This window comes from Zingiber officinale, chromosome 5B (genome assembly GCF_018446385.1).
Source record: "Zingiber officinale cultivar Zhangliang chromosome 5B, Zo_v1.1, whole genome shotgun sequence".
NCBI lineage: Eukaryota > Viridiplantae > Streptophyta > Magnoliopsida > Zingiberales > Zingiberaceae > Zingiber > Zingiber officinale.
In genome coordinates, this window is record NC_055995.1 from 32,575,834 (window position 1) to 32,720,012 (window position 144,179).

At 38.2% G+C, this 144,179-nt stretch overlaps 1 protein-coding gene and 1 long non-coding RNA gene across 3 annotated transcripts; both read right to left on the minus strand.

Moving 5' to 3' along the window:
* Positions 1–6,226: 6,226 nt before the first annotated feature.
* On the minus strand, positions 6,227–97,105 carry LOC121984331 (ATP-dependent DNA helicase RecQ-like). Of its 2 annotated transcripts, none has more exons than XM_042537212.1 (17): positions 96,912–97,105; positions 96,589–96,701; positions 96,029–96,104; positions 95,772–95,914; positions 68,408–68,494; positions 51,150–51,233; positions 50,373–50,577; positions 38,261–38,346; positions 37,814–38,045; positions 37,547–37,664; positions 37,181–37,317; positions 26,668–26,776; positions 8,716–8,758; positions 8,430–8,595; positions 7,869–7,939; positions 7,653–7,746; positions 6,227–6,539 (listed from the first exon to the last, which is right to left on the minus strand). In XM_042537212.1, the coding sequence occupies exons 1-17, from the start codon at positions 97,083–97,085 to the stop codon at positions 6,378–6,380; spliced, it is 2,100 nt and encodes a 699-aa protein (XP_042393146.1). In that variant the 5' UTR covers positions 97,086–97,105; the 3' UTR covers positions 6,227–6,377. The 2 variants fall into 2 exon arrangements, with proteins under 2 accessions (XP_042393146.1, XP_042393144.1); XM_042537210.1 differs by having other exon boundaries at positions 37,547–37,673.
* Positions 14,013–14,593, minus strand: LOC121984332. The gene is made up of 3 exons (XR_006112853.1): positions 14,535–14,593; positions 14,277–14,343; positions 14,013–14,176 (listed from the first exon to the last, which is right to left on the minus strand). It is a non-coding gene; the product is annotated as an uncharacterized LOC121984332 (long non-coding RNA).
* Positions 97,106–144,179: the final 47,074 nt, after the last annotated feature.

The window sequence follows — 144,179 nt, forward strand, 5'->3', positions numbered from 1 at the left end:
CATGGGAGGAAGCTGGGTGGATGAGCTGCCGGGCGTCTTATGGGCCATTCACACCACCCCAAAGGAAGGAACGGGAGTCACGCCATTCCATTTGATGTATGGCGGCGAAGCGGTGATCACGGTTGAAGTTGGTGTCGAGTCCGTCCGGATCCAGAATTATGATGATGATAACACCGAGCGGAGGAACATGAAGCTGGATTTGGTGGACGAGGAGCGAGCCAAGGCGTCCGTCCGGCTGATGGCGTACCGGCAAAGAATGAAGCAGAACTACAACCGGCGCGTGATCCCTAGAGCATTCCAAGTTGGCGACCTTGTCTGGAAGAAAGTAAAGCCGGTCGGCGACGTCGGCAAGCTGGAGGCTCCTTGGGCAGGCCCCTTCAAAATCATCGAAAAGCTCCGCTCGGGTGCTTATTAATTGGAGGATGAAGACGGACGGCGACTAGATCGACCATGGAGCGCGAATCATCTACAACCGTATCGATCTGGGTGAGAGGTGCGCTGATGTAATTTTACATATGTTTTGGTAGCCTATGTTCTTGTAATGCAGGAAGCAAAATGATAAAGGATGGCAAATAGCTTCGCCGAACGGTAGTGTTAAAATTAGCCCGGAAGACCGTCGAGCTCCGACGTTAAATATCGAGAGTCGAGCCTACGACTATAAACCCTCCGAGCGAAAGACCGTCGAGCTCCGACGTTAAAAATCGAGAGTCGAGCCGGCGACTATAAACCCTCCGAGCGGAAGACCGTCGAGCACCGACGTTAAAAATCGAGTAAACCCTCCGAGCGGAAGACCGTCGAGCACCGACGTTAAAAATCGAGTAAACCCTCCGAGCGGAAGACCGTCGAGCTCCGACGTTAAAAATCGAGAGTCGAGCCGGCGACTATAAACTCTCCGAGCGGAAGACCGTCGAGCTCCGACGTTAAAAATCGAGAGTCGAGCCGGTGACTATAAACCTTCCGAGCGAAGAAGTTAAAAATCAGAAAATTAGCGCAACTATAGATCCTCCCGAGCGGAAGACCGTCGAGCTCCGACGTTAAAAATCGAGAGTCGAGTGACTATAAACCCTCCGAGCGGGGGAGAGGTGCGCCGATGTAAATCAGAGTATCGGCCACCTATACCCTCGGAAGCAGGAAGCAAAATGATAAAAGGTGCAGTCGCCAATCTTCTCCGAGCGGAAGACCGTCGAGCTTCGATGTTAAAAATCGAGAGTCGAGCTAGCGACTATAAACCCTCCGAGCGGAAGACCGTCGAGCTCCGACGTTAAAAATCGAGAGTCGAGCCGGCGACTATAAACCCTCCGAGCGGAAGACCGTCGAGCTCCGACGTTAAAAATCAAGAGTCGAGCCGGCGACTATAAACCCTCTGAACGGAAGACCGTCGAGCTCCGACGTTAAAAATCGAGAGTCGAGCCGGCGACTATAAACTCTCCGAGCGGAAGACCGTCGAGCTCCGACGTTAAATATCGAGAGTCGAGCCGGCGACTATAAACTCTCCGAGCGGAAGACCGTCGAGCTCCGACGTTAAATATCGAGAGTCGAGCCGGCGACTATAAACCCTCCGAGCAGAAGAAGACGATCAAGAGGACTCGTACTCGACGTCAATATTGTTCGACCACCTATGCGTTCCGCTCGTCCCAGTACCTAAAGGTACAACATCCAGTGAATGATCTCTTCTGTTGAAGCAGGATATATTCATCCGAGCGGAAATGTTACGCAAAATACTTCGTAAAAATACCTTTCGATCACGAGAGGTGTGATAAGAGGAGAGCGGACAACACACATATTAACTAGCAAAAGGACAAAACAAGCGAAAGGATATCATATTGAAGAGACTATGGCCGAGTGACCAAATTACAAAAAGGAGTGTCTTTGGCCGAGCGGCCGAATTACATGTAAAACTTCTACTCTAGATAATCATAGAGGTCCTTCGGGATGTTGTCGAGGAGCGCCACTTGATCTGCGGCCGGGATGACGGCGGACTCGGGAAGGTGCCCCTTGGACTTCAAGTATGTGGTGGTGGCGACCATGGCAAGGTCAAACGCAGTATACATCCGCTCGCAAACTTTCTCCTAAAATTCGGGCGAGCGGATATAATTCTGTCTCAGGGCAGCGACCCGGCTCAGCTCGGCCTCTTGATATTCTTTAAAGGCCGCCTGGGAGGCGGCGAGGGACTCCTGTAGAGTTCGTAGTTCGTCCTTATGTTTGTTTGCATCGGCCGAGCGGCCCGATTTCTCCCCTTCGAGCTGCTCCATCAGCTCTTTTACTTTCTGCTCTATGCCCCGAGCCTCCACGTTCTTTTTCTCCAAATCGGAGATAGCAGTGTTTTTCCGTGTGGTGGCCAGGCTTATCTTCTGGTCGAGCGTCTTGACTTGCCGCTCGAGCTCGCCCAAGGTATGGGCCTGATCGGCCGTCTTTTTCTGCTCGGCCGCCAACAAGTCTTGGGCCTTCTTCAGCTCCTTCTGCAGTTCGGCATATGAGGGACCTTGGGAGCCGGGCGGACCGCTTGCCGCCTTCAGTTGTCTTAATTCCTCGTCCAACATCACCAGGCGGTTGGAAACAACTATCTCCTTTACCCATCTCTGCAATTAACAAAAGCATTAATAAGCCGATCGGAAAGATATCAGAAAAAACTTGGGAGAGAACAAACTTACCCCCGTGGCCTCTTGCATGTGGCTGTTGGCCAAATTGCGGAGGGGGATCATCACGACGCGCGCCCGAGCGTCAGCCCACATCTCAGCTAAAGGCCCCTTCAAGGTGATGGTGTGCTCAGGCGCAGTTGGCCGCTCTGACTCGGGTAGAAGCTCCTCGGTGGGGAGATGCAAGGTGACCCTAACAGTGCGGCCATGGCGGGAGGTCGTCCGAGCGGATGATGGAAGAGGATCGGAGGCCGGCGCCGAAAACTGAGATAAGATGGCTGAGCGTTGGATTTGGCGGGAAGCAGGCGGAAGGACGCTAACTAGAACGGCCTCAAGAGGGTCCACTGGCGCTTCCAATTGAGAGGGGGTCTGATCGAATGAAATAGCCTCGACCTCTGGAGCCTTGCCGCGAGCGCTTGTAGTAGCCCGAGCGGAGGGCTGAACGGCGGAAGTAGCTGAGCGGAGAGGGGTCTCCACTCGGCGCCTCTTTTGTTGAAGAGGTCGCTCTCCTTCCGGAACGGAGCCTTCATCCCGAACGGAAGGCTCTTGGCTAGCAGTTGCTCCAGCCGCTGGCTCTGGGAGAGAAGCCTGAGCGGCCGACTCCCCAGCATGTGTCTCGCTCTCTCCCTCGTTGAAGCCGACCGGTTGAATGCCAAATGTCTCCATTTCTTTAGCCATCGCGGCCTCGAGCGCCGCCGCCTTCTTCTTCAGAATGTCAGCCATCACCGACTCTATGACAATATTCGCTGCAAAGGGAAAAGAAGAAAATCAGTTAGCAATCAAAGCAAATGAACAAGTAAAATTCTTACCGAAGCCGCTCGGGAGAGGGGTTCTGATCGGACTCAGGCCGAATATGTACATAACCCCTTCCGGAAGGAACTTGTTGATGTCAAACCGCAGGCCGGCGAGCATGTTGGCGGCATGAAGATAATCCGGCCGGGTCTTGAATCTTTTGAGTTCTAGGGAGAAAGGATTTCCGACCTGCCATTGGGTTCGGAAGCCGGCCCGCTCGGGAAGGCGAATATAAAAGAACTCTTTCCAATGCTTATTGGAAGAAGGCATTTATTGAAGAAAACCAAGCCAGGCCGAGCCTGGAACATGTAAGTGCCCGGCTCGGACTGTTTAGGGTAATAGAAGTAATAGAAGATCTCCGGTCGGAGGGGAATGTTATGGATTTTAAAAAGGACGACTACACCGCATAGAAGGCGGAAAGTGTTGGGAACAAGGCTTCCGAGCGGAACGCCGAAAAAATTGCAGAAGTCAATGATGAAGGGATGGATCGGAAATCGCAAACCGGTGGTGAACTGGTCGCGGAAGACACAAAAAGCTCCGCGCGGCGATTTGTTTGGCCGAGCAGAGTCTGTTGGTATGATGATTTCAAGGTCGGAGGGGAGGTCGAAACTGTTAATCAGCGTATCGATGTCGCGCCGATCGAAGCGCGACTCCATGGTAGTGTACCATGGGCCGAAGGTTTGGTCTTGGGATTGAGGAGATTGGGTCATTGTCCGAATGGACGGAATCAAAAAAGGCCAAGAAAGGTAAAAAGAAGATGGCAATGGAACAGTACCCCCGAGGACGAAAACTTGGGAAAGAAGCGCAAAGAAAATGCTAAAACCAAAGAGAGAAGGAAGGAAAACCTTATGACAAAGAGGAAGATCGAGGAGAAAGCACCAGAGATCGCCGGAAACAGAAGCGCGAGATCGCCGGGAGTCTAGAGCACAAGAAGAAGCAGTGAACTCGCACAAACACAAATGCGGCGAAGAGAGGAGAAAGCGAAGATTTTATAGGGCGGAGCCCGAGCGGCCTCCACTGTTGGATCCAAGTTGCGAGAATCGGAGCGTGCATCGGGCCCTTGATTTCGAACCGCCTCGGTCTCGTCGCCTGCGACGCCGCCGCCGTACGCTGACGGCAGCAATGCCACGTGGCATTCCGCCACAGGGGAGCATTTAATAAGCGCCTTATCGAGGCGCAGGGCGCGTGCTTGGCCTTAATGACGGAGATTGGTGCAACTTCCGAGGAGATCAGAGGGAGGATGACGTTGACTGGCGTTTTGGCTACCCCCATTGATTCCGAGCGGATGGTAGCTGAAGGACGCCGTTCGGCTAAACTGATGGTCCAGTCAGTCGGACTAATCGCCTCCTTCTACTAGACTTGAAGGAGAGGCAAGTTATCCGGCGGTAAGAATAGGGGACCCCCTTTCCGAGAAGTCAACGCCACGTGGAGGTCAAAAGGTTAAAAGGATTATCGGAGAATGGTGGGCCGACCGACCTACCAGAAAAGGGTTGGACCAACCAGCCGACCGGAGTCTAACTGAAAGCAAAGGCACCCCAACGGGAGTCGGGGTTCCGACGCTCATGTTGAATAAGGTCGTATGGCTGAGCGGGTGACTCGCTTGGCCGAAAGCATAAAGTAGCAATACTGCTAAGTCCACGGAGCACACTACTGGGATTCTCCCGAGCTGACCGACCGGCCGGACGTGATGGAACTGCCGACCGGCCTGACGCTCGGCATGAGGTAAGAAGAGACAAAAGGACAAGGGAACATCTTCTGACAGCGGACATGTTCGACGAGCAAGCCATATGCAGGATCTTATGACGGAAAGTTACGCTGTCCCATCAAAGACGTGCTCGGACTGTAGCAGTATGGTGTCAGGTAAACTTTTCTGACAAGCCCATACTGAAGTATGGGCTGAGGACACGTATTAGCCTCGGTGTGTGTGCGTGAGCCCCTTCCCAGCTCTATATAAGGAACCTCAGACTTCGCCGGAGGTACGCATTCTCTGATATTCAGAGCCATTTCTTCACTGTCCACTTACCTTACTTGAGCGTCGGAGGGTCGTCGCCGGAAACCCCCTCCCGGCCCGACTTCTTTGCAAGTTCGCCGGAGTTCCGTACGACCGGTCAGAGATCTACGTCGGCAACCAGGAGAGCGCCACGTGCCCAGCGTCCGTTGATTCAGCGTTCGGACAGGATCACTATCCTTGAGGGAACATTCTTGAAATCTTAATCTGCAAGATATGACTATAATTCCATGTTAAATGGGATGAGATTAAATTATATTGATGGCAAAAGACGAATACGTTCGCCCCCAACACCCCCGTCAACCCGTCTTAGGGCCAACACGGAGGAGGAGGATTAAACTATATTGATTGTTATTGTAAGAGATATCTGTTATATCGATATGTAGGACTTAACATAAACTCTAAACCTAAAATATTAATTTAAAAATAATTTAAAATTTCAATTCATACCAACATTTTAATCGGAAACATAAACAATAAGATTTTAATATCATGTTGTACCAATATAATTTTAATAATTTTAAAAATAAAATATTTTAATTAAAAAAATTAATCTAAATATAATAAAAATAAAAATACAAAAAATAAAATAATTTTTTAAAAAAGGAAAAAAATAAGATCACGACGGTTTATATGGTAAATAAATAAATAAATAAATTATGATAATTTTTTAAATTAAAAATAAATAAAATAAACATATATGTTAAATTAATAAATTAATTATATTAACCGAGGCCAATTAAGTTCGCATCCATTCTTAACCACAAGGATATATGAAATGACTCTGTTTTATAGGACCTAATTTTCTCACCAATTGCTGAAAAATAATTAAGGATTATATTCCATTCATCGAGGAAAAACATCTTGAAAATAGCAGCAAGAAGTTAATTTACACCAATTTCAGAAAATCACATTCCATTGTGTTGCCAAATTTCAGAAAATCACCAATTCCTGGAGCCAACTTTTTCTTCATATTTGGGTTGATCCTTTAGGCCATAGGGACTTGAATTTGAGTTCCCTTCACAATGGGTTTGGAGGCCCAGTTCTTGTGACAACTTAATGATTTGACTAATAAACTCATCACCATACCTGGTTAGAAAATGCTACATGGAAATCTAGAATTAGATGTCCCAGAAGAAATGTATACAGAAAACGAAAACATTCATGATGCTTTATGTATTAACTGGCATGCATGAATATAACAACTAACATCTTGAAGTTTCAATAATGTGCACATTTTGCTAATCTCAATTGAAAGGTCAAATCATTCTCAGTAGACAATTAACTCATCAATCTTCCTCTCTTCTAGATTATTATAGTGACAAAGGGAAAAGTCACACTAATTGGCTTGTGAACTTGCCTGAAGAAGAATTCAATATCTTCTAAGCATATAGAATTATATAGACTTTACTCTGGAACTGAATGACAGAATGACGTTGCTGATTTGTACCTAGGATACCCAGCTAACGTGATATTGGCACACAATCAGGCATTCACAACACAAGCAAATACAAGGTCTCTTAGTGATGACATACTATGGTCAAAATGCTCCCAAGCCACATGGGGCCACATTATTTCATAGACATGTTTGGTGCATCCTCTTATGGCCCAAACGTAAATCTTGTGTTGATAAGAATCTTTTTGTAAATATAATATTTGTTAAACATGCCACAAAAAGCAACCAGATATTTCACTATCAATTTATGAAAGAGTTTTTATTTTTATTTCATTGGCATGTTGAGTTCATCCTTCAATGATCCAAATGCAATCTTGAGACTGTAAGAATCTTTTTGTGCATGTGTACACGTGGTAAATATGCCATAAGAAGCAACCATAGTTTTTTTTGGCGAGTAGGAACATCCGTATAAATTGATGCATATAGGACTGAGTTTTGATCTTATTTTAGGAAATTAATTTATGAATGAGGATGCCTATTTTATTCTAGAAAAGGACAGCTCGGTGGACGAAACTCCCATCAATGCGGAGTCCCGAGGAAGGGTTCGGACCACATTGGATCAATTGCATGCAGCCTTACCTTGCATTTTTGCAAGAGGCTTTTTCCGCGACTCGAACTTGATCTCAAGGTCACACGACAACAACTATACCGTTGCGGCAAACCTACCCTTGAAAGCTATAATGAAATTCTAAAAAATGATACAAGCATACAAGAATTCAATCCTTGAGATATATTTCTAAGGTATAAATAGTCAATGAACCTGGTTAACACCGTCAATGTTTGCCAACCTTGCTCTGGTTTGAGGCCTTAATTTTGTCAATCCTTTAATTGTCTCATCACCACATACAGCATACCTATTGTATAAGCAAGAGTTTGTGAAAAGTCCAAAAACATCACACGTGAAATAAAGTATCAACAACCATATCAAAATCACAAGTTAAATAAAATTGCAGTAGTCATCAACTAGTTAACTTACGGAAGAATTCCATCTTGTTTTGCAAGTATGAATCTGACATCTAAAAGCATGGAGAACAACTTTGCTTCAGCCTGTTGAACAGTGAAATAAAAAACAGCCTGACTTGACAGTAATTGAGGTAGCAAACCAGAACTTGATATTTACTGTACTATTGGAGTAAACAGGAAGTACAAAATCAACGATCCTACAGGTTTGAAATTTTGAATATATATAATGTGCATTCTGATGCACGGGTATGCTGCCAAATAAAGAAGCTGCAATGTTTTGAGTATAAAGACGTCCAAGAGTGACTAAAATGTTCTTTAAGGCAGAATCATTACCGGCAATGCAGATTAAATAGAATTCAATAACATACAAGATGATGTATCTGATTCCGATAAGAGTTAAAGCATGCTGTGATGACAAAATATCCCAGTCAATAGGCACCATACCCCAAGAAGGCCATATATCTGACAAATCCACTAATAATTTACTAATTTCTAATAGAATAGATAGGTTATAAGTTTTTTGGCCATACATAACCAAAAGTAACAAACTCATTTTGGAAGGAAAAAAGATTACCTCCAAGAACTCTTCACGTGCTAAAGTAGATGCAACTGGAAGGTCTCCCAACTTTTTTCGCTGAGATCCATTCTCTTCCTCATCAATCATCTCAGTTGTTAAGGGTAAAATTAGTGTCTGGTCCACAGTATTGGATGAGAGGAATTGCAAACCAATAGGAGAAACCCTGCAAATTATTTCCAATACAAACTTGCTGAATTGATTTAAAACAAATTATCCTTCAGATCGTCAGTATCTTATAGTGAGGAAACAAAATAAAGTTGTGAAGTAGGAATCAAAATTTTACCTAATAGTTCTGTAAACATCAAGAATATTCTCCTGGATAAAACCTGCCAATATCATTCAGGTCAAACTTAGTGGCATTTCCTATAAATTAATGGCGCTGACATAAATTAATGGTACTTGAGAAATTATAGATTGATTCCTCTAATACATAATAAGGAAACATATTAGCAACTTAAATGTCACTAAACATATACAGCTAAACACTGAAAGAAATAACTAGAGAAAGGTCAAAGCATGATCAACCCTAGCAACCTAAGAACTATACATGTTTCACTGTCCAAACAGAAAAAGGGAAAAGAGTGCGCAGTTTCTCAAAGCCCGGTAATATCAACTGGTTTGTCAAGTCAAGTCAAAATAAAACTACAATTGCATATGATAACTAACTGATATCAACAACAATATGTTCTCATAGTGGTCCAAATCATGCTTATTAGATTAGGGAAAATGGATATTGTACTAATTGTTGTATTGATGGACACGCTGATGAAAACAAAGGCATTGATTTCAATTTGGAATTTTTTTACTCTAAATTGTAATTTATTATTTTATATTGATGTCGAGAAGCTGGTATCTTTTAATCTGGTAGCAGTTTGATTGAATTATTGTCTTCCTAATTAGTAGTATTCCTTTCTTAATTTAGTTAGAGTTAACTCTACAAATAGTGGTGTTGTCTTTATGTATTGATCATCTTCAGTTAATAAATTTTTCCCTCATTGATTGTGTCAAAGCTCTTGTTCTTTATGTGAGATAGTTATTCTTGTGCTCTATTCATTTCATTTGAATTTTTTGTGAGTTTTGGTTTGGTGCTTCATCAATTTTGTATCAGTCAAATTCTTTTTTGGTGTTCAATATTCCATCTTCCACAAAAGCTTCTTCAACTTTTGTACATCCACTCATCGTCACCTTCTCTTCACCTACTACTCATCCACTGTTGGAATAGCTAAACTATTCCACCTATCTACCACCTCCACTCTTTTGCCTTAGACATCTTCAAAGCCACCAGCTCCTCCATCACGTCCTCTCTGCAGAGTTTCTCACATCAATCAACCATAATCACGCAGATCTAAAACCACAAGACAAAGCTAGCATCTCATTCTTGTTGCAAGTTGTTGCATCATTTTGTTTGTATTCCTCATCTCCTATGTTGGCATTATTGAACACCCTTCTCATTTTTCTATTGTTGTACGTGACTACCTCCACCTAAAGGTTTCTTATGAAAATCCTCCCACCAACAACTGATGCCGACCATCGAAGTAGCCCAATTTGCTTGCTCGTGAGCACAAGCAAGCCCCAAGCATTGACTGCTATACTCAACAAGAGATCTCCTTCTACCACTAGCATAAATCCCTCTATTGAAACAGTCCTAGACAAAGCCACTTAAGAAACACTATCTCATGCTTGACTACCTAATCAACAACTCCTCCAATTGAGCCCACCAACAACCTTACGACCCACTAATGTCACATCTCTACAGCGCCCCCCAACCGCCTTCAGTAAGCCCAAATCGTTGGATAATCTCCATTGTGATGTTCCATGCGTCACCCAATTCTTGCATTATGCCCTTCATCTCAGCTCTAATCTAAAATTTCAAATTAACCCATCAAATCTACAAAATACCAATTTAATCCTACTCTTAAAAGAACGACAACCTAAAGTTGAGGGTCTAACCATTTAATGAGAGTCTTGGTGCAATGGTAAAGTTGTTGCCGTGTGATATAGAAATAGCAAGTTTGAGTGTCGGAAACAACCTCTTACAGCAGGGTAAGGTTGCATACAACAAACCCTTTCCTGGGATCTCGCATTAGCGGATACTTCATGCACCGGGCTGTCCTCTGTTGCAATTTTAGATTTGGTCCAAGTTTAAGTGCAAACAACAATTGCATGTTGATTTAGAATAAAAAAGCTCTCCATATCAATCGGTCAAGATTCAATCATCGTTGCATACTTAACATTGAAAAAGACATATAATTTAAGTGAAATTGTAATCTTTCTTTAAAAATTATTTTTGTTTATCATGTTGATAATTTAAATTATCCACATTTAATTAATTTCACATAAAAGTTAAATATGCCATCATTCATAAAAAATTAAAAGAAAAAAAAAGTTTCATATTCAATTTATTCATCATTCACATAAATATTTTTTAAAAACATCAGCATTAACATATTAACTTGTATTTTAATTTGATTTTACGCATTGTGTTTAGACAATCAAATTGATTTTTCACTGTTCAATTATTCACCAAAATGCTTAGATCATCATAATGAGAAATAACTACTACTATATAAGTATAATATTTGAGAGATGTAGATTTTAAGAATGAGAGACACCCAGTGTTGTTAGAGGCGCGAAGCGCACCGAGGCGCGCGCCTCTTGAACATGAGGTTGATGACTACTAACCTTTTGCCACACTCATATACTATGTCAAATATGATAACTATTAATATTCCACACACATCAATATCAAATATAACAAGCAAAACAACACCATGATAAAATTAATAAAAGTTTCAAACTTTCAAGTTTCAACTTTCTAATTTAAACTAACAAAGTCCATCAAAACAAGTGTAATAAGTCAAATTAATCATCATGCTCAAGATCATCCTCATTGTATTCCTCTTCTTCGTTATCTTCATCTTCTTCAAATTCAATTTCTTCTTCTTCTTCTTCATCTCTAAGTCTTAGAGATGAGTGTCTCATAGAAGAAGATGCATTTCCCTTCTCGACTTATTTAGGCCTAGCATGTGAACTAGAGGTCATGGATGTAATATTTTTTCCTCTAGTACAATATTCAGGCTCTTCAGCTCCACTAGCCCTAGCAACGACATCCCATGTCAAGTCATCACCTTCAAAAACCAACTCATCTTCTTCATTATCACTTTCTCCATTCATTCTACCCATCAACCATTTATTACTGTCATCAATATCTGTCAAAAAGATGAGGTTAATCTTATCACGTGCATCATACCGAAGTTTTAAGGCACGATTGTATTTCACAAATATCAAATCATTTAAGCGCTGTTGAGCTAGCCTATTTCTTTTTTGTGAATCTACAAAATGTCAAAAATCACAATAAGTATAATAAAATATCAAAGAATATTTTCTACTTATAAAAGTAGCATACTAATAGTATCAAACATTTATATTTATTACATACTTGCTCAAATACACTCCAATTGCGCTCACAACCGGAAGCACTACAAGTGAGGCTAAGCACTTTAATAGCAAACTTTTGCAATTCAGGGGTATTTGCTCCATAGCATTCCCACCATTCTGTTGGAGATAATGCTCTTCTATGTCTAATTGCTACATTCCTCCCAAATAGCCCTTACGCCTTTCAATATATAGAGAGTCTTGCTCAGCAGCGCTTGAAACCAATCTCTCCATAGTTTCAAACAAACCATTCACCACTTCTCCACAGATATTTGAATCTGTGTATGAATAAAAATATTCTGGATTCAAATAATGTCCTGCAGCATGCAGAGGCCGATGAAGTTGACATTCCCATCTCGCATCAATGATCTCAAACACTTCTTTGTATTTCTCTTCTTTCTCCTTGAAGGCCTTCATAATTGTTTCTTTTGCCCTATCCATAGCCTCATAAATATAGCCCATTGCAGGTTTTCTTTCGCCATCAACCAGTCTCAGAACACGAACTAAAGGGCCATATATCTTTAAAATATGCACAATACTGCTCCAAAATCTAAGTGTCATGATAATTTTAGCTACCTTCTTCCCCGCCGCTTCTTTTGCCCATTTACTCTCTGTCCAATCTTTTGAAATGAACATTTTTCTTAAATTTTGCTTCTGTAGGTGCATCCTTTCAAGAGTAAGAAAAGCTGTAGCAAATCTTGTGACACCTGCCCGACAAAGCTCTTTTTGTCTTGTGAATTGCCTCAACATATTTACCATGCCGGGGCGAACATAAATGTAAGCATTCACACTCATTGCCTTCTTCAATGTTGCTTTAAAATCAGGCAATTTCCCTATATCTTCTAAGATCAAGTCAACGCAGTGAGCAACACAAGGAGTCCAATACAAGTGTGGCATTTTTGCTTCTAATAATTTTCCTACAAACGAAGTTAGAAAAGTAGATAAATTTAACATATATAAGAAAAAGCATATTGATAAGAAAGAATTAAATAGATTCTTACCAGCAAGCACATTGTTACTTGCACTATCTGTAACAACTTGAACAACATTTACTTCTCCTACACGCTCCACAAATCGATCAAGCAATTGAAATATTTTCTCTCCAGTCTTTGCATAATCAGAAGCATCAACCGATTCGATGAAAACTGAACCTTTAGGAGAATTCACTAAAAAATTAATCAATGTTCTCTGCCTTTTGTCTGTCCACCCATCTGCCATCAAACTACAACCATACTTGGCCCATTCTGTTTCACACGACTTAATGTAATCATTTGTCACACTATCAACCGCCTTTTTTAGAAAAGGAACCCGCACCTCATGATAACTAGGTCCTTTTAGACCTATACCATATTGGCCAACCAAGTCCAACATTCTTTTGAAGCTTGAATAATTAACGGCATTAAATGGAATTGCCGCATCATACATCCACTCAGTTATGGCCATACAAGCTTTTTCCCTCAATTCTTTCTTGTATGCCTCATTTATCGTAGATTGTCTTTCTTTACCCTTTCTACTTTCAACAATTTTTTGTACATTAGGAGCAAAATACGTATCCATTGGACCTATTTGTCTGGGCCTTTTTTGCATATTCACTGATCTAGAACTTGTACTTGTACTTATAGGCGGCACACCTTTAGCTCCAATATTATCCATATCAATATCATCACCAAGAGGGTCTACATCCTTAAAGTCCAATGTCGCAAGTTGAGAAAGATTACTTTTCTCTGCCTTTTTCTCCATGAAATTTTTAATTTCTTCACGTACATGAGGTGGACATTTTTTGCAAGTCGTAGTATTTCGAAACCCCCCAACAAGATGTTGTTTTGCACGATAAATACCCCCTTTTGTAACTTTTTGACAAAAGTTACAAATTAAATCATTTTTATTATCCGGATTAACTCTTTGAAAATAATTTCATCCCGGATCTTTTGATATATATGTTGGAGTATCACTACTACCTTCCATGATAATTGAACAAGAAAATAATCTGAAAAATTAAAAATAAAATAAAATTAATATGGTACCAGCAATAGAAAAGTACTGTACACTGTACAGTACCAGCAATAGTTAAAAAACAAAAAGCAAAACAAGACAAACAAAAATAAAAAAACAGTAAAAAATTGAAATATCGGACAGCAGACAGCAGCACCAATACGAACAGCATCACAGCAACAAAATTAAAAAACCGGACAGCAGTAGGAACTAGAAAGTAAAAATGCAACCTGCGAAAATTAAAAAACAGCAACACCAATACAAACAGCAGCACAGCAACAAAATTTAAAAACCGGACAGCAGTAAGCAAACACAACCTGCAAAAATTAAAAAACAGAAAACCAAAATAAAACAAAACCGGACAGTAGCACAGCAGAACACGAACTGGACAGAATCACAACAAAGCAAAACACGAACTGGACAGCAGCTCAGCAAAGCAGAACACGAAACTGGACAGCAGCAACACAGCAAAGCAGAACACGAACTGTACAGCAGCAACACAAAGAAAAGAAGATACAGAACTGCAGAAGAAAAAAAGATATAGAAACGAAGAAGAAAAAGAAACGAAGAGAAGAAGCGAAGAGAAGAAGAAGATGATGACAGACGAAAAAGAAGAAGAGACGAAGAAGACGAAGTGAAGAACAGAAAAAACAGGAAAAAAGAAGGAAAACATACTTGGATTTCTTCCTCAGCGATGGCGCGACAGCGATGGACTTGGGTTTCTTCCTCAGCGATGGCGCGACGGCGACGGATGAAAAAGGGTTCAGGTTTCTTCCTCCCTTCCTGCGTTCTCTTCCACCTTCCTGCGTTTTCTTCTCCTATTTCCCGTGCCCTAATTCCAAATAACGTTGATTTGGAATGTTTTTTTTTTGTTTAAAATCCATATATGTTCACGATCGATCACGGTGCCTCGATCGCGCCTTGATTGCGCCTTCGTTGACGTGCAAAGGCGCACGAGGCGCGCCTAGGCGCGCGCCTGGCGAACAGCGCCCGCCTCGCGTGGGAAGAGGCGTTCTTCCCAGCGCCTTGTGCGCCTAGCGCCTCGGGCGCGCCTCAGGCGCGCCTTGAACAACCCAGGAGACACTAACCTCAATATACTCATATAGATGAAGAATTTAGATTCATGGGAACTAAAATGAACCGTCGAAGTAACTTCAATAAACATTATTCCTCGTACACATAAATAGCATGTACACTTGCTCACAATCACACTATCTTGTGTTTGGAGAAATTTTCAACTACTTGTTTGAAGTAATGATCGATATGGGCCTAAGCATGACACCCTTATTTTTAATGCACAATTGAACCTAAATAAATTTATAAATTACGATTTTTCATCAATGAACTTGTTGGAGTAGCTAGTGATAGCAAAGTGATGAATCATGAGAACTAGCTTTACAAGATAGGAGTAGATCCCATCACAAAATGGCATGAGACGAAACCAAAATTGATGAAAAGTAAATATATGTTGTCATACTTCAAATATCAACCGCATAATAAAATTGGAAAAATGGAAGCAACCATCCTAAGTAACCCAAAAACATCCAAAGCTTTCGCTTCATATACAATAAATAAACTTTTAATAAAAAAAAGTTGCGTTTTAGACAATCTCCTAATAACTACACGCTAGAAGACCCTCTAATGGCACCTTAGATAAGCCCTTAGTGATAAAACCTTAGAAGGACCTATAGTTCTTAGTAAGCCCCTTAAGAGAATAATTAGCAACATACAGACCAAAACATAGGGTTACAAATTATAGCTCGTTCATGTTACCAGAGAAGCCAGAGAAGAAAATTAAGCAAAACAAACATAATGAAATAGGAACGCAAGACATTAATTTTAAAATTGGTTATTTAATTAAGATGTCGCTATTGTCTTTTAATAGTTGTAACTTTAAGGATCATCAAACTACTAAGTTGTTTTTTGTTTATTTCTACTCACCAAATTGAGAGCTCTATTATGCACATAAGAAAATACATACTGAAACTTAAAACGGAATTATAATAAGAAACAATTATTATTATTATGTATCTAATGATGTGGTTAATCATGATCTTGGAATCATGATTCATATTGTCACATATCATCTACTTTAGAAACATTTATATCTAATCTCTTTTGTCACTTTAAGGAAATTTAATTTGTTTATTTATTTTGTCAAATTATTTAAGCATGTGTTCAATTTTAACCTTGACAATATACTAATTTGTTAGGAGAAATTTGAATCTTTTCTTGTACATTGATTTTGTCACAGGTTGTGCATATATGGATTCATCCTCACTATTAACCATTTCATGCTACATGACTTGCAGTGCAAGTGTGAACATCACCACCCTCGTCCTATGGGATTCGAAAGATAAGGCATTAGATTCACCCCTCATCAAAAGACTACTACAGATCAGGGACCTTATTCAAACCAAAACCGGATCAAAAGAAGCAAGGGGCAGCCACACTAAGCAGATGGTTTGAATTTGGACAGCAGTGCAGTTCGGCGGTGGTCTATGCATTTTCTAGGCCCAAGAGCGAGATCAAGGAATGGTCAACTGTTGTATGGAAGTCATATCTTATGCTAAAGCACCAATTCACATTATGGCTCCTTGCGAATGGGTGGCTACACACCAAAGACGGATTATCATACATAGAAAATAAAATTTGTCCGCTTTGTCAATGGGCAGATGAATCTCTGGACCATTCCTACTTAGGATGCATCATAAGAAAGGCTTTTTGAGACAAGGTCAGAGCCTGGCTACACATCAGGCATGATTTAAGCACGTCCAAGCAGATGTAGAAAGTTTCCCATCGAAGATTCAGAGGCGATTGTACATTGACCAAAACTCGGTATTTAGGCATGTCTTGTATGATTTACTTACTTTGGCAAGCATTGAATAGATGTCTCTCTGAGAGTAATGTCCCCAACATAGAGAGAATATTTCGAAAGATACAAATGCATGTTTTCCGCTTTTTAGGCATCTAGCATGTACACCCTTCCATGATTTATACAATTTACCTTCATCAAAGAAAAATTTGAGATATTTTCTTATTTATTAAAAGAGTTACCAAAAGAGAAGTGTTGGAATAAAGAGTTTTCTTCATATTCATCATATTTCAGGAGAATTACATATGCTTATATAGCCACACAACCCTAAGCATCAACTTATTTACAAAAGATAAAAAGACTTATCTACCCTTGCTTCTCACAACACCCCCCCTCAAGTTGAACATATATATCAAACATGTTTAGCTTGCTAAGAGAAGAGTCAAACACAGCTTGGGGTATAGCTTTTGTAAACATATCAGCAAGTTGGTCCTCAGACTTAACATAAGGCAGACATAGCTCTCCAGAATCAAGTCTCTCCCGAATAAAGTGACGATCAATCTCAATGTGTTTAGTCCGGTCATGTTGTACCGGATTATTTGCAATATTGATTGCTGCCTTGTTGTCACAAAACAACCTGAGAGGTAATTCAACCTTTAATCCAATGTCTGTCAACAGAAAACTCAACCACAACATCTCTGCAAGACCATGTGTCATGGCTCGATATTCTGCTTCAGCACTGGACCGTGCACAAACATTTTGCTTCTTACTCCTCCACGTTACCAAGTTTCCTCCCAAAAAAGTGCAATAGCCAGAAGTGGATCTTCTATCATCTCGAGAACCAGCCCAGTCTGCATCAGAATAGCATTCCACCTTCAAATCACCACCTCCTTTAAACAGCAAGCCTTTTCCAGGACATGATTTCAAGTACCTTAAAATCCTGTCAACGGCCTTTATGTGGATAGTTTTAGGAGCATGCATGTACTGGCTTACTACACTAATAGCATAGGTGATGTCAGGCCTAGTCATAGATAAATAGAGTAATTTTCCAACCAACCTTTGATATGTTCCCTTTTCCAGATTTGTAAGATCCTCCCCACTAGAACTAGTAAGATCATGATTTACTTCTATAGGAGTAGACGCTGGCCGAGAACCCAGCTTCCCTGTCTCCTTGAGTCCAACACATATTGTGTCTGACATACATAGATTCCTTTCTTTGATCGAGCGACTTCAATACCCAGGAAGTACTTCAATGATCCAAGGTCTTTAATTTCAAATTCTGATGTTAACTTGGACTTAAGAGCCTGGATTTCTACCTCATCATCCCCTGTAACTATCATATCATCAACATAAACCAAAAGAATGGTAGTGATGTCCTTTTTTCCTTTTTATAAAGAGTGTATGATCAGCATTCCCTTGTTTAAAACCAAACAATATCATGACTTTGCAAAACCTATCAAACCATGCTCTGGGAGATTGTTTAAGCACATACAAAGCTTTTCTTAGCTTGCAAACCTTTCCTTTTGTTTCAATTACAGGAGGTGGCAACATGTATACTTCTTCATAAAGGTCACCATTCAAGAAGGCTTTTTTAACATCTAACTGAAATAGAGGCCAATCATATTGAGCAGCAAGAGAAAGAATTACCCTGACCGAGTTCAGCTTAAGTTTCCAAGTAATCTACCCCATATGTTTGGGTGAATCCCTTGGCAACAAGTCTGGCTTTATATCTAATCACTTCACCCTCTGAGTTATACTTGATAGCATAGACTCATTTAGAACCAACCAAGTTCTTCCCCTTTGGGGGATCAACTAATTCCCGAGTACCATTTCTGTTAAGAGACTCCATTTCTTCGTTCATTGCTTCCTGCCACCTTGAATCCCTTACAGCTTCATAATAGGAAGAAGGTATAGCATGATTTGATAACTGTGAAACAAATGCATGATATGAAGGAGACAAACGAGAGTATGAAACATGGTTGGAGATAGGATGTTGAGTACATGACCTGACACCTTTTCTAACAGCAACCGGAAGGTTCAGCTCATTCATATTTAGAGGTGCGGTTGACTCAACTGATGAGGATAACTGCTTCACAGGATCAGGAGCCAGAGCATTCGATTCAACTAGCCGATCAATAGTAGGTTCTTGCTTGTGTCATCGTCGTTTATAAGTAAAAATATCTTGTGAAGACTGTATTCCCAGTGATGGAGCATCTTTTCCCAGTGATGGGGCATCTTTTCTATTTTCTATGACATCCAATAAGAAGAAACCATCATCAGTTGGTGTGTGTGTGAAGAATATGACGATTTTTTCTCGTCCTCCGTTTGTTGTGGTGTGTGAGGAGACGAATGACTCGTGAAGAATTGCGGGTCCTCGAAAAATATTTAGAGGCTGTCTGCGTGCTAAAAGGTGTCGAACGAAGAATCTTCACCTTTGAGTTAAATTGGGTTTGACCATTCTCTAATTTTGAATGAGGCGAACTTCTTCATAAGTTTCATCGAGTAAAGCTGTATACGGTGGGTGTGAGTAAATTGATAAAAGAGAGAAAATATAAATGGCCGTCGAAGTCTGAGGAGGGCCCCAGCATCAAGATGAAACAGAGATGACGGAGACAAACTCTTCTTTAAAGACTGATGTTCTCTGATGTTTGGATAAGCGGCCAGATTTCACATTGAAATGACTAAAAGCGAAAAGAGCAGACAGGAAATAAAATTTTAAAGGCGAAAAAGGCAAAATGTCCCATTGAGAATGCCGTAAAAATTTCTTGATGCCCAGTTCCCAAACACTTGGTGCGATTTGGGCTTGAGATGTTGTTCAGTGATAATAATAAAGACCCTACTTGGCAGTCTGATACGTGCTTGGTCTCGGGGTCACAGAACCTGATGATCGAGGGGAAAAGGTTCGGAGGCGGTGTAGTTGTTTAGTAATGCTGAGAAAGTAAGTGTGGGGAGCGGGATGGAGCGTGAAGTGCAGGGATAGGAAAAATGATGCATGGGTTTGTGGAACCTTTGCAGTGACAGTGGCTTTGGTTCCGTCTGTGATGATCTTTCTCCGCCGGAGGATAAGAAATAAGAAATAAAGGGTTAGATTTTGTGATCGTGGCTCACAGATGATGACCCGAGGGGGCGTAAAAAACTAAAACGATGCTTGTGTCCGGGGATACTGTGTCGCTTGAAATGGGTAGTATGCCGGGGTCTGGGAGAAGATAAAAGCACAGGCAGATGTTGGAGTTAACATGCTCCCGATTAGAAGGCAGATGATAGAGGGAGAGGAACCAATGGTCTCTTCGTTTTACTTTGAATGGCAATATTACTACTATTAGGAGCCTTCTTAGCATTGTGCTTAAATTTTTCAGGTTTCTTTTACGGATATTTTCCCAATGTAAATCGAATTCATGATTATTCTCTTCGTCTTGAAAGACAAAATCTGCTTGTCTTTAGTTCCCCAGTCCGAAACTTGTTTGTAGAACCAATAAAGGCGAGGTCTCCCATGGGAGGACCTCCCGGAAATCCTCTTGTTGTTCATGGTCCTTTTCTACCTTCTTCACTTAGAATTTTGTAGTAAACTGTCAGAGAAGGAGTAGGATCAAACCAAGAATTTGCCTTTAAATTCTCAAACTCTCGCGATGAGTCCATTAAAAATTTAATAATTACATCTTTTTCGAGCTTTAAATATCTCTAATCGATCAGGAACTCCGATTTTCCATCGGTGGTAGTGAACTTCACACACGGTCCTTTCGGTGTATTGTAAGGTGACCTTAGAACCTTGTTCGTTCAAATCGCGTAATGCGATAAGTCGCGTATCATCATCAGTATCCGCAGCTCTTTACGTCTCTGTTTTGTTATGAAGAATGACTTGTTTGATGCCGAATTAAGTTAAGCATCGATCATTGAATCGATGTCACGCCATGATGCGAGCTAGGATCCTTTTCATTTGGTTTCACTTTAGTGCCATGAAGAATATCAAGTTTATCATGGCCTTCGACATAAAGTTCAGCAAAGAAGCGAGATCGTAATTTGTCTCGAGCAATTTACGCGATACTATCCAAGACCGGACCCTCCGCCATTCGCGAAAAAGCAGACTTGTCGAAGAAGAACATAGGGTTCGCAGAAATCCTCGAGGTTTCGCTAGCGTTGTCCGCCGTTAAAATTTTTGGAAGGCGACGATGGGGTAAGAAAAGGAATTCGAGAGGGAAGTGAAAGATCGTGATGAAGAGGGAAGAAGAAAGGGTCGGTATGAAGAAAGGAAGAGGAAAGTCGGCGAAAGCGAAGAGGAGAAGACGGCCAACGGTTAGGGTTAGGGTTGGATCGAAACTTTGCTCGATACCATGTTGGAATAAAGAGTTTTCTTCATATCATATTTCAGAGATTACATATGCTTATATAGTCACACAACCCTAAGCATCAACTTATTTACAAAAGATAAAAGACTTATCTACCTTGCTTCTCCTGACAAGAAGGAAATGAAGTCGAAGATGTGTAGGAGGTGGAATCGAGTTCAGTTCTTACACATTGAAAAATCCAATCAAAATAGTTATGAAGAACCATTGTCAAGAATGAAATGTACAAAATTCTCAAAACTATTTTAGGAATATTCTATGATTTTTCGAATTATTAGATATTTTTCCGGAATTTTCCGAGTGAATAAGTAGAGAAATTATTAGAAAGGTAAAATGGCCTAGCAGATCGAACCGACCTCTCGGGTCCGCTTAAACCTTAGTTAGCCTTAAGGTCTGAAATTGAGCTGTTTGAGAGAAAGGAGAATCAAATATATTTATAATTGAGTTGGGCCCATAACCTAATATAAATAGGAAAACATAAGTTGGTTTGGTTTATTTTGGGTTGGTTCTGCAACTTCTCCTTCCCTTCACACGCGCCACCTCTCCTCCTCTCCTCCTCTCTCGGCGACCATGGAGACCTGGGGTTCTCTCAGGGCCCCAAGGGACATCTTCGCATGATCCGGGCATGAGGCTCGCAGACGCTGGCTTAGAGGCGGCAAGCCGTCGAGAAATCACTCCACAGCAGGTCTCGAATAATTGTATGGAAATTAATCGTAAACCCCGGATAAGTCACCGCTCAAGTAGCTCTCGTGTTTTTCTTTTATCGTTAGATTAGTTTTATTGAATTTTGTGATAGTGTGTATTTTAACTCTCACTTAGGATTGTGAGATTAGATGAGCCTGCTGGGACGTGTATCCTCGTTTGGGACAGGCTCTAGAGGTGGTCTCCCGACGATCGCGAGGAGAGATTGGAAGCCGAATCGACAAAATGCCTGGCAGACCTTGTACTCATGATGGCGTTTAGTTAAATGCCATGTAGACATGTTAATTAGCATGATCGGTTTTTATTTTAGCTTTTACGAGACTAGATGTCGAATGGGTGACTCCAGCCTCTGCACACCGGTTCAGGTTCAGATAACCTAGATTCAAGAAATAATATTATTGTATTTCAAGATTTTACTTTTGCTTTTGTCTTGGATTAGATATCCGTTGGGTTGGACTCCGTAGTGGTCCCTAGGTTTAGCTAACCTAGTAAACCCTACTAGATTCGGAACTTAATCCCGGGTCTAGTTAGGACTCAAGTGCAAATCGGTTCAAGGGGGCCGTGTGTGTAGATGTTTAGTATTTTCACTTACTATATGTATATGGTTTTCAACCTTTCACAAATTAGTTTGAGTCCTAGCAGTAGCTCAGTTTTAGTATCGACTTAGTTCTTCATTGATACCATATGATTGATATCATGTCAACTTTAGATACGCCGTGATTGTATGCTTATATGCCATGCCGTATTTAGTTTATTGATTATACTTAGCATATCCTTTCAAACAGCGTGATTTAAAATCATATTTGCATCGTGTTTTAGTGAGGTAGATGGTTTCTTACTAAGCTTTTAGCTTACAGATACTATTTTCCTTATCTGCGGATAGGTAAAAGGAAAATGGACTTGATGGAAAGGCTGGTCAATCGATGACAGATGCGTGGAAGGAACTAGAATAAAGATCCTAGGGATCTAGTTTTATTTTATTACGCATTAGAGCGTGTTCGTATGCATTAGTACGTTATCTTATGGTTACATTGGTTATAGTTATGTAATAAAAGCTGATAGGTTAGAGAACATTATAAAACCTAGTTTTGGTTTCCATATGTAGCTATAGTATTGAATCTTTTACCTCTAGTAGAATGTTTCTCTTAGCTTTTATAGGGTTGTGTAATGACTTTGTAAGCATCGTCGATATTAGGGGCGTCACGATCGAAACCGATCGGGAGTCCAGATCTCTGTCGGTCGCACCGATCGTGACCTGCTTCTGCGCTTTTGTTAGTTCACGATCGATCCGTGGATCGATCGAGCCGGAGCGCGAAAAAGAAAATGGCTCGATCGGTCAGACCGAGGTAAGAGCCAACGATCGGCCTCGTCATCGATCGATCGACTGATCCGGTCAATCCGATCGGCGGCGTCTGATTGCATTGTAATTTATGGATCGGTCGGTTGAGCGATCCGGAGTTTCTACCGTGCGATGTCGGTAGATCGGTGCGTGGATCGATCGAAGTTTATTATCGGTATAAACACCTTCCGTACACGTACACAACTCCTGGTACAAACACTAAGTTGAACTTTACAGCATTTAGTTCAGTAAAATTTTAAATTAGTCAGTTTTCATTCCGCATTAATAGTCTAGCACAGCATAATGTAGCGATCGGCCTCGCAGCCTAGCTAGTAGGAGGCGGGTCGTTACAGTAAAGCAATTATTCCCTACCTTTGAATACAACCCAAGAAAAGCAAAGATGTTGAAGAGTTGTCTAGAGTTGAGTTCTTCTCAATGGAGAACAATTCAAACAAGGAAAAGACATTGATTTGAATTTCAAGTTTTGATTTTGAATTGTAATTAAATTTAACAATTGTTCTATTTTAGTGTGAACAAGTTGGTATTTCAGTTTAATAGGAATATCTTTAATTTAATAGTAGTTTAATGGGATCACTGACTTTCCAATTAATGGAACTTCTTTCCTAGTTTGATTAGGGTTGAGTCTATAAAAGTACTATCATCTTATCAATTTTCAATATGAGATCTATTTTTCCATGTATGAGAAAGATAGTTATCCTCATACTTTTTATTAATTTCTTATGAATTTTTTATGTGAGTTTTGGCTAATTTGGTATTTTATCATACATCTTACATGATATATAGGTGGTTAGACCCTGGGGCAATGTTGCAACGGTTAGGCCCTTTAAGTAGTTAACTAGTCATCTAAGGGTTGAATTCCAACTGTGGTGGACTGTAGGAATTTTCCTCTAGTGGGACGATAATCTTAAAAATGCTGGCTAATTGGATGGGCCTCCATGAGCACTTCCCGATTTACCTAGTGGCTAGTAGGAAACTTCTGTGAGGCCAGACCGATCACCTCCAGGATTAGGCCGGTCACCTCCAAGATTAATCGGTTCAAAGAACTAGAATCTAAATTATCAGAAAAAAAAAAAATAGATACTATCTCAGTTCACCTTATTATATAAACTACAAAGTTCTTACAAGTTAAAAGTTAAAACCATAAACTAAGACATGATCATTAAAATGGAAACATAATTAAGCAAAATTTTAGAATACATGAAAGGGAATGTAGGCAAAAAAAAAAAAAAAATCACCTTCAATCAATACACCAATAAGGAGAGATGATAAAAAAGAGAAAAAAAAATGAAGTGAGACTAGGAGATAAATCTATTAAATGAGCTTCTTGCGATGGCACATGTGGTAGCACATGCTGAACAAATGGAAGGGGTAAAGGAAAACACTCGACAAGGTATTGGGATGAAGCTGGAACTAGAGGAAGAGATAAAGCTCTAAGTAGCAAATATTTCAAGCGGGTTTCTGTAAGGAACTAGGGTGCTAAATACGCGAAAGCGCAGCGAAAAATATCTAATTCCTCCAGGAGATCCATGCGAAAGGGAAAGAAAATAACTTATACTAAGTTGCATGATAGTGGTTATACCTTTAATGCGTGCTCACAGACTCCAGACAACTTGGATCTCAACACGATCTCACGTTCGCGCCTCTACAGTATCCACACGAACAAGCCTTGTCTTCGTTTGTCTCACAAACTCACAAGATAGAGAAGGAAATCACCTAAGGTTGTGCTAGCAACCACAAGAAGGGGTTTCGGCCAAGAGAGGGAAGGAGGAAGAAAAAGAAGACTAAAAGTTTTTTTTCCTTTAGAAAATATCATCCAAAATGATATATATATCCATCTCATGAATACCAAAGGGTTTTACCTTTCATCTTCCAATCCAATGGCTCAAAATTGACCATTCAATCCAATGGTTCAATTTTGACCATTCAACTTCCCTAGTGAACTCAAGTTCACCCAATGAGTCTAACTCATTGATTCTCATGCAATTCGATGAATCACCATTCATCACCTTTGAATCTAATTCAATGAGTCTAGTTTGAATTGGACTCAATCCAATAATTAGATCTAATTGAGTCTTACTCAATAAGTCCAATTCAGATTAGACTTAATCCAATGATTCATTATATGAACTCATCTCCATATCTGCTTGTTCTTTGTGCGACTCGATAGGTTCTCGTAACGTTGACAATGTATCCAAATCAACATTTAGATACATAAGAGTGACATCTAGCAAGGCATCATTGCTGCCCAAGTGACGAGAAAGTCGAGATCCGACCTAAGCTGCCCGTGGCTATTATCTTGTATGACTTGGTCTCTCTATCCTTAATATCTAGATTGATCAATGAGGCATAGACCATGTCATCCTCTTATCAACCTTTGTGTTTCTTGATCTCTAAGTAGACACACTCGATCAAATAAGCTCAATATCTCATATTGACTTTCATTCGTACTTACGGTCTTGTTTTCTCTAATCGAGGGTTCGTAGATATCGCTTAGTCGTATGGAAGGATATATCCCATCTACATCACTCGCGTCTCTCGCATAATTCATTGCGTACCCATTGATCGACTTTATTGTCCACTTATTACGAGATGGCGTTTCAGATACTAAAGTACACAACTCCTTATGTAGGAAGGTAGTGACTTGGTCTAAACACTTTCGTACCAATAGTCGTCAGAATGTTTATGACACTCGTATAGCGATCCGAAACATTCTCGTAAGGGTCATTCGTGTATATTCTCAATATATACGTGTCGACTGATATCTCATATCCATGATTTGTGAGATTAAGTCATCCGTTGACCTACATGCTAGTCTCAACGCATTAATATTGTCCTTGTATATTAATGCTTGACTAGGAATAGTTAAGAGTAGTGTTCCATGTATATCTACAATGTCTCACTATCAATTCAACCAATTGATATGTTGTAGATAAGAACCTACTACCCAAGGACATTATTATACTTATTCAATCGGCACTGAACTGAAATAAATATAATAACCAACTTTGTCTTTTATTAATAATGAAATACGATACAAAATGAGCCCTTTATAATCATCTCATAATTGGTATTAGGGCTAATACTAACAGTTTCTCCTTAAAGTGGTGCACAAAGCAGTAAGCAATATATTGAAGAAAGTAGTAGTAAGAATAGAAAGAATTTGCAAACAGAAGGAAACAAATTAAAGAAACATAGATGTGAGAAACAAAAGGGAGAAGAAAGGAAGTTAGTGGTAAAATATAGAAGTAGATATAGAAGAAGCAAAAGGAATGGATGAATCCCCCTCTCCCAAGATTCTATGTTTTTTTGCTCTACAGCAGAGCAAGATAGAAAAGCTGGAAGGGAGGAGAGATGTGTATCCAAACTTGACTCACTGCAAAATTTTGTTAAGAGATATGCATAAGGGAACCTCACTGGAGAATAAAGAAGGTAATGTGTGGATCCAGAAGTTATTTTGGTAGGGAGTTAAGATTGTTGTATGATAAGTAAATAACATCCACAATTCACAAATGGCAAAAAAAATAAGAAACAATTCCATGGAGAGCCAAAGTACTATATTTAAAGGAAAAACTGGAGCTCAAATTCTAATACCATGGATCATAAGTTGAGCAGCAAGAGCCTTCCACCAAGTTGATGAATAATCTTTCCCAAGCCCATGAAAGCGAAGCTTGTCAAAATTGTTTTCAACTATTTTCTTACTCTGGAAATGATAATGTAAAGAAAGTAAAGATTATACATAAAAATGTTTTTCTTTTTAACAATTCAAAGACAAGTATAAAGAGATTATGAATAGAGGAACACAAAATAAAGAAAATCATGACAAAATCAGAAAATATGATGCATTGACAAATCCTTGATTATATTCTCATATAGTAAACAAGTGCATTGCATGGTTAGGATTAAAGTGAAACACCAATTTATGATGACCTCCTAGAAGTGGCATGCCAAAATTTCTCTCTACAATAGATAGAATATGTCATGAATCTTTAGGTGAGATATGATTAGTTGTGCAAACTTGTGGAACTTAAATTAAAATTTTCAGTTAAAAGAGGATACAAAGTTTAGCATTTATACACATTATAATCAACCAGTCAGGGAACTAATTTGTCGAACAATAGTAAGCTCAATTGGACTCTTCGTCATCCCCTCTATACCTATGTTATAGCCTACACTTAGACCACCTACATTCAGACTAGCCGCTTAACATTTGTATTGATCAGGTGTACAATGATTTAGAAATATCTATGCTAGGAACATGGATCCACATTTGTACAGGATGCTTATACCCGACTATAGATAGCATAGATGAATAGACTAGATATCTTCATTTTCAATTGGCATAGTTGATCTATTTATGCAAAATCCAACAATTCTATTGAGAAGCTATGTCAATAACTTTGCAATAAGGAATCTCCAAGTCAATGTGAAAGCATGCCTATAAATGAAATGGACATCTTGGCAACCTATTACGTGTTGCTTTTATTTCCACGCTTTTCTCTTTCTTCTTTTCTCCTCCCGTAGTTTTCTCCCATGCATGTGAGCCCACCGCCAGCCGCCTGTGCTCGTCCTTGCCACACACGCATGCACGAAATCTCTCCACGCATTGCTTACCAGCATAGTTTGTAGAATCGCGATCCTACGTAGAATTGATTTAGGGTCAAGATCGGATCGGTCGAGATCAAATCGTAGAATCGTACGATCCTATCAAAAACCATTAAAATCTTATCATACATGATTAATAATTAGAAAAAATACCTAAAAAACTCATTTACACATAAATAGATAACTAATTTTGCATATATACGTAATCATTTACCCTCAACACCTCATTATATTACTACATATACAATTTAAATTAACTAATAATTTAACCATCATTCTCGCACAATAAAAATACTTATATTTTCATATCATAAAATGAAAGAATATAAACTTTCTATTAACACAATAATAATAATACATTCTAAAAAAATATTTCCTTGATTTATAAGATGATTCAATTTAAAGGCCAACAAAGCACCTAACGTAATAACAGAAGATATTGAAGCCTTTGATTCAAATATGAACACCGGAAATAATCTTCTAAAGACTGGTTGATGTCACACAATACTAGACAATAGACATCCAAAAGCTCATCATTTTGGGGAAAAGAAATAACAAAATATTATTGATCAAAAACTAACTCAAAAATAATTAAACATATATTTAAATAATTTAAAACCCTAACAAGACGAAAAAGAGATAATAAAAAAAAGAAAATCTTCTGGCCTTCAAAAAGGATTTAAATGATATTTTTTAGGTTTGAAATAGGGTGGTTAAGGAAAAATTTTGAAATTTATTAAAAATCTCTAAACGATCTTTGATTTGATATATTATAGGTCCCGTGATTCAATCCGAATCAAAAGTTATGACCTCTCAAAGCTTCCACTGATCCTGCTCCAATTCTACTCCAATCCTGTTATGATCCTACCGATCCTGTTTCGATTCTACCAATCCTGTTATGATCCTACTATAAAAATCGATTCTGCACGATCTTGGATCGATTTGTGCTTTTGGATCATAGAATCGTACGATCCTACAATCTAGGATCGCTATTTTACAAACATGGCTTGCCATCTCTCCTCTCCTCTCTATTTATCCCCTTTGTCTCTGCACCGCAGCCACCACAACAGCAGTACATGTATGAAGGGAGTTTATCTTCCCACTATTGAACCTAGTGAGCTCAGATTGCACTCATTTCAGTTCCTGCGAATTTCTGAGGTTACAAGGAGTCCAAATATGATATCCATTATTTATTTTGGCTTCTCGGAGGTATTAAAATATAATAAAGAAGAATCGCTAAAAATCTCCACGTCTACCAGACCAAGCAATCTATCTCCTAGTATATGCAATAAAATGTGTTATATCAAATAACATTCCTGTGAGCAGTCCTAATTAGGAAATTCTACCAGATTGGATCGCACCATCTGGAATGGGACTATTTTTTTGACCATCTACAATTTGACGTGCATTTTAAAAAAGTGCTTTCATGTTACATTTGGTTCTACAGCAGTGTAGATTTCTGTCAATGAGAAATGTAAATGTTTTCTGAATGCTTGCATTCTATGTTTAATATGCACTACCTCGAAATCTATAGTAAAATTGATTAATAGAAATTACAACGATCTCAATTCAGGCTAGGATGAAGTTTTATAATTGCTTCTGTACATGGATGCTTGCTGACTTTTTTTGTCATGCTTCTCATCATTGTACAATTGTTGTTTCATGTTCCTTAGCCCTTGCTCTCAGAAAAATTCCTGATTACACAATATCATCATGTATACTTTCAGAAAATACTAATTTATGTGATTATAATTATGTAACAGTTTGCTGAAAAAGACCATTGGGCTGCCCTGTGTGACACTTTAGCTGTAAGACTTTTGACGGTGGGAAATACCCTTGCTGCCACTGGGAATGTAGACAAAACTGTGGAGATTTGGTCTTATAGTCTGATAGTGCTGGAAGGACTTACATAGATCTTCTTCAGGTAATTCACAAATTCAATTGTCACTTTTGGAAATCAGAAGCATTGATAGACTGCTACTTTGTGATAGGATTTGATGGAAAAGACTATTGTTCTCACCCTTGCAACTAGTCATAAACGGTTTAGTGCTTCCTTGTCTAAGCTTGTTGAGAAGTATGCTGAATTACTAGCTAACCAAGGGCTTTTGACAACTGCATTGGAGTATTTAAAACTTTTGGAGCCAGATGGACCTTCATGCGAGCTTACCATAGTGAGAGATTGGATTTCTTTAACCACATAAGGTTTCTTTATAGATATTTTATAGCTTTTTGTGCTTAAATAATTTTGGTTTATTTGCATTGTTTTGTTGTTTTGTTGTTTTGTTGATACTCACATACTTTTAACAAGTCGCTCTTAGCTAAAATTTGTGTCATTAACGCTTAGTGAACCATGAGTATTTCTATACTGTTTGGTTTGCATAAAATTTGCAATTTCAGCACAAACCTGTTAACTTGGTATTTTAGAGCATTTCGTTGTCAGTTAATTGTCTTGGTTTGTCTAATGAAGAACCTTATATTTGCACTTAATCCTTCCATATTTGAAATCATCATGGGTCTTAGCTGGTCCAGATGATAAACCTATTGGTTTATTCGAGTCTATTTTCATTGTTGTATCCTCAAAGAAGTAAAATAGAATTTCCCATTATTAGGCATTGTACATTCATTCTCTCCACGTTGGGCATGATATGTATCATATCAGGTCCAACGTGGACCTGATATTGAATCATATCATGCCCAACGTAGAGATATTTGATTATTCTTCTTTATTATATTTTAACACCTTTGGAAAGCCAAAATAAATAATGGATAGCATATTTCAGAAATCCACATAAACTAAAATGGGTGCAATCTAAGATATCTAAGTCCATCAATGAGTTTCGGTTAAAACTCACTGATAGACCTAGAGACCTCAGATTACATCTATTAATTCCTATGAATTTTTAAGATTGCAAGAAGTTCAAATATGTTATTCATTGTTTCTTTTGGCTTATCGGAGGTGTTAAAATATAATATGGAAGAACCGGTAAAAATCTCCACGTTGGGCCTGATATGTATCATATCAGGCCCAACGTGGGCCTGATATTGAACTATATCAAGCCCAATGTGGAGATTTTTGGCGATTCTTCCATATTACATTTTAATGCCTCTGTTAAGCTAAAATAAATAATGAATAGCATATTTGAACTCTTTGCAATCCCAGAAATCCACAAAAAATGAAATAAGTGCAATTTGAGATCTCTAGGTCCATTAATGGATTTTGATCGAAAAATTCTTTACAATCTTGTAAGTGTAAAACCCTACCAAAAGAACTTGAGGTTATAACTTAAGGGTTAGTTTGCATGGTAATTAGATGCGATGAAATAACAGTCAAGCTAATTATTTTCAAATTCCAATATATTCATGTAACTTTATAAATTTACTCACATGCAGACTTCATATATTCCCTTCATATATGTACTTTCTATAATCTTTTACATGCTAGTTAATACTTTATTAATCCCTTGTCAAAGATTATAGAAAGTCATATCGGAGATTTAGAATTGTGTCAATACCCATACCAGAGTCTAAATAATATAAATTTTAAAAATTCTTTTAATATTCCCATACCCTTCATAATTCTTAATTAATATTTAATTTTTAATATTAACTCCGCCCATGACGACCGGTCATGGACGATCAATAGCGTTAAACTATGACAAATATTGATAAATGAATCCATTAAACTATTGCTAATCTAGGTTGTTCCCGAAAAGGTCCATAACGTCGCTACATCTCTCGAACTCGTGTAGTGATAAATACGCAAGAGTTCGAGTAATGTCTCGAGGACCGTTACATCTCCAAGAACTTGGGTGTAGTGTTAAATAGACAAGAGTTCTCACACCATAAGTTGGATAAGAACAAATATGATAGGAAATCTCACTGGTAAATCAATGAAGGTTGTAGATATGATGATTTGGAAAAAATTAATATTTTGTGTGTCAGACAAAATGGACACGATGATAAAGAACTGGGGTTTTAAGTTGTGGAAAGAGTAAAAAAAATGGAGTGGGTATTAGATAGTTTGTTAAAGGATGAAGTTGTAGTAAGAAAGGGATAGAATTATAGTCCTTAAGATAATAGTGGCGAAAAAAGATCAAATATCCTGAATAGGATTAGATGAAGCTAATCAAGATTTTGGGAGGACTTAGATGAAATATTACAAAATATTCCACCAATGAAATGATTTTAATAGGAGGTGATCTAAATGGACATATCGGAGTAAAAATGTACATGGGAGTTATGGGTTTGGAGCGAGCGAGGAATGAGGAAGGAAAACTATATTAGATTTTGCGATGGCATATAACCTTATATTCTTAGAAAAGAGAAGAACACTTAATCACGTTAAAAATAATAAATCGAATTGGCTTTCTTATGATTGGGAAGAAGGATAGAAAGATTTGTAAAGAGCTGAAACATTGATTTATTATTCCTTTTAAAGTTTTATTGTCAATCTAATATAGTTTCTTCCTTCCTCGTTCCAAACCCATGACTTTCATATTCTCATTTTTTTGGTCACCTCCTATTAAAATCATTTCATTGGTGGAATATTTTGTAATAAATTATGCTCATAGTTTCTTTCGCCACTATTATCTTAAGGGTTATAATTCTATCACTTCTACAACTTCATCCTTTAACTAATTATCTACAACGATACTTATTCCATTTCTTGCTTTACTCTTTCCAGTGTGTCTATCCATTTTGTCTTTTGTACACACAAAATACTAATTTTTCTCCTAATCATCATATTTACTACCTCCATTGATTTACAGTGAGAGTTCCTATATTCCATGTTCCAAATCTTAGATTATTAGTTTTCCTATCATATTTGTTCTTATCTAACCTATGGTGTGAGAACTTTTACCTACTGTTCGCCAGGCACGCGCCTAGGCGCGCCTCGTGCGCCTTTGCACCTCAACGAAGCGCGATCGAGGCGCGATCGAGGCGCCGCGATAGATCGCGACCAAATCTGGATTTTAAACCAAAAAATAACATTCCAAATCAGCGTTGTTTGGAATTAGGGCACGGGAAAAGGAGCAGAAACGCAGCAGAAAACGCAGGAAGGAAGAGAACGCAGGAAGGGAGAAAGAAACCTAAACCCATTTCCGTCCGCCGCCGCCGCCATCGCTGAGTTGCATCGTCACCAAGTATGTTTTCCTTCTTTTTCTGTTTTTTCTGTTCTTCACTTCTTCTTCTCTTCTTCTTATTCGTCTGTTATCATCTTCTTCGTCTCTTCTTCTCTTCGCTTCTTCTCTTCGTTCTTTTTCTTCTTCTTTTCTGTATTTTTTACCTGTTGCAGTTCTGTATTCTTTTCGTCGCCGAGTATTCTTTTCGCTGCTGTCCGGTTCGTGTTCTTCGTCTCGTTTTCCTGTTTCCTAGTTTCGTGTCCACTGTCTAGTATTTCAGTCTACTGTCCAGTATTTCAATTTTTTAATGTTGCTGACTTCCTACTGCAGCTGCCGTGCTACTGTCCACTGTCCAATATTTCAGTTTTTTTACTGTTTTTTCTTCTTTTTTTTTTGTCTTTACTGTTTTTGTTTTGCTGTATTGGTGCTGGCATGCTGTCCACTTACCAATGTTTCAGTTTTTTTACTGTTTTTTTTTTGTCTTTAGACTCTTTACTGCTTTTTGTTTTGCTTTGAAATTAACATTTTTATTTTTTACTGGTTTTTGTTTTTTCAAGCTGTAGGTACAATGCCTGAATTGGTCTAAGTTTTACTTTTAAATTGCTGGTACAGATTGTACAATGCTTTTTTCTTATTGGTACCTTATTGATTTTATTTTTATTTTTATTTTTAATTTTTTAGACTATTTTCTTGTTCAATTATCATGGAAGGTAGTAGTGATACTCCAACATATATATCAAAAGATCCGGGATGAAATTATTTTCAAAGAGTTAATCCGGATAATAAAAATGATTTAATTTGTAACTTTTGTCAAAAAGTTAGAAAAGGGGGTATTTATCGTGCAAAACAACATCTTGTTGGGGGGTTTCGAAACACTACGACTTGCAAAAAATGTCCGCCTCATGTACGTGAAGAAATTAAAAATTTCATGGAGAAAAAGACAGAGAAAAGTAATCTTTCTAAACTTGCGACAATGGACTTTGAGGATGTAGACCCTCTTGGTGATGATATTGATATGGATGATATTGGAGCTAAAGTTGTGTCGCCGCCTATAAGTACAAGTACAAGTACAAGTTCTAGATCAGTGAATATGCAAAAAAGGCCCAGACAAATAGGTCCAATGGATACGTATTTTGCTCCTAATGTACAAAAAAATGTTGAAAGTAGAAAGGGTAAAGAAAGACAAGCTACGATAAATGAGGCATACAAAAAAGAATTGAGGGAAAAAACTTGTATGGTGGCGGAGTGGATGTAGTGATTCAATTCCTTTTAATATTAACTATTCGAGCTTGAAAAGAATGTTGGTGAATTATGGTATAGTGCAAGGACCTAGTTATCAGGTCGGGGTTCCTTTTCTAAAAAAGGTTCTGTTATGAAAGTGAGATTAGTACGTAGAATGAAGAAATATGGTTGTAGTTTGATGGCGGATGGGCAGACAAAGAGCGGAAGAACATTGATTAATTTTTAGTGAGTTCTCCTAAAGTCGATTTTTGATCGGAATCGGTTGATGCTTGATTATGGACGGAGAGAAAATATTTCAGTTGCTTGATCGATTTGGAGCGTATAGGATAAGTAAATGTTGTTCAAGTAGTTAATTACGGAGTCTAAGACGGTCACTGAAAGTCTATTTAATTCTTTCTTATCGATATGATTTTTCTTATATATATTAAACTTATCTACTTTTCTAACTTCTTTTGTAGGAAAATTATTAGAGTGTGTCTACTTGATTGGAGGAAACATGGGAAGAAAGCATCAGTAATGGTAAGGGAGAAAGGGAAGAAGTGAGAGTGAAACATGAAAGAAGGCAAATGAGTGAATAATATTTGTTTATCATTCATTCCTAAGGCATGAAGAGTTAAACGAGTCTTTTTAGTATTTTCCCACTCTTCTTCAACTCTTTCATCCACTTTGGATGAACCAAGATTTGAGATAGTAAATGGGCAAAAGAAGCGGCGGGGAAGAAGGTAGCTAAAATCATCATGACACTTAGATTTTGGAGCAATATTGTGCATATTTTAAAGATATATGGCCCTTTAGTCCGTGTTCTGAGACTGGTTGATGACGAAAGAAAACCTGCAATGGACTATATTTATGAGGCTATGGATAGGGCAAAAGAAACAATTATGAAGGCCTTTAAGGAGAAAGAAGAGAAATATAAAGAAGTGTTTGAGATCATTGATACGAGATGGGAATGTCAACTTCATCGGCCTTTGCATGCTATATGTGGAGAAGTGGTGAATGGTTTGTTTGAAACTATGGAGAGATTGGTTTCAAGCGCTGCCGAGCAAGATAAAATCACTACCCAACTCTCTGTATATCGAAAGGCAAAAGGACTATTTGGGAGGAATGTGGCAATTAGACATAGAAGAGCATTATCTCCAGCAGAATGGTGGGAATGTTATGGAGCAAATACCCCAGAATTGCAAAAGTTTGCTATTAAAGTGCTTAGCCTCACTTGTAGTGCTTCTGGTTGTGAGCGCAATTGGAGTGTATTTGAGCAGGTATGTAATAAATATAAATGTTTAATACTATTAGTATGTTACATTTATAAGTAGAAAATATTCTTTGCTATTTTATTATACTTATTATGATTTTTAACATTTTGTAGATTCACAGCAAAAAAAGGAATAGGCTAGCTCAGCAGCGCTTAAATGATTTGGTATTTGTGAAATATAATCGTGCCTTAAAACTTCGGTATGATGCACGTGATAAGATTGACCCCATCTCTCTGGCAGATATTGATGATAGTAATGAATGGCTGATGGGTAGAATGGATGGAGAAAGCGATAATGAAGAAGATGAGTTGGTTTTTGAAGGTGATGACTTAACATGGGATGTCGTTGCTAGGGCTAGTGGAGTTGAAGAGCCTGAATATTGTACTAGAGGAAAAAATATTGCATTCATGACCTCCAGTTCACATGATAGGCCTAAACAAGTTGAGAAGGGATATACATCTTCCTCTATGAGACACTCATCTCTAAGACTTAGAGATGAAGAAGAAGAAGAAGAAATTGAATTTGAAGAAGATGAAGATAAAGAAGAAGAAGAATACAATGAGGATGATCTTGGGCTTGATGATTAATTTGACTTATTATGCTTGTTTTGATGAACTTTGTTAGTTTAAATTAGAAAGTTGGAACTTGAAAGTTTGAAACTTTTATTAATTTTATTATGATGTTGCTTTGCTTCTCATATTTGATATTGATGTATGTGGAATATTAATAGTTATCATATTTGACATATTATATGAGTGTGTCAATAGTTTAGTAGTCATCAACCTCATGTTCACAGAACTCTTGCCTCTTTAACATTACACCCAAGTTCTTATGGAGATGTGGCGGTCCTTGCTAAGACCTACAACGCAAACTCTTGCATATTTATCACTACACCGAGTTACGAGATGTAGCGGTCCTTGTCGAGGCGTTACGGTCGGACCCTTCTGAGGGACCTACCTAGAGATAGTTTAATGGATTCGTTCATTGAATATTTGTCATGGTTTGACGGTAGCAGCATATTCCTCCTTTATCCCAAGTTCTGGAGATGTAGCGGTCCTTCTTGAGACGTTTGTCGAACCCTGTAACGTATTATCACTACACCCAGTTCCGGAGATGTAGCGGTCCTTGTCGAGGCGTTATGCAACGCGTTCCTTCCGAGGAACAACCTAGCATGTACAATAGTTTAATGGATTCATTCATTGAATATTTGTCATAGTTGTAACGTTAATCTAGACCTCTCTGTACAGCTTTATGACAATCGTAATTGAGTTTACAATGATAAAAATTATTAAAATAGAAAAAAGCACGCGTCGGGAAGGGAGATCTGCGATGATCGCGGCAAGATCCACGAGCTGGCACCGAAGGCGTCGCCGGAAGCATCCGGCGACCCTACCGGACACTTCCGCGCGACGACGCCTTCTAAAGGCGTCATGTGCGACACCGGAAGCATCCGGCGACGCCTCCCTATGGCTCGAGACGCGCGCGCCTCCCGTGCCGGTTTCGGCCGACCGACGGAACAGTAAAATCCGTCCATCCCGGGCAGCACGAAACAACATTTCAAACACTGCTTAAATGAATTATGTATTCTAAACAACTAGACATCTTTTAGTTGAATTGATTTTTTTTTTGTAAGAACTTCATTGTTAAGTGTGCTAAACATACAACAATTCCAGGATAGTTGAGCATTTAGGAAGCTCCTCACCTTGGAGTTAAATTCCAACAAGTGGTAAAATTGTAAAGTCAGTTGCATGGGATGTCAACCACAGAGACAATACATTGAGGTTGTTGAGTACATAGTGTCTAACAATTATTATCATTTATAATACTAAAATGCTTTTGGGGAGCAATGTTGAATAATATATAATAAATACTGCAAATAATTACCCAAGATCCTCGAAGAATATCAACAGGCATATTGATACCCCATCGACCACCACAAGATCTTATGGAAGACAACAACAAGAAGCTTTCTCTTGACAAGTTTCTTTCTTTTTTGGTTTTGGTACAATTATCACAGTTTCCTGCAACACAAAAAACATAATAATGTTTTTATCAGATCCCATGAAAATATCCTCCTAAACAAATGAATGGGAAGCAAGCATAAATCCATAAGACCCTTTAATTCACTGCACCAAACATTAACAATCATATAATCATGCCTTCTATCTAGTATGCCAAGAGTGGAAAATACAGTTGATATAACTCAAAACGAAGACTTTTCATCTGATGAAAAAGTTAATAAGACCATACCGCAGTCATCTGTATTCTCTTCTCCAAAATACTGCAACAAATACTTCCTGCGGCAAGTAGCCAACAAGCAATATTTTTCTGCTGCTACTAGAGACATTTTAATTGCATTTCTTCTTTCCTGATTTGTCTAAAGCAAATTCTTGGGTGAGGACATCATACAAGTTGCAGAATACATGGTAAGCATTGATTAGCCTAAAACAAATAAACAATATTTCTATTCTAACAATTGCAGTTTAAATGTCCAATTTATAAACGGATTACACATACAGATTGTGCTTCACTGCAGTAGAAATCAACTTTGTAGAAATCACTTCTTGAGTAGTATAATAAGCAGACTGAGGCCAGGCCATCTCTACCGCACCTTCCACTTTCTTGATAGTATGATTCCAAATCCTTAGGGCATCCATAATGAATCACACATCTAATATTAGGTTTGTCAATACCCATACCAAAAGCAACAGTAGCAACCATTACTTGAATCTCATCTCCAATGAATGATCTGCAAATTAGCTGTCATCAGAATTTTCATTCCTGAGAATAAAATTTAGTAAAGCAAAGCAATGGCTTTCTTATAACACAGCCTGAAGGACAGAAGCCCTGCAATTCTAGCTGCATTTTCCTTTTCTTTAAAAATTTTGAGGATACACAACATCATTCACTTGAATTGTCAGTTTTCATGGGCAAACCAAAGCATTATAAGTTTTGGAAAAGAACCTAAGGGACATCTCCCGGTCATTACTTCCCATTTGACCATGATAGATACCAGCCTTGATTCCAGAATTCTGCAATGCTTTGTAAACCTAGAAAATAGAAAAACTATAAAAAATTTGGCCATCCAGAACTGAAAGATAAGTTAAAAAGTATTAGAAAATGTTAAATTATGTGTCATCAATTAAGGGCTTGAACTTAAGAAGTGAATCTAGAATATCTTCCAAATGAACCAAGAGTAGCTTTTGCAATTAGAAAGCTCATTGAAGATTAATTCCAATGTTTCAAAAAAACATATTAGAAAAATATATTAAAAACACCAGTTAGAGAAAAATATGATCATGAGAAAAAGTTGAGAAATAGATTTAAGAAAGGAAAATTAAACCTTCAGAGAATTAAATTGGATAGACCACAAAATTGAATAGCCTTTTGGCATAAGAACAAACATCAATAACAAAGAGAGGCTAGGATATAAGGTAGAACCACATGGCAAAACTTGCAAACTGCCTGATGGGGAGAGGAAAACAGTCAAAAAAAAGTTCTCGAGATCTGATTTGCACAAAAAACAATTGAGACTTAATCAATCACATCATCCAAAAATACAATAATAAGAGGCCACAAGAATATATTAAGGCAAATAGTCAATCTAATGTACTGATCCATACAGTTACAAAAACTATGATATACAACCATCCGGTACTGTCAGTTTATAGTAGCCAAGGTACACGGGCCATACAATATTCTCATATCTAGATTTTATAAACGCTAATGTTAAGACAGGATACAATGCTACTTTACCAGCACCAGCTACAATCTAAAACTGATTTCTGTGACTAATTTATTATTCATTTTAGCCATATTTTCATTATTTTATTGTCAGTAATTAGTATGACAAATATTGTGTTGGAACCCCAAAGTTGTTTTTGGTATGATCAACCAAGTTAGGTTAGGTCATGTTTTGGTTTAATCGCTGTGTTTAAGTGTACAGGAGCTTATGAGCACAGAAAGTCGAACGGAAGACGCAGCTAGCGAGAAGGAAGGCACGGGAAGGTAGCCAACGGGCTCGGTGCGTGATAATGAGTATTTTGGTGTATTATTTTGGCTCTTATTCTTGACATTTTTACCTTCTCACATACTTAATTTGGTGTTTATATTATGTGTTGTGGGTAGGAACTTATTTTGAACTTAAATATAAATTTCCTACAATTATGGAATTTGATCGCATGTTTTTATTTTGGTTTTGTAGGAAATTCAAAGAGTTATGAATTAGGGTCGAACCGGATCGAATTTGGCCTGATTTAGAGGTCAAACGTAGGAGATCAAGCTGAATCAGTGTGAACCGTTGATCCATATCAGGAGAAATCTTGCCCCTTCAGTCAGATCAAGTGATCCAGCCTTCCATCCTGATTTAAAGCGATCTAGATTGTCCATAAAGATCATCTTCATCCAAAGAAGTAGAGCTCCAATTCAAACCCACTCTTAAAGCCCAATCTTGAAGCCCAATCTTAAAGCCCAATTTTCCTTCTCTTATTGGATTCGGATCCCTTTCCTTACCCAAACCCGAAACCCATTAAGAAACTTACCCCTTCTCCTCACGCGGACGACATAGTGGCCGAATCCTATGCGACTTTCTTCCTCGCGACAGGGCTAGGGCACGCGACACATCCACCTCTCCTTTCTTCCTCTTCTCTCTGGTCGGCGGCCCTACTTCTTCCCTTACCTTTACTGCCGCCAGCCGGCCATCCACAATCCACTCCAGAAGTTTCTTGATTCTGAGCGGCGACGGCAGCGGCAACACAGGCGAAAGTTACAAGTAGCGATGACAGATCCGATCATCCACCTTGCCGGAGGGGTTCTCCGGCAAGATCCTCCATCTTTTGGCAACCTTCCGAAGTTCCTCCACTTGGGGTTCAGGCGGCGGAGCAGAGGGAGGTCCGGCAGTCCATCACAGTCCGGCCAACTTTCAGCGAAGGGGTTCTTCGGTGGAAGATTCGTCTCATCCTCATCGTGTTGAAACGTGTAGCATTCCGACAATGAGCTACTGTTCACCGAAGTTCGGGGTTCGATCGCCAGGTCTGTCGTGTGACGACGAAGGGTAGTCGTTGGAATTGGTAGTCAAAGTGTGGATTGTGGTTTGGATAGTTAGAATTTTCTTGTCTAGTTAACTTAATTTAATTTGGTTCATTGTTGAAGTTTGCTTATGTTGAATTTCTTTCATTGAATGCTTGTATTGAATATGATTTTCCATGTTTGAATTGCACTTACTACACTTAATTAGCTTCACGCCTACAATGTGTTCGATGAATTACTTCAACCAATAGTTAAGTTTATTTTGATGCATTTTAGTTTGGTTAATTCTTGCTTTGTTTTGTTCGTTTAATTTCGTTAAGTTCTAACTTTGATTTAATGCAATTAGGTTAGGTTAAATTAGATGTTTTTTAATACTTTAGGGTTCATTAAATGTTTTGCTTTACTTTACTTCATGTTGCCATTTATTTTCTGCAATTGTAGTTAGGTTAGACTTAGCTTTATTACTTGCATTGCCTTTCATTTACTACATTAGGTTTTATTTAATGCTTTGTCATTTCATTTCTTAGTTTAATTGTGTTGATAGTTAATCCATAGCGTAGTGTGACAATACGTTGTACATTAATTATTCGCACTTAGTTAGATTTCATTCTAGCACTAGATTAGTTTCCTACTTGCTATGCTTTTCATTTGTTAGATTTAGAATTAAAATCCAAAACCCCCATTTCTATATTGAAACCCCCCAAAATAGAAATAACATACAATTCTAAGTTTATCACTTACCGTTACATTTGTTGGCGGACGGCTTGAGTCATTTTTATACTACATTAGCGTATGAGGGGTTTGGTACTTCATTGTTTGATGCCCAATTCACGACAAAATTGGGTCATAATTAGTGCGTCCGAAGGACGAGAGGGCTGCGGAAGAATACACAGGTGGACGAGAAGAACATACGCGACATTCGAGGGACGAGAAGCCGAAGCAAAAGCCTGCTCGAGGAGAAGGCCGAAAATTGAGTTCGGGTGAGCTCTATTTCGGTTAGCCGCAATCACCCAGGCATGGAGGGCACCCTCTATGCCGATGGAGGGCGCTCTCAACCTGGCCAAAATAGTCGTTCGCAGCGGATAAAGTTTTATCCGCTGCCGCCTCACTCGAGGCGCCCTCCAAACCCTTAGGAGGCGCCCTCGAGCTATGAATAGAATTTCCAAGAGCTATAAAAAGGCCTCTGGAGTTAAGAAATAGATGAACAATTCAAGCATTCATTTCCTATCAATAGTCTAAGCGTTCAAAGATTGTAAGAGACTTCTCCATCTACACGAAGGAGATTTTTTCTAGTGCTGTCATTGTCTTGGATTAATAACCACCCCGGTTGTAACCAAATAAAATTCCGAATCTCTTTCTTTCAGTTTTTGTATTGTTTATTTTTATGTCATTGCTACTAATCTAATTTCAAAACTTAAGAAAGGTCTTTAGTTATTTTTCAGGCAAAACCCTCTCTAGTCGGCCTATCCGGACTTACACCCTTTACCCGCTTGTTGACATGATGAGGTGCCATGTGTATTAGAGTTTGCTTGCATGGAAAAATATTATCTGATTGGGTATCAATGCACAATTGACGTATTCATCGAGTTGACTAGGAACATCCACCTATCTAGGAAGGAGAAAAGGTAAGCGACCGAGATTCGCTAAGGTACGCACTTAATGTCTTCCCTAGAAATAAAAAATGGGCATCATTAGTGGATGTCTATTATATCTCTAAGGACTTAGAATCTGTTACTTTAGATAAATTATTCTCTACTTTTGAAGTTCATGAAACAAGATGTGCAGATTCAAAGAAGGAGACAAAGCACAATGTTGCTTTTAAAGCAAAAATGAACGAACAAGAGTCAGAATCCTCCTTCGATGATGATGAAACAGCGCTGATGGTACGTAAGTTTAAAAAATTATTTAAATCTAAGCAATTTAATCAAGTGCAGGGTAGAAGAAGAAGAAAAATAAAATGCTACCATTGCAATGAAGAAGGGCATGTAAAAAACAACTACCCTAAATGAAGAAGAATGATAAAGGTAAAGATAAGAAGCCCATTCAAACGAACAAACACAAGAAGACGACCACGAAGCAAGCTCGTCCGAAATGAACATCGAGAACATCAATGAAAGGGGAGCGTCAACAGAGTTCAGGAGGAGCTACGGACAACGAGATCGACAAGGTAAGTAAGGTACAATCTCTCTCATCTGACAAATTGTTTAAATTTATAAAATTATTAACTAAAGAATATTGCAACTTAGAAAAAGATAACATAGATTTGAAGATACAATTATCCAAAGCATGTCGGCAAGATTTATATGATAATCTGAAAATAGAAAATGACAAATTGAAAATAGAATAGAATATATGAAAAATCGTGAATATTCATACAATGAAAATATTAGGAAGTATAGAAATCTGAATTGGTATCTTAGATTTCATAAGGGTCAAATTAGGAAAATTCCTAAAAGTTATGTACCCCTAAAATTCTTTATTAACCCTGTAGGAAGGAACCTATATTGGGTTCCAAAAACTTGTATAAATTAAAAATGAAATTAGACTTAGGGCTTTCAAATAAAAGATTAAATATTTGAATTCATTAAGAGGCTTTGTCTAGAAGTGGTTGATGATCCAATAACCAAGAAGATCTAGTGTCTCGCCATAGCCTGGAAGCCAATTTCTGAATTGAATATTTAATTGACAAATTGATAAATATGAAATAGTTAATTTAAATGCTTTCAATTTTTTTGTCAATGGTTTAACATTTAAAATATTTTTTTACTTAACTTGCAAACTTCACTTAGAATTTTTTTTAAAAAAAAATTAATTACAAGTTTCATTTAAAAATTTCATTTTTTTCCATGTTAAAACTTTTTTTTACCCTTAGATTTTATTGAGTACCCTAACTTTTGTGTGATCAAAGGGCGAGAAGGGAAGATTAAGTCTAGGGGAGGTAGTTCAAAAAACTTAAATTTTGAATATCTTTGCAACTTTATTTACTTAGTATTGCAATTTTATTATTTTTACCTTATGATTGTTTTACCCTAACTTAACTTGGGTTGCTCACATAAAAAAAAAGGAGAGATTGTTGGAACCCAAGGTTGTTTTTGACGTGATCAACCAAGTTAGGTTAGGTTCTGTTTTGGTTTAATCTCTGTGTCTAAGTGTGCAGGAGCTTAGGAGCACAGGAAGTCGAGCGGAAGACGCAACTAGCGAGAAGGACGGCACGGGAAGGGAGCCGACAGACTTGGTGCGTCTGAGGGACGAGAGGGCTGCGGAAGAATACACTGGTGGACGAGAAGAACGTACATGACGTTCGAGTGACGAAAAGTCGTAACGGAAGTCTGCTCGAGGAGAAGGCCGGAAATTGAGTTCGGGTGAACCCTATTTCGGTTGGCCACAATCACCCAGGCGATCGGAGCAGCAGGAGAGCGAAAGAAGCTGGAGAACACTACTGGAGGGGCCCTCAATAAGGTGTTGAAGGCGCCTCCGAAGCGAGCCAACGCCACCTTCAGGCGGAGGGCGCCCTCCATAAGGCATGGAAGGCCCCCTCCATGCCTATGGAGGGCGCCCTCGACCTGGCCAAAATAGTCATTCACAGCAGATAAAGTTTTATCCGCTGCCGCCTCGCTTGAGATGCCCTCCAAACCCTTGGGAGGCGCACTCAAGCTATGGATAGAATTTCCATGAGTTATAAAATGGTCTCTGGAGCTAGGAAATAGATGATCAACTCAAGCATTCATTTCCTAGCAATAGTCTGAGCGTTCAAAGATTGTAAAAGGCCTCTCCGCCTACACGAAGGAAATTTTTCTAGTGCTGTCATTGTCTTGGATTAACAATCACCCTGGTTGTAACCAAGTAAAATTCAGAGTCTCTTTCATTTTTTGTATTGTTTATTTTTATGCTATTGCTACTAATTTAATTCCAAAACTCGAGAAATGTCTTTAGTTATTTTTCAGGCAAAACCCTCTCCAGCTGGCCTATCCGGACCTACATATTGGTTTGATGGATCCTTGAGCTTCACATCAGACCAAAATTTTAAACAATGGAATAATTCATCGATGTGATATTTTTAAAAAAAAAGCATAATTTAAAAAAAAATCATAAAAGAAAAAAAAAATAGGATTCTTAAAAATGAATAAGGGTCCTTAAAGGACTGACAATGTATCATAATTCTGAAGAATAAATAAATAAAAATGACATATACAATTAAATGGTTGTTTTAAAATGTGGATGTAACATATGTCGATTTTGAAAAATATATGCACTTCCAACTAAGATTTAAAATCTTGACTCGTACCGTAGTTTCGATCTTGAACTGAAATGATACGGTTTCAGTATCGTGTCGTACTGATATACTTTCAGTATTTTGAAATATAAATATAAATGTATATTACTATATTAATATTTGATTATTAAAGATTATATTTTAAGATTTCGAATTTATATTTTAATATTCTCATAAGATAATGTCTATTAAATTTTTATAAAAAATATTTTAAAAACTAGGTAATTCTTAAAATTCAAAACTAAATTTAAAATTATAAAAAATCATTATAAAATTATTTGAAAATTTTAAATTATTTTTTTAATGTATTTTTTAATTTTTGTTTTAAAAATTTTATTTGAAATGTTTAAGAATTATATATTTTTTAATTTTTTAGATTATTTTAAATTTATGTTTAATTTTAAAATTATTTAAAAAATTTTAAATTATTTTGTAAAATATTTATTAAAATTTAAATTATTTAAAAATTTTGAAATAATTTTTAATATTTTATAATTATTATTAATAATAGTTTATTTATAAAAATAGATACTTACAAAAATAACTGAATAAAAAAGACTAAGAAAATCACGATCCCTTCGGCGCGATATCTACGAGGATTATAGGAATATATAATATTTTATTAGATTATTTTTAGTTTAAAATTAATTTTTATATATTTTATTGGAAAATTTTAATTAGAATTTTAATTTTTTGATTATTTATTTAAATTAGAGATAATTAGATTATTAAAAATAATAAAATAACTAAAAAATAAATAAATAAAATATTTATTATATATTTTTAAATTTAAAATAAATAAAATATTTAATTAATTAAATAATTTTACTATGATTTAATTAAGCCTCTTTGAATTATCCCCATCTACCGTGGGAATTGTTTTAATTTTTTTTAAAATATTACATTTAATTAAAAAAACCGATCGAGTGCAATCGCGGCTCCTCCAGCGCGCCCCGAGTGTGCGCGACCCCTCCTACGCAACCACTGGCATCACTACGCCCCTCTTGCGCGGCGCTAGCATCATGACGCCCCTCTGCATGCCTTCCTATGCGGTCGTAAGCGTCGCGACATCCTTCCGGCGCGACCGCAGGCGTCACAACGCCTCCACGGCCGCAGCAGGACTGGTGTCGAGTTCATGCCAATGCAACGAAATGTTTCACCCGTTTCGACCGGCTCGGTACGAGATCTCGAACCCTACTTCCAACTTGCCTTTTTGACCCGCAATGTCTTAAACCATGAACACATGGAATACAAGAAAACTCATGGATTCGAAGCATTCACATAAGTTGCAATTTAGCTTCTCATAAGCAAACAGAATTTCTATGTGATTAAGCAATGAGCATGTCCATGTATGGATGCACTTTGGACCGCCCTAGAACCAAGTTTGTTGACTCAAGAAAAAAAGGGTAAGAGAGCAAATAGAAGCAACCTGAGCAGGTCCAATGGTCAAATTTCTAGTCATTTAAGCACTGTTGTAGCATCACACCCACCATTATTAATTTATTATGAACATTGAAAATAATCCCAATGCTGAGAAGAGCAATGATATAGAAAAAAAACACACATGACGTGCTGTGTCATTTCACACTTGGAAAACCCCTGTGTAGACAGCTCAATCAGCAAATGCGTTTTGAGCATAAGAAATCAACTTGTATAATATTTTGTAGAATTGGATGAAGAGAAAAAGAATATACATATTTTCATCTTATTCATAATTTACAAAGAGTCCAACTAAAATAGGAGGATGCAGAAAACAAAAAAGGAAGGTCACAGAGAAAAGGAAAATAAAAATCTCTCTCAATCACAAATTAACTTATCCTTTCCTTCTATGTTACTTTCCTAATCATATCAAATCAAATCAAATCAGAATATTCTTTAATACTGTCAACACTCTCCCTCAAGTTGGTGTAAAGATATCTATCATGCCCAACTTGTTGACTTGAAATTCAAATGCCTGTTTCAACAAGCCCTTGGTCAACACATCTGCCACTTGCTGAAGCTGACACAAATAGAGTACAAATTATTCCCTCATTGAGTTTTTCCTTTATAAAGTGTCGATCAATCTCAACATGCTTTGTTTTGTCATTTTGAACTAGATTTTGAGCAATGCTGATCGTTGTCTTCTTATCACAGTACAACTTCATAGGAAGGTTAATTTCCTTAGTAAGATCTCCTAGGACCTCCTTAATCCAAAGAACCTCACAACCACCTTAAGCCATAGATCTAAACTCTGTCTCAACACTGCTTCTAGCAACTAAACTTTGTTTCTTGCTTATCCAAGAAACTAAATTGCCCCAAAGAAATGTACAGTACCTGAAGTTGACCTCCTATTAGTGATTAATCCTGTCCAATTAGCATCAGTATACACCTCAATCCCTCTCTTGTCATTTTTTCTAAAGAAGAGTCCTTTTCTTGGAGTCCCTTTCAAATATCGAAGAATTTGATATGCAGCTTCAAGATGTTCTTTAAATGGAGTGCATAAATTGCCTCACCATACTCACAACAAAGGCAATATCAGGATGTGTATGTGACAAGTAAATCAACCTTCCAACCCGTCTTTGGTACCTTCCTATATCTGCAGGAGTTCCCTGTTTGACTTCTCATCACTCAAGAACATTCAGGACTTCTTGGATGTTGTTCGCAAGGGAAGCACTAGACAATTGTGAAACAAATGTACAACAGGAACGTGAAATATTTTCACAAGACACAAAATTTGACAGTGAATATTTTGTACAAGATCTAACACATTTCCTAAGAGCAATGGGAAGACCGTTGTTGGTTGTAAGTGGATATTTATCATGAAATACAATTCAGATGGATCCTTGGAGAGGTACAAGGCCCGCCTGGTAGCTAAAGGGTTCACTCAAACTTATGGAGTAGACTACTCCGAGACTTTTTCTCCGGTTGCTAAAGTAAACAAAGTACGAATACTTCTATCTATAGCTGCTAACCTTGATTGGTCACTAAATCAGCTAGATGTGAAGAATGCATTCTTAAATGGGAACCTAGAAGAGGAAGTTTATATGGAACCTCCACCCAAATTCATTGAGAAATTTGGAAGTAAGGTGTGCAAGCTGAGAAGGTCTATATATGGACTCAAATAGTCCCCCAAAGCTTGGTTTGACAGGTTTACAAGGTTTGTTAAAGGTCAAAGATATACTCAGGGTCAATCTGATCATACTTTATTTACTAAAAGATCCACCAAGATTTTAGTGTTGATTGTCTACGTGGACAACATAATATTGATCGATGATGATGCTGAAGAAATGAGCAAATTGAAGCAAAGCTTAGCCAACGAGTTCGAGATTAAAAACTTGGGCCAGCTAAAATATTTTCTTGGAATGGAAGTTGCAAGATCCAAGAAGGGCATTGTGGTTTCACAACGGAAGTATATTCTGGATCTTTTAAAAGAAACTAGAATGAGTGGCTGCAAACCATTCGAAACTCCAATAGATGTTAACATTAAGCTTGGAGAAGTCAAATAGGTACCAACGTTTTCTAGAAAGGGTGATCACTAAAAGGACCCCAAATATCACTGTGAATCATAGCAAAAGGTGCTTATTTTTTGTACGACTAGGATTGAAAAACATATCGATGATGTTTTGCTAATTCACATGACTCACATTGAAAAATTGACTGCTCTTTATTTATAAACAGCTTGGGAAACAACGACTTCAAATATTGAAAACTAGGATGCCCCAATCTATAATGTCATAACAAAATTTCACTATTATTTGAAATAGAAATAGAGCTGAAACAAGTTTTATGGTCTTGCCTTCCAATAATTGATCCTTCATTAAGGAGGTAAAGCCCATTGTCTTGTTTAGCATCCCCAATCATCTTCCCTAAGGTTAAATTCTGAAATTCACAATGCGAGGAACAAAAATTAGCTTTGCAATTATGATCATGGGTGAATTTACTGATGGATAGAAGATTATATGAAAGGATAGGAACATGTAGAACATCTTTCAATGTTATAGTTTGAGAAATAGGTACTAGTCCTTTTCCTGCAACAGTAGCAAAGGAACCATCTACAATATTAACCTTTTTATTTCCTGCACTTGGTGTATATAAATAGAAATATTACGAAATACCAGTCATATGATCAGTGGCATCTGAATCAAAGATCTAGAAGCCATTAGATTTGATACATGCAATGGTACCAACGGGAACAATACCTGATTTAGCAAGGGAACATGAAGAGTTAGAACTTCCTAAGGATTAGGACTCGAATAGTTTATGTAAGTGTTTCATTTGTTCCTTAGTGAAGGGAAAAGATTCTGAGGAAGATTGCTGCTTCAGATCTGAAAGGTTCACAGGGCATGACTTTCTCCCCCTAACTTGTTATCGATGCCCTGTTTTCTCTTCCCATTTGCTAGTTTTCCATGCAGCTTCCAACAGTTTTCACGAGTGTGCCACGGTTTTCTACAATGGTTACACCAAGGCCTTTGCTTTCCTTATCTATTTCCTTCAAATTATGCACCACAAATTGCAAGAGCAGACCCCTCCATTTCTGGTTTTGAGTCATGAACGTTTTTTAGCATCACATGTCTTCTTGCTTCTTCTCTACGTACTTCTGAAAAAACTTCTCGGAGGCCACTGGCTTTCGTCTTAAGATACGCTCTCGAACCTCATCAAGTTCTTTGTTCAAACCAACCAGAAACACAAATACCCGACCTCTTTCTATCTTCTTCTTGTAACGAGCACTATCGCTTGGATTTTCCCAATCTTCTTCTTCAAATAAATCCAACTCCTGCCAAACAATCATCATCTTATTATAATAAGTTGTTACTTCACGATCTCCTTGCTCCATTTTCCAATCGGGCACTCAATTCGAACAATTGAGAATGATTGTCCAAATCCGAACGAGCTTCTCTAACAGTTTTCCACACATCTCGAGCTATGGGTAGGAATATAAATGACTTTCCAATCACAGGATCCATAGAGTTAACCAAGTAATGACCATAAAATTTTGAAACCGCCCTTACTCGAATCTTGGATCCATTGTGGTTGGGGGTTTGATTTCACCATTCAGATATCCAAGTTTTCCTTTGCCGTCTATTGCCAATCGCGACCACACAAGGTAATTTTTTCTATCCAATTTATGAAGGGTAATCTAGAGAGAGCAACTAGAGTTGTCATGAAGAAAATCAACCATCGGTTAGGCATTTGCCTCCAAAGGCATCACCTCACTCCTAGCATCCGAAGATGTTGAGCCATAGCCAACCATGGCTGCCTTAACATTCATACTTACGCCCTATGGCTCTGATATAATGTAGAATTGTATGAAGAGAAAAAGAACATACATATTTTCATCTTATTCATAATTTACAAAGAGTCCAATTAAAATAGGAGGATGTAGGAAACACTAGAAAAGGAAGGTAACAAAGAAAAGGAAAATAAAAATCTCTCTCAATCACATATTGACTAATCCTTTCCTTCTATGTTACTTCCCTAATCTATCAAATCATATCAAATCAAATTAAACTATTCTTTAACACTGTCAACATATTTCATTTGTAGGAAGCATCATCTAGAAGCCTACTAATATAAACTAACTTATCAATTTCAGTAAAAAAAAATAGCTTAATGAATCTCCCATCTCTGCTATATTAGTTAGTTAGTAAATAATTAGTATAATGGCATTCATAGGATGAACAATTACAAGATTGATATGCACTGAACTCCAAAAAAACAATATGTTGAAGAAAAAAAAACATTCATTGAATCATTTTATTGTAGGCAAGCATGAACAAAAGGGTAGAGGAAAGAGACCTGTTCAGTAGCATTGATTGTCGGGCAGTAAATGATAGTTGATCCAGTATTAACAATGTATTTGAAGAACTCTTGAACAAGCTCATCGAAGGACAGAGACTTCGTAATTGATCTAACTCCATAAAAGAGGTTTTTCCGATTCAATGATCCAACAACAATGAATGGATCAGTCATCTTCAAGGAGTAGATAATGTCATTGCGAACCCTACAAAATGTATTAGCAAGCCCTGTAACAGACTACATGAACAAGAAATGAAAGACACCAAGCAATGAGAAGAACAGTAGAAATGAACACTCAGCCATACAACTACGGTGGTAGCGAAGAACTTAGAACTGCACCTTCACATAAGATAGGCCTGGATAAGATTTATCTCACTGCCTATTTATGTACACTATAGCCCTAAGAAATGACCATATACTAATAGATTTCAGAGAATTTCAGATGTACAAGGGCACAAACAGTATGGGAAATTAATATAGAACAAAACAAATTTATAGCCCTTGTTCGTTCTTATAGAATTTATCACTTCGTGTTCAACAAGTTTTCAATCATTCCACCAAACAATGTTCATGGACTATATAATGTTTTCTGAATCACTACATTACATCGATTAAAAATAGCTTCCATTAGGTTGATTTACAATTATTTGTACAAATAATCCAATAAACTTATATTTGGACCATGGTAGACACTAGAATTGATGTTCCACCATAAAAGTTCAATATTGGAAAAAGGATACAAGACAGGAAATGTATCTATAGGATCATCATGCTTACTTTTCAGTAGCTGTTGCAGTTAAAGCCACAAAAGGAACATCAGATAGAACACCACGTAGTACATTTAACTGCTTGTAGTCCTTCCTGCAAGGTGTATAACCATGGAATTACATGAAAAAGTGTTTACTTCTCCTACAGTCCAAAAGACAAAAAAAAAACAAACAAATTCCTCAAGATCTAAAGAAACCACAAATTGTTTATACAAAAAGACTAATATCCAATCTCAAAGGAAATATACACATCAGCATTCGGGAGAAAGATCCATATTATGCCAACACTTGCCATACTTTATTTTTTTGGTAATCGAAGTATCTAACTCTTCAAACCAACTAATCCTGGAGGTAACCAGTCTCACCCATAAAAGTTTCATATTAGCCACCAAAGTAAATCCGGGAAGGGTCAAGTGGCTCGACAATCACAACCAGAGAATTAATCACGCTAGGCAAATGCCCTTGTTAGGAATTGACCCCAGATACTAATGTTGGTGTCACTATTGTCTTGCCACTTTTTTTTTTAAAGAACATATCATATATCAAAAAAAGACCATATCATATATTGTCTTGCCACTTGTGTTGTGCCCCGGCAAATTTAGATTTAAAAGAAATTTGAACTTATCATAGCTAAAGGTGATTACGCTCATCTCAAGCACCCCTCACGGCCCGTCCTCATGTTATGTGAAGGGAGGTAAATCACGAGGCCAGCTTACAACCGGCTGCCAACAAGCTAGGGGTGGGAGGAGTTTTTTCCCTTGAGAGCATACGTCCACGAAAAATTGATCCCTTACCCCATTGTAAGCAGATCTGTCACCCTCTAGCCAGCACCCCCTGGAGACAAAAGGAATTCGAACTTAGAAGCATACCAAAATGGTTAATATTAAAATAATTAAATATATTAACTTGATCTTTGTAATTAATATACATTTATAACTTATAGTTAATGTTGGTATGACTTAATAAATATTAGTTAAACTTATAAATATCAAAATAACTTATAATTATTTAATAAAACATAAATATTAATGATACATACTAATCAGTACTAATTATAAGTGTTAATCGCAATAAGTTAATATTTATTCTATTAATATTAAGAATTAATATATATTGATATTAACTATAAAGATTAAGTGGTCGGTATGTGAAGGTGAGGTGTGTTTGCCTCCCATCTCGCTTACATTCCCTCACCCTGGTGTTTCTTCCTCTCCCACATCTGTTTTGTGTTAGGTTGTTTCCTGGTTTTCTAGGTTGGGTTGTTGTTCGTGGAAGGTTTTGTTCTGGCTTTGTTTTGGGATTTCTTTGTACAAGCAAACTGTTGGGTTTATGGGTTCCCGTTGCGAGCAAGCTGCTGTGGTTCTGTTGGGTTCTGGTTTCATGGTGCAAACAAGCTCTGGTTTCATTTTCAAGTTTTTCCCGGCAATCGCCGGAGCTCTTCTTGGCCTAGGGAGGAGATGGCCGGTCCACAATAGGACAAGGGAGTTGTTGGCTGGTCTATCGTACAGGGGCAGCTGCAGGAGGGTGCAAGACACCAAACAAGTTGCCATTACTATTTTGGGTGGCGGCAGGTTCTTGTCAGGCCTGTGTAGGAATCTCCTATTGGCTCTTGCACCAAAATGGCAAGGAGACAAGGAGCTGCTGTAAGAAGGTCCAAGCCCAATCACTAATCTGTCTCGGTCCCCAAGGATTTGGAAACATGCAGGAAAGTATAGAAGTTGCTGCTGTGATCCAGAAAATGTTGCTAAGTTGGAACCACTTGGTGACACGGCAAAGGAGGTGACTGCTGAGAATGCTCATGTGGAGGACCAGGTAGGCTTGGAGAAGCTAATGTGGCTGATGAACAAGCAAAAAATACCATGGAGGATAGTGTACAAATGCGACCTGCTGCTAAGGTGGACGAGCAAGGATAGAATGGGGTTGATGGCCAGAATCTAGAACAAACTGTTCAGAATCGAAACACCGGTGCAGTTGAAGGTCTAACCGGAGCTTCTAGACTTCTGGCAAAGGATAGACCCCTTGGGGGGAGCTCCGGGACATGGAAGGTCTTGGGCGGGGCTTTTCAAGGACAATCGGAAGGCAAAAATGGCGACACACCTACAACAGCACAAGGTCACGGGGAAATGAATACAGGTTGAATATGATGGCATTGAATCTGTGGAGGAATCAATGGGCAACTGCCTAGTAGGTTGCTTCATGGGACATCCAGGAAGGGATGGTGTGGAGGCTGTAGCTTGTAGATGGAAGCTGCCCTATAAGTTTTTCATGCACAAGAGCGGCTGGATAATTTATTGGTTTGATACAGCCGAAGACCGAGAGAAAGTTTTGCTTAGAGGCCCTTATTTTACTTTCGGAATTCCTCTACTCCTAAAGCACATGCCTAGCTGTTTTCTTTTCAATGAAGATGGGAGATTCATTCCAACGTGGTTTCAGATACACAGTCTTCCTCCAGAGATGCCAAAGGTGGTTAGCTTGATAGGCTCGAAGATTGAGAAACCACTGTATACGGACAAATTGCCATGAACGCGAGAAAGACTAACCTTTGCTCATCTCTTGGAAGAGGTTTTTGTAATTGGTGAGAAAGTTAAGAGGGTTCCAATCACATTGCCCATGAGAGTCCTTGATTTGGAGATAATATATAAAGTCATGCCTAATTTTTGTGAGGAATTTTGGAGAATTAGCCATCGAAAGGAGAGTTGCCGAAAGGATCCACCACACCACACGGCTGGAAATGCAACGGACAAGCGCAACAGGCAGGCGCTCTCAATCTATACGAGGAAGATGTCGTTCAAAGTACAGATGGCGACATCAAGCACCCCTAGCGGCAGATGGTGGAGCCACAAATGGTGAAGATCTTGCAAATAAACTTGCAATAGTGGAAGTGGTAGACCCAATTGTTGTGGAGCATGAACTGTGTTGAGTTTAGCTACTGGTTCAAAGTTCTCCTGATAATCAATATTATATATCCTTTTGCCCCTAAGCGTGCCTGGTACCTGTCTATGGTTTCATCTGCATTTTGTTTAACTAAGAATACACCCCACAGTTTTTTTTTTCCTAGTGGTAGCTTTGTTATCACCCATGTGACATTCTTTTCTAGTGCATTATACTCCTCGAGAGTTGTCTTATTCCATCAGGAACTTTAAGAGCTTCATACACTGAGTTAGAAATATTGATTCTATCTAAAGAAGTCACAAATGCATGAAATGATGGCGATAGCTTCATGTAGAAGATGCAACCGTGAAAAGGGTGTTGAGAGTAGGATCTCATACCTTTTCTATGTGCAATTGGTACATTTAATGTAGAATTCAGCTTGGACTAGAATCTATTTAAAAGCACTAAAAATAGGAAGAAACTCATAACTAAACTATATATCTTATTATCTAATGAGTGACAGGAATATATTTATAGTTATATAAGCTAGAGATACAATAGGAAGATAAGTTAGAGATAAAATAGGGAGATAAAATAAGATATTCTACACTCCCCCTCAAGCTAGATGGTATATGTTATACATCCCAAGCTTGTCTCTTAATCAGTCAAATATAGGCTTAAAGAGAGCCTTTGTAAGAATGTCTGCAGCCTACTATGTGGTAAGTACATAGGAGACTTCGATAATACCTTCATCAATATTCTCCTTAATGAAATGTCGGTCAATCTCAACATGTTTCATTCTATCATAATGGATGGGGTTGTGTGAAATTGAGATCACAACTTTGTTGTCGCATTAGATAATTATGGAACTTTGCTTCGATATGTGTAGTTCTTCAAGGAGTTGTTTTAGCCAAAGGGCTTCACATATACCAAGAGCAGTGGAACGAAGCTCGACCTCGGCACTACTTCTTGCTACAACAGACTACTTACTTCGCCAAGTGACCAGATTTCTGAACATAAAAGAACAATAACCCGAAGTGGATCTCCGATCATTCGAACACCCTGCCCAATCAGCATCAACAAATACTTCAACATTTTTTGTGACATTCTTTCTAAACATCAACCCTCTACTAGGAGTTCCCTTTAGATACTTCAAAATTCTGTTTGCAGCATTCAAGTGACATTGATATAGTGAGTGCATAAATTGACTAATACAACTCACTGGAAATGTGATGTCAAGTCTGGTGTGCGTAAGATAAATCAATCTGCCAACAAGTCATTGAAACATGCCTCGGTCTATTGGTGAATCTTCTAGATGAGTCTCAAGTTTCACATTTGGATCCATAGGAGTATCAATAGGTTTACATCCCATTAACCCGGTGTCTCTTAGCAAAGTCGAGAATATATTTTCGTTGTGAGACGAATATTCCTTCCTTGCTTCGAGCAACTTCCATTCCAAGGAAAAATCAAAGTTTCCCAAGATCCTTCATTTCAAATGTTGCTACAAGATGTTTCTTGATCCTTTCGATCTCTTCAAGGTTATTACCGGTGATTATAATGTCGTCTACATAAACAATCAGTATGGCAATCTTATCTTTTACTCTATGGTGAAATAAGTACGATCGGTGTGAGCTTGCTTGTAAACAAGCTACTGAACCGTCTTGGCAAATCTATCAAGCCAAGCCTTAGGAGATTGCTTTAAACCGTAGAGAGCCTTCTTTAGACGACAATCTAAGGCTTCTTTATTCTTGTTGAACCCAGGTGCCAGATCCATGTACACCTCTTCTGCTAGATCACCGTTGAGAAAGGCATACCTAACATCTAGTTGATGAAGTGGCAAATCTAAGTTTGCTGCAAGAGATAGCAATACCCGAATAGTGTTGATCTTTGCCACAAGAGCGAAAGTCTCTTGATAGTCAATTCAGTATGTGTGAGTGTACCCTTTAGCCATGAGACGGGCTTTGTATCTTTCAACCGAACTATCGCTTTTGCACTTAATCGTGAAGACCCACCTATAGCCAACCAGACTTTTTCTTGCTGGTCGATTGACTATGTCCCATGTATCATTGTTTTCCAAGGCTTTGATCTCTTCATAGACTGTTGTACGCCAATGTTTGCATTTAAGAGCCTCGTCAATATTGGCTAGTACTGCTGTTTCTGAGAGATATGTTACCAGAACATGCATATGAGAGAAGCTAGGATGGCCAAGACGATGATGGAGTAGCTTTATTTAGTGGTGGTCATGAGAAGAGAATGAACTACAAACAACTTGACAACAGCAAGTTTAAGAGTTAACACATAGAAAGTAGTGCAATCAAGCCACCTCAGCAGCAAGCTCAATCATCCTCCCCCAATCCTGATCCTGAAAAACACATGAATTTTGAGAAAAATTAGCCATACAATCTGAATCCCAAGTTAGTTTGCTAATTGAGAGTAAGTTATATGACAACTTGGGAATAAATAAAACTTTATGCAGCAAAAGATTGGGACTAAGAGTTACAATTCCAATTCCCACTACAGGTGAAATATATCCATACGTCAAAGTAACAGTACGCGTACTAGAATATCGACTGTATGAAGAAAAAATAATACGAGTACCTGACATATGCTCAGAAGCACCAAAATCAATAATCCAAGACTCACTCGATGTGGCTGACTCATTTATAGTAGCGGAGGAAATACCATGGGTCATCAAGGATGTAGAGGATGAGAACATTTGACCAATCTGATCGAGTTGGGCCTGGGTGAAGGTCAAAGATGACGAGGATGCTACATCGGATTTGGCTGCAATGAGAGGCTTGGATCCATCACGCTGGGACCCAATCTATGGGTTTACCGTGAAGCTTCCAGCCTGTTTCTTTGGTGTGATGGGGACAGTTACAATGATCACACCATAGAGGTTTGCGAGTGCCGCGAGAGTTGGGGTATCGAGCAACTATGGCAGATGCATCAGAATTAATGGACGAAGCAAAGGGCATAGAGGAGCCACCGAGAATGATGAGGTCGTGGTGTTCTTCACAACGGATCTTCAAGAAAATAGCATCAAGACTCAGGAGTAGTTTAATGCTTAGGATACGACCATGAACATCATCGAGAATAGGATTGAGTCCGGTCAAAAAATCGTAGGTCCGTTCTTTTTCAAGTAATTTGTGATAGATCTCGTTGTTGGCAGTGGCAATCCAGCCTAGCTGAGTAAAGAGATCAAGTTCCTGCCAGAGTTTGGTTAGAGAACTGAAATATTAAGTGACTGTATAGCCATCTTGACACAGATTTCTAGAACGATGTCGCAGATCGAACATTTATGAAGAGTCCTCCAAATCTGAATAGGCCAAGTTGACAGTGTCCCAAATTGCTTTCGTTGTCGGATAGAGAAGATAAATCTCAGCAATGGTGTCATCTATCGAGTGTAGGAGTCATGCCATTACCATGGAGTTTTGGATGTCCCAATTAGCAAAGGAAGGGTCGGTTGAAGATGGCTTAGGAATAGAACCATCGAGATAGCCGAAATGACCCTTCCCTCAAATGATAAGTTAGACGGATCTGAACCATTAATGATAATTCTGGCCAGAGAGCTTAAATCTAGTGATTTGGAAAGGTAAAGAATTATCAAAAGCAGTGAGAGCAATTATGGGGTTTGATTGACCAACGTCCAAAGACACATCAGAATCATTCATCCTGCTCACTCCTAAAAATCGAGTTTCCTCAAAAAATGCTTTTATTGCTCTGATACCCTAAAAACAAGAAGAAACTCAGAACTAAACTATATATCTTATTATCTATTGAATTACAGGAAGGGAAGCCTTGGCGCAACGGTAAAGTTGTTGTCATGTGACCAAAAGGTCACGGGTTCGAATCCTAGAAACAGCCTCTTGCAAAAAGCAGGGTAAGGCTGCGTACAATGGATCCTTCCCCGGGACCCCGCATGGCGGGAGCTTCGTGCACCAGGCTGCCCTTTTTTTTTATCTATTGAATTACAGAAATATATATTTATAGTTATATGTTTACAAGAGATAAAGATAAGCTAGAGATAAAATAGAAAGATAAGATAGAGATAAAATAGGGAGATAAGTTAAGATAAAATAGGAGATAAAATAGGAAGATAAGATAAGCTATTCTACATTATTGTCTCTTGTTGTGATTTAGGTTCAACTTGGCTTAGGGAATTCTCTAGGCAAAGTTGAGATAGTACATGCCCTTGATGTTTCCTTCTTTCATACACCTATAGAGGAGGAGGAGGAGGAGGAGGGTGACTATCAAGGTTTGGGGATAGTGAATCACTAGTTTTTAAGAAAGGCTGAACAGAAGACTCAAATGATGATGGCTCAATAAGGGATATCCACTCCCAATAATGCAATTCACTAGTATTGTTCTGCCCTTGAATTATAGTATTATAGTAAGGAATAGTTTCAAAGAATGCAATATCCATAGTATTGGAGAATTTTTTGGTTACTAGTGAATAACATTTCTATGTTTATTTATTAGAGGAATAACCAAGAAAGATGAATTTATGAGCCTGCATCAAGCTTGGTTTGGTATTGAGAATGAATGTGTACAAAAGTTGCACGGTCGAAGAGTTTGAGAGGAAGGTTGAAGATAAGATGAGACTGGGAAAATATGTTTTGTAGTGTCTGCATTAGAGTGCGGTATTTGAGGACTCGAGAAGGTAGGCGATTGATAAGGTATGTAGAAGAGAGGATTGCTTCTCCCCAAAAAGCAGTTGAAACATTAGTTTGAAACAGTAGGGATTGGATCAACCTCAAGAATGTGGTGACTTTTCCATTCAGCCACACCATTTTATTGCAATGTGTCAACACAGGAGCTTCATTAAACAATTCCATGAGACTTGAGATATGAGCCAAGATCAAAATTGAAAAAAACTTTAGCATCATCGATCTTAAGTATTTAAATATGAACTTTGAATTGGTTTTTGACAATGACATGGAAGTTTTGGAAGATATACTTGGCTTCTGATTTTCCTTTCATTAGGAATGTCCAACATGATCATCAACCAACAAGAACCACTTTGAGCATGTGAGCCTCGGAGTACGAAATGATCCCCAAATGTCACCATAGATGAGAGAAAAAGGATGTGTGGGCTTATATAGTCTGGGAGAGTAAGTGTTTCGAGTATGTTTTGCAATTTGACAAACTTCACACTAAAACAAACTTGGATTTTTATTAATAAAGAGTGAGGGAAACAAATACCTTAGATATAAAAAATTAGGATGGCCAAGTCGAAAGTGTCATATCATAATATCACTTTCTTCATTAGACCGACTACGATCACTAGGACTCAATTGATATTTTTGACTAACCAAATGACTTGAAGGTGGATATGTATTCAGAAAGTAAAGGCATGCATGACACTCAGCACTGCCAATCATCTTTCCGGTGAGCTAATGTGCTTGAGAGATGAACGGTTCTATCCCAACCACTTTAGCATGTCCCATTTGTTATACGCACTGATTGGGGTTTGTCAATTAATGAAAAAGTGGAGAAAAGTAATCTATCACCTATCATGTGCTCTAAAGCACCAGAATCCACAAATCCAAGAGAAGTGGGTGTGATATGTTTGCCTTCTGAATGAGCTATTGAAGAATATCAAGTTGTTCCCTAGAGAAAGGAACTGAGTTGTCACATTATGTTGTGGGTGTGACTACATAATTCTCCTGTGCTTCGTGGTCCTGGGAGGACTTCCAATGTGTTGGTTTCCCATGAAACTTCCAACATTTGTAGTTGGTGTGTCCTTACTTTCAACAGTAGTCACACCAAGGACGCCCCTTCTTTGAGTTGTGAGTGGGATCCCGGGTAATAAGAGCACTTGCTTTAGTTGACTTGAGAGGCTGAATTTTGGGATTTGGATGTTCCAACATTACCCGCATACAGATTTCTTCCCTTTGAACTTCTGAAATGCTTCCCGAAGACTTGGTAGTGGTTTTATGCCGAGGATTCTACCTCTTACTACATCTAGGGACTAATCAAGTCCCATCAGAAAATTAAAACCTCTCTTGTTCTCCACAAATTTCTTGAAATATATTTAATCTTCATAATATTTCTAGTTATGGGTTTCAAAGAGATCCACTCGTTGCTGTGAGAGTTGTGAAATAAGTTGTCACGGGATGGTTACCTTGCTTGAAGTCTTGGAGAGTGTTTTCAATCTGAAATAATTCAGCAATGTTGTCTTGATAGAAGAAAGTATCTCAAACTACCACCCATATATCTTGGGTGGTTGTTAGCAACAGAAAATTCTCACCAATTTCTTCATTCATAGAACTTATTAGCCATGACATAACTAGATTATTTTCGATTCTCCAAACTCGGTATTCTGGACTACTTATTCCTGGTTTGAAACACCTAAAAGATAATCATCTTTTCCTCGCCAGATGATAAGCATCATTACAGATTGTGACCAAGGAAGATAATTGTGGTTATTCAGTTTGTAAATGATAATTGAACTACAGATATTTTCTAGTTGAGTTGGGAATCGCGACATCATGGGGAGATGAATTGATTGCGGAAGAGCTCGCTGAAATCCACTCGGAATCCGACATAATTAGCTGTAGAAAGAGATGTTCTGATCAAAAGAGATGGAAGTTGGCGGCGATGGCTGGGCAGAACTAGATTTAAGGTTAGGGTGGATCTGATACCATGAAAGTTTTTAAGAAAATATCTTACTTTATTTCAATATCCGTGTATCCTCTATATACAAGTAACATACTCCTACTTAAGGAATCAAAATCTCCTAATTAATTACAAAATATCTCTTAATTAATTACAGCAAATCTACAATAAATAATAAATCTGTAATAAATCTACCAAGATTGATTTTACTACCAAGATTAATTTTCCACGGTATACAAGTAATGGCGTTACTAGAAACTATACTTAATGAAGCTACCCTTGATCTAATATTACGGCACAAATTGCAAGTATGGGTACCACAAATAATTTCAGCTTTTCTAACTATGGACATATATTGCTTCTTTAGGATATGTAGAGAGTTGTCATGAAAGTTATTATGTCAACTGATCAGTTCATGCATTGCCACATCAAGTGGAGGAATTTCTTAGTGATATTTATCTCTGGTTTTCATGCAATTGTTACACGAAGACCATTCTGGGAGGCTCTTACTCAGCTAGGGGAGAGTATCTCAGGACCTTTGCTAATCATGGGGGATTTCAACTCATTGTTATCCATCCACCAAAAGGAAGGGAGACTACCGTTTACGAATTATGAATTGTGGGACCTCTAACTCTTTGTCCAAGCTTGTGGCCTCATGGATCTTCGCTTAATTGGATGTCGATTAACATGGACAAATGATACGGTTTCTTGCAAATTGGATAAAGCCTTAGTGAATTTACGATGGTTATTGGAAGATTATGATAGTTATGCGGAGTTCACAACCTAGGTGCCTATCAGATCACTCTTGTAGTATTATGCATACTCTAGTCCGGGATCATGTCCCTAACCAGCCCCTCAAATTTATCAATATGTGGGCGCTACATGGAGAGTTTGGAGATGTGGTTAAAGACTCTTGCGCAACCCCTGTGGTCGAAAATGCTCAGTTTAACCTCAAGGCAAAACTAACTCGATTAACAGGCCAATTGAAGGGACAAAATAAGAAGCACTTTGAGCACATCTCGAAGAAAGCTCGAAGGGCAAAGGAAACTTTGGAGGGAGCCCAGCATGTCATTCTCTCAGGTGGGGAGCCACCAGCTGACTATGAGGACTTAAGGAAGCAAGCCACATTACTTGGGAAGCAAAAAAGTTATTCTATCAATAAAGAGTGAAGAATGTATACCTCAAAAATTCTGACCGGTGCATCAGACTTTTTCATGATCTAGTCAAGAGGAACAACAAAAGAAATGCTATTGTCACGCTCACTAAACAAATAGGGAAACACACAACAAGTTTAGGGGAGGTGGTTGAAGAATTTGTAGGGTATTTCTATGGGTTGCGGGTCAAAAGGTGGAATGCAAAGATATAGACAACTTGCAAGTGCCTAGACATCGGCTCAATAGCACCTAGGTAGCAAATATTGTTAGGCTAGTAATGGAGGAAATTAGAGCTGCTCTTTTTCATATTAGAGAAGATAAGGCCAAGGCCGGATTGGTATGGAGCAAAATTTTTTCCTTCTCCGTGGGAAATAGTTGAGACAGATTTTATTATTGCTATTTTGGAATTTTTTTCATACCAGAAAACTCAAACATTGGAATCATACCTTAATTGCTTTGGTTCTTAAGGTGGATCACGCACGTGGCAGACTGTCGACCAATTTCCTGCTGCAATGTTTTCTATAAGGTAATATCCAAAATCTTGGCTGGGCGATTAGCTAATACTGCAATTATGGGTAGCTTGCTAGATCCAGCGCAAGCAACATTTGTGTAGAGGCGATCCATACGAGATAACATCAACTTACCTTAGAAACTGCTCAAGAAATATACCCGTAAAAAAATCTCTCCTAGATGTATGATCAAGGTAGACTTACAAAAGGCATTTGACATGGTGGATTGTGGTTTTTTAGCATTGACACTTAATGGTTTTGGTTTTGCCCAACAGTTTCAAAAGTGGATACATGAGCGTATTACAACAGTCTCGTATTCTATAAGTCTAAATAACGGGCTTCATGGTTTCTTTAGTGGATGGTGGGACTTAAGGCAAGGTGATCCGCCATCATTCCTATTATTTGGATTATGCCTTAAAGTGCTGCCAAGGAGATTTAAGGTGGTTTCTTCACTGCCTTATTTTCAATTTCATCCCATGTGTGGAGATATCCAGATTACGCACCTAGCGTATGCAGATGACCTCCTGATTTTTGCTAGAGCAATTATTACTTCAATCACATTAATAGCAGACTGCTTAAAGGACTTTGGGGATAAAGTAAGGTTGAGGGCTAATCATTTGAAGTCCAATGTGTAAATGGCAGGGGTGGATGACACAACAAGGGCAAATCTACTTCAGATCACTAATTTTCAGGATGGCGCATTTCCCTTCCGATATTTGGGTATTCCTCTTGCTATAGAAAAGTTGCAAATTGCCAATTATGGACCCCTATTTGATGCGATAATGAAGAAAATAAATGCATGGACAAAGCACACATTATCCTATGTTGGACTATACTTCCCATACCTTGTGGAGTTATTGATAAGATATGGCATATGTCGAATGTTTGTTTGGTCCTCAAAGCATCCGTCAGTCTCCTGGGTCAAGATTTGTCTTTCTAAACAAGGAGGATATGGACTTTGGGATCTACAAGCATGGAATAATTCTCTACTTTACAGGACACTTTGGAACATCCAATGCAAGACAGATTCCTTATGGGTGCAATGGGTTCATCGCCGCTACATCAAAGGAGTTGATTTTTGACAATGGCGCTTGAAACCCTCGAATTCCCCATTGGCTAAGTGGCTTGTTGACATCCGAGACCAAGTGGTTCAGGGGATGAACGGGCAAGTAGCAGCAAGGAATATGAGGCTGGAATGGTTTGCTGCAAAGAAAAATGGGACAACAAATGCGTATAATTTCTTTCGGCCAAAGGGGTGTGGCCTCTTGGGCATAAGTGATATGGAGGCAAGGAATTTTGCTCAAACACCGCTTTATTATTTAGTTACTTTCTCATGGAAAGATAAGGACGGCAGACATACTTCCGTATGTACCAGACAAAAGCTGTGCTTTCTACCACAGGTATGTTGAATCAAATGCACACATCTTTTTTTGAGTGTTCCATTATCAGACTCTTATGGAACAACGTAAGAAGATGTCTAGACATTGGACATGAGGTCAGAACCATGGAGAAACTGTTGTAGGTATTCCAACAGCACTATAGAGGTGACCGATGCATCATGAAAATGCAATACCTTGCTGTTTCATGTATGATTTATTTTTTGTGGGAATGCCGCAATAGATGTAATTTTGGGAGTGATGTACCTGATGTTGATTAGGATGTTCCACAAACTACATATACATCTCTACCGGCTTGTGGATCTCCATTGATTGTATGTCTGATTGTTTATCATTTTGACATCTATATATATATTTACCTTTTTCCAAAAAAAACTATAAAGATTAATAGTTATAAGTTTGAATCCATGAATGCCCCCTAATCCCTAAGAATCCCTTTGTTGCTACTATGTTGTTTCAGACCAAGCAAGGCAAAACCTGCATGCACAAAAATTTCCATTGCCCCGATAGCTCTGTCTCGATTTCACCCTTAACCCTCTTGAAGCAAACCCCCTCCCCTTGAAATGGTCAATATGTCTTAATTGGTACCCTTCAAATTTTTTTCTGTTTCAACCTAGAAAGATTGATATAGATGAACAATAGTTGTCCTACTAATATTTTCTGGCCAATACCATATAAATTTCCATAAGATAAAGTACAAGATACAATGGTTTTGTCGCCCAAGAAGTTAGAAAATTTTATATCCTTGAAATAAACAACAGATTCTTATACCAATAAATAATTACATTAGCAGAAAAAATGATTTTAAATATATCACAAATCATAGTTTACATCGAGTTCTGCAATCAGACAGATAAGGAAACAAAATATTGGCTCTAATACCACTATTTGAACATATCCATAGGCATAGTAAGAAAAGATTAGCTAGAAAACATGAAAGATTGTTTATTTGTCTGATAACACATGATAGGCAAAATCTGTATATGATATGCTGTGAGACAGTCATATCTTACCATGAACCTTATCATGCAATTAGCAAAGAAAAACATTTTTTTTAAATTTAATTTGACCAAATCATATCTTTTCTCCAATGAAAGGCAAAATAGATTAGGACTATTTTTTTCTCTTGGATGATTGATGTAGATTGTAGACCTATCATCAGCAGTCTAGGGTCCAGCCTCTATTAAACAACAAACAATTATTACCCAATTATCCCCAAGTGTCAATTGGCAGACAATCACTGTATTCTTTATGTTTGAAATTATTTTTTTAAAGATGTCTTTCGTTTGCTTATAACTTTCACTAATATGAATTGCTGCAACAATAATTACCTTTCATAACTTTGATAAAATTTCCTTCTCCTTTGATAAATTAGTTAAAAGATGATTAAATGATAGTCACTATCTGGTGGCTTTCAATTTTTTTCATTACCTTGATCGCTACTTCATTGCCCAAAGGTCACTTCCTCTAGTGAATGAAGATGGACTCTCTTTCATAACTTGGTAGGGTTGAATATTTGGTTAAAATCGAATCAAACCGGATAAACTGAGACTGAACAAATCGAATTTTTTAAGCTAACCAAACTGACTAGATTTTTCAACAAAAACTGAATAAGCCGAATTAACTGAACTTTTAGAATTTACCGATTTAGGGAGATTTAGGAGGGATGAGATGAGATCACCGTCTACGACTCCTCCCCGCCTCTTCTTCCTCCTCTTGATTGTGATTCAGGATGGAAGAGATGAGATCGCAGTCTGTGACTCCTCCCTGCCTCTCCTCTTACCTGCTTTTGTTGATTCTTCTTCTTTCTTCATATCGGATTCAGTAGTGTTCGTGGACGAAGAGGAAGAAGAGCTTGCAAGGAGAGGAAGAACAAGATTTGCAATCATCAATTGAATAACAAAGTAGTAGACGATTGAATTAGTTTTTGGCAAATTCTAGCATTTCCTCTCCTCCTCGATTGAATTAAAAAATAATTTCTAAACCTTGGGGAAGTTGGAAGGGTCATTAATTCATAGCAGTGTAGATATTAGGGAACCTAATGTGGCTAGTGAAGCTGAACATGTACAAGCCCGAGATCCATGGGAGTGGGAGCATCTCCACCCTCAACGTCAGAATCTCACTCCCTTCCACTCCACTGAATGCCACCACCCACGCAATTGTCACAAACATAAGCAGCGACATGAGGATCTTCATGGAAGGGCTGAGCAGGGCGGACCAATAGAGACGCGGAGTCGCAAGTGTCTGGCGGTCGACAGTGAGAGTGGGACGAAATCAAGATGGGCATCGATGGCAAGAGTGACGGGAGGGAATCGAGCAGGGCAGACGGCAGTTGAGATGCGGATTCGCAAGTCGTGAGTGAGGAGCGAATGAAGGGATTTAGGTTTACTTAGGGATTTAAGTTTGGTCTGATTTAGTAGTTCGGTTTTTTCGGTTTAACCGAATAAGGGATTTTAAAACCGAACTGAATTATTCACAATAACCGATTTTAAAAAAAAATTCTGAAATAACGAAACTAAAATTTTTAAATTCGATCAATTTGTTTGGTTTACTCGAAATTTTGTTCACCCTATAACCTAGTACATTGCACCTTTCTTATCTCATATTCTTTACTAAATCATTTTGCTGTCTATGCATGTGACTTGCTGGTTTATCAAGAAATCAAAGAGAAAGTTAAAAATGCTCTTATTTCTTTGGTAAGTGATGGAGACATGTTGCAATCTCTATTAAAAGTTTATAAACACAGAAGAAGAAAAATATCCAAAGCTCAACATTTAATTTGGCATATTTGGAAATTGACGAGCCTATTTAGGAAATAAACTTCAGCAATTCCAAAAGGTTTAAGTCAAAGTTTGAAAGTCAAAAGTGAGCTATAAATTTTGAGCAATTCCAATGTGTTTTAACTTCCAATGCTTGGAAAAATTGCAGCATCAATTAAGAGTCTTTATGGTTCCTATGTGAGTCTTTATTAATCCTTTATGTATCCTATGTGAGTCTTTATGAGTCTTTTATGTTTCATATATGAATCCTTTATGTTTCCTATGTGTAAATATGTATGTTGCTTCAATGCTGGGATATAGAATAGAAATTGAGTCTTTAAGAATTATCTTAATTGTGTGATGCAATCCTACACTATGATGCCTAGGAACCCTTGGATGTGATATCTAAGTTTCTACGCTTCTTTTCCACCTAATTCTAGATTCCTACTCCACAATCTTTCCAACACTCAATCTCTCTTCTTGTGTTGCATTAGTAAGTTGATAGGATTTCTTTGAACAACTACTCATCTTTAGCTATCCAGTTTGATTTGATTTTGATTGGTCTGTTAAGCAATAGTTCAAGAACATGAGGGGGAACAAATTGATTGTGCTTTATTGAAGAATGACTTGGATATTTTATTTTGTAGAGATTGGGTGATATGAGATGTTATGAAAATGACTTTGAAGCAGTTCTACTCAAAGATACTGCAGCCTATTATTCAAGGAAAACTTCAATTGGACTTGAGAAGACTCATGCCCAGATTACAGGTTAAAGGTATTCTCTGTCCAAGTTGCTAGAGTAAAATCGATTATCTTCAATTCACCACTTATCTTACTTTTGTTAGGCTATACAGCTAAATGCACTATAATCTACTGAATCAACTATGCAAGACCTTTTTTGTCCAGCAAAATAGGAAAAAAGACAAGTTATGTCCACTTCTGAACAACAAATCAAGCTAAAATTATCATAACTGTCACGAGGATTTCAACAAGTGGATTGGCCACTTGAAGAAAGAACAGCTTTTGATGCCCTGTTCCAACCAAAAAACCTACAAATTATCAACACTTTATTGCATTCCTGAGGACTGATCAAATAGCACTAATAATCAGGATAGACGTAAAGAGAAATCAAGGGAACATTCTAATTATAAATTTGGATCCTCAGTCACATGCTGCATGAGATGGCACTCATGTGTCCCCTCGGATGAGTCTAGTGGCTAGCGCATGAGGTGTTCCCACAATGAGGTCTGGGGTTCGAATCTCGGCAAAACCGAGGTAAATACCTCCCTTATATGCTAGTCACTATTTCAAAGGCTAGTAGCCGTCCGTGATTTACCTCCTCCGCGTTGGCCCTGGGACGGATTGGCGGGGGCGCTGGGGGCGAGCGTATTCGCCTTTACCACAATGAGATGACACTCATGTGATCAAAGTAGTAATCAGGTTAACAATAATTAATAAAATAACTTAAATGTTCACATTAGGTCGATGCATTCTGAACTTGCAAGGTCAAACTGTTCATACACAAAGATATATATTCATTGAATGTAAACTCTGTTAGAAATGTAAATTTATTACAATTTAAAATGTGTAATGAAATCGAGTTCCAAATATAGAACTTGGTACTTGAAAGTCTAATTTACTAAGAGAAAGTATTATTTGTCCCTTAAAGATACAAAGGAGATAAAACATTCAGTCATCAGCTTCATTCTCGCACATTTAGATACAAACACGAATCATAAGTTCATCCATATGTTAAAATAAAGCAAAAATTGTATAATCAGGAAAACAAGGTGGAGACTAATAACTATAAGATTTCAAAATTCAAAATCAAGAACATGGAATTGCATTATGGAAAGACATCACCAGCATTAACTTTTGCTAGGCCATATTTACTTATAAATGCCTATTAGTACAAGTCATAAGTAGCTGAGATAACATAGAATCAATTAGAAAGAACCTGAAATCATGACCCCAAGCTGATATGCAATGTGCCTCATCAACAGCCAGCAAACAAATTCCAACTTTCAGCAAGTTTGACCAGAAACTGCAACGAAATTCAGAACTTTAAGACATAAATTAACCTAGAAATTATTTAAATCTCAAGATACAGATAAAATATGCACTAAATAGATGGTAAATAACTAAAATTATTTTCTTCTCTTAATCCATGAAAAGGATTTAAGCTATTTACCAAAGGCTTAACCTTTCAGGACAGGTGGATGCCCAATCATGTATATCACATTATCAGTGAAAAGTTCTAATATTGGGAACCAGAAATGGCTTATTAGTTGTACTGTGTTTTCTATTTGTTCAGGTATAATCACCCATCATTAATCTTTTGGAACAGATTAGTTGTGCTAAGATTTAAAATACCAATCTAAATCCATTTCAATCGCTCATCAAGACGGTTCTGTACAGATGATGATTGCTGTTGTCACACAGGATAGGTCAGCATAGGTCAATTGTGCTGAACTACTACAGGATGAAGAGGATGAGGAGGTAAAAGAATAAGAGAAAGTATAAAGGAAGGCAAGTTGATGATGTTGCTGCCTAACCTAGGAAGCAGAAACAGAAGAGTTGTGAGCCTTTTGTGGTTGCTGTTGCAACTAGTAATTTAGGGTTTAGCCAGTTTTACCCCAAGTTGCTCACCAGCTGCCACTGGGAAAGCATGCAAAACCTTCCCCGAGCTATTCCACCAAGATTGTATTCACATAGTTGTCAGTGGCATGAAATGTGGGCTCATAACAATTTGTATCTATAGAATGGATGATACAAATTAGACTCTAAATTGTGACTTATAGATCTTCAACTTGAACTTTCTTATTCAGTTTAGCAAAAATGGAAGGTCAATGGCCTGCCAACCAATACAAGAAATAAGACAGACAGGAATATACATGAGACAAGGGAGGGTGAGAGAAGCTGCTAGATATGTAACAGAGAGGACCATAATACAATTACAGGGACCTATTTGTAAATAACATATGTTACAAGGGTTTGAATGTAATATTACAATCATGAATTTTATATACATATTCACACACATAGAACTCTAATCTGTCCCTATCTATATGGTGTTAAAGCATGGCTCAAACTCAACAGGCGACTAGTTCGCGTCATCCCCCACATCACATTAGAAGGCTCCTTCATGCCATCCTCACAAGCTCGAACCTAGATAGCTAGGTTGTCAAAATTGATTTAACGAACATTTGCATATCAAATCAAAATCAAGTATCGAGGAGCAGGCCCCATGTGGGAGGGCAGTTTTCACCAGCTTTATTGAAATTCGACCCTTGCTACATGCTGCAAATTTGTCATATGGTTACTCGCTCAGTTATGCCCTGACTATACAATAAGTGATTTGAACTCTTAAGAAAAAGAATGTCTATTATATGTTATTCCATATCCAACTATTAGAATGCAATATACAATAATTAATATATTTACTAATATAAAATTAATGAATAATTCATATAGATTATAACCGATATTAGGATCATATCCTCCAAATCATGGATTTAAATACCATTCCGTGCCGCCCAGCACGGACGATTTTTACCGTTCCGCTGAGGAACCGAAATGAGCACCCCACGCGCGGCCGTTTCGAGCCCGCGTCGCGAGCAGCAAGTGTCCCGAATGAGTCGTTGGATGCTTCCGGACACCTCCGGTGCCGCCGAAGGCGTCGCAAGGTGCCTGAAGCGTCACATGCGCTGGAGGCATCGCGACGCCTCCGGCGGAGCTAAAAGCGTAGCAGGATGCTTCCGACGCCGCTGGAGGAGTCACCAAATGCCTCCAGCGCCACCGGAGGGGTGCGGGGTGCCGGCGCGAGTCGCGGGGGAGCGTCGCGAGCTACTGCACAAAATTTGTAATTTAAATAATTTAAACATTTCCCACTTAAGTGTGATATTTTAAAGAAATTTTTATAAACCCTAATTAAATTATCTCAATAAAATATAAAAAATATATTTAAAATTTTAAAAAATTAATAAATTTATTAAATGATAATTTGAAATTGTTTTTACTGTTTTAAATTTTATTAAAAAATTAAAAAAATTTATAAAAATTCTAATAAACTAAATTTATATTCTAATATTTTTTTACTATTTTATTATCTAATTAATATTTTAATATTTTTTATTTTAAATATATATTATTTAAATTAATAATTAATTAAATGAATAACTAATTAATTTATATAATTATTATATATAAAACAATATCTTTGTATTAATTTATATAATTATTATATATAAAATAATATTTTGTATTAATTTATATAATTATGATTATTTAATCTGGACATTGGAGAACTATAAAAATTATTTAAGTAAAATGTTACAAGAACCAATGTTTCTATCTAATTCACGCTACTCATTTTAGTATTAGCAAGATAACATATTATGATGTATTAATTTTAATTCGAATTATTGATAGATCAAATTTTTTACATAAAACTATATTTAATTATTTTTTCAAACAATATTAAATTGTTTAATAATGGAGAACTTATATAAATTCAATAGACAACTTATTTTTAAATTATACATAATAAATATATTTATTTAACAATTATTATATATAAATAAAAAAATACCGAAATCGTATCGTTCTGGTCTGGGACTGAAACTTCGACACGGGTCGAAATTTTAAACCTTGCTCCATATATATATATATATATATATATATAACTCAATAACACTAGATTATTTATTTATTTTTCAATAAGTGTGTTGTTTAATATTAAATTAATTAGGTCACTAACTACATTTGAATTGGAGTTTAGTTGAAGGAAAGTTTTAGAATTATTGTTAATTGAAAAAAAATCTAGTTGTATTCCCTCTCGAACTAAAGAAATCTCGCTCGATCAATAGGGACTGAGATAGGGGTGGATGAGTCATTATTTTTAATGAGTGATGGCAAGGTTGGATTATCGGTCCTTGATCTCATCGTGATCACATAGTCAATCATAAAATTGCAAGGCAAAGCGATTTAAGAGAGCGACAAAGAATCTTTCTTCGTGCTAGGCAACCTCTCTAATAAGAAAGTTGGGAATAAAGGGGAGAATAGATTGGTCAAATTTTTTAAAGTTATCTTAGTTTTATAAAATTTTAAGTTAGTATTTATCCATTTTCACTTGCAATATGAAAACGGATTCTAACAATTTTCTAATGTAATCAAACTAATTTCAAACTACCATCTTTGAATCTTTTTTTCCTTAACTTCTCAATTTTCAATCTTTGTGAGATGTTGAACTTCTATATAAAAAAATGGTCACTGTTGATATTGATCCAACTCCGGCGATCCGTAAAGGTATCGACCTCAAAACACTATGATAAGATAACCCCAAAAGTTAAGGTTTTATCTTAACTTATATATATATGCATGGTAACTAGCACTACGGGCATGTGATTTTAAGATACTCCAATTGTGCTCGTGAGATGGATGGTGGCTATGCTCGTGTGGATACTGCTAGAGGCGTGAATAAGTTGATATCACTTAGCGTTTTACACATCAAGAGGTAAAATTCTGCACCAACGATGTAATTAGAATTCGCTTGGATCTCTAGCGATTTCCTTTTTCCGCAGCATTTATTGTTTAATTTTTTGCACGAAAATACACAAGTGGTACCAAAGTCACTTGTGAATTCGATTACATCATTTTACTGTTTGTTGTTATACTTGATATAAAACGACATGTTTATTAGGATTAGATAAATGATTTATGGTGTTTTTACAGGATTTTTTTATTAATTTGGTATGAAACAATAATGATTGTAGTCGTTCATGTTAATTCGATAACATGAACATTATAATCTGATTTCATATGATTAATCAAACAATGGTGGTTTTCAATTCGATTGATATGTTTGAAATAATCTGTTGTGAATGGATTGTGAGATATTAATCATTTTATTTAAATAATAATCAAAATTATGATTTGATCTCAACAATGAAACAATCTGTTATGAACAATTTATGAAATTTGATTGTTAATGTACGAAAATATGGCAGCAACTCATTTAATGAGTTAAGGACCGCCGCTAGGGGTGCTGCCCTCGCCAGGGGTGCTGCCCCTAGGATCCCATGTGGTTACGCCACAAATCTTTAATAAGAGTCATAATTAAAATGATGTTATAAAATCTATACATGTAATGTATGACATGGTATATGATTATGGCCCTTTAACCAATGTGATCGGATTGTGTGTGTGGTTGTTGTAAAATTAATACAGCTTGCATGTTTTGCCTTTTCCTATTGTAACATTTCTCTTCTCATCTAACTCCCCTCGAATGTAACTCAAGGTTTTCTTTAATTGTAATGTACAAATTAGAATAATGCTAGTATAGTACTAGACTATAGAGTTGTAATTGTGGAGGAGACCAACAACAAATGCAAACCGAAGAAACACTTGGAGAAGATGCAATTCCCTTGGGTTGACAATCAAGGAAGCACATGAAGAAGATGCAATTCCCTTAAATTGACCTTTCGAACCTGTCATTGGCTTAAGAAGTTTGTATTAGATAGGTCATAACCATATCACGTTTATTTTTTACTTGTGCGATGTGTCTTGATATATGTCATGCTTATGTAAGTCAATTTAAGAAGCCTACCAAAGTTTGATACTCATTACTGTTTTGATCAATAGTAGACAGGTTTACCAAAGTAAAGTATCTCTATTTATCTTGGTAGAATGCGATAGAATAATTGTGATATCCAACTTATCAAATATTGGGTATGACTTAACTAAGTTATCTCAATAAGATTGAGAACTTATTGGCATAAAATTAGGATATGCACCATTAAATGGGCAAAGAACAAATTGTGTTGTTCATATAATTATCCAGGAGTTGCATTAGATGCAATTGGTAGAAGTTAACTCTACCTAAATAGCCAAGTCTTCTGCGATTAACCAAAGCTAACTCAAGATAAGAAAAATATGGATCGTGGCTCACTTGTTAATTTAACAATTTAACATGCATCACATAAGCATGGTATATATCAACATGCAAACCGAGGAAGCACTTGGAGAAGACGCAATTCCCTTAGGTTGACAACCGGATTGACCTTTCGAACCTCTCATTGGCTTAAAAAGTGCATTCTAGATGGGTCATAACCATCTCACGTTTATTTTGCGATGTATATTGATATATGTCATGCTTATGTGATGTATGTGATGCATGTTAAATGGTTAAATTACTAAAATTAAATCAATTTAAGATGTCTACCAAAGTTTGATACTCATTACTTGTTTGATCAATAGTAGACATGTTTACAAAATTAAAGTGTCTCTATTTATCTTGGTATAATGCAATAGGATAATTATGATATCCAACTTGTCAAATATTGGGTATGACTTAACTAAGTTATCTCAATAAGATTGAGAACTTAGAGCCCAAAAATTAGGATATACACCATTAAATGGGGAAAAAAACAAATTAATTGTGTTGTTCACCTAATTATCCAAGAGTTGCATTAGATGCAATTGGTAAAAATTACCTACCTAAATAGCCAAGTTTTGAGCGATTAGCCAAAGCTAACTCAAGATAAAGTAAAATATGGATCTTGGACACTAAAATGTAATATATATTACGTTTAGGATTAGTGTGGATAAATTATGTTTGTCCATATCTACGACTAGCTCCTAATCTCTATTGAGTATGGGGTTAGTAGTGTGGATAAACTATGTTTGTCCACAAAAATTACTTGCTCCTATCCAGTCTTACAACTTAGTGGGAGAATCATTTAATTAAAAGACCTAATTGAGTGAATTTTAAACATGATACTTATTTTCTACATTTATTATTGTTCTAGATTATACGTCAAATACTCTATCATTGCGATCTGTGAAGGATAAGCTCGATAGAGCTAATTTCCTAAATTTGAGGATTGTCCTTGAGCAAGAAAGGAAACTACATGTCCTAGAGCAGTCCATTCCTGAACCACTTGCTTCTAATGCCTCTTCTACTGATAAGGACGCTTATAAAAAGCATCAAGATGATGCATTGAATGTATCATATCTTATGCTTGCCACCATGAACTCTGAGCTTTAGAAGCAACATGAGAACATGGATGCTTATGATATAATTGAACATTTAAAACAACTATATCAAGAGCAGGCAAGAGATGAGAGGTTTGAAGTATCATGCAAGATGACATAAGGAAGCCCTATAGGAACTCATGTTCTTAAGACGATTGGTTATATTGAGAACCTTGACAAGCTGAGCTTCCCATAGAGTTGACCACTTAGTTCTGCAATCGCTGCCTAAAAGCTATATTCAATTTGTCATGAATTACAACATGAATAAAATTGACAAGTCGTTGCTGAAGATGTTAAGCATGTTAAGAAGTGTTAAACTACATCTTAAGAAGACCAACAGAGTTGTATTTGAACCGAGCCGAGCCAAACAGTAAGAGGCTCGAGCTCGAGCTCGGTTCGTTTTACCTAAGCTCGAGCTCGACTCAATTCGAGCTTTAATTCTTAAACTCGAGTTCAGCTCATAATGAAATTAAATAGTTTGCGAATGATTCAAGATCAGCTCGAAAATGGCTCGTTTAAAAGTCAAACGAGCTTAATTCGAACTCAACTAGTTAATATATAATATTTATAATTCATATAAACGAGTCTCTTAACAAGCATGTTCGTGAGCATCTTAACAAACACATTTGTGAGCCTTTAAACGAACATGTTCGCAAGCTCACGAACCAAATACTGTTAAGCTCGAACTCGGCTCGATACTTTTTTCAAGCTCGAAATTAAGCTCAAGTTCGGCTCATTAACTTAATCGAAAGAAATTTTTTTTAATCGAGATCTGAATAGCTCACAAACGGCTTAGCTCGTTTACACCCCTACTTTCACTATTAATTGTGTTCAGTTACAAATATACCATATGAGATATTGACTACGAAGAATCCCAGAATGTTTTTTATAAAGATTTAGGGTTTAAAGGTTTACGTTAGACGTCAAGTTTCAGAGAAACTAGGATCCAAATCTGATAAGTACTACTTTGTAAGATATCTTAAAGAAATAAAGAGATATTAGTTTTACAATCCTACCCAAAGCAAAGTATTTATGGCCAGAAATGGTGTTTTTCTAGAAAGATAATTTATTTTTAGAGAAACTAGTGGGAGAAAATTAGATTTTAAAGGAATTCAAAAGACACAAATTAGAACACAGACTTTAATGGAAACTGAACAGGCATCACAAAGTATCGTAGATCATGAATTTATTACACTACAAGAAATTGTGGAGCAACAACCTATGCAAGTAGAATAAGCACTACGTAAATATAATAAGACACATCGTCAACCTAAGAAATATTTACTTCTCTTATCTGACTACGATGATCTAATACTTGTTGATCTAAACGAGCTACATCCTATCATGAAGCTATAATAAGCCCAAATTCTGAGAAATGGCTAGAGGTGTATGTATGGACTTTAGTTAACCCACCTGAAGGGATAAACCCCATTGGATGCAAATAGGTTTTCAAGAAGAAAACTGACATTGATGGTAATGTGCAAACCTTTAAAAGACCACGGGTAGCTAAAGGGTTCGAGTAAATTCATGATATAAACTATGATGAAACATTTTCACCAGTTACAATATTTAAATCCATTCGGATCTTACTTGCTATTGTAGCTTATCATAATTATAAGATCTGGCACATGGATGTCAAAACTGCATTCCTAAATGGGAATCTACTCAAGGATGTGTACATGACATAACTTGAGGGTTTTGTTGATCCAAAGAATATTAAAAAGGTATGTAAGTTACATAAGTCTATTTATGGATTAAAGCAAGCTTTTAGAAACTAGAACCTTCGATTCGATGATGTGATCAAAGATTTTGATTTCATTAAGAACGAAGATACTTGTGTCTATAAAAGAATTAGTGGGAGTACCGTCATCTTTTTCATTTTGTATGTAAATAACAAACTTCTTATTGAAAATGATATTCATGTCCTACAGTTGGCTTGGGAATTGTTTCTCAATTAGGTGAGCCTGCCTATATTTTAGGCATTAAAATCTAGAGATATATCTAACAGATTGCTTGGTTGAATAGTACATATATTGACAAAGTACTAAATCGTTTTGCCATGCAGAATTCTAAAAGAGAATTCTTGCCAATGTCACATGATGTGAGTCTTTCCCTCTACTAAAGAGGAGAGAGATCGTATAAATAAGATTCCTTATGTATTTGCTATTGAGTCTATCATTTATGTCATGTTATGTACTCATCCTGATATCTCATATACATTAAGTATGACGAGCAGATACCAATCTGATCCGAGTGAAAGTCACTCACAACCGTTAATAATATTTTTATATACTTGAGAATAACTCAAGCTTATGGTTTGATATATGAAGGAGATGAGAAGCTCGTTGTAAAGGGTTACAGCGATGCCAGCTTCCAAAGATAATTCAAGATCATAATCAGGGTATGTGTTATGCTTAAATGATGGTGCTATAAGTTGAAAGAGTTCAAAGCAAGACACAGTTGTTGATTCTACCACAAAGGCCAAGTACAGTAAAAGAGGTTTGTTCAAAGCAAAAACCTAAAATCTCGTGTTATAGGAACCCCACGAGTTAGGCCCTTTATATAGAAAAGAAGATATACACCAAAAGACTTAAATTCCCTTTTACTTATTCTAACACTCCCCCTCAAGCTTGAGAATATAGATTATATACACCAAGCTTGTTACATATGTAGTCAATCCGGGGACCTCTAAGTGATTTAGTGAATATATCTGCTAGCTGATCATTTGAGTTGACAAAGCTAGTAGATATTTCTCCAGATATGACTTTCTCTCTAACAAAGTGACAGTCAACTTCAATATGCTTTGTTCTCTCATGGAAGACTGAATTTGAGGCAATATGAATAGCGGCTTGGTTGTCACATATGAGTGTCATTTGTGTAACCTTTCCAAACCTTAGTTCCTGAAGCAACTGTTTTAACCATATAAGTTCTTGACTAGCAATAGTCATAGCTCGATATTCTGCCTCTGCACTGGATCTTGCCACAACATTCTATTTTTTTGCTTTTCCAAGAAATAAGGTTACCTCCGACAAATATACAAAATCCAGAAGTTGACCTTCTATCAGAGGGAGATCCTGCCCAATCTGCATCAGAATACCTTACGACTTGAGTATGTCCTTTGTCTTCGTATAAAAGACTCTTTCCTGGTGCACCTCTAATATATCGAACAATGCGAGTTATTGCATCCCAATGTTCTTTGCATGGAGAGCTAAGAAACTGACTTACTACACTTACTGCAAATGAGATATCCGGACGAGTGACAGTAAGGTAGCTTAGTTTCCCTACCAATCGCCTATACCGTTCAGGATCTAAAAGAGGCTCCCCCTGATTTGGTAGGAGCTTGACATTAGGATCGATGGGATTGTCGACTGTCTTTGAGTTTAACATTCCTGTTTCTTTCAGAATATCCATTGCATACTTCCTTTGGGATATAATGATCCCATCATTAGACTGTGCCACTTCTATCCCTAGAAAATATTTGAGTTTGCCGAGATCCTTGGTCTAGAAATATTTGAAAAGATGTTGTTTTACTTGTGAAATCCCAAGATGATCATTACCTGTGATGACAATATCATCAACATAAACCACTACATAGATGCAACCAGTAGATGAGTGGCGATAAAAAACAGAATGATCCATATAAAGATTTCGCAAGCGACATACAAGGCCGAAGACTCCCGAGCAACAAAACACGGAGGTTGCTCCATGTAGACTTCCTCGAGCAGGTCACCATGTAAGAATGCATTATGTCCAACTGATGAAGGGGCCAATGGCGAATGCAGCAATAGATAGAAAAAGACGCACAGAAGACATCCAACAAGACGAGCCTTAATCCGATCAACCGTGCCATCTACACCAACCTTCACCGTAAACACCCATCGACAACCAACCACTGACTTCCCAGGAGGTAGAGGAACGAGGTCCCAAGTCCCACTACTTTGTAGGGCACTCATTTCATCAAGCATAGCCTGTTTCCATCCTGGATGGGCAAAGGCATCACCTGCAGTCTTTGAAAGAGAAACAGACGACAAGGAAGACAGAAATATTTGGTGGAGAAACATTGTATGCAGGATGCGTTAAGAGTAACATCTCCCCTCCGATCTCCACTCCACTGCCCACTCAACGAATTCCACACCTGCGGAGAAGTGTTCGATCTGGAGGAGGAGGCGGAGGAGAAGAGGCGCATTCACGAGCGGAGCTTTGGAGAAACTTGTGGATTTGGACGCCGCTACATACGCCACCGGCATCAGAGTGGGGATCATGCAGCTGGGGCTGGGTACCCAAGGAAGACACACTTATGAGACCGAGGAGATAGTTTGTCAATGCCGGGATCAAGAGCGTGAACAAAACAAATAGAACCAAAGACCCGAGGTGGTAGAGGATGAAGGGACTGATGTGGATAAAGTACACGATGAGGTATTTTACCCTGGAGAGTGGATGAAGGCATCCGATTGATGAGATAACACGCAATGACGATTCTTGCGTTCTGCAACCCCATTCTGTTGAGAGGTATGAGGGCAAGACTTGCAATGCAACACACCATGAGATGTCAAGAAGGTACGAAATTGAGTAGATAAATACTCACGTGCATTATCACTTTGCAAAGTTCGAAGGGAAGTACCAAATTGAGTTTTTATTTCAAGGAAAAAGGATTCAAAAATAGAAAACAATTCTGAACGATTCTTCATCAGATATAACCATGTACAACAGGAAAAATCGTTTATAAAAGTAAAAAAATACCTTGACCTCATTGTAGAAGAAACACGACTCGGACCCCAAACATCAGAATGAACCAAAGCAAAAGGAGACATAGCTCGACTCTCAATGCGAGGAGAAAAAGAACACGACTCACAAGATAAAGACTCTAAGTGAGAAAGACTAGGATGTAACTGCTTTAACTTATTAAGACCTGGATGTCCCAACTGAGCATGAATAAGTAGTGGAGATGCCGCCGCCGAACCAACAAAAGAGGGTTGTTGAAGCCGATATAGGCCATGAGATTCACATCCGAAGCCAATCATCCTCCCCGTACTCCGGTCCTGTAAGGAAACATACGTGTTAGTAAAAGAAATGACACAATCAAGAGATCGAGTAAGTTGACTTATCGACAATAAATTAAAGGGAGCGCCGGGAACATAAAGAACATTATGAATGGAAAGAGATGAAGAAGGATGAACAATGTCAATACCCTGGGATTGAGTTTGGGAACCGTTGGCCATGGTGACCAATAGTAAATTACCAGAAGTAGTGAGAGAGGAAAATAGGGATTTATTACCAGTGATATGATCGGTGGCCTTAGAATCAAGAACCCAAGGACCCGAAGAATGAGATATGCCAGCAAAGGAAGTACCAGCGTGTGCAATGGTAGCAGTGGAACCAGAAGCCTGACGATCCTCAAACCATTTCAGAAAGTCAGTATAGGAAGGTGTTGGAGTCGAATCAGGTGTTAACTGTGAAGTGGAAGCTGAAGAAGTAACAGAACTCTGAACGATCTGAGCAGCATGAGGAGGACGACCATGTAGACTCCAACACTTATCAATCGTGGTGGAGGTCCTTTGTGTCGAGAGACCAAAGCTGACGAGTCGACAGGAACAGAAGAAGGCATCGTCAAGACTTTGGCCGGGACACGAAGAAGAGTCGCCCAGGTATTTTCCATGGTAGCTTCTGTGGGGCTGCCCAGGATCTGGTCACGGACATGAGAATAATCTGTGGGCAGACCATATAAAGCCAAAGACATAAAAAATTTCTTCCGATTTTCAAGCTCTTCAACAGGATCAGCCGCAGGTGGGAGCAGTTCATTGAAGTCACAAAGAAGGCTAGAAACTGAACCCAGATAAGTTGACATTAAATCCTTAATCTGATTGGCGTTGAGAATAGCCATGAGATCTTCACAAACTTGATAGAGTCGCCGAGAGGTGTTTGTAAAGAGTTGTTGGGCTTGTGTCCAAACAGCTTTGCAGGTTTTGTGAGTACGGAAGACATTCCTAAGAGATGAATGGATGGTGGCTCGGATAATACAACACAACTGAGCGTCAACCTTCTTCCACAGAGGACGATCGGCATCTTGAACATCTTCTTCAGTTTGAGTGAGATGTGTCTCATATCCCTGTCCAACAAGCCAAAGCTCAATGTGAGATGCCCAAGAAACATAATTCGTACCATCCAACTGTTCGGAAGAGAGAGGTGCAGTGATGTGGTTGGTAAAGATTGAGGTATCCGGCTTTGGAATGCCGGATGTAGCCATTAAGCAGATTGGAAAGAACTGCAATCGGTCGAGGACAAGAGATGTGATAAACGGAGCTCGCTGCTAGGCCTGTTCCTTGAAACCCTATCTTTTGCAATTCCCTCTCGCTGCTGGAGAGAGGCCCGTCGCGCGGAAGAAAAAAAAAAAAAAAAAAAGAGAATTCGGCGCGGGGAAGAGAAAAAGAAATTAAGGTTTTGGCTCTGATACCATGTTCAAAGCAAAAACCTAAAATCTCGTGTTATAGGAACCCCACGAGTTAGGCCCTTTATATAGAAAAGAAGATATACACCAAAAGACTTAAATACCCTTTTACTTATTCTAACAAGGTTGTTTGGATCAGAAAATTCATTATAGAACTTAATGTAGTTCCTAGCATAGCTAACTAAATAGTAATAATAGGGGCTATTGCTTAGGCTAAGGAATCTAGATCTCATCAGCGATCCAAATACATATTTTGACGGTTCCATCTCATTCAAGAGATTATCGATAGAGGAGATATAAAAATATGCACAATATCAATAGATGATAACATTAGCACCCAATGACCAAAACTTTGGCACAAAAAAAGCATGATGGTGAGACTAGGTCATTAGGTATTAGATACTTTAGTGATTGGCTCTAGTGCTAGTGGAAGACTGTTATAATGAGATGATTGATATGGGACTATTGTATCATATTTTAATAAAAAGTAATATTTTGTATTTATTATATTTATTTATATCTATGCAAATTTGAATAAATATAATAATACCCTAGAATGATAAGTTTTATTTTATAGCATATCAATTAGTTGAATTGATTATGAGATGTTATAGATATATATAGAACACTACTCTCAATTATTTCTAATCAAGTATTAATATACAAGGACAATATTAATGCATTAAGACTAGCATGTAGATTAACTAATAACTTAATATCACAAATTATGAATATAAGCTATTAAGTTAACACATAGGTATATATTAGAGAACATGTACTGAATTGATCTGCCATGAGAATGATTTATAAATTATTATATGAGTGACATAAATATTCTCATAGTAATTATTAGTATAAATAATCTTTTGACCTGAAGTCACTACAGTTTCCTACATAAGGAGTTGCATACTTTAGTATCAACAAACGTACCTGTAACAAGGTCGATTATAAAGTCGTTAACTAGGTATGCAATGAGTTATGTAGAGGGATGTGAATGATGCAGATGAAATTTATCTCTTCCATATAACATAAGTGATATATATGTGGGCCCCTTGACTTAGTAGGAATATTGAAATGTATAACTAAGCTCAAATAAGTCAATATAAGATATTAAGCTTATTTAGTTAAGTCTACTTAAAGATCAAGAAACACATATATTGATGAGAGGATGACACGATCTATACCTCGTAAATCAATCTAGATATCATGGACAAAAAGACTAAGTTATACAATAAAATAGTCATAGACATGTTAGGTAGGATCTACGACATCCTCGTCACTTAGGTAATAATGATGCATTGCTAAATGTAACTCATTACTTGTATCTTTAAAATGTGATTTTAGAGTGACTGACAAAGTTATAAGAACCTATTGGATCACACAGAGAGCACATCAATTTTGGAGTTTATTTTATTTTAGTATGACTAAAATAAAATGAGCCTAAGTTTTAAGTCTGAAATTAGTTTTGGATTTTAATCTTGTTGAATTAAACGATGATCATTCGTTTAAGGGGAAGATTGTTAGGAATACAATCAAAATCCCACTTTAATTTAATTGGATCTTATTGGATTAATGGGTTAATCTAATTGGATCTTAAACTTATTGGATTAATAGTTAATATAATATTTATTTAGATTTTTCAAATAAACACAAACCAAATAAAGCACACATTATTAGATAATATTTTAGTAAATAACATTTGGTCACATTATTAGATAAAGTCTTATCAGATACACGTTTAAAAAGTCTTATTAGAAAAGACTTAGTGGCGGCAAATATGTCTTATTTGATAAGATAACCCTAAAAGTTAGGATTATATATATATATAGTAGCTAGCACTACGTGCATGTGATTTTGAAAGACTCCAATTGTGCTCGTGAAACTAGCGGGTGCTCGTGTGGATACCACTAAAGGCGCGAACATGTTGATCCGCAGAGTTCGGCTTGACTCTCCAAAACTGTAGCATTTTACGCATCAAGAGGTAAAAATTCTACACCAATGATGTAATTAGAATTCGCTTAGATCTCTAACGGGTTCCTTTTTTCCGCTGCGTTTATTGTTTAATTTTTGTACGGAACCACATGTCCCTCATCCTATAAGTTTTTTTTTTTACTCCTTGTATTTTCCCCTTTCTATTCTTCATGATGGAGTCTAGTGTAGCTGCCTACCATTCCACTCAATTCTGGTTTGAGATTATTGCTTCCCAATATACTGACATAGAGAGCTTATCTCTTCACTCTACCTTCTACTTCCCCACCAAATATGGATTCTCATTCCCCATTCTATCGACCAACCTGATCGACCACCTCTTGGTTGTGTTACTTTCTTCTATGGCCAGCTAGTGGATTCCTCAAAGAAATCTCCTCTTATTTCTACATCCCTCTAAGCCAGACCCCCAATTCATTTAAACCTGAATAGTCATTATTTTCCGTTACTTCCAACTTCCTATAAGCTACTTCTACTTTCCCTTACTTTTTCTACCCTAAGAAGAGTGAGGTTGCGGTCTTCTATTTTATTACTTGTCCTTCCACCCAATTCCTTGAGAAGTATCCGACCACCTGGAAACACGAGAAGGAATTCTACCTTTTCGTCCGACCATCTTCTTTCTTTACTTTCCCCACCTCTTGGCAACTAGAACTTCCTCCTAACCCAAGGTGGGTCATTACAAGGACAAGGCTCTCTTTAATCAAGTTGCCAATGTCCTCCAATGTTTGCATTTTGATGTCAACCTATTGGTCAAGGAGGACTTGCTTTTAATTTTGGCCTAAGCCTAGTGGAGATCTTGTTCGCATTGCCTTTAGGTACATGTCCGACTACCTGACCTTTTTTGGGTGCTCCTTCTTTTTCAGTCTCTCTTCTTCCTCTTTTCTTTTTTTTTCACTTTCTTCCTTTTATGTTGCCGACAAGATGCTACAGGTCTCAATCACGAAGCACCTAAAGTGGTTTAAGTCTTCGACAACCCAGACACTAGAACCTCTTGCCTCTTTCGAGCTGGCCTGCCCTACCCCTCAGGCGATTTCTTCTTTCGAGTCCAAGTGGGTTATCCAATGAAGGAAGCGGGTTTGTTGTCTCCGCCTATTCGTCGGGTCGAGCAAGTCCAAGACTTCTCTTGGTCCTCGAGAAGCTACCATCTAACTGACTACTATCAGGCCTTCTCCGCCTCCAAGTCCTCTGATGCAACCTCTCCGGTGGTTCACTATCGTCTATCAATTCTGACACTATAGGGGCCCTCACCCGAGCTGCATCTTGGCAGCACTCTAGCTAGAATCTCAGTGGCTGAGAGGGAGGCTATCCACCAACTATTCCTCTACGTTGTAGTGGATGATATGACTGTCAAGACAGTGCAAGTAACCTTCGCCTCTCTATTTTTTTTCATCTTTTGTATATTTTATGTTCTTCCTTGCAGATTTTAGCATGGCAACGAGAACTTGTAGCCTGATTCTTGCGCATTAGTGATGCACACCTAGCGATAGTAATGTGGGCGACAAAGTAGTAATGTGGGCGACAAAGTAGCACTCCGGGGCCAAACACTGTGAGAAGAAAGATTGGGAGGCTCACACGAAGACAATCTTGCTTACTTAGCGAATGCTAAGTTCACAGCCGAGTTAGAGGAGGACAAGAAGAGTCACTTGGAGGCTGAGTGAACATCCATTAAAGAAAAAGTGGCCCTCATAGTTGAACTTAAGCACCTTCAGGCTAACCTGATTACTACTTACAATGCTAGCGAGGAGAATCGATGGGCCGAACGGAAGAAAGTCTTTTCTAATACTATAGGGTCTCAAGTTCAAGCACGGGTTCAAGGCACCGTTAAACAACTCAAGGCTTAAGGTTACCGTTTGGAGGGGGTCTCAGACAACTTCTTGGACCCCCTACAAAATCTTAGAAGATCTTCCTCGTGAGGTGTTCGACCTGAGTCCCAACTTTAACTCTTGCAATTTCTACCTCCTCTTGACCACTAAGCTTCATTTCTTTTTTCTATTTATCTTTTTTAGGCATACTATATGCAATCATTTTGGCAATGAATGAATAGTTTTCAAAAGAAAAAAAAAAGAAGGTTGCTTACCTATGGTGTTGCCTTTCCTTTAGCTAAAAAGATAGGATAGACTTCTGGATAGTGATCAAGTCATTCCTACGACTTTTCGATAGGACTTGGTCCTATACTTCCGCTCAATATTTTGGCTCGGAGGAAAGGAATAAGATGATCCTTGACGAATCTGAAAAGGAGGATTACTCAAGTTAGTCATAAGGCTCAAAGCGACCGTGAGAGATAAGCCGAGGCTTCCCCCTTGGAGGGGGGAGTAAATTTCTCGATCCCAAACTCGGATGAGGCCGAGAGAGGTACTCGAGTCGACCCCTTGAAGAAAGGGGAGTAACTTTCTCGGTCTCGAACTCGAATGAGGTCGGGAGAGGTGACTAACATCGACCTCTTAGAGAAGGAGTAACATTCTTAATCCTGAGCTCAAATGAGGTCGAGAGAGATAAGTCATGTCAATCCCTTGGAGAAGGGGGAGCAACTTCCTCGATCCCAAGCTTGAATAAGGTCGGGAGAGCTGATTAACATCAACCCCTTCGAGAAGGGGAGTAGCGTTCTCAATCCCGAGCTCGGATAAGGTCAGGAGAGGTAACTCATCTCGACTTCTTAGAAAATGGGAAGTAACTTTCTGAAATGACGAGGTCTTTCATTGCAAGAAAAGTAAATTACACTAGAATGATGCATTCGGATATGCTATAGACCTAAACCCTAGGCTACTAAAAGTAATAAGCGGTTAAATAAAAGAAAGAGATGACTTATAGTAACAAAGAACATCTTCATCAGTGGTAGGATCGGAGATGGAAAACATTCCAAAGTTAAACCAGATGCTTCCCCAATGCATCTTGAAGGTAATATGCCCTTGAGCTGAGCCTCTAAACCACCCAATAGGGACCTTCCTATTTGGGGCCTAATTCCCGACCTCCTCAATAGGTTGTGTCTTCTTCCAAACCCCTGCTTGGAATAAGTGGGGATGACGTGCCTATTGTAGTCTCAGTATATTCAACTTTTCCAGGATTCTAATCAGACTGCCGCTATCTCTGATTTCTTTCACCATTGCATTGGAATCATCGTAGGCATGTATCCTAATTGTTCTTATCCCCTTCAACTAGTATCATCGCCTACGAGACATAAACTAGGCTAAATGACATACTCCTTTAGCAGTTGATGCATGTATTTTATATAAGGTTTTTATCGTGCTTGACGCATATCTTCTCTCATTTTATATTCATATATTTCATGTTATCGTCTTTTTGTACTTCATTTTGATACTTTCCTATTACATAGAACTGCTCTCGTGTATTTCTTTTAATAGGGCACAAAAAGAAGTGAAAACGAAGAATTAAAGACCAACATTTGAAGTCCCATGCTTGCCACAGGTGTCCGTGCCTATCGACATGAATTGTGTGCTCCATTCGGCAAACAATCCAGAGTGCCTGTGCCAACCAACACGGGTCGTGCCCCATCCACCAAACCGGCCACGGGCGCCCGTGCCCTCCGGCACGGCCCGTGGCTAACTCCCTATGCAATCACCGCGCCTGACACGAGCGTGTCACACACTCACCCTTTGCCTATAAAAGGCTGATTTCATCCCCATGAGAAAGGACCCCAATTTGGCGTCGTCCAAGAGCTCCAAGGTGACATAAGAAGACGATCTAGAGGGGATTCGACGCCACTTGGACTTGAGATCGGGAGCATCCGGAGAAGTGATCTTGCAACAAGACTAAGATTCTTTGTTTATTTTATGAATTTCTAAATCTAAACTTGTTTATAATCATTTGAAGAAAGATTTCTGATTGTAACTCCATTTCTATAGAGTGGATTTTGAATTCTAGGATTAGGGATTAGCCCTTTGTTATGCGAACACCCTTGTTTTAATCTATGAATGTTGATTGTTCTTATTCAATGATATATTGATTTGTGGTCCGAATCTACCGTGTAAACACGATCTCGATGCCAAAAGCACGAGATTTGTATCCCACAAGGATTTAGGCATGAATCGAAAGAAGAACCCAATCCTCCAACTCGTAGAAACTTGAGACGTAGAGAGTCGACTACGAAAGTAGATCGGTATGCCATGAAGAGTAATAAGCTATCATAGATCTTAATGGATTAATTCCAATGCATCGTCACATAGTAGGAGAGGGTTACTAGGGGGTTGTGGGATCTTGTGACGGGTCTCCATATGAAAGTGATCCCTAACCTTAGCAACTCTGAAAGTAGATAATGAATTGGAGTTGATACACCGTCATAGGATAGTCTACCTACATGAACAAGATAGGACACCTAAACATAGATTAGGTGTTTACTAACATTGTGGTGAAACCAAAATCTTAGAATTGCCTTCACCAATCAAATCCACCTAGATCTCCATGCCTTCCTTTTCTTTCTTCTTGATCAAATCTCTTCTCTCACTCCTTTCGTCACTCTCTTCATTGGATTTTCTAGTTCTCGACACTTAACATCCATAATTAGTCTAAACAGTTAAATTTATTTAGTAAATTAGTACTCGACCACCAATCTTTGTGGGTTCGATATCTTTTATTACTTGACCACATTTTCGTGCACTTGCAGATTTATCCACGTCAAGTTTTTGGCACTGTTGTCGGGACTTGTTTTGGTTAATATTAGCTTAATAGCAAATTGATTGAATTAGACTGTTTTTTCTTTTATTTTATTTTTGCATTTCTTTGCACTCTTTTAATCTTGTTTCTTTCCCTTTTTCAGGAAATGCCCTAGTACATGCACACGACTGCGAGGTTGGGGAATTTGTTGCCACTTGATCGAGAGATTGATCATACGTATCATCGACACTAAGTGAGCAACAAGCAATGGATGCTAATCAAAATCAGAATCTCCCGAACCTCCTCATGGTGAACAACAATAGGTCACTTGGTGATTATGAATGGCCAAGTATAAGAGAATTCAAATATAGCATTGCCCGGTCTATAATTGAAGTAAATAATTTTGAGCTCAAGCTGGCCTTAATTCGCATGGTTCAGCAATGTCAATTTAGTGAAGCACCAATAGAAGACCCAAATATGCACTTAGAGAATTTTCTTAAAATCTGTGGTATCTTAAAGCAAAATGGGGCTTCTACGGATATAATTTGGCTCATGTTATTCTCATTCTCGTCAAGGGACGAAGCCAAAATGTGGATATTATCGCTACCCTAGGAATGTATAACAACATAGGATCAATGCGAGTTGAGATTTTTGAACAAATACTACCCCCAAGCAAAACAGCTCACATGAGACACTTTATAACAAATTTTATGCAAAAGGATTGAGGTCTTGGGATAGACACAAAAGTCTATTGCAACAATGCCCACATCATAGTTAATCATACACGTTCTACAATGGGATTTCCTATGCGGCAAAAGTGTCCCTTAACTCAGCTGCGGGAGGAGCTATAATGAACAAAACACTTAAAGAAGCTGAAGAGATCATTAAAAGTGTAGCATTTAACCATCATCAGTGGGTCAACGAGAGGGGTGCCCCTGTGCAAGCCCCAGGAATGCACGCATTAATCAAGTGGATTTCATGGCAACAAAGTTGGATGCAATGAGCAAGCACTTGGATACATTGAGTATAAATCTTGTTAATGTCATCATTGCTTCTTGTGAAGTATGTGGGAATTCAAGAATGTCGGGGAGAATTATTCAGTCTTGGCATCTACACATGGCGATCAAGTGGAACATGTGGATGCGGTCAACAACTTCAATTCAAGACCAAACCCCTACTCTAGCACCTATAATTTGGGATGGAAGAATCATCCAAATTTTTAATATCAAATAAATCAAGGTCAATTTCCAAATCAAGAGGGTTATGGGTAAAATACTGAACCTCAACCACAAAAATCAAATATGAAGAAGATAATGGAATAATTCATAGCTACGCAATATGAAGCCAATGAAAAGTTTAGCCAATAACATTCCAATCACAAAGTCTTAGATCAAAGAATTGAAGACTTTAGTTGATACTCTTAAAAATCACACAAAAATGTTGGAAAATCAAGTTGCTAGTTCGATTTCAAGATCTCCCAGTAAATTTCACGGATGATCGAAAATAAATCCGGTTGAACATTGCAATGTTGTAAACTTGAGAAGTGAGAAGGTGTTGCAAGACTTATGAGGAAATGAGAAGGATATACCAAAAGGTCTTGCTAAAGAAAACGATGTACCAAAAAAACATATGGCAGTTGAGGAGGAATCAAGCAACCCCAAGGAGCCAAAAGAAGACCTCTTGCTAAAGCCTCCGGTTTAAGTTTACCAACCTGCTAACCCATTTCCACAACGCTTGGCAAAAATGAAGCAAGACGAAGAGTTTAGAAAATTTTTCGAGATGATGAAGAAAATCTATGTGGAGGTGTCGTTATGCAATGCACCAAATGTTACAGTTCGCCAAATTCATGAAGGAAATCGTCTCTCATAAGAGGAAAAAGGAGAGCCATGAAACCACTGAAGAATGTAGTGCTATAATACAAAATGAGCATCCTCAAAAGCTAAAAGATCCAAGAAGCTTTTCTATTCCTTGCTTCATTAAAGATAGAAAGATAAACAAATTTTTGTGTGACTTGGAAGCAAGCGTGAGTTTGATGTCATTTTTTATGTGCTAAAGGTTAGGTCTAGGGACGTTAAGCTCACAACCATGACGCTACAGTTGGCCGACCACTCTTGTCGGTATCCTCTGGGAATTTTAAAGGATATTCTAGTGCAAATAGGAGATATTGTCGTGTCAACCGATTTTGTTGTATTGGAAATGGAGGAAGATCCACGCGTACCTATTATTCTTGGGAGACCCTTCTTGGCCAGAGCCGGAGTGATAATAGATGTGAAGAATCATAAGCTTTTGTTTCGGTGGGAAGAAATAAGTTGGAGTTTGACCTCTCCAAATTATCAAGTGATTCCATGAAGGAAGCCAAGGGGAGAAAAGCAATTCTGAATGTTCAGAGGGTCATTCTAAAAGACCCCTGAACACCGAGCTAAACATAGAGGCTATGAAACAAGTGAAGTATATTATCCCAGCAAGGGCCTCCTTAAGAGAAGATTTTTTCAATTTGAAATGCTCAGAGGAGGGGAAAGGAATCCCCTCAAAGCAAAAGCTCCAAGTTGAGTTCTAAAAGGGGTCGAGCTAAGGACTTTAAATAAGCGCTTCTTGGGAAATAACCCAAGCCTTTCATTTCTTAGGGGTGCTTAGTTCTCGGAAGGGAATGGGAATGGGATTGATAGAAGTAGAGAATGGAAATGGGGAGTTTCAATCCGAACAATGTTTTTTTTCCATTCCCCTCATTTTGCTTGGTAATGGTCCATTCCCATGTTTGGAGGATTAAATCCGTGGGACCCACCACCAATCCCCCAAACCAATCACCAACTTTCAATCCCTTTCCTATTCCCCACTCTCATTCCATCCAACCAAGCACCCCCTTAGATTTTTAACTTTTTTTGTTTGTTGATTTATGCTTTTGAAGTGTTTTAATCAAGTCATTTTGTTTTGCAAGTCATCAAACAACCATCGGAGTGAAAACCAACCTTTGGAGGCGCCTGTGCCTGCCGGCACGACCCATGTCGCCAAAACCCTATATAAGCATTCACCCGTGCCCTAGCTCACCACCGCCCATGTCCTCCCGAGATTTTTCAAAACCCTTCATATCCTTCCTCTAGACCCCTTCTCTAAGCTTCATCTAGCCTTAAACCCTCATCTCCATTCTTTTCTCACGAGATCACACCTTCTTGCCCTAAATCCTTACTTTTTTTTTTTTTTGAGATCTTAAAGATTAGCAAAGGTTCTAAAATTTGCTAGGCGCTAGTCGAGCGGCAGACCATCGCCTAGCGCCTAGGCCGCCTAGGCGGGGACTAGGCGGATTCCTCGGTATCCCTTGTTTTGTGTGGAGTTGTGGACTGTGGACAATGTCATATGCAAATCTAAATGTTGTCTTAAACAATTTCATAGCAATGGAGATCTAACTATGTATGCTGAAATAAATGCATACTTTCCAATACCAAAAAATGAAAAATTATAAAAGAAAACTAATAGTTTTGTGCAGAGAAAATATACTAGACTCAATAAATACGAGTACAAAAAATAGTTGAACAATAGAATATGCAGTAAGTTATCATAATCATGTAGTAAACAGTAGAATATATATCCAACTCGAATTTTAAAACTTTGCTATAAGCTAAAACAACTTTAGTGGTGGAAAACATTAGAAAATAGTAGCAATACTTCAATTCAAGATTACATCATTGTGAACCAGTAACAAGTAACCACTAAGCAAAATATAATTGTTGAATAACATAAATCATGTCTTAACAAAATGAGTTCAAAATTACACAACGAATAATATCTCATAGACTCATATTTATTCTACTTCTTCTTCTCCATAATTTTCAATAACTTGTTCTTCATCGGACACAAACTCAATATCATTATTGTGATCCTCCTCTTCTTCTTCGGATGCAAAATCATCTTCATGAAGTTCCCTCACTCTAGAGCTTCTTCGGGGTTGTAGATTTTCATCTGCTCCACTTGCTTCATCAACCATTTGCCAAGTAAGTCCGGAACCTAGTTCAACTTCATCATCTTCCCCACCATCCACAATCCAACCTTGTGCATTTAAAGCATCTTTTGCAAGAAGGACATCGACGTTCCTTTCTTTTTCTCTTTTTGTTTGTTCAACAATCTAGCATTAAATTGGACAAATACTAGATTGTTCAACCTGTTGGCATCTAACCTATTTCTTTTCTTTGTATGAATCTAAAGAAAACAGAGAAAGTAAATATTATAGTTAGTACCTGAATATAGAATATAGATGTTAAAAATTATAGCTAATTTAATTAAAGACTGAAAGTTTAAAACTTACTCCTTCAAATGTACTCCAATTTCTTTCACACCCAGATGAACTTGTAGTTAATGAAAATATCCTCAATGTCACCCTTAGCAAGTTAGGTGTGTGAGCACCGTATGTACTCCACCATGCACATGGATCAAATGTATCATCATTTTTTTCACATGCTTTTGCTGCCAATGTTTTTCCAAATAACCCAGTCTTATCTCTATATTTTGGAAATTTCTAATAATTGTATCTTGTAGATCTAACTCATTGGCATGCAAAGTTTCCATGCATTCAAAAATCCCCATCGCGACCTCCTCATAAAGAGCAATAGAACTATCTTTATAGTAAAAATAAGGATTCAACAAAAAGCAATGGTATGCAATGATGTATCAAGTCTATCCTTCATTTTTGACTCAATAATAACTATGATAGGCTAATAATTTGATTCCACGTTATTCAGAGCCACCTTGATATCTTCTTTAGCTTGAAGAAGTTCCCCATATAGAAACCCCATCAATGGCTTTCTATCTCCATCTACCAATCGAAGAACTCTTACCAAAGGAGCAAATATTTTCAAACAAAGTGTCACACCATTCCAAAAACTCATGCCAATTTTCCTTTGTTTGTTTTTGACCATTTACATTTCTCCCACATATCACTTGTAAACATGACCCTTAAACTAGCTTTTTTTTCAATCAAACTTTGCAATGTGAGGAAATTTGATGCAAACCTGGTAACTCCTAGTTGGACTATGTCTCTCTTCTTCGTGAAACTTCTCATCAATGATAAAGTCTTATGGTGAGCATAGATGAAAATGGTAAAAGCCTTGGATTGCTCAATCACCTTTTTATATTGTGGAAGTTTGCCAATACTTTCAAGCATGAGATTAACAATGTGAGTTGCATATGAACTCCAAAAGATCCCAGGTCATTTTTCTTTCATCAATTTAGCTGCAGCCATATTGTTGGTGGCATTGTCTGTTACTGTTCAATACACTTGTCAACATACTCAAAAATAAGTTCAGCTGTATGCGCCTCGTCTGAAAACTTCTTAGACTCTAAAAATGTAGTACCCTCCTTGCAATTAACACACAAATTTAAGATACTTCTTTTTTTTTATCACTCCATGCATCTGTCATGATTGAGCATCATTCTTTGCCCATTCTTCTTCATGTTTCTTCAACAATTGTTTTGTTCTTTCAACTTTGGCTTTCAACAGTGGCTCCCTAAGTTGATATTGAGTTGGAGGCTTGAATCCTGGTCCAAATTGGCCCACTGCCTCCATTAGTTGCTTGAAGCTATCATTATCAACAACATTGAATGAGATTCCATTTTCATAAACCCATCTCCCAACATATTGTTGAACTTGTTGAGTTCTCTCTTTGAAAAGAGCCTCATTTATATTTTTTTGACGAAGCACTTTACTCCCACTTGAACTTACATTTTCTGGAGCAATTACTGATGCATATCTATCCATGGGGCCAAGTGGAAGAGGTTTTTTAATTCCATCCATCCCTTCAATTTCAAGACTTTCTTCTTCGTCTAAAGAAATAGTCACCTCTGCTCTACAACTTTGCTCTTCCATTATTTGGTTCTTCTTTCTGTTCCTCCCTTCTAAAATAGTCTGTTTGTCTTCTTAAGATGCTTTTCGACAACCAAATACATTTCCAGGTATATTTCCAATGTGCTCCTCGATCTTATAAACCCCCCCTGACATTGTTTTTCCACATAACTTGCATTTAATTTTGTCGAGATTCTTAAAATCAATCAACATCCCAAACTCCCATCCGATGTCATTTGACTTTCTTCTAAGAATTTCATATTCGAGTTGAGTGACGAATGCTATCGAAGATGGATTGCTTGCCATTATGATAACGGATAACCTGAAAATTATATATAACATAATAAAATTTAATTATACGATACAAAATATAGCATTAACAAGTTTTAGAATATTTTTTTTATATATCTTATTTTAATTAATAAAATTTATTAGCTATTCATCAAAAAAATATATATATATATATTTTTAAATCTGATTTATATAAATTAATCATATTTATTAGAATTTTAAATTTTTTTAAAATTTTAATATAATTTTAAATTTTTATATTTTTAAATCTGATTAATAATTTAATATAAATTAATAATATATAAAAAATTTAAATCTAATTTATATAAATTAATAATATTTATTAAAATTTTAAATTTTTTATATTTTTAAATCTGATTAATAATTTAATATAAATTAATAATATATAAAAAATTTAAATCTGATTTATATAAATTATAATATTTATTAAAATTTTAAATTTTTTTAATTTTAATATAATTTTAAATTTTTATATTTTTAAATCCGATTAATAATTTAATAAAAATCAATAATATATAAAAATTTTAAATCTGATTTATATAAATTAATAATATTTATTAACATTTTTTAAATTTTAAATATAATTTTTATATTTTTAAATCTGATTAATATAAATTAATAATATTTATTAGAATTTTTTTAATTTTAAATATAATATTTATTTCTATTATATAAATTAATAATATTTATTTAAAAAATTAAATTATATTATTTATATATTTAAATAAGTTTTATATAAATTAATAATATTTATTAAACAAATTAAATTTTAAATATATATAATTGGGATAATTTAATTAGCTTTTATGAAACCCTATTATTGAAATTATCTCGGTTAGGAGTTGTTTGATTTTATTAAATCCTAAAATAAATTTTGTACAGTAAACACACGCCGACGCGTCTGATCGACTCGCACGCCTCACGAGAGGTGTCCGGCGCCACCGAAAGCATCGCCAGACGCATCCAGAGCGTCCGGGAAAGTCCAGCGTCGCTTCCGGCGACTTCCAGTGCCGCTGGAAGCATCATGAGATGCCGCTGGACGCATCCTGCAATGCTTTCGGCGGCTGCGGACGTTTCCGGCTGCTGCGGACTCGTACGACACCACCGGAGACGTGTCGTGACGACAACTCAACAAGAGAAAAACAAAAAAAAAAATTAACAGAAAGCAAGCAATGTTCGAAAACAGAAAGTAAGAAAAAAAAACCTAAAAACTTACCGGAGTCACGGAGCGACGAAGCCTTACAACGACGATGAGAGAAGACGAAGTGGCGATGAGAGACGGCGAAGACGTAAGCACACATGCAAACGAGCAAATTAGGTACAAAATAAAACTTAAATATCTGCGCTGAGGCCCCCGAGGCCCGCCAAAAGCCGCTGAGGGCCGCCGAGCGCTGCCTAGGCGGTTGGGCCGCCTAGGCCACCCGCCTGGTGGGTTTCCGGCAAGGTATGTTGCCTCACAACGCCTAGGCAGCCGCCTAGGCCGTGTTTTCGAACACTGAGATTAGCTTCTACTTCCAAAGGTAAAGGAAAGGAGAAGGAGAAGGAAAAAGCATGCGATAAGATAACATCCTCATTCATATCCTATCACTAACACCTCTCTTTTTAGAATTCTCCATATAATTTCTCTTGGAAATCTATCATAACATTTTTCTAAGTTAATGAATACAATGTATAAATCTTGTTTTTGCTCCCGATACTTTTCAATTAATTGTCAAAGAAGATGTATAGCTTCTATTATCGACCTTCTAAACATGAACCCAAATTAATTTTCAATCACCGTGGTCTGCTTCCTTAATCTTTTTTCTAATATTCTTTCCCCAAGTTTCATGGTATGACACATTAGTTTAATATTCTTATAGTTTGCACAATTTTGTACATCTCCCTTATTCTTATATAAGGGAACTATAGAACTTACCCTCTAATTATAAGGTAACCCCCAAACCTAGTTATTTAAGTTTTTCCTCTATCAAAATTGTAGGAGAAATAAAGCAAAAAAGTACAAAGATTACATAACTTGTTTCACATATAAAGAAAGGGGTCACTACCACACTAAGGGAAACAAACAATCATATTTTTACAGTACATAATAACTTCATAGAACTTCACCTTGAAGGAAGTGTGCAAGCCTTTTCTGGACTCATGTACAAAACATCATAGTTACCACTTTCAGCATAAGACTGCACTGACTTATCAGTTTGAGTACTTCCAAGATATTCACCTTTGATTCCTCGTTGCTTTAAACTTATGACCTATTAAATTTAACAGTTTATCAAGACCAATATGCATAAACATTGCACTTTCATACCATTTGAAAGTGCCCTCGTACTAGCAAGTGAAGCATGAAACAACAAATAACCACTTGCCTGGTCTTGCATCAAGGATAAGAGAGGACTTATCACGATAGCAGTCTTTCTTGTTACCAGTGGAGGGATTTGGTAACTGTATAATTAAATAATCAAACACAAATTAATAATAAACTGAATTGCATGGTTCTTTGGCACCATTTGTATGAAAGAGGAAATTATAAGAAAATTTCTCAGCATCATTGTGACTGGAACACAGTTAGAAACAATCAAGATGAAGTGAAATATGATCACATAGAATAGCATGACTAAACACCAAGCATTTTGTATTGAGATGATAGCGGTGGTTAGGGCCCTTTTTCTTTTGAATGGATCAACTTATAGTATTTTCCAAGTTTTTCAACTTTAAAATCGCATTCAAGATGTTGTATTAAGTAAGATTTAAAATCTCGAGCAGCATTAGGGGTTTCGGTCTACAATTTTAGTAACTTATCATGCTATGTTGATATGCTTTCGGTGCTTGCAGTGGGAATTTCATAGTGACAAATCAATAAACATATCCTCCACAAGCACATGAAGCATTTAAATTGCCGTGCAAACATAACAGACTTCTGAGATACCATAAAGACTTCCCACTTCCTGTAGTCATGACCACCAAGCAATCTCTTCCATCTAAGATTTTCTTTACAATCTCCTTCTGGTGAGACCGAAACTGAGCGTAGCCAAAGTGTTCCTGCGTTCAATAATCACAGATAAATCAATAGAGACGCAAAACAAAGGGATAACTGGATCTGGCCACTTCTCTCAAGAAAGCAAAACGTCAGGGGAAAAACAACCAAACGGGGCATCTAAAGGAGCGATCGGAAGCAACAAGGAGTTAGGGTTTCAAAGCATTTCTTCGTGCCACTGCGAGAGGCGAAACGATAAGGTTCCAGTTACTTGCCTTGAGAACTTGCTCCATCTCGAAGACGCTGTCGGTAGAAGGCGAGGAGAAGCAGGCGGCGCCATGGTAACTGAGGCGGTAAAGCGGGATCGTCGAGCTCCGGAGAAGCGCGAGCACGGATCGGGCCTCCCGCCAACTTTTGTCCAGCAAAAATCGGCAAATGCCCATCCTCATTTGAACTTTTAGTTGTTTGTTTAGGTGGATATAAGGGAGGTAAGATTGCGTTTGGTTTAAAGGTTTTTGATCGAGGTAATGAATTTATTTTTAAATCTTATATAAAGTTTATGGAATTAAAATTAAAATTAAAATTTTAGAATAAAGTTTAAAAATTTGGGTATTCCTTTCTTAGATTTTGATGGGAATGAAAATAATAATTAAATTTTAGATGAAAATATTCTTAATATATTTGTTTAATTTTTATTTCATATCATTTTATTTCTCGTTATTCCCTCTCATCATATTTTCTCTCTCCTTATTCTATCATTACATTTTTTCTTTCATCATATTTCCTCTTTCCTCAATCTCTCTCACCATTCTCTCTCTCCTCATTTTCTCTTGCCACACTTTCTTTCTCTTCATTCTCTCTCATAACATTTTCTTTCTCACCATGTTTTCTCTCTCATCATATTCTCTTTCCTCATCACACTTTCCCTCTCATCACACTTTCCCTCTCATCATACTTTTTCTCTCTTTAATTTCTCCCATCATACTCTCTCTCCTTATTTTCTCTCAACACACTTTCTCTCTCTTCATTTTCTCCATTATATTTCCTCTCTCATCATATTTTCTCACTCCTCATCCTCTCTCATCACACTCTCTTTTCTCATTTTTTCTCATTACATTTTCTCTCTCTTCATTTTTCCCCAATATATTTTATCTCTTATCACACTTTCTCTCTCATCATACTCTCTCATCGCATTTTTCTCTCATATCTATTTTTTTCTCTTATTTTTCTCTAGAGGTAAAAAGGGGAAAAATTTTATTCTGATAGAAAATATTCAACTAACCAAATATTATTTTAAAGAGTGATATTCATGCTCATACCCATCCTCATTCACAATACTATGATTCTCATTCCCATTCTGATTCCTAAGAAAGAATCAAACACCACCTAAGTGTCCTAGCAATGCTACAAATGGTTAGACCCTCCAATGAATAATTAAAAGATCTAACGTTTGAATTTCAGTTGTGATACACTTCATGAGATTTTTCCTCCAATGAGAAGTGGGTCTAAGAATATTGGCCATTTGGATGGATCTCCATTAACGCTTCCCAATTCATCTTGTGGCTAGTGGAAAATTTTTATGGAGCTAGGTCAGTCACCTCGAAGATTAGTCGGTTCTAAGAGTTAGATACCTTAATTAAAAAAATGAAAAATATTCAATATTTTACTAAAAAAAAACCCATCTAAATTAAGGAATGCTCAAAAGGATTATCCTAATTTCCAATTTATCAAAGGATGCATTTTCCACTAGGACACGATCCAATAGTAAAAGATATAATGAACTCTCATACAACGAGAGTTGGAATCTCTCACAGGGCATATCATACGCTCAAGGTGTTCAAACCATTTATGATGTTGGACCGTCCATCATAACTCATCTGTGATTCCCGAATTTCTTTGGTGGCTAGTAGAAAACTTCTATGGAGCTGGAATGGTCACCTCCATAATTAGTCGGTTCAAAAAATTAAATACCTAGATTAATATAAAAAATGTTTCCTATATTTTGATTTATTGAAAAGACAAGAATATACTTTTGTGGGTTTTCAAAAATACTCTTTCTCAACTTATTTCGACTCATTTATGCCCGATTAGTAAGATTGATATTCAATGTTATTTCAACCAACAATTTACTAAAAGACGCATTCAAAATTGTATAATTCTCAAAGGAAAAAAGACAATAGTTTGTTAATTCTCAAAGAGCGCACTTATTTTCAATTATACCCCTCAATACTTTTTTCTAAAACATCCTAGTCATAAAAAAAATATTTATTTGGTTTGGATGTACATAACCTTGACATCTCATCTCTCTCAGCTCACAAAATGTAAATTTATTTTCTCTTAGCTCTTGGAAAGTAAATTTTTTGAGAAGTCGAAACCCTACGCACAGGTCTTCTTGTTTACCTCGTAGCTCACATAAAGTGTTAGGGTTCTCACCAACACTTATCTACTACTAATCTTTTCCTCTCCCATTCGAGTTTAGGTTTTAGTTTGGCTTTCTCATCCTATGTGTTGACGTTGGTCATCTCCCTCCTCTCCTTTCGATGATTGCTAACCTAGTATTGTAAATTTTACTCCTATTGTAAAATGGTGCAACAATGCGGTTCAACCTCTTGATCAACTCCAAAGGTTTATTTAGATTTCTACTATAGCCAAGATGAAATCCCCATCTCTTTCACATGTATAAGGTTTGTCTTTCACATGTTAACTCGTGCATTCCTTCCTTTGATGTTGTAATGGATTGCATTGTTCCTAACAATCATACTGTTTTGTTGAAGTTTATAAACTCATCGAAGAGTTTTTATCAAAATTCATGGTGGACATAGAGTATTATCAATGTCAAAAATCTTGTAATCATAGCTTGTGCATCTAAAAATTTAAAAGAATATTTGTCTCCATGTGAGAATTTTTATCAAAATTTAAAAGAATAGAGTATCACCTGAAGACTCAGGTGTAGATGTGGATCGTGATTCAAACAGATTTCGCATTGTCCACTAACAAAGAAGGAGAACCACTCAAATGCGATAGTCGACATCAAACAAAAGATCGAAGTCAATACCAACGCGACCCAAACCCTCCAATGTGACATATTCAAAGAAGAGCTTAATCAAGTTGGCCCATTAGTGCAAAAAATTTGTGGGACAAACTAGTCGAACTACACGAAGGACCTCCGACACCATGGTCTACAAAAGAGATTTATTCTTAAATAAATTGTATAACATTAAAATGTAGGAAGGAGAATTGACGAGTCTTCTACACACTATGATCTAAGACCTTCTCAACAAACTTCACTCGATCGGACAATAAGTCAAGAAGCATGATGTAATCAGGTACACATTGAAAGTATTTTCGAGAAATATTTTGTGGGCATCTATAATAGATGTTTATAAAGTTTCACAGGACCTTTCAAAACTTAAATTTGATGGATTATTTCCAAAATTTGAATTATATTAACAAACTAATACAAGTTCAGCCAAGAAAAGTATTATTTTACTTACAGGTAAAATCAAGAATAAAGAGTTAAAGCCTAAATCCCAGCCTAAATATGAATCCGAAGATGAATCCAATTTAGAATACAATGAGGAGAGATCTCTTCTGAACTAGTCAACGTAATTCAAAAAATGTTCAAGAAGAAGAAAGGGTTCACCAAGCACGAAGTTAGGAAGGTGATTGATGTGATAAATCCACAAGCGCATGAGAATGCTATTAAGTAATTAAATATCGATCCATAGGGACTATTGATTAAACATTAGTTAAAATCACAAAACAAATTATATCGATGATCAAGATTGTGTGTGGTCACAAGAACAAGAGAGAAAGAGAGACAATTGAGAGAGAGAGAAAAAGAGAAAGGTTTGAGAGAAGGCCTAGAGTATAGGAGGTCAAGAGAAATCAAGTGGTCGTAAGGAGAAGTTGGAATTGGCTGGAACGATTCTAGAACTTTGATTTCACTATGATGCTTGTAAATACCTAATCTATATTTGGTTTTTATCCTCAATGGTTCTTTATATAGATAGACTACCCTATGATATCCTATATGAATCTTTGGGACTACACCGACATATCCATTTTAATTTATCGTCTACTTTCAGAACGATGAAGCTGAGAGATTCTTTCTTAAGGAGATCACTGCACATGATTACACAATCCCCGAGTTGCCTTCTCCTACTGTGTGGTGACAAATCGAAACCAATCCATTAAGGTCAATGATAGCTTATTGCTCCTCATGGTATACTGATCTACTCTCGTAGCCAACTCTCCACGTCTTGGGTTTCTATGGGTCGGTGGATGAGTTCTCCTTTTGGTTCATCCCAAAATCCTTGTGGGATACGAATCTTGTGCTTTGGGTATTAAGATCGTGTACACACAGTAGACCGAGTCCATAAACAAACATATCAAAGAATATGAAAAAGATCAAATACATAATTTATGCATCAATAATCACATCATAGTTACTCCCTACTCCTGAATCCAGAGATATACTCTATGGAGAAGGAAATACAACCAAAAGATAAAGAAAATAACAATCTATAACTCAATACACAAAATAGAGAGAAGAAAATATTTATTAATGCGTTGTCAATCTTCTCAGATGAAATCCATGCTCTAAAAGTGGATAGATCGTTGAGATGGATGAAGATGGTTGCTCTAGGATTTTCCTAGAGGAGAAAAGCATCTCCCAATAAAGGGGAGGAGTGCCCTGGTCCAAGATTGGAGATTCCCTCAAAGAAGGGTTTCCTTAACCCTTTTATATCTTCCCTAAAATTGTCCAAATCTACTAGATTTATATGGCTATGTAAAAATGGATTTTTTGCCCCTTAGACCTAGTTTTATCAGGTTGGACCTTGAAGAACACTTGTAGAACTTGAAATTATCTACATTGTGATAGGTCATTCAACCCGTAACTCCAACATAGCTGAAAGTTATGGTCATTTAAAGTTTGGTCTATAGTTTTGGGCCAGAGGTTGACACGACCTATGGCGATTGGCACGACCGCTCATCGTAGACTCGGGAAAATGGCCAAAATTGTCACGATCGTGCCCGTCGACATGGCTAGGCCTTGGTGGAAGCTATTGGCTCTATTTTAGTGTTGTTTTATTCTCGATTTCTTTCGTATGAATATGCTCGTGTCCTAGGACACGACCGGAGCGTGTTCCTTGATTAAAACTTTATTTTAAAAGTCTTTTGAAAGCTTTTTTCTTCATGTGTGCTTTGTATATTCAACTCAATGATGAGATATGTCTAACCCATGTTGAGCTTTTGTCTGCTCTATTCTTCATCTTTCTTGGACGTATGAGCACGCCCATGTCATGGGACTTAGCCAAAAGCATACTCCTTGTTCTAACTTTATATTTTAAGGGATTTATGCTCCATTTTTGCTCTAAATTCGTGTCCTATCAATGAAAACAAGTAAAGTAGTTCTTTGAACTAGTAAAATATCAAAATGAAGCACAAAGAGATAAAAACATGATATATATACATATAAAATGGGACAAGATGTATGTTATACTATGATAAAAACCTATAGGAAATGTGCTCATCAAAATCTCCCAGACTTAAATCTTTGCTTGTCCTCAAGTAAAAACCTACAATCTAAATTTATGTGTATAAATGATCATAATCCCTAGTGAATCATTCCAATCCTATAGTATAGTTTCATTGATGAATATGATACAAAATTATTTGAGTGTGACCTTAGTTCACCGTACTTAGTGTGATGAATGGCTTGACTTTTCAAGTGTCAATCTCTAAACCTAATTAAATTGTCATTTAACCATGTTTCTCATACTTTCAATGATAGGTATTTACCTACCACATGCATAGTTTATTCCATTCAAAGTCTACACAAAGGTCTCAAGATAATAGTTATTTCTCCAATAACCTAACTCGGTTTGAAAGGGATAACTTGTTAGTTTCCACTCATGACAACTATTTTTTATCCTTTATTCTCCTTTTTCGCTAAGTGATTACAAAGTGCAACACTTAAACAAACTCTTTTTTCTCTCTTTTTATTAGAGGAGGGGGATTATAATTTTTTTCTAATGAGTTGACATAATATGAGTTTATCCATTAACCAAAAATGTATTGAGAGATCACCTAAGAAGTAAGAGTACTAGTCTAATTCTATGAATCATAACTACTTTCAGAAATATCTACCATCAAAGTCAAGTATAGTGTGACAAGATCCAAAACTAGGCTAGCACTCAAATTTTTCTGGTAAAAATAATGCTCACTTCACACTACTATGGATAGGAAAAAATAGATTATTATGCATACTAGCAAACATAATAATAACATCATAAATAACTAGAACTAGCATGCTAGCATCTTACTACGAAGAACAAACAAATAGTAATATGATATATGATGCAACTAGAAGAAAAATTTATTATGTAAAGAGAAACATGACAAAACTAATTAACAACCCAATATATATACATCTCTTAGACTTAAATTTTCCAATGTCTCAAAGATAATCATAACTCTAATTCGGAGGAAGTTTAGAGTGAGAGGAGTTACTAAGTAATGTGCGTTAAATATTTGAATCGTTTATGTACTAAAGACACCCCTCTATCTGGTATTCACATTCCTCCTCAACTTTGAATTCTAAAAAAAATAGATAGGAAAAATCAAGTAGGGGGTTAGGGTTAGAAAAAAGGGAAAAAGAGAGATCAAGGGAGTCATGACACATGGTTGCTCTCGGTAAAATTTGGCATAGAAGCTTCATTTTTATTATTGTTTCAGGCACCCAACACAACTCATGGCATTTGGCATAGTTGGCATTGTGGCTATTATCGGACTCCATCACGACTCCTGCTGGCTAGCACTACTGCCCGTCGAGAGCTCTAGAAACCTCTTGGTAATTAGGCATGGCCCGTGACCACTTCACCTCCTGTGTCCATTGGCACAGCTAGTGCCAACTAGCACGTGCGCCAGTGGCAAGCTCTGGGAAGGATATGGAAATTAGCTATGGCTCATGCTAGCTAGCATGGTCAGAGCATGCTCCTTGCTCCAACTTTATGTTCTAAGGGATTTATGCTCCCTTTTTACTTTGAATTCATGTTCTATCAATGAAAATAAACAAAGCAGTTCTCCGATCTCCGAACTAGGAAGAATCAAAATGAAGCACAAAGAGATAAAAATATGAAATATATGGATATAAAATGGGACAAGATGTGCGTCAAACTATGATAAAAACCTATATGAAATGCGCTCATCAACAATCCAATCAAAGAACAAACAATCGAATTCGAACAAAACCACGAAGGGCAAGTCAGAAATGATATGCTATTAGTGCAATCATAAAGGACATTTCGAGGCTGATTGTCCAAATTCAAAGAGACCAAAAAGCAAAGAAGAAAAAATTCTCTAAAAGCAACGTGAGATTAGTCTCCATCAAACAAATTGGATGAAGAAGAATAAGCTTAAGCAAGCTTTCCGGGGCTAATGGAAAAAGAACAAGTGGTTAAATTTGAGTTTGAGCTCAAACTCAAGTCTAAGTTTGAGTCAAACCACAAATCTATTTCTAGACAAACCAAACTCGGAGGTAAATTCTCCTTTATTTGAAAATTGTATGCTATGATTTACTACTCGACTCTAAAATTAGCTAAGTCTAATGTTCATGTCAAGTCACTCCTTAAGAAGGTTAACATTCTTGAGGAAAAGACTAACCTAATTTCTTCAACCGATCATGTCACGCCCCCAGAGGAATCCCTGTCCGAGAAAATTTCGGCAGCATCTCCCCTGTATGGTGGACAATCTGAAACTTTTCTACATCTCATATACCTCAGCCACAGGCGGCTGGAATAATAACAGAAAATAAAATCAATCACCACGCAGTTTATATATGTATTCAGCCTTTGGCTGTCACAACCACGCAGTTAATAAAATAAACAACATAGTAATACTCTGACTCGAAATCAACCCTACTCAACTACACTCGTAAAGCCCAAATCCGATTTTTCTTACCTCTTCTGCCGTCCAAGCAGGCATGTAGTAGTATAAAATCGAAAGACAAATCCATCAACGAGACAAATTATATAATATCTAAGTATTCAACATCCAAATCCAAGTATAGTCAAGTGAGAATCAAAAACAATACAAACGATAGCAAATAGCTGGAGGTCTGCAGGGGACTAGCAACTGGAACTCCCTCCTGACAGCATCAACCTGAAAATAACAACAATGGAGGCGGGGTGAGTCCAACACTCAGCACAATTGATATGCAAAGTAAAGAAATAACACCTAGCACTAATCATGCGTACAGTCTCCTGATGAATAAAGGTAAATACCAAACTGAAGTAAGCAGGAGAGAAACTGTACTAACCAGGACCCGGTAAAAGGACAAACAGTCCGAAAGGTATAGAAGACCTGTATGCATGTCAATCAAGGTATCCAAGCAATGTGCGGCATATAAGTGCAACAAACACAAACACAAACAATAAATGCATCATGCATATGATGCCATGTCATGGTCACCCGACGCCATCGACCGACTCACAACAATGGGACCGAGTGGGTAGGAACACTCCGTGCACTCTGCAACACTACTCACGATGGTGATCGAGTGGACGGGATGCTGTCGGAGTACATACGTACTCCTACCCCAAATCATAAATGGGGGCGCGAATGCTCTCTCCGTACACTATGACGGAGAGGAATCTCTAACGTGCTACTGCGTCACACTACCCATGAGCGGATCAACGGAGCACTAAGAGTCTACTGACGTACCACCCTACTGTGCTGTGCCACTACCCATGCAGTGAGACACAAAGTGCTCGACAATAAAGGAGCAATCAATCACTCAGCATGCAATCATGCGAATGGTGCATGTCACTAAACATGGTAATATACTAAACCAATCTATGGACATATCATAATGTGCACCAAAGCGAATGAATCATATCAAGGTATCTGATCATGTAAGGTATCAAACCTAGGTCCTGACATGGTAAAATATGGTTATATCACTACCCATGAGCATGTGGAATCAGGTACATATCCATACAAGATGTAAACAAACAATCAATCAACAGGTAGCATGTATTGGGCAGTGATTAACCGAAACAAGTAAGAAACACAATTAATGCATCTTGTTAATTTAATTACTAAGCATATCAAAGACAATAAGTCAAAAGTACCCGCCTCCGAAAATAGAAAGGTCCAATCTGACTCCGAGATACTCGTCTCGCGTCAAAGTCCTGTGTTAAATCGCACAGTTTAGCTAATTTAATTATAAACAAACAGCTAAACTAATTTCTAATCCACTGACCAGTTAGGGTTAGTTTCATTAACCCCAACTACACCGTTATACATCTTCTAAACCTAAATCAATAATTATTGCTAACACAACTAGCAATAATCTAACACAAAGATCAAAACCACAAACCTTACCTCAATTCAACGGCTGCTGGAAGTCACAAAGTTGTTGCCCAATTAGGATTGTTTACAGCTAGCAAAGATAAATTGCTGCTGGAACAAAACGAATAAACCAAAACAGTAATTAATCCACATTCTTAAACATACAGAATTTCCAACCAAACTACACCTCACCGTGGATTTGACCAAGGCAGAGAGCACTAGGGCAGTGGCGTCGGCTGGCACAGAAGTAGTAGCAACCGTCGCTAGGGTAGAAGTGATCGGGAAACTAGGGCTTGGCTGTACTAGCTTCGTGCGGAAAGTAGGAACTCGGCCGGCGGCAGATTAGGGCAGAGAGGAGTACACTGAGTAAGAACCAAGGGAAGCAACAATCTCGCACTCGGAAGTGGCACACCAAGGAAGAATTCGGCACCTAGGTCTCGGCTAGGGCTACACTGGCGATAACAAGAAGAAGAAGAACTGAGGAAGAAGGCACAATCTAGGGCACCAATCATAGATCAGAATAGAGAAAGGATCGGTAGCTTACCCTCGGAGTCCTAATTGTCCCTTCCACGCCGGCGATCTAGGGCACAGCAAGAACAGCAACACCCCTACTCCGGCGTCAGCACTGCTCCGTGTGGGGAAGAGGGCGATCGACGCGAAGATCAGAGGGGAAGGAAGGTAGAGGCTTCCGGTGGTCGGCGCTAGGGCTCTTTGGACCGGCGGCGCTGGGTCGGAGTGGCGACGACGCGGCTAGGCTCGGCGGCGGGAGGGCACGGCGACGGCGGTGCTAGGGCACGCTGGAGAGGCGTCGGGCGAGGCGGCTCGGGTGCGTGAGGGAGAGGCACGCACGGGTTCGGGGGGGAAAAAAATAGAGGAATAAAGAAAATAAAAAGAAATAAAAGAAAAGGAATAAGGAATTTATAAAAGAAACAATTCCTCGCTTAAATGGGTCGCCTAAACAGACTTTTTCCCCGGCCCGTTCTTGTCCCCGTTAACTCGTCCATACGAGCTCCGAAAAATTCCCGGAAAATGTCCAAAAATTCCGGAAAATTCCCTTATTCATATTTGCCTATTTCTGGTATTTTACATTCTCCCCCACTTATAAAAATTTGGTCCCCAAATTTAGTTATCTACCATCAGCAAGTACTAACAACAGACATAGAGTATAAATGCTGAACGGTAAATAAATCACATACCTCAAGTGAAAAGATGGGGATATCAAACTCGGATCGTATCCTCGAGCTCCCAAGTAGCCTCCTCGTCCGAATGATGCTGCCATCCGACTTTAACCAGCCGGATAGTCTTGTCCACGACGCTCTTCCGGCCGAGAATCGTAACCTCCTCATATGTAATGTCGGTCGAATGGGCCGAGATTATCTATCAACACATGTATCAGATCGGGTACATATCGTCGGGAACGCCTGCCAAGGACGGCAATAGTGCCAACCGATAAGCTATCGCTCCAATCCTTTCAGGATCCGGAAAGGGTCAATGTATCGCAAAGCTAGCTTACCTCGAGGCCAATCTCTTCACCCTTTCGTGGGTGAACAGAAATACACGGTCGCAAATGGAGAACTCTAAGGGTCTCCGACTCGGTCAGCATACGGCAATCTTATGCCTCTGACATCCTCTGCTGATAATATGGACCACTTTGCCTCACGTTGAGCTCCATGAGGTCTCAACAACTGGGTCTCTCGGATTCTCTTCCTGATCGACGACTGAGCAACCATCGTAACAAGAATATCCTGCTCTGTCTGTCCCTGCTCCTCAATGTCTAACTCGGAGAAACCCTGAATCAAGTCTGTGACCACAACTCGGTGGCAAGCTAAAGTCCCTCTGGACTTCTTGCTAAGTGCATCGGCAACTACATTAGCTTTTCCCCGGTGATAGCTAATGGTACAATCATAATCCTTTAGGAACTCCATCTATGTCCTCGGTCGAAGATTAAGTTCCTTCTGAGTGAACAGATATTTGAGACTCCGATGGTCAGTGAGAATCTCAATGTAATATCATACAGGTACTGCCGCCAAATTTTCAGGGCAAAAATAATAGCGGCCAACTCCAGATCATGAACTGAGTATTTTCTTCTCAGGTTCCCTCAACTATCGAGAAGCATATAAGAACGCTCTACCGTGCTACCTCAGAACAGCACCCATACCCTGTAGAGACGCGTCGGTGTAGAGGACAAATTCGTCCTCTTCCGAAGGTAAAAACCAAAAATCAAAGCCGACCCTAGTCTCCGCTTCAGCTCCTAGAAGCTGGTCTTACAATCCTCAGTCCAAGTAAACTTCACGCCTCTCATGGTCACGCGTGAAAGTAGCATAGCTATGCGAAAGAAATCCTCGACGAAAGGTCTGTAATATCCTGCGAGTCACAAAAGACTACGGATCTCCTACACTGATTTCGGCTGCTCCAAACGGTAATAACCTCTATCTCCTGTGAAACCACGGTACACTCCTACTGGTGACTGTGTGTCCCAAACATCATAACAAAAGACAATCCAAACCAGCACTACTGATAATCACATATAGATGTTCTCGTCGAATCATATCTAGATCTATGCAAAGGTAGTGTACGTGACTCACCTCGGATCCGTAATAGATCATAACATCGTCCACAAAGATAATGGAAACCTATCCAAACATCCTCGACATACCAGGATCATTAAGTCCCTGAAAACATCCAAGGCACTATAAGCCTATATGGCAAAAACCAAGACACATAATGTCCGTATCACAGACATTCCTATCCATAAGATCTCCGATAATAAATCAAAAAAAAAAATCTGATCATCAATAACATAAATCACCAAAGAATAAATCCTCCAGTGTGAAAAACACCACATATGTGGGAGCAACGCTCTACCACAAGAAATCTTCAATATGTGGGAGCAACACTCCACCACAAATAATCTGAAATATGTATCTGCAATAAATATAGGAGCAATGCTCCGCTACCAGCAATCCGTAATATGTGGGAGCAACGCTCCACCACAAAACAATACCTAAGTACCCTAAGGCACCTAACTATCCAGCTAGAGACTGTACAAGATCTCTCTACCACAATTCGTTGTGGTTAGCCTAGGATATAACGACCTAGTAACTAATCAAATCCATCATCAACTCTATCAGCATCCTAGTGGGTCATCCACTGATAGAAAAATTAGTTGATGGGTTAATTCAACAAATGACATAATGCAGTCACTCCACATTCTGCATTCAGTATAAGTAGAATCATCATACTGCTACCAATGTATACACCTAGCACACATGCTCACACAACATATGTATGATCAACAAAATCCTCCAATTATTATACACCAAACATACTCACAACTCAGGTATAATCAGTATGATACCTCCAACAATACATACCGAACACGTGTGCAAAATCAATGTAGGTAAAATCAACATACACCTCAAACAACACTCACATGACATATCTTCACCTATGCCAAGAGTATAACCAACATATACTTCCAATAAAGCATACTAAACCCAGGTGCACTCACAAATCAAACATAATCAAAAAGTTACCTCAGATACCACACCAAACACATATGTACATATCCCAACTCAGATTAAATCGACAAAATGCTTCCATCAAAACACCACCGATGTACTTATACTACATCTCGGATTTAATCAACAAGATATCTTCAATAATACATCCAGATACATACACCGAACTACATATCTATAATCCACAAGGAACTTTCAAACCATATCAGAACATGGATACATATACTACTTGCAAACGGACAGTCTACCATAGGACTCCTACAACACATAACAATCATAATATACATCCAACATAGACATGCAAAAATCAGCATACCAGCTCAATCAAAGAGACCAACCTTATGCTACCAACACTCATGGGTTACGGGTATATCTAAACAAAATTCATGCATATGTATCAAGCATGAATACATCAATCAAAAGCAACCCAAAATAAAGCAGCCTAATCATCCAGTAACATCCCTGCTCTAGGTTTAAAGGAACTGGTATCGGAACAAGAAAAATATACACACCATGGTATAACATTGCAAGTCAATATCATAGACTACCAAGACTATATCTAATGGGAAAAAAAAAATTTATCATCATAAATCCAAATGTACTCTCCCAGTATACACTAGTAACGATTATATCCGATAAGTGTTAAGCAATTTGCTCTACACTTCCTTACATCAGTGGGGTCACATATCCCAATGCACCCTCTAAGTTATCCCACCAGGTATATACAGTCCACGGTCAAAGTCTTCACGGACTAGGATACATCGATCCTCTAAACCAATCCAAGCCGATAATGATATATGGCTAAATCAGTCCTTTCCACGTCAGTACAAAACATGTACTCAAATGTGCTCTAAATACATAACTAAGCACAAATAACCTAAAGGTTCGAACCTCTAAAAATAGAGTATGGCAATCCTTTACTGATCAACCAACAAAAACTAAATCATTCATCTACTAACTAATCAAAAATACCTTAATCCTCCACAAGCAACTAAGGTATATCCAACCACATAATACCATATGCATAAATGTGTACGACCCAAAAGATAAAGTCAGAATTCAAGATCATCAAGACACTCTCATTTTTATCCTCAAAAATATCAACCCACATAATATCAGATGAATCAGTCTCTACTCCACATGAGAGCAAGTTAGTATTCAAAACATCAAATCATTATTTATCCACATAGTCCAATATCAGAGGAAGCAAATATCAATTTTATCATCCTGTTAATTAACCACAACTAACCAGATATATTAAAATCTCATGGGCACACTCAACCGTAAACTCTCTAGCACCCGATTTATAATCTGATCACCAACTATAAACATCAACCTGTGAACATCATACATGACACTCACTATGTCACCATCACTGACAACCCAAATATAGATCATCAAAATAGTTATCCACTAATAGATCATCAAAACAAATATCTAGTAATAGATCATCAGACAACCACATAACATTTACTCTCATAAATCATTAAAAATCAACATATCACAATATCTGATCTCATAATATCCCTCAACCTCAAACCATTCTCAACAATGATCAAGCATGGTAACTCCCCAATGAACAATTTTCTATCGTATCGGGTACTCTAATATCCAAAAGATATGAGTATAAAAACTCTGTTGGCTAAGTCAACAGGAATAGGTAAATGTCATCCACTACCCAACTAACAATAGCAGAGGCTGGTATGTGCCTTCATCTCCTACTAGTAGTAACAGAAGCTAAAACTACTGATGGTATGATCTGAAAAATCACCAGAGACTATAATCCTTGATCTCTATTAGGTCAATCATGCTCAATGGCTAACCCATCACATGTAATATGTGTTACAACAACCAGACAGATATTACATAAAGAATGCTAATACATGTCATAAACTATAAAATTAAACATCATACCTATATGCCGTCTGGAGATGTTCTGTCGCTGTCCTGTCCCAACTTCTGACCTCAAAATTCCGAACGAGAAAATCGCCGGAAATTCAAATAAATCCAAAACGGAAATCCGAAACATAACCATATCGAAAATCCGAAAATGCCCAGTTTGACTCGCAAACCTGGCTAACCCAACTATCCAGAATACCAACAACAGGTATCCGATAAAATCTCCAGAACACCAAAAGCAGGTATCATAACCCGCTCTGATACCAAATAAATTGGTATCAGATAAACCTCGAAAATCCAAAATATAAAAATCCAACAAGTATCGCCAAACTTGGCGCTCTGATACCAAGTAAATAAATTGGTATCAGGTTATCCCAAACATCAAAAATACGAAAACAAAAGATCGTATACCTGTGCTCTGATACCACTAAATTGTCACGCCCCCAGAGGAATCCCTGTCCGAGAAAATTTCGGCAGCATCTCCCCTGTATGGTGGACAATCTGAAACTTTTCTACATCTCATATACCTCAGCCACAGGCGGCTGGAATAATAACAGAAAATAAAATCAATCACCACGCAGTTTATATATGTATTCAGCCTTTGGCTGTCACAACCACGCAGTTAATAAAATAAACAACATAGTAATACTCTGACTCGAAATCAACCCTACTCAACTACACTCGTAAAGCCCAAATCCGATTTTTCTTACCTCTTCTGCCGTCCAAGCAGGCATGTAGTAGTATAAAATCGAAAGACAAATCCATCAACGAGACAAATTATATAATATCTAAGTATTCAACATCCAAATCCAAGTATAGTCAAGTGAGAATCAAAAACAATACAAACGATAGCAAATAGCTGGAGGTCTGCAGGGATCTAGCACTACGTGCTGTGGGGACTAGCGACTGGAACTCCCTCCGGACAGCATCAACCTGAAAATAACAACAATGGAGGCGGGGTGTCACGCCCCGGAGGAGTCTCTGTCCGAAGAAATTTCGGCAGCATCTCCCCTGTACGACGGACAATCTGAAACTTTTCTACAAGCACTATATACCTCAGCCATATGCGGCTGGAATAATACAATAAGAGAAAACAAACACCACGCAGTTAATAATAAAGCAGCCCACTCGGCTGTATCAAAACCAAAACACAAAACTGCTAGCCGGCTAGACTTACACAACCAACAACAAATACAAATACCACATAACAACATCAACACTCCAAAAAAATAAAGCCAGAGTACAGAGCTAAACAAACTGAAATATAAAACATGCAAAACATACGTGAAACCGATAAGTCTTCTGATGTGACGTGGGGACCAGCAGACAGGATGCTCCAAGCAACACCATAAATAACCTGATACCTGAAAAATATAGAATCCACGGGGGTGAGTTCAACAACTCAGCGAATACCAATAGACATGCCTAGTAAGATATATCTAACAGCAATAAACATGGAATACAGCTTCCTAATTATATATAGGGAATATGCAAAACTGGAGGAAACTGTACTCACTAGGAACTCCTATCCGAATAAAAGGGTCGTCAAACCGAAAGTGCCTAAATCCTGGATGCATGTCAAACATATGCATCCAACCAAATGCAACAAATAAATTCAGAAAACACAATCACAAGAAATAAATGCATCAATGCATATGATGCCAATGATGTGTCCTGGTCACCCGACAGTCGATCATCTCACACACAAATGGCGAGGACCGAGTGGGTAGGGCGACAACCTGCACTCGTCAATCCGCTCTAATGAGTGGACCGAGTGGACGGATCTTGTCGGAGTACTCCTGCCCCTGTGACCCCAAATCATAAATGGGGAGCTCAATGCTCTAACTCCCGGGACACGATGACGGGAGGAATCCCTGCCGGCTAACACGCTGTGTCACACTACCCATGAGCGGACCAACGTAGCCAAACAAAGTCCTGCAACACACATTGCCTGAATCGACCACTAACCCATGAGTGGTGGTGTGTAGATCCATGATAATGGCGATGTGCTCAACAACAATGGAGTCGACTATCGACATGCAATCATGATGCATGACACTAAGCATGGCAAAACCGATCAACATAACCATATCCATACATACAAAATGGGTACTGTAAAAGCGATGGTCACATACCAAGATCTAGAGTACACAGGTCGATAGAATATCAAAAACCCTATGTCCCGAACATAATAAGTATGGAATATCCCGATCAGATAGAAAAATCCATATATACATAATGTGGGTACCACACAGATCGTAAGCCAAATCCACGGATCTAGGGTATACAAGTCCTCTAAGGTATAACAACCTAGACCCAAATCATATCCCTCTTCCATAGCATATGTACCAACAATATACAGATCAAAGAATCAGGGTCTAAACACCCGAATCATATATGATATACAAATAGAGGTACAAATCTGATATGGCACAAAAACCTAAGTATCAGATAATCTAGATACACAGGCCAGAAACAACAATCCAAATCCTAGTCCTAACCTCAGTAAGCATGGTATGTCACTCTAGAAACTAAGATACTCATGATAACAAGATAATCATGGCAACAAATCACAAGATATAATCACGGATACATCACAGGTGACAAACCTAACATGCTATGGATATCAAACAGTGACATACCAAAGGCAAACATGTTCATTGCATGTAGTTATAAAATACTATACATATCCAATGACAATATCATAAAAGATAAGTCAAGAGGTACCCGCCTTTAATTGTAGTCTGTGATAAACAATCCTCACATCAGAACAATCGTCCCGTAATCAGGGTCCTGCATACAAATATTCAATTTAGCTACTCTAACAAGTATCATTTAGCTAACTGAAGATCAGGACCAAATAAATAAACCTATTTCCTTTCCGATTAAGGAAACCCAATTTGAATCAATCCCAAGTGATCCCAATTTGTTATAACTCAAGAGCAATCTCAACTAAATACAATTCATTTTATCAACCCAATTCAACCATCATCCATCTGAACCAACCAACCACCAAATAACCATCATGAATCAAACTAAACTTACCCAATAGTGAGTATCCTTTAATCACCTCGCAGTCAAAGAAATGGTGGTCAGAAAATCCTAGTCGGAGCAACCACGAAGCTACCGCCCTCAATGTAAATCATCGACGATCCGCACCTCAAATCTCATCTGAAATTCCAACCTAAGACAACTAATTACTCATTAGTCATGTTATCACATATTAACATCTCAAATATAATATGTTACCAATCCATATCAACCTAATACTAACAAGAGATCAACCAAAACAATATACATAGTTTACCTTGAATCGAAAATCTCCAATTCAAATCTAAAACCTTCACATTTCACATGCCAGTGAATTTTCAATCCAAACTCCCTCCAAGGTCCGGCTAGGCACGGCTTGGCACAATAAATCAATATGGCACTGGTCTGTGGTTGGAGAAGAATAGGACACTCAATGGCAAGGTCAAAGTCAGGTCGAATCTGCGGCTGAGGAGGGGAAGAAGGCTACGCGACGCCGGCAGAAGGACTTGCGGCTGCTGGGATGACGACGGTGGTGGCATCAGCTCTACGGCATGACACTAGTGAGGAGAATCTCGGCGATCACTGGCTGCTCAAGCAAGGAACAAGGCGACAGTCGGTGTTGCAGATCTTCGGGCACAATGGCTGTTTGGCAGGGCGTCGGTGCTAGGGCAGCGAAGAAGGCTCGGCGTTAGGGTTCTGATGTCGGCTGTGGTGACCGAGGCAAATGGAGAAAGGGCGGCGGCGGCCGGCACTAGGTAGAGAAGAAGGGCAGTAGTGTCGCGTCGGCCAGAGGAGAGGAAGAGGGCGTCGGCAGGCGCTAGGGCACGGCGACGACACTGGATTCTTGTGGCCGGTGATCGGCGCGCGGCTCAGCATGGACGAGGGGGAGAGGAGATCAGTAGAGGGGAGAGGCGCTCCTCGCCATGAGAGTGAGAGGGAGAAGGAGCTCGGCGTCGGTTAGGGCTCGGGAGAAGTCGCCGCAAGATTTTTGGGCAAGGGTCGGCTCGCGGAAGGAAAAGAAAATGGGAAAAAGAAAAGAAAAATGGGAAAAGGAAATATAAATTAAAACTTTTCCTCATTAAAACAGGGTCGCCTAAACAGGCTTTTCCGGACCCCATTTTTGTCCCTGTTAACTCGTTCATACGAGCTCCGAAAAATTCCCAGAAAATTTCTAAAAATTCCGAAAAAATTCCCCTATCGTTGTTCGCCATTTTTAGGTATTTTACATTCTCCCCCACTAATAAAAATTTGGTCCCCAAATTTCGTTATCTACCATCAGCAAATACTAACAACAAGTAACGAGTATAAATGCTGAACGGTAAATAAAATCACATATCCCAAATGAAAAATGGGGTATCGAGCTCGGATAGTATCCTCGAGCTCCCAAGTAACCTCCTCGTCCAAATGATACCGTCATCCGACTTTAACCAGTCGGATAGTCTTGTTCCGCAACTGACGCTCTTCCCGGTCTAGAATCCATACCGGAACCTCCTCATAGGTGACGTCAGGCTGAATAGGAACTGAGATATCTGTCAACAAATCTGTCGAGTCGGATATATACCTCCTCAGCATAGACACATGGAATACGTCGTGAACACCTGACAGGAACGATGGTAGTATCAAACGATAAGCTACCGCTACAATCCTCTCCAAGATCTGGAAAGGTCCAATGTATCGCGGAGCTAGCTTACCTCGGGGCCAAATCTCTTTACTCCTTTCGTGGGTGAATCTCGCAGAAATACATGATCGCTAATAGAGAACTCTAAGAGTCTCCGACTCCGGTCAGCATAACTCTTCTGGCAGTCCTGTGCCTCTGCCACTCTCCGTCTAAAAGTACGGACCAACTCTACCTTAAGCTGAGCTCTATGAGGTCCCAACAACTGGGCCTCCCCAACCTCATCCCAGAGGGTGGGTGTCCGACAAGGCCTACCATACAACGCTTCAAACGGTGCCATCTGGATAGCCAAATGCAAACCGTTGTTGTAGGCGAATTCTACCAATGGCAAACGGTCCTCCCAACTGCCTCAAAAATCCAATACACGTGACCTCAGTAAATCCTCTAGAGTCTGTATGGTCCACTCTAACTGTCCATCTATCTGCGGATGGAAAGTTGTATTGAAACAGAGCTACGTACCCAAGGTCTGCTGCAGACTCTGCCAATCGATCCAGAGGATCAGTCCTCCGAATCGCTAAAACGTGCGCGGATTTGGGTAATTGATCAAAGATTACCCAAATCGCGTCATGGTCTCATCATGTCCTCGGCAAACTCACCACAAAGTCCATGGTAATAGGTTCCCATTTCCACTCGGGAATAGGAATCCGCTGAAATAAACCGACAGGTATCTGGTGCTCGACCTTCACTTGCTGACGGACAAGACATCTAGCTACAAAATCTGTGATGTCTTCCTTCATGTCGTTCCACCAATAGATGTTCCTAATCTAACAGTACCTAGCTCTTCCAGTGATGGCTCACGATGAGGGAAAGAAATCTTGAGCGCAAATGGTAAATGCAATAACAATGGAGGATGAACTATAGATAAAGATCTAGAGCACAACTGTGTGTTCTTGATCATACCTGCAGGTAGCCAGTTCATAGTAGATCTAGGGTGATCGGCTGAGGAAATGAGAAGCTTGGCCGGTGGGATCAGGTGGCAACAATGTGATCAGATAGTGGCTCATAGAGATAAGCTTTGCATTGGCATTGCGATCAAACTTGGGCGATTAAAGCGGCGCTAATCCAGGAAGGCAGGTGGTGCTTAGATCAGATCAGGGAAGAAGAATAGGACACTCGACGGCAAGGTCAAGTCCAAGTCGGACCCGCGATCGGGGAGGGGAAAGAAGGCCATGCGACGCCGGCAAAAGGGATCGTGGCTGCTGGGATGACGACTGTGGTGGCATCAGCTCTACGGCATGACACTAGTGAGGAGAATCTCGGCGATCACTGGCTGCTCAAGCAAGGAACAAGGCGACAGTCGGTGTTGCAGATCTTCGGGCACAATGGCTGTTTGGCAGGGCGTCGGTGCTAGGGCAGCGAAGAAGGCTCGGCGTTAGGGTTCTGATGTCGGCTGTGGTGACCGAGGTAAATGGAGAAAGGGCGGCGGCGGCCGGCACTAGGTAGAGAAGAAGGGCAGTAGTGTCGCGTCGGCCAGAGGAGAGGAAGAGGGCGTCGGCAGGCGCTAGGGCACGGCGACGGCACTGGATTCTTGTGGCCGGTGATCGGCGCGCGGCTCAGCATGGACGAGGGGGAGAGGAGATCAGTAGAGGGGAGAGGCGCTCCTCGCCATGAGAGTGAGAGGGAGAAGGAGCTCGGCGCCGGTTAGGGCTCGGGAGAAGTCGCCGCAAGATTTTTGGGCAAGGGTCGGCTCGCGGAAGGAAAAGAAAATGGGAAAAAGAAAAGAAAAATGGGAAAAGGAAATATAAATTAAAACTTTTCCTCATTAAAACAGGGTCGCCTAAACAGGCTTTTCCGGACCCCATTTTTTTCCCTGTTAACTCGTTCATACGAGCTCCGAAAAATTCCCAGAAAATTTCTAAAAATTCCGAAAAATTCCCCTATCGTTGTTCGCCATTTTTAGGTATTTTACACGGGGTGAGTCCAACACTCAGCAGGTACAATTGATATGCAAAGTAAAGAAATAACACCTAGCACTAATCATGCGTACAGTCTCCTGATGAATAAAGGTAAATACCAAACTGAAGTAAGCAGGAGAGAAACTGTACTAACCAGGACCCGGTAAAAGGACAAACAGTCCGAAAGGTATAGAAGACCTGTATGCATGTCAATCAAGGTATCCAAGCAATGTGCAGCATATAAGTGCAACAAACACAAACACAAACAATAAATGCATCATGCATATGATGCCAATGTCATGGTCACCCCTGACGCCAGTCAGCCTGTAACGACCACCCTTCTTACTACTACTACACTCTAAGGATGACCGTTACTTATCTACTAACTCTACTTAACCGGTATGATTAAAAATCACATGGAAACCCTACCGAAAAATTTCGACAGAGTCTCCCCTGTACCGGTGACCTTAAACTGACATACATAACATAATATACACAGCCACAAGCGGCTGGAACACATATCAAACACACAAGAGGAATAACATCACCACGCAGTTTAATAAAATCAAATCATGCAAGTAATAAATAGCGGAAACAAAATAAAAACATACAATTAACTAACAGCGGAAGACTAAAATGACTCATCTAATACATTCTTAATAAATTCTTAAACTAAGTCCCAAGGCTTCCATAGTCCTGGCATCACACACCATCCGCGCCACCTTGTCGCCTTCCTTTCTATATCTTTTCCTTTCCTGTATCTGCAGTAGGAGGAAGTGTAGTCTATAAGCAAAATTTGCTTAGTAAGCGCTATCTAACTCACAAAATCTCGATATGCATGAGGATATACTGAAATCTAAAACTGAATGCTCAAAAGGAAATCTACTCATGCTCATCTACTAGTGAAAGAAACATACCGAAAGGCTAAACATGTAAAGTAAATCTATACAATCATGCTAGCATAAAGAACTAAACTTACTGAATTTTAAATACCTTCTGAATCTTATTTCACTTGCTTAAAGACTTATTCTTTAATACTTTATACTTATGTAAAACTTGCTTTACTTGTTCAAAAACTTATACTTATAATACTTCAAAATAAAAATCAACTTCTTCTTGGGCCCGGCAACTGTGCTTTTACTTTTGTAACGACCCGACCCATTCGGCGGCCCATTTGGCGACCCTATGGTCGTCGACCGTCGACCGTCGGCTGAGTCGTTACTACTAGGTTATCTAAACCTAGGGGAGCCCAGCCCAAGGACAGAGTCCAACACAGTGCCACTGATAAAAGTAAAATACTTGTTATCTTTTAATACTTCTATATAATGCCTCGGCATTTTCTTTAGCACCTTGTGTGCCAAAATCCCTAAAGTCTTGACTTTGGGATCTACTTAAGGCCTCGACCTTTTCTTTCTTTTCTTTATCTTTCTTATACTTGTTAATACTTCTAAAAGAATACTTCTTTAAAAAGAAACTGAAATGTTTAAGCGAATTCTAACTTTGAAATGCTTAGATAAACTGGAAATCCACACTTAAACATACTAAGAGTGAATGCTTAAACAAAATCTGCATACAAGTTTAAACAGAAATCTGCATATTAAGCTTATCTAAAATCTGCATGCTAATCATGAAAGGATTTAAGCTTGGTACAGTAACAATGCTTTAACAAATCTACATATTAGCAAACTCTAGGTTTCTTTTAAAATACCAACAACAAAAAACTCCTTAACATATACACTACGCCATGCTCCTGACTTAAAACATATTCCATTTAATCATCGAGGAAAATTATTTCCAAGGGAGTAAAGCTTAGGCATCGAGTTACACCCAGTTCAAGAAAGAAGCGCTAGGACGCAAGTTTCTAACGTGCATACTGCTGGTGTAGTAAACTTGGCAACTTCATATTGGATTAGCATTGTTTAATCTCCTGGCTATGAGATATTGTCAAAATGACATGCAAGATTATAATTTTTAAAGAAATATATTTCTCATGTTCAACAGTATCAAAGATTTAATACTTCAATGAGTAGAAACAGAATGCTTTAAAATGTTCAATGAGGAAGCTTTCAAGAATGATGCTACTACTGATCTATGCTAGGAGTCATGCAAGCATAACGAGCATGAAGCCAATATTTGAACATATTTAAACGCATCGTAAGGAAAAATAGGGAAAAGGAAAAGAAACCGGAGTGATCCTTACAAGTCCTTTTATCCAAGTCCCCATTATCCCTATCAACCTCTTTTCTTACAGCATGATCTTAAAAGCTAAAAGGAAATAAAAACCTAATTCCTTAGCCAATTCACAAATTCCTCACAGCAGCAACTTAAGAAAAGCAAACTTCCATAATAACATGCTTCGAAAACAAGAAGAGGAACAACGAATAAACCTCGAAGCTATCCTACTGCAGGTGAGTAGCAACTTACCTTGCTCCTTGAACTCACAACCGAAAAGAGGGAGGCTCTAAGGTTCGCGGAGAAGCTTGAGTTTCGGCGGCTTCTTTGTGTTTCTGAGCTCTCCTCATCGAGGTGGTCACGTACGGTGAAGACCGGCCGGAAAAAGCCTTCGCCGGCCGCCGGAGGGAGAGAACCCTAGCTCCGCCGCCTTCTTCGCCCGAGAGCCGTCGCGCGCACAAGAGGGAGAAAGGGTTTCGTGAGCCCATCCCTTTCTCTCTTAACTTATCCCTTTTTATAACCGAGGGTATTCTGTTATGGCTTAAGAATATTTCGCTCCTTACCTTTTCACGAAATACTCGCAGAACCGTTGGTTGGTTGTGTTTTCGCCGAACCCCAGGTCATGGGTTCAAATCCTCAGCCGAGCCTTTTTCTTTCTCTTTTATTTTAAATGTTCCTAACTATACCTTATATAAATTTGTTCTCATACCTAGATAACAAATCGAGCACAGCTCGGTTGGTCGGGCCGAGTTTTGCTTGGGCCGAGGAGCTCGGTTCGAAACCCAGCTTCTTCAATTTATTTTCCTTCTTATTATTCTCCATTACCATGTTCTACATCATATACACTTTATCTCATATATTATTAACAAAACATTTCCAGACCAGTTGGTTGGCTAAGTCCGGATTCAGGTCCGGGGTCTTGGGTTCAAAACCCGACTTCAACATTTTTTTGTCACAACTTCTTTCTTTTGGTAAAAATACCAAACGACCTCCAAAAATTCCATAAAAATACTCTAAAAATTTCTAAAAATCTCTAGAATTTTTCTAAAGTATTTCTAGATTTTAATAAGGTCTTTTAGGACTCCAAATCACAAAATTTGGGGTGTTACAATCCTCCCTACCTTATAAAAAGTTCGTCCTCGAACTTAGACTAATTCGATATTTCTATCTTATACTATCCTTTACTTAGTAGTACTTCTTTGTGTCTTAATCTCTTAACTTCTCGATCCTCTATTATTCATCTCGCATCGTATCCATTAATGATCTTTGGAAGACTTGATATCTTCTCTATCCTTTCTAAACATACTTATGTATATATGAATATAAGAGAAACAAAACTAAAATTATCTCTATTCTTTCTAAGCATATGTATCAAAACATAGAAAATTAAAACATGAATTTTCTTCTTTCCTAAGCACATATAAGCAGATACTCTATACTGCAAATAATAAAGAAAGCATAAAAGAAAATTAATACTTTCTTACTTGAAGACGGCAAGGATGGTGCAGATGTGTGATGCTAGAGAATGGGACCTGCACTGATACCGACTGTAACGACCACTCTTCTTACTACTACTACTCTCTAAGAGTGACCGTTACTTAGCTACTAACTCTACTTAACCGGTATGATTAAAAACCACATGGAAACCCTACCGAAAAATTTCGACAAAATCTCCCCTGTACCGATGACCTTAAACCGACATACATAACATAATATACACAGCCACAAGCGGCTGGAACACATATCAAACACACAAGAGGAATAACATCACCACGCAGTTTAATAAAATCAAATCATGCAAGTAATAAATAGCGGAAACAAAATAAAAACATACAATTAACTAACAGCGGAAGACTAAAATGACTCATCTAATACATTCTTAATAAATTCTTAAACTAAGTCCCAAGGCTTCCATAGTCCTGGCATCACACACCATCCGCGCCACCTTGTCGCCTTCCTTTCTATATCTTTTCCTTTCCTGTATCTGCAGTAGGAGGAAGTGTAGTCTATAAGCAAAATTTGCTTAGTAAGCGCTATCTAACTCACAAAATCTCGATATGCATGAGGATATACTGAAATCTAAAACTGAATGCTCAAAAGGAAATCTACTCATGCTCATCTACTAGTGAAAGAAACATACCGAAAGGCTAAACATGTAAAGTAAATCTATACAATCATGCTAGCATAAAGAACTAAACTTACTGAATTTTAAATACCTTCTGAATCTTATTTCACTTGCTTAAAGACTTATTCTTTAATACTTTATACTTATGTAAAACTTGCTTTACTTGTTCAAAAACTTATACTTATAATACTTCAAAATAAAAATCAACTTCTTCTTGGGCCCAAGCAACTGTGCTTTTACTTTTGTAACGACTCGACCCATTCGGCGGCCCATTTGGCGGCCCATTTGGCGACCCTATGGTCGTCGACCGTCGACCGTCGGCCGAGCCGTTACTACTAGGTTATCTAAACCTAGGGACGACTATGGGAGCCCAGCCCAAGGACAGAGAGTCCAGCACAGTGCCACTGATAAAAGTAAAATACTTGTTATCTTTTAATACTTCTATATAATGCCTCGGCATTTTCTTTAGCACCTTGTGTGCCAAAATCCCTAAAGTCTTGACTTTGGGATCTACTTAAGGCCTCGGCCTTTTCTTTCTTTTCTTTATCTTTCTTATACTTGTTAATACTTCTAAAAGAATACTTCTTTAAAAAGAAACTGAAATGTTTAAGCGAATTCTAACTTTGAAATGCTTAGATAAACTGGAAATCCACACTTAAACATACTAAGAGTGAATGCTTAAACAAAATCTGCATACAAGTTTAAACAGAAATCTGCATATTAAGCTTATCTAAAATCTGCATGCTAATCATGAAAGGATTTAAGCTTGGTACAGTAACAATGCTTTAACAAATCTACATATTAGCAAACTCTAGGTTTCTTTTAAAATACCAACAACAAAAAACTCCTTAACATATACACTACGCCATGCTCCTGACTTAAAACATATTCCATTTAATCATCGAGGAAAATTATTTCCAAGGGAGTAAAGCTTAGGCATCGAGTTACACCCAGTTCAAGAAAGAAGCGCTAGGACGCAAGTTTCTAACGTGCATACTGCTGGTGTAGTAAACTTGGCAACTTCATATTGGATTAGCATTGTTTAATCTCCTGGCTATGAGATATTGTCAAAATGACATGCAAGATTATAATTTTTAAAGAAATATATTTCTCATGTTCAACAGTATCAAAGATTTAATACTTCAATGAGTAGAAACAGAATGCTTTAAAATGTTCAATGAGGAAGCTTTCAAGAATGATGCTACTACTGATCTATGCTAGGAGTCATGCAAGCATAACGAGCATGAAGCCAATATTTGAACATATTTAAACGCATCGTAAGGAAAAATAGGGAAAAGGAAAAGAAACCGGAGTGATCCTTACAAGTCCTTTTATCCAAGTCCCCATTATCCCTATCAACCTCTTTTCTTACAGCATGATCTTAAAAGCTAAAAGGAAATAAAAACCTAATTCCTTAGCCAATTCACAAATTCCTCACAGCAGCAACTTAAGAAAAGCAAACTTCCATAATAACATGCTTCGAAAACAAGAAGAGGAACAACGAATAAACCTCGAAGCTATCCTACTGCAGGTGAGTAGCAACTTACCTTGCTCCTTGAACTCACAACCGAAAAGAGGGAGGCTCTAAGGTTCGCGGAGAAGCTTGAGTTTCGGCGGCTTCTTTGTGTTTCTGAGCTCTCCTCATCGAGGTGGTCACGTACGGTGAAGACCGGCCGGAAAAAGCCTTCGCCGGCCGCCGGAGGGAGAGAACCCTAGCTCCGCCGCCTTCTTCGCCCGAGAGCCGTCGCGCGCACAAGAGGGAGAAAGGGTTTCGTGAGCCCATCCCTTTCTCTCTTAACTTATCCCTTTTTATAACCGAGGGTATTCTGTTATGGCTTAAGAATATTTCGCTCCTTACCTTTTCACGAAATACTCGCAGAACCGTTGGTTGGTTGTGTTTTCGCCGAACCCCAGGTCATGGGTTCAAATCCTCAGCCGAGCCTTTTTCTTTCTCTTTTATTTTAAATGTTCCTAACTATACCTTATATAAATTTGTTCTCATACCTAGATAACAAATCGAGCACAGCTCGGTTGGTCGGGCCGAGTTTTGCTTGGGCCGAGGAGCTCGGTTCGAAACCCAGCTTCTTCAATTTATTTTCCTTCTTATTATTCTCCATTACCATGTTCTACATCATATACACTTTATCTCATATATTATTAACAAAACATTTCCAGACCAGTTGGTTGGCTAAGTCCGGATTCAGGTCCGGGGTCTTGGGTTCAAAACCCGACTTCAACATTTTTTTGTCACAACTTCTTTCTTTTGGTAAAAATACCAAACGACCTCCAAAAATTCCATAAAAATACTCTAAAAATTTCTAAAAATCTCTAGAATTTTTCTAAAGTATTTCTAGATTTTAATAAGGTCTTTTAGGACTCCAAATCACAAAATTTGGGGTGTTACAATCCTCCCTACCTTATAAAAAGTTCGTCCTCGAACTTAGACTAATTCTGGATATTTCTATCTTATACTATCCTTTACTTAGTAGTACTTCTTTGTGTCTTAATCTCTTAACTTCTCGATCCTCTATTATTCATCTCGCATCGTATCCATTAATGATCTTTGGAAGACTTGATATCTTCCCTATCCTTTCTAAACATACTTATGTATATAAACATAAGAGAAACAAAACTAAAATTGTCTCTATTCTTTCTAAGCATATGTATCAAAACATAGAAAATTAAAACATGAATTTTCTTCTTTCCTAAGCACATATAAGCAGATACTTTATACTGCAAATAATAAAGAAAGTATAAAAGAAAATTAAATACTTTCTTACTTGAAGACGGCAAGGATGATGCTGATGTGTGATGCTGGAGAATGGGAACTGCTCTGATACCAACTGTAACGACCACCCTTCTTACTACTACTACACTCTAAGGATGACCGTTACTTATCTACTAACTCTACTTAACCGGTATGATTAAAAATCACATGGAAACCCTACCGAAAAATTTCGACAGAGTCTCCCCTGTACCGGTGACCTTAAACTGACATACATAACATAATATACACAGCCACAAGCGGCTGGAACACATATCAAACACACAAGAGGAATAACATCACCACGCAGTTTAATAAAATCAAATCATGCAAGTAATAAATAGCGGAAACAAAATAAAAACATACAATTAACTAACAGCGGAAGACTAAAATGACTCATCTAATACATTCTTAATAAATTCTTAAACTAAGTCCCAAGGCTTCCATAGTCCTGGCATCACACACCATCCGCGCCACCTTGTCGCCTTCCTTTCTATATCTTTTCCTTTCCTGTATCTGCAGTAGGAGGAAGTGTAGTCTATAAGCAAAATTTGCTTAGTAAGCGCTATCTAACTCACAAAATCTCGATATGCATGAGGATATACTGAAATCTAAAACTGAATGCTCAAAAGGAAATCTACTCATGCTCATCTACTAGTGAAAGAAACATACCGAAAGGCTAAACATGTAAAGTAAATCTATACAATCATGCTAGCATAAAGAACTAAACTTACTGAATTTTAAATACCTTCTGAATCTTATTTCACTTGCTTAAAGACTTATTCTTTAATACTTTATACTTATGTAAAACTTGCTTTACTTGTTCAAAAACTTATACTTATAATACTTCAAAATAAAAATCAACTTCTTCTTGGGCCCGGCAACTGTGCTTTTACTTTTGTAACGACCCGACCCATTCGGCGGCCCATTTGGCGACCCTATGGTCGTCGACCGTCGACCGTCGGCCGAGCCGTTACTACTAGGTTATCTAAACCTAGGGACGACTATGGGAGCCCAGCCCAAGGACAGAGAGTCCAACACAGTGCCACTGATAAAAGTAAAATACTTGTTATCTTTTAATACTTCTATATAATGCCTCGGCATTTTCTTTAGCACCTTGTGTGCCAAAATCCCTAAAGTCTTGACTTTGGGATCTACTTAAGGCCTCGGCCTTTTCTTTCTTTTCTTTATCTTTCTTATACTTGTTAATACTTCTAAAAGAATACTTCTTTAAAAAGAAACTGAAATGTTTAAGCGAATTCTAACTTTGAAATGCTTAGATAAACTGGAAATCCACACTTAAACATACTAAGAGTGAATGCTTAAACAAAATCTGCATACAAGTTTAAACAGAAATCTGCATATTAAGCTTATCTAAAATCTGCATGCTAATCATGAAAGGATTTAAGCTTGGTACAGTAACAATGCTTTAACAAATCTACATATTAGCAAACTCTAGGTTTCTTTTAAAATACCAACAACAAAAAACTCCTTAACATATACACTACGCCATGCTCCTGACTTAAAACATATTCCATTTAATCATCGAGGAAAATTATTTCCAAGGGAGTAAAGCTTAGGCATCGAGTTACACCCAGTTCAAGAAAGAAGCGCTAGGACGCAAGTTTCTAACGTGCATACTGCTGGTGTAGTAAACTTGGCAACTTCATATTGGATTAGCATTGTTTAATCTCCTGGCTATGAGATATTGTCAAAATGACATGCAAGATTATAATTTTTAAAGAAATATATTTCTCATGTTCAACAGTATCAAAGATTTAATACTTCAATGAGTAGAAACAGAATGCTTTAAAATGTTCAATGAGGAAGCTTTCAAGAATGATGCTACTACTGATCTATGCTAGGAGTCATGCAAGCATAACGAGCATGAAGCCAATATTTGAACATATTTAAACGCATCGTAAGGAAAAATAGGGAAAAGGAAAAGAAACCGGAGTGATCCTTACAAGTCCTTTTATCCAAGTCCCCATTATCCCTATCAACCTCTTTTCTTACAGCATGATCTTAAAAGCTAAAAGGAAATAAAAACCTAATTCCTTAGCCAATTCACAAATTCCTCACAGCAGCAACTTAAGAAAAGCAAACTTCCATAATAACATGCTTCGAAAACAAGAAGAGGAACAACGAATAAACCTCGAAGCTATCCTACTGCAGGTGAGTAGCAACTTACCTTGCTCCTTGAACTCACAACCGAAAAGAGGGAGGCTCTAAGGTTCGTGGAGAAGCTTGAGTTTCGGCGGCTTCTTTGTGTTTCCGAGCTCTCCTCATCGAGGTGGTCACGTACGGTGAAGACCGGCCGGAAAAAGCCTTCGCCGGCCGCCGGAGGGAGAGAACCCTAGCTCCGCCGCCTTCTTCGCCCGAGAGCCGTCGCGCGCACAAGAGGGAGAAAGGGTTTCGTGAGCCCATCCCTTTCTCTCTTAACTTATCCCTTTTTATAACCGAGGGTATTCTGTTATGGCTTAAGAATATTTCGCTCCTTACCTTTTCACGAAATACTCGCAGAACCGTTGGTTGGTTGTGTTTTCGCCGAACCCCAGGTCATGGGTTCAAATCCTCAGCCGAGCCTTTTTCTTTCTCTTTTATTTTAAATGTTCCTAACTATACCTTATATAAATTTGTTCTCATACCTAGATAACAAATCGAGCACAGCTCGGTTGGTCGGGCCGAGTTTTGCTTGGGCCGAGGAGCTCGGTTCGAAACCCAGCTTCTTCAATTTATTTTCCTTCTTATTATTCTCCATTACCATGTTCTACATCATATACACTTTATCTCATATATTATTAACAAAACATTTCCAGACCAGTTGGTTGGCTAAGTCCGGATTCAGGTCCGGGGTCTTGGGTTCAAAACCCGACTTCAACATTTTTTTGTCACAACTTCTTTCTTTTGGTAAAAATACCAAACGACCTCCAAAAATTCCATAAAAATACTCTAAAAATTTCTAAAAATCTCTAGAATTTTTCTAAAGTATTTCTAGATTTTAATAAGGTCTTTTAGGACTCCAAATCACAAAATTTGGGGTGTTACAATCCTCCCTACCTTATAAAAAGTTCGTCCTCGAACTTAGACTAATTCTGGATATTTCTATCTTATACTATCCTTTACTTAGTAGTACTTCTTTGTGTCTTAATCTCTTAACTTCTCGATCCTCTATTATTCATCTCGCATCGTATCCATTAATGATCTTTGGAAGACTTGATATCTTCCCTATCCTTTCTAAACATACTTATGTATATAAACATAAGAGAAACAAAACTAAAATTGTCTCTATTCTTTCTAAGCATATGTATCAAAACATAGAAAATTAAAACATGAATTTTCTTCTTTCCTAAGCACATATAAGCAGATACTTTATACTGCAAATAATAAAGAAAGTATAAAAGAAAATTAAATACTTTCTTACTTGAAGACGGCAAGGATGATGCTGATGTGTGATGCTGGAGAATGGGAACTGCTCTGATACCAACTGTAACGACCACCCTTCTTACTACTACTACACTCTAAGGATGATCGTTACTTATCTACTAACTCTACTTAACCGGTATGATTAAAAATCACATGGAAACCCTACCGAAAAATTTCGACAGAGTCTCCCCTGTACCGGTGACCTTAAACTGACATACATAACATAATATACACAGCCACAAGCGGCTGGAACACATATCAAACACACAAGAGGAATAACATCACCACGCAGTTTAATAAAATCAAATCATGCAAGTAATAAATAGCGGAAACAAAATAAAAACATACAATTAACTAACAGCGGAAGACTAAAATGACTCATCTAATACATTCTTAATAAATTCTTAAACTAAGTCCCAAGGCTTCCATAGTCCTGGCATCACACACCATCCGCGCCACCTTGTCGCCTTCCTTTCTATATCTTTTCCTTTCCTGTATCTGCAGTAGGAGGAAGTGTAGTCTATAAGCAAAATTTGCTTAGTAAGCGCTATCTAACTCACAAAATCTCGATATGCATGAGGATATACTGAAATCTAAAACTGAATGCTCAAAAGGAAATCTACTCATGCTCATCTACTAGTGAAAGAAACATACCGAAAGGCTAAACATGTAAAGTAAATCTATACAATCATGCTAGCATAAAGAACTAAACTTACTGAATTTTAAATACCTTCTGAATCTTATTTCACTTGCTTAAAGACTTATTCTTTAATACTTTATACTTATGTAAAACTTGCTTTACTTGTTCAAAAACTTATACTTATAATACTTCAAAATAAAAATCAACTTCTTCTTGGGCCCGGCAACTGTGCTTTTACTTTTGTAACGACCCGACCCATTCGGCGGCCCATTTGGCGGCCCATTTGGCGACCCTATGGTCGTCGACCGTCGACCGTCGGCCGAGCCGTTACTACTAGGTTATCTAAACCTAGGGACGACTATGGGAGCCCAACCCAAGGACAGAGAGTCCAACACAGTGCCACTGATAAAAGTAAAATACTTGTTATCTTTTAATACTTCTATATAATGCCTCGGCATTTTCTTTAGCACCTTGTGTGCCAAAATCCCTAAAGTCTTGACTTTGGGATCTACTTAAGGCCTCGGCCTTTTCTTTCTTTTCTTTATCTTTCTTATACTTGTTAATACTTCTAAAAGAATACTTCTTTAAAAAGAAACTGAAATGTTTAAGCGAATTCTAACTTTGAAATGCTTAGATAAACTGGAAATCCACACTTAAACATACTAAGAGTGAATGCTTAAACAAAATCTGCATACAAGTTTAAACAGAAATCTGCATATTAAGCTTATCTAAAATCTGCATGCTAATCATGAAAGGATTTAAGCTTGGTACAGTAACAATGCTTTAACAAATCTACATATTAGCAAACTCTAGGTTTCTTTTAAAATACCAACAACAAAAAACTCCTTAACATATACACTACGCCATGCTCCTGACTTAAAACATATTCCATTTAATCATCGAGGAAAATTATTTCCAAGGGAGTAAAGCTTAGGCATCGAGTTACACCCAGTTCAAGAAAGAAGCGCTAGGACGCAAGTTTCTAACGTGCATACTGCTGGTGTAGTAAACTTGGCAACTTCATATTGGATTAGCATTGTTTAATCTCCTGGCTATGAGATATTGTCAAAATGACATGCAAGATTATAATTTTTAAAGAAATATATTTCTCATGTTCAACAGTATCAAAGATTTAATACTTCAATGAGTAGAAACAGAATGCTTTAAAATGTTCAATGAGGAAGCTTTCAAGAATGATGCTACTACTGATCTATGCTAGGAGTCATGCAAGCATAACGAGCATGAAGCCAATATTTGAACATATTTAAACGCATCGTAAGGAAAAATAGGGAAAAGGAAAAGAAACCGGAGTGATCCTTACAAGTCCTTTTATCCAAGTCCCCATTATCCCTATCAACCTCTTTTCTTACAGCATGATCTTAAAAGCTAAAAGGAAATAAAAACCTAATTCCTTAGCCAATTCACAAATTCCTCACAGCAGCAACTTAAGAAAAGCAAACTTCCATAATAACATGCTTCGAAAACAAGAAGAGGAACAACGAATAAACCTCGAAGCTATCCTACTGCAGGTGAGTAGCAACTTACCTTGCTCCTTGAACTCACAACCGAAAAGAGGGAGGCTCTAAGGTTCGCGGAGAAGCTTGAGTTTCGGCGGCTTCTTTGTGTTTCTGAGCTCTCCTCATCGAGGTGGTCACGTACGGTGAAGACCGGCCGGAAAAAGCCTTCGCCGGCCGCCGGAGGGAGAGAACCCTAGCTCCGCCGCCTTCTTCGCCCGAGAGCCGTCGCGCGCACAAGAGGGAGAAAGGGTTTCGTGAGCCCATCCCTTTCTCTCTTAACTTATCCCTTTTTATAACCGAGGGTATTCTGTTATGGCTTAAGAATATTTCGCTCCTTACCTTTTCACGAAATACTCGCAGAACCGTTGGTTGGTTGTGTTTTCGCCGAACCCCAGGTCATGGGTTCAAATCCTCAGCCGAGCCTTTTTCTTTCTCTTTTATTTTAAATGTTCCTAACTATACCTTATATAAATTTGTTCTCATACCTAGATAACAAATCGAGCACAGCTCGGTTGGTCGGGCCGAGTTTTGCTTGGGCCGAGGAGCTCGGTTCGAAACCCAGCTTCTTCAATTTATTTTCCTTCTTATTATTCTCCATTACCATGTTCTACATCATATACACTTTATCTCATATATTATTAACAAAACATTTCCAGACCAGTTGGTTGGCTAAGTCCGGATTCAGGTCCGGGGTCTTGGGTTCAAAACCCGACTTCAACATTTTTTTGTCACAACTTCTTTCTTTTGGTAAAAATACCAAACGACCTCCAAAAATTCCATAAAAATACTCTAAAAATTTCTAAAAATCTCTAGAATTTTTCTAAAGTATTTCTAGATTTTAATAAGGTCTTTTAGGACTCCAAATCACAAAATTTGGGGTGTTACAATCCTCCCTACCTTATAAAAAGTTCGTCCTCGAACTTAGACTAATTCTGGATATTTCTATCTTATACTATCCTTTACTTAGTAGTACTTCTTTGTGTCTTAATCTCTTAACTTCTCGATCCTCTATTATTCATCTCGCATCGTATCCATTAATGATCTTTGGAAGACTTGATATCTTCCCTATCCTTTCTAAACATACTTATGTATATAAACATAAGAGAAACAAAACTAAAATTGTCTCTATTCTTTCTAAGCATATGTATCAAAACATAGAAAATTAAAACATGAATTTTCTTCTTTCCTAAGCACATATAAGCAGATACTTTATACTGCAAATAATAAAGAAAGTATAAAAGAAAATTAAATACTTTCTTACTTGAAGACGGCAAGGATGATGCTGATGTGTGATGCTGGAGAATGGGAACTGCTCTGATACCAACTGTAACGACCACCCTTCTTACTACTACTACACTCTAAGGATGATCGTTACTTATCTACTAACTCTACTTAACCGGTATGATTAAAAATCACATGGAAACCCTACCGAAAAATTTCGACAGAGTCTCCCCTGTACCGGTGACCTTAAACTGACATACATAACATAATATACACAGCCACAAGCGGCTGGAACACATATCAAACACACAAGAGGAATAACATCACCACGCAGTTTAATAAAATCAAATCATGCAAGTAATAAATAGCGGAAACAAAATAAAAACATACAATTAACTAACAGCGGAAGACTAAAATGACTCATCTAATACATTCTTAATAAATTCTTAAACTAAGTCCCAAGGCTTCCATAGTCCTGGCATCACACACCATCCGCGCCACCTTGTCGCCTTCCTTTCTATATCTTTTCCTTTCCTGTATCTGCAGTAGGAGGAAGTGTAGTCTATAAGCAAAATTTGCTTAGTAAGCGCTATCTAACTCACAAAATCTCGATATGCATGAGGATATACTGAAATCTAAAACTGAATGCTCAAAAGGAAATCTACTCATGCTCATCTACTAGTGAAAGAAACATACTGAAAGGCTAAACATGTAAAGTAAATCTATACAATCATGCTAGCATAAAGAACTAAACTTACTGAATTTTAAATACCTTCTGAATCTTATTTCACTTGCTTAAAGACTTATTCTTTAATACTTTATACTTATGTAAAACTTGCTTTACTTGTTCAAAAACTTATACTTATAATACTTCAAAATAAAAATCAACTTCTTCTTGGGCCCGGCAACTGTGCTTTTACTTTTGTAACGACCCGACCCATTCGGCGGCCCATTTGGCGGCCCATTTGGCGACCCTATGGTCGTCGACCGTCGACCGTCGGCCGAGCCGTTACTACTAGGTTATCTAAACCTAGGGACGACTATGGGAGCCCAGCCCAAGGACAGAGAGTCCAGTACAGTGCCACTGATAAAAGTAAAATACTTGTTATCTTTTAATACTTCTATATAATGCCTCGGCATTTTCTTTAGCACCTTGTGTGCCAAAATCCCTAAAGTCTTGACTTTGGGATCTACTTAAGGCCTCGGACTTTTCTTTCTTTTCTTTATCTTTCTTATACTTGTTAATACTTCTAAAAGAATACTTCTTTAAAAAGAAACTGAAATGTTTAAGCGAATTCTAACTTTGAAATGCCTAGATAAACTGGAAATCCACACTTAAACATACTAAGAGTGAATGCTTAAACAAAATCTGCATACAAGTTTAAACAGAAATCTGCATATTAAGCTTATCTAAAATCTGCATGCTAATCATGAAAGGATTTAAGCTTGGTACAGTAACAATGCTTTAACAAATCTACATATTAGCAAACTCTAGGTTTCTTTTAAAATACCAACAACAAAAAACTCCTTAACATATACACTACGCCATGCTCCTGACTTAAAACATATTCCATTTAATCATCGAGGAAAATTATTTCCAAGGGAGTAAAGCTTAGGCATCGAGTTACACCCAGTTCAAGAAAGAAGCGCTAGGACGCAAGTTTCTAACGTGCATACTGCTGGTGTAGTAAACTTGGCAACTTCATATTGGATTAGCATTGTTTAATCTCCTGGCTATGAGATATTGTCAAAATGACATGCAAGATTATAATTTTTAAAGAAATATATTTCTCATGTTCAACAGTATCAAAGATTTAATACTTCAATGAGTAGAAACAGAATGCTTTAAAATGTTCAATGAGGAAGCTTTCAAGAATGATGCTACTACTGATCTATGCTAGGAGTCATGCAAGCATAACGAGCATGAAGCCAATATTTGAACATATTTAAACGCATCGTAAGGAAAAATAGGGAAAAGGAAAAGAAACCGGAGTGATCCTTACAAGTCCTTTTATCCAAGTCCCCATTATCCCTATCAACCTCTTTTCTTACAGCATGATCTTAAAAGCTAAAAGGAAATAAAAACCTAATTCCTTAGCCAATTCACAAATTCCTCACAGCAGCAACTTAAGAAAAGCAAACTTCCATAATAACATGCTTCGAAAACAAGAAGAGGAACAACGAATAAACCTCGAAGCTATCCTACTGCAGGTGAGTAGCAACTTACCTTGCTCCTTGAACTCACAACCGAAAAGAGGGAGGCTCTAAGGTTCGCGGAGAAGCTTGAGTTTCGGCGGCTTCTTTGTGTTTCTGAGCTCTCCTCATCGAGGTGGTCACGTACGGTGAAGACCGGCCGGAAAAAGCCTTCGCCGGCCGCCGGAGGGAGAGAACCCTAGCTCCGCCGCCTTCTTCGCCCGAGAGCCGTCGCGCGCACAAGAGGGAGAAAGGGTTTCGTGAGCCCATCCCTTTCTCTCTTAACTTATCCCTTTTTATAACCGAGGGTATTCTGTTATGGCTTAAGAATATTTCGCTCCTTACCTTTTCACGAAATACTCGCAGAACCGTTGGTTGGTTGTGTTTTCGCCGAACCCCAGGTCATGGGTTCAAATCCTCAGCCGAGCCTTTTTCTTTCTCTTTTATTTTAAATGTTCCTAACTATACCTTATATAAATTTGTTCTCATACCTAGATAACAAATCGAGCACAGCTCGGTTGGTCGGGCCGAGTTTTGCTTGGGCCGAGGAGCTCGGTTCGAAACCCAGCTTCTTCAATTTATTTTCCTTCTTATTATTCTCCATTACCATGTTCTACATCATATACACTTTATCTCATATATTATTAACAAAACATTTCCAGACCAGTTGGTTGGCTAAGTCCGGATTCAGGTCCGGGGTCTTGGATTCAAAACCCGACTTCAACATTTTTTTGTCACAACTTCTTTCTTTTGGTAAAAATACCAAACGACCTCCAAAAATTCCATAAAAATACTCTAAAAATTTCTAAAAATCTCTAGAATTTTTCTAAAGTATTTCTAGATTTTAATAAGGTCTTTTAGGACTCCAAATCACAAAATTTGGGGTGTTACACAGCCGACTCACAACAACAGTGGGACCGAGTGGGTAGGGCTGTGACTACCGTGCACTCTGCAACACTACTCCTGATGAGTGATCGAGTGGACGGGATGCTGTCGGAGTACATACGTACTCCTACCCCAAATCATAAATGGGGGTGCGCAATGCTCTCATCTCCCGGTACACTATGACGGAGAGGAATCTCTAACGTGCTACACGCTGCGTCACACTACCCATGAGCGGATCAACGGAGCACCGGAAGAGTCAAACTGACGTGCTACCACGCTGTGTCCCGCTACCCATGAGCGTCACAATGGAGCACCGAACAGTGATGAAACTGGCAAAGTGCTCGACAATAAAAGAGCAATCAATCACTCAGCATGCAATCATGCGAATGGTGCATGTCACTAAACATGGTAATATACTAAACCAATCTATGGACATATCATAATGTGCACCAAAGCGAATGAATCATATCAAGGTATCTGATCATGTAAGGTATCAAACCTAGGTCCTGACATGGTAAAATATGGTTATATCACTACCCATGAGCATGTGGAATCAGGTACATATCCATACAAGATGTAAACAAACAATCAATCAACAGGTAGCATGTATTGGGCAGTGATTAATCGAAACAAGTAAGAAACACAATTAATGCATCTTGTTAATTTAATTACTAAGCATATCAAAGACAATAAGTCAAAAGTACCCGCCTCCGAAAATAGAAAGGTCCAATCTGACTCCGAGATACTAGTCTCGCGTCAAAGTCCTGTGTTAAATCGCACAGTTTAGCTAATTTAATTATAAACAAACAGCTAAACTAATTTCTAATCCACTGACCAGTTAGGGTTAGTTTCATTAACCCCAACTACACCGTTATACATCTTCTAAACCTAAATCAATAATTATTGCTAACACAACTAGCAATAATCTAACACAAAGATCAAAACCACAAACCTTACCTCAATTCAACGGCTGCTGGAAGTCACAAAGTTGTTGCCCAATTAGGATTGTTTACAGCTAGCAAAGATAAATTGCTGCTGGAACAAAACGAATAAACCAAAACAGTAATTAATCCACATTCTTAAACATACAGAATTTCCAACCAAACTACACCTCACCGTGGATTTGACCAAGGCAGAGAGCACTAGGGCAGTGGCGTCGGCTGGCACAGAAGTAGTAGCAACCGTCGCTAGGGTAGAAGTGATCGGGAAACTAGGGCTTGGCTGTACTAGCTTCGTGCGGAAAGTAGGAACTCGGCCGGCGGCAGATTAGGGCAGAGAGGAGTACACTGAGTAAGAACCAAGGGAAGCAACAATCTCGCACTCGGAAGTGGCACACCAAGGAAGAATTCGGCACCTAGGTCTCGGCTAGGGCTACACTGGCGATAACAAGAAGAAGAAGAACTGAGGAAGAAGGCACAATCTAGGGCACCAATCATAGATCAGAATAGAGAAAGGATCGGTAGCTTACCCTCGGAGTCCTAATTGTCCCTTCCACGCCGGCGATCTAGGGCACAGCAAGAACAGCAACACCCCTACTCCGGCGTCAGCACTGCTCCGTGTGGGGAAGAGGGCGATCGGCGCGAAGATCAGAGGGGAAGGAAGGTAGAGGCTTCCGGTGGTCGGCGCTAGGGCTCTTTGGACCGGCGGCGCTGGGTCGGAGTGGCGACGACGCGGCTAGGCTCGGCGGCGGGCCGACGCTAGGGCACAAAGGCAGTCGCTGGAGCTCTTGTGGCCGATGCTCGGCGTCGGCTGTGGTGGCGGCAGAGGAGAGGAGCTGGGTCGGCGGCGGTGCTAGGGCACGGCGACGGCGGTGCTAGGGCACGCTGGAGAGGCGCCCGGCGAGGCGGCTCGGGTGCGTGAGGGAGAGGCACGCACGGGTTCGGGGGGAAAAAAAACAGAGGAATAAAGAAAATAAAAAGAAATAAAAGAAAAGGAATAAAGAATTTATAAAAGAAACAATTCCTCGCTTAAATGGGTCGCCTAAACAGACTTTTTCCCCGGCCCGTTCTTGTCCCCGTTAACTCGTCCATACGAGCTCCGAAAAATTCCCGGAAAATGTCCAAAAATTCCGGAAAATTCCCTTATTCATATTTGCCTATTTCTGGTATTTTACAGATCAAGTTCAAGTTGGAACCTCAACGCAAGTTCAGAAACTTGAGAAAGATAATTCCATTATGAAAACTCAAGTTTAAGAACTTAAAAGACTGTTGGAACGGTTCACTTCAGACTCCAAGTACCTTAACATGATACTTGGAACATAAAAAAATGTATACAACATATTTGGACTTAGATATAAAGCTAAGACTCGATTTAATCGTATTGTCTTTAGTTAATTAAAATGCTAAAAAAATGCGTCCAAACATGGTTGCGTAATTCTAGCTTGATTAATCAAGTAGGACTAAACTAATATTGGATCTCCGAGGATTAGATTTATTACTTAGATAGACCTTATCAAAGTTGTGATCCAGAGGAAGCCAATTGAAAAATTATTTTTATGTTAGATAAAATAACATGATTTCTTGATTTATATGTTTTTTTTTTCTATGCATGCTTAGTTTAATTTACTGCTTAACTTAGAATGGCTAGATAGGTAAAAGGTCTTGACCGACCTTGACAACATAGCAACAGAAAGGGTTGGGATGATAGTAGGCTAAGGAAACTTGGTTAAAGCATGTCTAGGTTGAATTATAAGCATTCAACCTGGTGCAATTGGCTTAGCCGATCCAATTAAAGCTACTAGTCTAATATGAGTTAGTTAGATCAAAACTTAATATTAAGTTCTTTGGGTTGGTTGTTTTGAAAAAGTTTTACCTTGGACATGTGGTTACTTTAATGATGTCCATTGTAACTCATAACATCCTAGAAGCATATTCTAAAAACACTAGTTTGGCGGACCCAAAGCTAAGTTTGAATCAAAGATCAAACAACCTTCTTAAAAATTGAAATTAATTTTAAATCAAGTAAAATTGAAAACTATCTCACATAATCTATAGGACTAACTTGGTTGGTAAATTATAATGAGTAAGATATTAACTTAAAATCAACAAACTATACTTTACCTTGCATGTGACTACTCAATTTATAAGAATTAGAATCTCGTTAGATAGATAGAATAGGAATATTTTAATATTATATTATTTTCTTTTTTTTTTGAACTAGCCTAGGTCTTACCTTTAAAAACATGAACCTATAGATGTAGGCCTCGCAGACATATTAGGGTTAACTTGTTTGTATACTGAGACACTTAGATCAATATGGGATGCTGAGATCCAAGCCTAGATTTCAGATACTTATATCAATGCAACATTATAAATTAGGTTAAAAATTTTAAATTGATTATGCTAAGTGATCCCTTATGTTCACACTGAATAATTCACTTAAACTTGATTAACCTTTTGAAAGCTTCTATCTTATGATAGTTTAACTGGAAACAAAAGGTTAAACATCTATTTAGGATAATTAATAACCAAATTAAATAAATTTTAAGTTATGCCTAAATTCAAAAAAGTAACCTAATGGTTTATTGAAAATCTTGACCAATAGATTGAACTTATTTATACAACCAATGACTAGAAAAGACAAAAATTTGAGCTATCAGTCTAAAAAAACCCTAGTTGGTAGATTGATCCTAGTAAAAAAGTTGACAGTCAAATCTTACAATCAGTTGACATTGACCAATCATGATTAGTAGATCGATCCTTATGCATTAGTAAATTGAACGACCTCGGGAACCTAAAAAGTTGCATTAGAAATTGAATGGTTGACCGAACTTTAATGGATTGGTATATCGATCCCACTCTATAAAAGTAGAGGTTGGGTAAGGTCAACCTTATTGGTTGCTACTCAGAACACCGCTGTTTTCCCTGTACAAAAATTTGTACAAGCACAAAACTTAACCTAGCTACCCATGCGCTCTACTGAAGTTAAACTTGGATTGCAAACGATGCTTAACATTATTAATCCAAGTTGCTCTTCAGAAGTTAAACTTGGATTGAAAATAATACTTAATATTTTTACTCCAAGTTTAACCGATGTGATCTTCCTAAGTTAAACCATATTACAGAAGTTGATTAAATATTTATTTCAAAGATTGGCTTCTAGGTTAAACATGGCGAGGCACTAGACCTTCTTGGTTATGGGATCATCCACCACTTCCTAGACAAAGCCTTTCGAAGAAATTGGATATTTAACTTCTTACAGTAACCTTAGGTTTAACTATAGAGACCACAATAGAAACACAAGATCGAAACGCAAAATCGAAATACAAAATCGATAGCACGAAATCGAAACATAAGATCGCTAGCCTCTTGTGTTAGTGTTTCAGAATCCATGCAAAGAAAACTAACTAATTAATTCGAAGCGGAAATCATTAATTAGTTATATCTTTCTTTGTAGCTAAAGACCTCTTGATCTTCTGTTGTATTCCTCTCCTCCTCTTGGACGTTGTGTGGGCAACGATCTACCAAGATGGAATCCACCCGAACCACTTCTTCTCCTCCGAGACTCTCGAGCCATCAAGGGATGCCAAAATAGGAAACTTTCTTCCTCTTCTTCTCCTCCAAGCAACCGACTACCAAGTACTTCTCCTCTTCTTCTTCTTCCTCTCCAAGCAATCGACCACAAGGACTTTTCAATCCTTGATACCACCGGCCCTAAGGAAGCAAAAGAGGAGATAAGTGGGGCACCGACCTAAGAGAAAGGGAGAAGGAAAGGGGCCAACCATACCAAGGAAAAGAGAGAAGGCTTATATAGAGGCTACAACAGGGACCGAGAGGAGAAATTGGTTTTGGTCTCCCGATGAGCTTGAGCTTCCTGTGTTCGCCCCGAATACCCAACTCAAGTTCATCAATAATAACTTATACCACTAAAGAGTTATTATTGAACTACTGCACCAATCCCAAATTATATTATGGGCTCCTTCTTATTATGAGTACATTAATCTCCCTGTGTTTAAGATATCGAATGTTCACTAATTAAATGAGTTACTGGCAACTCACTTAATTAATATCTAGCTCCAAGAGTAGTACCACTCAACTTCATTGTCATGCCGGACTAGGTCCACCTGCAGGGTTTACATGACAATCCTTATGAGCTCCTCAAGGGGACATCATCAACCTCGATTACTAGGACACAATTTCCTTCTATAATCAACAGTACACCATATAAATAATATTATTTCCCAACTTATCGGGTCTATTGATTTAATGAACTAAATCTCACCCATTGATAAATTAAAGAAATACATACTAAGTATATGTGCTTGTTATTATATCAGGATTAAAAGTACGCACATCCATAATAATAGAGGTTTTGTTCTTTTATGTAGTTAGTATAAAAAGAAACTTCCTCAAATGGTCCTCCTCAATACACACATAATGTACTAGTGTAATTTTATAGTTAAGATAAATTAATACCAAATTACATTACAACCATTCCAATGATTTTCCCCATTCTATCTTAGTTGTGAACTACTATTTATAATTTATAAGGAACTGATAACATGATCTTTTGTGTGACACCATACACCATGTTATCTACAATATAAATTAAATGGATAACTACATTTAACATAAATATAGACATTTGACCAATGTGATTCTTATTTCAAAATAAATGTTTACAAAAAACTAGACTTTTAGTATACATCCTAACAAACCTTACCTCAAAACCTCACTTTCTCCTCCTCTTTAAGTTGTTAACCAAATCTGATGCCTTTGATTACTCTGATCTGAAGCTTCTAATCCCTACCATATGCCTCAGTAATGATCCCTAAACCTCCCTTTATGTTTCCATAGAACTTATACTTATTTTAGTTTAATTATTTTATTATAGCTAAAAATGTTGTGCTGAATGAGGTTCCTCTCACATGACCCATAACCCTAGGTTTTTTTTCCGAAGAACTTAGGTTGTCTTTAAACTTATAGGTATTCGGTATCTAAACAATGACTTTTTCCATACCTACTACCCCGATATAGTTGAGATAATCAACTATTATGCCCTAGCGGAATTAGTGTTCTACAACCATCACATCAATATTGATTTTTGTGCAAAGTTCTACCACAACCTTACTCCTATAGATGACCTACACTATAGAACTAGGGCTGCTACCCTTGACATGTTTTGTGATGTTGAGACCATTGTGAACTTATTAAACTGTAGAGGATCCAACAACATGTTTTACTGCTTCCCTACCCTAAACATCTACCTGCACCATATGTGCATCTCACCTTAGAATTCATACATCAAGAGTTTTTCCATACTCCTTCCTCTTGAAAGGTACATGCAGTCAACCTAAGCATCCATGAAAACATACTCTACAAGTTTATCATAAACTATGTCCAACCACTCTCCACTAGAGATTAGTTAGTAATTAGACCCTACCACTTTTTCCTTATGTATGCATTTAGACATAGGCTAGTAGTAAATTTAGGACTACTTATCTTTAGTGCTATCATCTATTATTCAGGATATAGTACCTCCGGTATGGTACATATGGCCTATTGCCATATTATCACTAGACTCATGGCATCCTTAGGGGTAAACACCGCATTAGGTAGGGTCAAGATCTTATTTGAAGATTTTGACAAAATAGGACTTAGGAACTTGTGCCTCACCGACATAGGACAAAAGATAGATGGGACCTTCTATTACATGGCTCAGTGTCAACTTAATTAGAAAGAGGAAATTGAAGAGGAAGAGCTTGAAGAACTTGAGCCAGATGTTCCTTTACTTGGGCTATCCGCACCTGACTATGCCCTGCCCAACCCTTCATTTACTCAAGCCAGCCATTAACATCCCAACGATTGGTATGCTCACTTTTGAGAGGATGTCTATGAATGTCTCAAGTCACTCAAGAAACGAATCAATCAGAGGAATGATCAGCACTTTGATCTATTCCAACAACACATGGACAATCAACATCACTTGTTCACACAACAAAGTCAACAACAGTATGAGCAAATGATGGATATGATGCAAACTTGGCATTTCAGCAAGTAGCCCTCTCTGTCTTCTAATTAGAGTTAGCTTAGTTGACTAGGTATATTTTGCTATCTTGACTTAGTTAAAGCTAAACTCACTTAGTAGGTCTATTTTGCTATTCTTCTTGACTTGAACTATTACATGTAGAATTTGTGTTTGACTATCAACAATTTGATTATTATGCTTGCTTAATTTCCTCTTAAAATTAATATGCATACTTAGACTTTAAGGATTCACTTTTGCTTAAACCTAATTAATTAATTTCTTTTATTGCAAGCATTATTTTTTTTCCATTTTTCTTAAGTTACAAGCATTGTTTAATTTTTTTCTTAATAGATTTATTTCAAATATGTAGGATCAAAGAAAGTGCTAGAGAGGGGTGAATAGCACACATTGCATTTTCACTTTTTTGGAAAGCTTCGAGAGATAACGCAATGGAAAAGAAAAGAAAACACAATGCTAATGAGCTTTGTTTTTTACTTGATTCATAGCCCGACGACTGCTAGTCCAAGGTCCACACTTATTGAGTACTTTCATTGGGCAATTCACTATAAGTTTGAAATTATAAAAACCAATTATAAGAAATGATAATAATTGAAATCAATACCGACAACAATTAGAGTAGAAGATGAGACGTTGGGTGTTAGAGCAGCATTTCAGTGTCATAGTCAAAGTTTGGAGCATTGCAGGAGTCATTCATTGTAGAAGATGTGTGTATTGAGTTGCTGATTAAAGCCTCCTTTTATAAAGCATTTTAGGTGCCTTGATCCCTTTTGGGTGCTTGGCGTCAACCTGATTTGATCCATCTTCATCAGAGTTTATCCACCTGTAGACGCCTAGATCCCTTCCAGGTGCTTGGGTTATTGACGTAGCTGCACCTCAGTGAACCTCTATCCGAGTCACTTCTATCCATGCCTGAGTGTCTAGATCCCTTCCATGCACCTGGAGTCTGACGTGTGTTAGCCAACTAGGGTATGACAACTTAGCTGCTCGCATAGCTAGATTTAGGCTAATCTGGACGCTTGGAGCCCTTTTAGTCGTCTGAACCTTCAGGAGCCTGGATCCATTTCAGACGCCTGAAATACCCTAACTCCAACCATCTTTTCTGCATCATAGAGTTAGCACAACATATATAATAAATAATATAAATAACTAAATTTACTTTGATAGTTTCAGGACTATCCGATCCTGATATTTGAATTTTGCTGAAATCCTAGGTCGGACCGATGCCTACTGTTCCCTCAACGGGAAATACATCCTCACTTACTCCTCTTAGGAAATTTTATCTATTGCCAAACATCTAGCCTTTTTGACTCGCTTGGACTTTTACTTAGCATCCAATCTTGACTTTCAAGACTTTCCACTAAACCTTTGTTGTGTTTAGATAATATATGTTTTAGGTATTATTTGACGCACATCTACTTGTATTTTCATGAATATAATCTATGTTTATTACACCCTACTTTATTATTATGTTATACTTCCACTTTATTTGTTTAGAGATTTGCTCGTTGCTTATTTTGATTGGCAAGATGCAATTTGGAATGAAAATAGAGTGAAATTAGAGCAACTTTGGAAGAAGACCAGTGACCTGGTGCGCCCCTTGGCATGACCATATGGCCACCAGAGAGTAACAAGGCTCTGGCCGTACCAAATGGCATGACTGTGCCCCCATCCAGAACACAACCAGGGCATAGCTGTGCTTATTGGCAGGGTCATGCTCCATATTTCTTGGGAAGCACACGGCTTGGTCGTGTCATCTATCTAGAGGCAAACCAGGGAGGGATCATGCCTTAAGGGATGACCGTGCCTCCCCAATCCATGGCGATTCATGCCCCAGCTATGCCTAGAGGCATGGCCATGTGGTAAAGAACCCAAGGGGCTCGCGCCACTGCCATAAAAAAAGATTTTCTCCCCTTTTCGATCATCTTTGGATTGGGGTTTCTGCCCCTTTACTTAGGAAAGGGTTCTTCCTCGGGAGAACCCTAGAGCTTCATTCATTTTAGATCCGTATGATCCGTCCACCTTCGGAGAAAGGGTATCATCCAAAAAGACTGTCATGGAATTGATAAGAATTTCTCTCTTCTTTATCTTATGTTTTGAATTGTAGGATGCTTTGTTTTTCTCTTGTTTCTTATCCCTTCGCGATGGAGTAAATCTTCAGATCTAGGATGTAGGAAGTAATTATGATGCATCATTGATGTATAAACTATATATTTGGGTATTTTCTTGTGCTGTGTAT

Bases quoted from the DNA above. Each gene is read 5' to 3' on its own strand.
- LOC121984331 (XM_042537210.1), bottom strand. From the start codon at position 97,085: ATGAGGATGGGCATTTGCCGATTTTTGCTGGACAAAAGTTGGCGGGAG. The intron at 50,578-51,149 runs GTAAGCATGATG...TACATTTTGTAG, and splicing joins ACTGCAACAGCTACTGAAAA to GGTTCGCAATGACATTATCT. The intron at 38,347-50,372 runs GTCTCTTTCCTC...TCTATTTTCTAG, and splicing joins CAATCAATGCTACTGAACAG to GTTTACAAAGCATTGCAGAA.